Source organism: Pinus tabuliformis, chromosome 5_1, assembly GCF_031772625.1.
Source record: "Pinus tabuliformis cultivar Carrire ecotype Pingquan chromosome 5_1, CPIR1, whole genome shotgun sequence".
Taxonomy (NCBI): Eukaryota; Viridiplantae; Streptophyta; class Pinopsida; order Pinales; family Pinaceae; genus Pinus; species Pinus tabuliformis.
Window position 1 is genome coordinate 898,874,032 of NC_142305.1, and position 144,179 is coordinate 899,018,210.

Sequence of the window (144,179 nt, forward strand, 5' to 3'; positions counted from 1 at the left end):
AAAAAATGAAAAAGAGGACAAGGTCCAAGTGAGATTCAATCCAAGCGAATATCATTTTGAAATTTGAAAATTCATACAGATGGGATAATGAATCATTGTTGGTTAAAAGATAACCTTGTCGAGGCTCTGAACGCCTGCTAGAAGCAGAGGCTCTATCTGTGATAAATGAGTAAACTACAAAAAACTAATCTGCAAAAGGCACCCACTATATTTCTTTAAACTTTATTGGCTGATGCAAATGTTTATACTTCTATCATTACAAGAGTAAAGTCATTAAGTAAATAAAGTTGAGCAAGTAATGATGATTACAAAGACATGTTGTTTACCTTATAACTCATGTAATCATTATTCTTATAACCCTAATTACTTTGAAAGTTTTTAGAAATTTCAGAAAACTACTCAGAGATAATTGGTTCTCTAAAGTGAATCCCCAATTGTTGTACTACGAAACAACCCACCCCCGCCCCCATTTATAACAAACAATAGCTAGGCTTAGAATTGTAAATGGGGACCCTTTTAAATTTTTCGGCTTAGGATAATAAAACCCTAACTCTTAAGAAAATTCCTAGCAAAACCTTGCAAAACCAACTAAGGATGAAATCCATATCGCAAATTTCAAATCACACTTTTCCACATGACCATGTTAAAAAACCTTTAGAAAATTGCGATATGTAATTAGGTCTCCTGCTGTAATAACATCACCTTGTCTTTTTGCAATCGCATTTCGCACTTAGCATGGTTCGCGAGAAACTTTACCATGCCATTAGAACAACCATAAATGATTTGCGAAATGCGATATTGCGATTTCCGCAATCACATTTCGCTTAATACATCCGGTAGTGCTACACTATATCCCTTTTAAGACTGCGATGCGCAATTAAGTTTGGTAAAACGTGTGGAATAATTACATTTTAAATGCCAAAACAAACGAGTTGACAGGTTATTAAATATTTAGCGGCCCGAGGAAGGATAATCATTTTCCTGGTTATGGGTAGTTATAATCGAGTATCTCATTAATACTGTTCTCATGATCCATAGTCATTTCACAGAAGCTTTCAATCTTAATTACTAGATATCGTCTGCGCTAATATATCTTGTCTATCTCAGGAAAGCGACAAAAGACATGTCCCTAAGAAAGGTGATGCATAAACAGAGCAAACAGACCATTGTTGAAGCTGAGTTTACAGAGATTGTTCCTATCTTCACTGATACAGTTTGTGATGCTGCCGGAGGCGCAATAGCTTGGGAAGTAATTTACAATAGGCTGGAGGACGAGCGTCCTAAAATCACTGTTACAAGAGCAACAACTGACTCAAAAAGGCCTTCAGAACTTCAATGTAGAGATGCTTCATGTTCATTCCTTCATAGGATAGGAGCAAGGGCTAAAATCCTCCCCTATATAGATATGATCAGGTGGGTGATTGAAAATGTTATCCTTGAAAATAGGCAGTTCAATAATTCAAAGATGGAGCTCATAGGGTCGTTCAAAGCAGAGGATCTGAAGAAGATATACCACATACCTGATCCCCAAGATATCTACGACAGCACCTTTGTGGCTAACTTCGCAAAGAAGAATCTAGACCCCTTCAAGCTAATTCAGGGTTGGAGGGTGTTAGACAACAAATTCAAGTATGACAAATCGGGTATGTATGCTATAGCCTCTTTGGCAAACCCCTACAACTATGCAGCAACCATGTTATGTAGATTGTATGGGCTACCCAATAATACTAAGTTTTCAATAGAATGGATTCCTCTTATTGATGCATGTGTTAATTCCCATATCATGAATTGGCATTCCATCCTATCTGACAACCTAGCCACCACCATTACCGAATATCAACAGAAGAAAGCCTCATTTTCAGATAACCTCCCTCCCTTCTATTTTAGTGCCTACATTATGGATGCTATCTGTTTTTGCACAACATTTCCAACCATGGGTTGGAAATGGACCTTACAAGATCCTTACCCAATCCATCTCAGTCATAAACAAATATGGGAGTCACATTACATACCTCACTTCTATAAGATATTCCATGTTGTTGTGTTGCCCCTACATCAAATGATTTTCAATAAGAAAGCCCCTAGGTTTTCCCAAGAAGCTGCAACAGACCTGCTTATTGTCGACAAGTATTTTATTGAAGAGTGGTTCACCTATATTAGGGTTTTTGGTAGCACAGTTGATCCACACGTCCTTCCTTTATATGTTTCTGATAAGTTATTAGCAAGAGAGATTGCCTACCAGACTGTGGGAAAGGGCCTGACTAAAGTTCTCAAAGACAGCAAGAAGTCATTATGGCCCATTTTCCCTGTCAAATGCGGTTCTTTTGCTTTAGCCAATTTTGTTCATGCCACTAAGGAATCAACACATATGGAGGCCCTCAGGCTTCATACATTGCCTAAGAGGCAATTTGATCCAAACAAAGTGGCATATAATGTCACTACTGGAGTAAAGCTCAAGCCATACAATCATGATGATAATTATTTTGAGGATTTGTTACAATCAGTTGTATCCTTCGAACAAGCGTTCGAATGGGCAAAAGTGAATCTGAAACTTGAAGATTTTCAAAGATTCTAGGAATTCAGAGATGAGAGGCTCTAGGTGATCCCAATGCATCTATTAAAACCCGAGGATAAGACTACTCCAAGCGTCACTGTTGATAGTGGAGGTCCTAGCTCTCAAATAGACTCTCAGGTAAACATTGAGAAGACACCAGACACAAGGAAGCCCCGAGACGCCAAGAACACCGCTGAGTCCAGCAAGAAGTCAGCTAAGAAGCAAGTGATGAGCACCCCAACAATAGAAATCGGTTTAGAGACCAAAGGCGATAGTTTGGAGCAGGAGTGGGATCAATTTAATCAGAAATTGCAAGGCACTCCCAAAACTTCAAATGCCCAAGAAACGAAGGAATTCAAAACGCCTCTGCATGTTCATAAAGATACAGAGCCCAAGTCTGTCAACGAAAAATCTACACCTATGGATGAATAAGCAACAACGTCCTAGCATACTGAAATTATCCCTACTCTGCCCACATCAGAGATTGTTCTCAAAGTGACTGAAATACCTCCACTTGATGTGTTCTATAGCCCTCTCCACAAGGTTGTAGTTAGAAGGCAGAGAAAAAGGAGAAGGGTAGATGCACCTGAATTCCCACCTGGAAACGAGCCCATGGACATTGTCTGGAAGGACATTCCTTTCAATCCAGCCGAGAACTTGACTAGACTATCACAGTTCACGGGAGCATACGCATTGGCCACTATGGACAAGGCTACTGAGGTCTCTACTCTACTAAGGGAGAAAGAGGAGAGAATTGCGCAACTCGAACAAGAGCTCGAGGCAGAGAAAGCAAGCACAAACAGGCAGGTGGCAGAGCAACTAAAGCAATTGCAACAAGACATGGAGGTCCTGAAAATAAGCCATGAGGCCGATATATCGGCCAAAAACATGCAACTCCAGGAAATGCAGCAATCCATGGAAAGATACAAGGACATTCCCACTACTGAGGAGTTCATCAAAGAGGCCTTGGAATTAAATTCCCTTCTGGTGAGACAACAAGAGTATTTCTGCCAAAAGATGTCACATATTACTCCCTATCTGACTACTAGCGACCAGCTGACAGACAAGGCAATCGACCAGAGAACGGAGTTTAATGATTTAAACACCAGAATCTCTGAGTTCATTGAGTGGCAGGAAACAAAAGATGGAAAGAAGGCCAATCTACCCGAGATTGAAGAAACTCATAAAGACATTCTCTTCACAGATTGGGATGCCAGAATCAAATAGGCTGAGCTAGCAGTCGCAAGGGCAGCTGGAGTATTAAAGAATATCATCAAAGCAATGAATCACACCCTATTCGCCACCGATCTCTTCAAGGAAGGCAATACGAAAGAAATGTCTGATTTAACTACTTTGTATAAAGACTGGCAAGAAAATGTGGGGAGTCAGAGAGAGGCAATTACAAAACTGACCACGACCAACTAGGAGTCGTATTGGCAGTATCTGGTTAAGCCACATAACCAGATTCTGACTGTCAATTGTTCCCTTCACAGGACTCAAAGGATGTTGCCACTGCTCACCAATGCGATCTTCACTGGAAAGCTCAGGACTCATTTCGGGCCACCTCCTCAAATTCAACCGATGACCGATATTGATGATTTAAAGGACAAGCTGGCAGACAACAAGTCATCCACTTAGTTTTGTTTATTTAGCCTCTATTTATTTTTGGAGTTAGTTACCTAGTTAGGAGGAAGGTTGTTTGAAACCTCCTCAAATTTTGTATAATCTTTTTTTGCACATTTACTTAGAGTAGTATTTAAACCCTTCTCATGCATTTAGAGAAGGGTCCAGAATTTTATCAAAAACATTTGCAAAGAATAAACTATTGTAAGTTTGTGAATGCTTTGGTGAAATGATGGAACATGATCGTTTCTTTTAGATATCAAACTACTTTCCTATGTTGATGCACTTTTGTATTCTTGGGAGATAATTTAATTTGAAGAAAGAAGTTGGTCTATGTCATTTGTCAAATGAGCAAGACTTCACACATATGGCACTATTATCATGTATAATTGATTCTGTTTACATTTAATTAGTGGCAAAACTTTACTTTCATGGATTATATGTGAGATTTGTTATTTATGTTAAGCGTTAATTGCACTTTTGTATGATGCCTAGCTGAGGTTGTGATTTTCATATATAACTCATCATATACGCGATATATTTTATAAATTCCTTTGACTAACTATTTAGTCGAAGGAATTATCTTTTACATTATCATCTCAGTTTAGTTGTGTTCAATATTTATTATCACATGCTAAATAGATATCCTTGTAGATCGCATAGCACACAAGAACACCTAGGTTTATATTAGAATAAGTTAGTTAGAGAAATTGCATGGTATAATAGGTCACTTAGATTATCATTATTCTATTGCAAAGCACTTATAAACCACCCACTCTCATCTGAAAACCCACACTGGGAAAATAGTCCCATTATCCCCAGTTGGAGCCACCACTTTAAACGGAAAAGGAGTTGTCTTAAGGTTTGGACCGGGTGGTTATCCCCCATGTTTCAGGAGCAAAATTTTGAGGCCGCAACAATTATATATTTTTTATTCAAGTTATGTTTTTACTTGAATGAATGAATGTACATGAATTATCAACTGTTGATTTGTGTAGCTTGGGAGGTACTCCAAGCCCTAGGGTTCAGGGTTTGGAGGGAAAAGCGCCACAAGGGTCACTTGTGGGCTTGGAACCCAAGTATGGGGTTTTGCCCCCAATCGTGTTTGGGCAATTCCAGAGGCACATTTCTACATGTGATGGCATGAGATGGTAGAGGGCAGAAAGAAGAATCCAACACTGCGAGAATTGTTGAATTCCGAGTCGTAGAACAAGTCGTTATGCTAGGCCGCAGGCCATAGCACGCAACTGGAGGTTAGTTAAGGGTTGTTTAGGGAGGATGGAACCTTAAAAGGGCAGTGTGGCATGGGAGGAGCCTCTCCAAGGTAGGCCACAACCCTTGAGGGCTAGTCTTGCTGACTATGTGGTGGGTTAAGGGTTGTTGTACATGCCCTAACCAGAATTGCAGGAACAACAGTGCAAACAGTGGTGACAATAATGTTTTTGTGGAGGATTGTTGGGTCAAAGGAGTTGACTAGTTTGGATTGTGATTGTAGCAGCCTGTTGGTGCCATGTGGAGGATCTTTCGAGGAGGTGAAGGGTCTTCCTAGGAGCAAAATTCACAGTGATGTGATTGGGTGCCATTGATCTGATTGAAGGGCAGTGTGTTGGCTACCCAAAGTAGCCCTAGAGCAGTAGACAAGAAGGAAATTGTTGGTGCGTGATTGGGTGAAGTTTCGCAACCTTATGAGTAGCTCTTTGATGGATGAAAGAGGCTACTAGAAGGCAGATTGGAGCTCGGGTATTGGCCATCCTAGATAATAGTTTGATGAGCTCGTGTACATATGGCAAAAGTGACTTGCAACATTGTTAGGAGGCAACCCTCTTGGAGTCTCAATGTGTAGTGGCCTCAATGGACTAAGGCACTACTAGTGAGCAGTACGGGGGCGAAGGACCGGCAAGACAAGACACGACATTGAAGTTGCAACGAAGTTTCTCATTGTATCTTGTATACTGTTGTATTATTCAGATTTGGTTTAATATGACGAAGATTGGGATTATACAATTTTGTTAAAAACCGTGTATATTTGTGCATATGTGATTTACTGTTTTATATTTCCATTGTGCAAAGTAGTTTATGGTTGAGATTCTTGGTTTGGTAGCATCAACGATTTTAAGATTCTAACCTAGACCCAAGTTTGTGGAGTTTCAACATGGTATCAAAGCGTGTCTGAGCTACTTTGGAAGTCAGTGAATCAGAGTTGTGCACAATGAAGTATAATGTGAGAGGGAGTTGGTCACATTGTAAGTGAAGGGATCACTACAATGTCGAAGTTGCACGCATGTCTCTGGAATGAGGATAGGTTGGAGGGGTTGTCCAACTATAGTCCTTGGAAGGAAAGGATCAAGTTGGTCTTGGAGGTCAACAGGCTCTAGGAATTCGTCGAGAAAGAGATCAAGAAGCCAATCGACCCTAAGGAGCTAGAAATATATGAAGATTTGGATGTGAGGACGAGATTGATCATCTTAGATGGTGTGAAGGATGCCCTAATACCTAATTTGTCTAGGAAGAACAATGCACATGCGATGTGGATGGCTCTTCAGAATTTGGTCCAGAATAAGAATGAGAACCGGGTACTGGTATTAGAGGATAAGTTGAAGTCCACCAAGATGATAAAGGGTGAAAGCTTGACTTCGTATCTAACGAGATTGTATAAAGTCAAGGATGAGCTTGTTGCCATCGGTGTGTCTACCTCAGATGGAGATATGGTAAGGATTGCCTTGAAGGGGTTCACCAAGGATTGGAAGCCCTTCATCGAAGGGATTGTTGCCAGGGAGAATCTGCCAGATTGGGATAGGTTGTGGAATGACTTCATTCAAGAGGAGTTGCGAGACAAGGATCTTCATCTGAAGAAGAAGGCTTTAGATGACGACATGGCACTTGCAACGCAAATGAAGGGTAAGCAAAAGAAAGACTTGAGTAAAGTCAAGTGTTTCAACTATGGCAAGATGGGTCATTATTCGTCGACATGTCCGATGAAGAAGAAAGGAGATGATGAGAAAAGGAAAGGAAAGTAGGTCACCGGTGTTTCCACTTCAACTGATATAGATGATCTCTCCAGGAGATTGGAAAAAGACTTTGCTATGATTTCTCATTTCTCACAGGGTACTATCAATGAGGATGGATGGTACGTGGACAGTGGTGCGACGAAGCATATGATAGGTCACAGGAGGTTTTTGAGACTCAAGTTGAATGGGACTCGAAGTTGCACATGGTGTTGGGCGACAAGAGTCAGTTGGAGATTCGAGAATTAGGTGTTGTGCCATTCAGGATGGACACAGGACGTGTGATGCGGGTCTAGGATGTACTATTTGTACCAAGACTCAGATATAGCATGATTTCCGTCTCGATGATCAAGAGGAAAGGATTTGAGGTCTTATACCAAGATGGGAAGGCAAGACTCAAGCCTAGAGGCTCTAAGTCCGATGGGATTGTACTCGGAGTTAGAGAGCATGGTCTCTACAGGTTGACGGGAAAACCTGTAGATCATGGAAAGAAGCAGGTGGAGTAGGTACGGGTTCCAGAGAAGCAAGAGCATGTGCAGGTGCAAGCTTCAGAGGAGCAGGTACAGGTTCCAAAGAAGCAAGAGCAGGTGCAGGTGCAGGCTTCAAAGGAGCAGGTACAGGTTTCCGAGAAGAAGGTACACCTTTGCGAGAAGGTCCAAGTTCCAGAGACTCATAGGAAGTCGAGTTTGAGAGGGAGCTTGCAAATTCATAGGGAGAATCTACAGTCCAAGAAGAACGCGTGGTCAGTGAGGAGCAAGGGTGCTCTTATAACTGCCAAGAAGGAATCATGGAGAGAGTGGAAGACATTACAGGATAAGAAGAAGAAGCACGGTGCTTCCAGCAATGACAACGACACTTCCGAGAAGGGTGTAGTTCATCGTACAAGGATTGTTGTGATTGTGAGTGCCAGGAGTTGGGAAAGTGTTGCAAGCAGTGATGACGATGATGAGTTACTTCCTAGTCTTTGAAGTACCTCCCTTGCTAAGAGGGAGTGTTGATTTGTGTAGCTTGGGAGGTACTCCAAGCCCTAGGGTTTAGGGTTTGGAGAGCAAAGCTCCACAAGGGTCACTTGTGGGCTTGTAACTCAAGTATGGGGTTTTGCATCCAATCGTGTTTGGAGAAATTCCAAAGGCACATTTCTATATGTGATGGCATGAGATGATAAAGGGTAGAAAGAAGAATCCAATGCTTCGAGAATCGTCGAATTCCGAGTTGTAGAAGTGGAGAAATGAATTTTTGAGGTTGACAAATTAATTATAGATTTTCAAGTCATGTAGGCTTGATGTAAATTACTCCAATAGATGGGTCTCTTCACTAATTCGTTGGAGCCCCTCTTTAGGCTAGAAAAAGAGGGTGAAGATGTGTTTTAAACATCCACTTGTGTAACATTCCTCTAAGGAAAAGAGCTCTGAATTCGGTGGAGAAAGAGAGCCCTAGCCGCAACAAGAAAGGGTCAAGGACAATGTGGAGAGGTCTGTGTTTGGAGGCCGAAGTTCTGGGCTGGATTGCGGGCTAAAGGAAAAATTCGAGTTTTTTGAGGGATGTGTTGAGGGCCGAGGTGCTGGGCTACTAGGCCGAGGAGCTGAGAGACATTACACTGTTGATTTGGTGACTGTTTGAGCTTATTTGAGGAAGCCACAGCTACAACAAGTTGTTGTGCTAGGCCACAGGCCATAGCACACAACTGGAGGTTAGTTAAGGGTTGTTTAGGGAGGACAAAGCCTTAAAAGGACATCGTGGCATGGGAGGAGCCTCTCCAAGGTAGGCCGCAGCACTTGAGGGCTAGTTTTGTTGGTTGTGTGGCAGTTTAAGGGTTGTTGTACATGCCCTAACCAAAATCGCAGGAGCAACAATGCAAACAATGGTGACAACAATGTTTTTGTGGAGGATTGTTGGGTCAAAGGAGTTGACCAATTTGGATCGTGATTTTAGCAGCCTGTTGATGCCATGTGGAGGATCTTCCGAGGAGGTGAAGAGTCTTCCTAGGAGAAGAATTCACAGTGACGTGATTGGGTGCCATTGATCTAATTGAAGGGAAGTGTGTTGGCTACCCAAAGTAGCCCTAGAGCAACAAACAAGAAGGACATTGTTGGTGCGTGATTGGGTGATGTTCTGCAACCTTATGAGTAGCTCTTTGATGGACGAAAGAGGCTACTAGAAGGCATATTGGAGCTCAGGTATTGGCCAACCTAGAGAGCAGTTTGATGAGCTCGTGCACATGCAGCAAAAGTGACTTGCAACATTGTTAGGAGGCAACCCTCTTGGAATCTCAATGTGTAGTGGCCTCGATGGACTAAGGCATTACTAGTGAGTAGTACGGGAGCAAAGGACCGACAGGACAAGATACGAAGTTGCAACGAAGATTGTCATTGTATCTTGTATACCATAGACTGTTGTATTATTTAGATTTGGTTTAATATAACGAAGATTGGGATTGTACAATTTTGTTAAAAACTGTGTATATTTGTGCATATGTGATTTACTGCTTTATATTTCCACTGTGCAAATTAGTTTATGGTTGAGATTCTTGGTTTGGTAGCATCAGTGATTTTAAGATTCTAACCTAGACCCAAGGTCGTGGAATTTCAACATCAACCAATACTAGAATGCAAGCATCCATTGATTATTTACTAGCACTATCCAGAATAATATGAGTGCCCCATATCGATGCCTAGGGTTATGAGTTGATTAGGCAGCCATTTCAATTATTTTAGTTGGATCTTGTAGTGGATGTGGTTGGTGATCTTCTCTAAGTATAGGGTATTTCACACACAAAGTGTTTGATGGAAGTCATAGTCTCAAAGATATGGGAGTGCATGTATGTGTGTGTATCCAAGGAAAATGTTCTCAAAGAAACATTATAGGTGCTTCCCCACATTTTGTGATGTCACACAAGGTAAATGCCATTAGAGTACAACATGTGTTCCTATCCCAGAGAGGTTGCATTGGACTTGAACCCATGACCATTTGATAATCTCCACGTGGAAACTATCAAACTAATTGAGCTACCCCATTGGGCCTCTATGTATATATATGTGTGTGAGAGCGAGCGTGTGTGCACACTAAATGATCTTGGATAAGGGAACCATTATAATTGCATATAGAAGATGAGTGTGTTGTGTTAGATGCTTGTTTATATAAAGTTCTACGTTGACATTCTAAGTGTGCCTTTATATTCATGCATCAAAGTTTGGAAGCACATATTGATTTTTAGAGGTGGACAATTAAAGATTGATGCTACACACCTGCCTTTAGTTGGAGATTATAGTCAAACATGATAATAAAAAAGTTGTATAGAACAAAGATAAAGAGCATGCTATTGAAGAAAAAGAGGACTACGCTCTTGAAGAAGGTATCTCACCAATCACCCCTCTTTTTCTAATAACAAAGGTGAAGAAATGAAAGAACTTTTGGCTTATAAATATGTGTTTCTGAGTAGGATTTCATGGTAACTCTACAAAAGCTCATGTTGATCCTTATCAGAAGTGAAATTTGAGAAAGGAATATCACAATGGCGTATTGTAGCATCAAGTCACTTTGAGTTGTAAATAATATGTTTTTCTCACTTCACTTGAACATTGGCTTCTTGATGGCAATGTTTTAACTTTAAAAAAGTCATTGCCATCTTTGTGCAAGTCTATAGGCTTTTCACATTTAGATGTCTTCTTAAGGTTTTTGAGTGGATGGAGGTGAAAAGGTCATACAAGATGAATGAGAGATTATGCAACTTAATTTTATTTGATTTGCTAAGAAACATGGCATTGTTAGACATGTATTGTAAGTATACCATTAGACACCAGAAGTGAACGAGTCTATGATGTCTTTTTACAAATAGGGCATGTGCGAATAACATTCAAAAAGTTGAAGAGATTTTAACAAAATGAAGGATAAAGGTAGTTCTCTTATTACATTTGATTATAACTAATTGTTGCTCTATCGACATCTTGACACAAAGATAATCCATCCACACCCCTGATTGTCATAGATGTGAAAAGGTCAAATAGGTGATGTTGGTGAAATGGCACAAATTGTTGAGAACAAGAATTTTGAAGAGAAAGACAAAATGGTAATTGCCATTTCTTCCCATCTTTTTAACACTAGGCATTGGATGGACAACACTAGTTTTGTGTAGCACAACTACAGATGCAGTTGCCCTTGAATCATAATACACTAAGAGAGAATTTTCAAGGAACTATTCATGCTTGTCCATTTAAATAATAAAGATTAAATGGTATCAATCATACCCAATATTGCAAATATCATCAATCTATCATGATATTTTTGGTATATTGCAAATTCCCCCCTTCTGAATATCATCGACCCAAAAAGTGTGATATTTTAAGCGGTATGGAAATATCATGATGTATTGTCAAAATATCACAAGTTGATGTTTGAAAATATATGTTGGAATAGGGTATTGAAGAGGAAAAGCAAGGTATTGAGAGAAGAGGTATTGCATACCATTGCCTTTGCTCGTGAAAGGAGTGGAGGGAGGGGTTTGCTTTAAAAAAAAATGAATATTTTAATATTTTTAAAATTTATCGAAACATTTCCCAATCTTTCCCATAAGTCTCCTTCCCAAGCCTTAATGATAAATTCATTCTATATTTGCAACACTAATTATAATCATCATTGCGTCATTGGATTTGGAATACAATGGCACTTGTCAAGCAAGCTAACATGTTGACATTACTCATGAAAAGTGAAGCTATATGCAATAGGCTTGGTTATTGGAGTATAATGGCATTTGTAATAAACAAAAGGGTAAATAGAAGTAACAAAGAAGTAACAAAGAATCTTATCACTAGTGAAGGAAAATTTTAGCATTAAAAAGAAAAGAAGTAAAGATTGGTTTGATGTTTTAGTGCACTTGATTAGAAAAATGTACATTAGGAAGATAAGTGACAAAATACTTGTTATTGAAGACGAGTACAACTAATTACGCCATTCCTGACCCAAATTTTGATAGAGGTTGTACTTATGGAATTGCTAACGATAGAGCTAGAAAAGTGCTGGTTCATTAGGGTTCAAAAATGTGGGCATCAAAGAAACAAAGGTTTGGGAGTATAACTGCCATGTCATCTAAGTATCAAGACCCAGGTAGAGGATACAAATCAAACATTCATTTTTTTAAGACATTTGATTGAACTCATATATTGAGCAAACCAACATTATTAATGGATTTTAAAGAACAAGGTGTGAAGAATGTTTGCAAATTAGAAGCTTGGAATTTTCATATAGAGATTTTATTTTGTAAAGTCAGATGCAATAGTTTTTAATTAAAGATGTCAAAGAAGGAAACTATCGCATGCAAATCACGATTTAGATACTAAATAAAACACTAGTTTACACCTAGAATTTGTTGAAACTCGAGAACATTGATTTCTTTTGAATAAAGGCATAAAATCTTCGACTCAAATAATATCTTAGTTATGGCTATTCAACATTCAACGCCAAGTATAAAAAAATCACAGCAATTTCAAGATTCCTCCAGAAAATGAAATTTGTGAGAACAGAATAATACATAAAACTAAGCAGAAAGTCTCGTTCGAAGTGTGCAGAAATACTACTCAATTGTAAGGTATTTGTGCTAAAACAAACAAAATTTATCACATTCTAGATTGACCTGGTGGTCCCAACTCGGTGCTATTAGAGTTGCAAATTTAGATCTGCCCCATCTCAAATTTAGCACAGCGATTCTACACCCAAGACAACATTTTCCAGTACTAATCATGGCCAATGTTCTCTATAGAGGTCAGCTTGTTTTGTCTTCAAAGATGCTCTTTTCTTTCATATTTATCTTTCTTTTTACGGTAAGGGATCAGGCGTAACAAAGCTAACAAAATAATAGCAATAGAATTATTGCTCAAAAAAAGTTGTAAAAGAATAAGCCGCATATCAAAGTAGATTCAAATACATCATAGCGAGTACTAAATATGACGGCATTGGTATTAGAAACCAATGGAATATCACATTAAACACTGAAATTAGATATTCATAACTAAGAGAATTTGAAATAACTAAGAAAGACTCTAACCACTCAATCACAATTGCTGTGATTTTTAATTGATTGATTTCGAAAGCAACAATGAAAATCTCCAGAAGAACCTCGAGATCTTGTCGTTTCTCTCAATGCTAACGATATAAATGAGTAACGGTACAATTTTGGCACTGAAATAAATTTCAAATTTTATATTTGCTATCCATACCTAATAGCTTGAACTACAAAGTTAAATTGTAGAAGTTACATGGAACGCAAAAGCTCGTGTAGGCGTTTCTCTTGATTTATACTTGCACTGGACTCCAAAGGACCAGCCCAATAATGAACTTTGTTGATCGAACTTAGCACGTGATCATTCCATGATGACAGACCTCACACATCAGCAATTGCTCTATAACCACCTTCTTCAAGCTGCTTTGCCAATGAAGCAGTTCCAGTCTTCACAATACGGCCATTTTCCTACATACATATACGTTTTTTTAAATAATGTAGTCAAAACTAGACACTAAAACATGTGGGTTACAGTTATGGTTGTTTTTAACAAGACAATGAAGCATTATTGTAGTTATCTTTTCTCCATATGCTTGCTCTTACCATTATGTGTACATATGTAGGCTTTATAGAATCCAGAAGACGCCGGTAGTGAGTGATCATCAACACTGCATTTTTAGAAGTCAACAATCCATTGACAGCCTTCGCAACATCCTGTAAAGCATCGACATCTAACCCGGAATCAATTTCATCAAGAATCGCCAAATCAGCCTCAAGTACCTGCATAAACACAGGATCCCATGTCAGTGAACTTTTATTTTCTGCGAGGCAGAAAAGTACGCATTGTTATTTGCAGAATTCTTTAACAAATCCAAGTGCTTATGGCTACTTAAAGTGGAAAAACCAGATCACTAAATATGCTATATTTTTTTATTATTATTTGCTATTAGCTAAGTTATGAGAAGCGTGATGTAGGAGCAGGTGTCAAAATGGGAGAAAGCGCTAATTCAGTTTGGAAATGGCGACTTCCAAATTTTGGGATCAAGATTAGTATTTTTTTCAAAATATAGGCATAACAATATGAAGTAATAGCATCTGTTACGAAACTTTCACAATGTAAACCTAATCATAGATATTCTTTCATTTTTTGTTTTTTAATGTGTTCCAATCAAGATTTTACTGTGGGATGCATTATAAGTCAGACACAGGCAATATGATTCCCCGTGTTATTTATCTCCATCCTAGAATCCAGTTAAGAAAGAAATCCTAGGGGGGATCCGAGGATCACATCTAAATTCAGCAGAGTTCAGAAGGATTCAGCATCATTGCTTGTCATCCAAGTTGCACAAAATGCCGAAACGTCTTCAAGTTTCCGAAACGGGTACAACTGGAAACGCAATCCTCGGAAAATGGAAACGTCAGTCGAAACATCATGTGTGTGCAATTTTTTTTACAAACAAGTTAATAATGAATTAAAAAGAATGAAACACAAATGACATTTTAGAAGGAAAACCCAGTCTATATCAACTCTCATAGATGATTACATGATTAAAAATCCAAAATTATCCTTTATAGATGAAGCTGTACATCCAAGATTTGAAAAGCAGCGTTTATACATGAGGCTTTACATCCAAAATCAGTCTTTATACATGAGGCTTGATAGTGGCATTGAGTTAATAATGCATTATCTTGCAAGAAAAAATAGCAGTTGATAGTGGCATTGAGTTGCATGGCCATGAGTATCAACATTAAATAATTTATTTAATAAAACATGAAATTCAGCCCACAGTGCATAGAATAGATGGTGATAGGGTGTTTTGTTAAGGCACTCCATGGTGTAAAGGTCATCGGTTTGAAACTTCGTGGGCAAAAATCCAGCCATGCTAAGGGCTGATGTGGCCCCAAGTCGGGTGTGATCCCAGGTGATTTTGATGGCTTAGATGCCCCTAGGTAGCAACTACTCAAGTCACAGGTTAGTCATGCAGTCATCTCAAGACTCACATAAACTTAGCAAACAAAAAAAAATATCATGAAACTTAGGTGGTATAATAGAGCATCACAAGTTGGCATCAAATTTCAAGTTGAAAATTAATAGTTTAAAAACTTGTGTTGTCTCTTCATTGGGAAATTTAGTTGACCTATAAATAACATCCTTTATCTTTGAACCCTAAAAGGAAATCTACAAACAAATACATTTAGTGAGACACCATAGCTAGGATGAGGAGCAAGTGAGAAGTAATAGCATCTGTTACAATACTTTCACGATGTAAACCTAATCATAGATATTCTTTCATTTTTTGTTTTTTAGTTTGTGTTCCAATCAAGATTTTACTGTGGGATGCACTATAAGTCAGACACAGGCAATATGATTCCCCATGTTATTTGTCTCCTTCCTAGGATCCAGTAAATAAAGAAATCCTAGGGGGGATCCGAGGATCACATCTAAATTCAGCAGACTTCAGAAGGATTCAGTGTCATTGCTTGCCATCTAAGTGCACAAAATGCCGAAACGTCTAGAAGTTTCTGAAACTAGTACAGCTGGAAATGCAATCCCCAGAAAATGGAAACGTCAGTTGAAACATCATATGTGTGTGTGTGCACAATTTTTTTAACAAATAAGTTAATAATGCATTATCTTGCAAGAGAAAAAAAAGAATGAAACACAAATGACATTTTAGAAGGAAAACCCGATCTATATTAACTCTCATAGATGATTACATGATTTAAAATCCAAAATTATCCTTTATACATGAGGCTTTACATGCACAATCAGTCATGTAAATCAGTCTTTATACATGAGGCTTGCCACCTTACATTCAAAATCAGCCTTTATACGTGGCTATATGTGCTGAAAATGAAATAAAACATGAGCTAATGACAAGTATAATTATGTATCTTATAATCATCATCCTCATCTTCATTAGCAAAAATAGAGCAAGATGTTTTTTTAGCAGAACTAGTGTGTGGATTGATTAAAGATAAATTAGTTTGTGGAGTTATTAGAGATCGAATTTAGTGGTAGATTAAATCTTTGTTGGCCATAGAAAGACCCCACACACTTCTTAGGAGCTTGAATGAGCCCCCGGAAGCAAAAAAGTCACAGAAACAGGGCAAATTTGGGCCGAAATGCTGCCAAAACATTTTGGTGGCGTTTCGGTGGCATTTCCAAATCAGGAAACACCACCCAGGCATTTCGGCCACACTTCCGCAGTGTTTCGGCATTTCAGGTACTAGTACAGCACGACACGCCGGATTCCTAGATGTTTCTTGCAACATAGCTTGCCATCATAAAAAGAGATTAAAATAAGCTAAATCCCTAATTGAGACTACAGGTGGCCTACCAAAAGATATTTAGTGCCAATCAAGGTATCTTTTATCTCTTTTATCATAGATTAAGATATACTTATATTAGCACAGATGATTTCCACTTAAAAAGGATGTCTAAAAACATCATAAATGCGAGTGGAGACTAGCATAGTTCTTTGCATTTTTTTTCCCACATACACTGTAATATTTAAAAATTGTGCAGGCAGTAAAAGACAACTAAAAACAATCTCAGGCTAAAAAGACATCAGAAAACTGGCTGCCAGTAGTTTGTTGAAGTGTTTGCTTGATCCCTGAACCTTGATTAAAGGTTTCCATGAATTTCAAACCATGAATAGAGGTTCCAATAAGTCAATATGAAAAGCACCATCACTCGTTTCTTTCATGTTTCAACCAGGGTAACAGGCACTTCAAATTTATCCCAACTTACTCTGTAAAACCATTTGAAGTTCTGCTGCTCCTGATTTTCACTTAGGTTTCTTCCACTTCCCAAAAAGGTTATAACTTATGCTCCATCGCAAACTTGTCAACAAATGCCCATTCAAGTATCCAAGAAATTGTAGGAAAAAGATCAACATATCTCATTCAACAAAAGCAAGATACCTTTTGCAGCAATATTTATGTAAAGTTGGCTCATGACTTAAGTTATATATTATTATAATAGAAAAACTTCAAATATGTTATACATTTTATTTAATTGTGAATTTAATTTTACGAAATTAGTCAAACATAGTTGTATACAGCATAACATGAAAAAAATTCCTACTTCCAGATTTAATCGGTTTGAATGTGTTTCTAACATCTCAGAGCTTTCTTTGTACTGTGTTTACAAAATCATAACAATGAGGTCTGCACTTCTTCCATAGTTTTTCCATCGCTTTAACATCATACATGAGTCTAAGACAATTTTATCTTCCAATCTACTTATCTTTTCAACTGTCAGAACAAGAGTAATCATGCTCTCAAAATTTGAAGTCGAGTTGGTGATTTTAAGCTATTTCTAACTGAGGAGATTTGCAGAGTTCATTCATATGGATGAAAAACAACGATACAAATACTCAAATACAAGAATAGAAAACCCAAGAGATCAAGCATGCACATAGAGAGGAGATTGATGTAATGTACACATGCACACATTTGAATTATCTATACGTAGAAGTACAAAACAGGGAGAAGCAAGCAAGTTTAACCAAGTCTCCATTAGAATAAAATGAAGTTGGTGAGTGATCAATTTGGGCCAAGTCATCCAAAAGTATAAAATTATAAGTACAAAATAGATCAAGTACAATTACAATACATGTTCAAACTTCACACATGGTCACTAGAATAAATATCATCAATTCCTCCCCACTTAGAGCAAATCATCCGTGGCTTCTGCCAAAGATGAGGAAACTGCTGCTCAAATGATGACAGAGACAGCCACTTGGCTTGAGTAGTAAAAAAGTCTTTGTAGCCCACCAAGTAAAAGGTGATGTGGCACTGTAGTGTACTTTACACAAGCATCAAGATGAGTATCTTTAGGAAGCGGAGACCAGTGTTGAAAAAATTGCAAATTAATCGCGGTTTTTTCCACAAAACAATAAATCATCCCTTTAAAATCGTGATTTTTTCCAATTTATTGCTACCTGATGGAAAAAATCACCAAACCGGCCTGAAGGGCGGATTAAAGAGCCCGGTTTCTCTTTCTTCTCACTCATTTTTTTCCTAAGTTGTTGGAGAAGGGAGGAGAAAGGTTTGTGGGCATCATTGTTGATTGTGGAGGAATCTAAGCAGCCATCACCAATATACCATCAAGGGATGAGCTTCATTTGCCAAAACTGTGGTGAAGTTTCTGTTGACAGGTATGTATCTAAACCAATGTTGAGAACATCGACATTTGGATAAAATTGGCAAGGGTCTCGAAAACCAAAATATCAGTAAAAATTGGCAAACATCGGCAAAATCAAGATACCATCAAAATATTGGTAAAAATCAACAAACGTTGGCTAGGCCAAAAAATCGTGATTTCAAGATAAAATCAGGATGTCATTGAGATGTTCGCAACACCGATCTAAACCCCACCATCTTAATGCTTATTTTCATAATTTTTTGTTTGTTTGCTTACCTCTTTGTTTTCCTATTTGCTTGCCTGCATTTTTCCTCTATTTCTTATCATTTTGCCCAAAAAACAATGTAAGGGTTTTTAAAGAAGATTTTCATGCCCGAAAACGATGTAAGGGTTTTAAAAAAATAAATAGAAATAGGACAGCCAACTTGAATCAATTTGTTTTCCACCCTCCTATTTTCAATTTTAGTTGCTATTGATCTAATACAATATTTTAAATTTTTGCTGATTGATTTATTAAACAAGTAGGCAGTTATTTTTTTTTGGGTGGGGATTTAATGTCATTTTCTTGTGTTTGTTGTGCCTTAGATTTGAATTTTGAATTTATCCACTTCCATTGCAAATATGCCAAAGGCTTTGGACCCATTTTGGCAGTATGGGGAACTTGTAGGTGACAGCCGGCAAAAACTACATTGCAAATACGTGGCTTGTACATGACAGGAGGGGTTTTCAGCTTGAAATTCCATCTAGCTAAAATCCCTTGCAGAGAAAAAGGTATTTTAGATATCATTTTCGGGATTAACTAACTGTAGAGTAAGTCATTGAACTATAACCATATCCATAAGTGTTAGTTTCAACTGACCAAATTTCTCATGATTTTTGAATAGTCCACATAGTACTCATTGTATCGGGATTTGTAAAGAATGTAACCTAGAGATTATGAGAGTTGCGCACGATGCAATTAACGCAAATGAAATAAAGAAAGTAGAGGCAGCTGCAAATAAAGTCGAACAAGCAAATAGAGCTTCAAGGCTATCTGATGTGTTGTCATTGATGTCAATGTTGTTAGTTTTGTAGCATCGGATGTGTTCTAGCCACGAAATTTGGTGGAGAGGCTAGAATACATGAGATCTCCAAAACTCAGAAATCATTTCTGGAAATTCCACCTAGAGATGGCTTAATTAGATTATTAGTCATTTTGTAAATATTTCCTAGGTCTAAACTTAAGGAATATGGTTAATTAATCATAATTAATTAAGTCAAGGTGATAATTCTCTAGAAACTCACACGGATCAATCCAGAAATGATTTGAGCCATCAATTAAGATTTAATCTTGGTCGTTGGAGTCTCGATAGGAAGATATAAGAAGGGATTGATGTGGTGATGGAGAATGCACCAGAGTCACTTGGAGTATTCAATTTTCCAGAGTAGCAGCACTCAGTTGCCGAAGAGTTTGAGCTTCAGTGAGGCAACAAAGATAGTGAGGGGCAAGGACAATGATCTAAAGGAAGTTTTCCAGATCTAGAGAGGCAGCAACAAGAGGGCTCAGTTATTCCCAGTGAGGCAACGTAGAGGACTGCGCAGTAGCTTCAGAGAGGGTAGTTCAATTTGTTGGAGAGAAAATTGTTCTCAATTCCAGAGGTTGGGCAGAGGTTCTAGAAGGTCGGAGAGACGATTTCCTTAGCTGTTGGATGCGGAACGACTTCATCAGAGACAGGTTGGAGGCTTGACGTCATAGGGTTTGCGCAGAGCACCGCAAAAGCTGCTACAGAGGGTCTATGAGGCTGAGTTTTCTGAAGGAAGTTGTGCTGGGAATGCTTGTGGAAGAAGGGTAATTCCCTTAAAATAATTTTGCCCATATTTTGTTGCTGTTTGGATTGCTAATTGGGCATCCATAGATTGCACTCAGATATTCACTGCTGCATAATAATAAAACCCTCACTCCTGCACCGGTTTTCCCAAGTTGGATTCTTCCAAGGACAATTGTCCAAAAATAATGGTGTCATTTTTATTGTGTGTGTGCTAGTATTTTCTCAGTTTCCGGCGCTATTTATTTTCGCATAATTTTATTTGTGAAGGTTGCAGTGTGTTTATTTCGATGTTGTCGTAGCAATAAACAGAATAATTAATTTATCAGTTAGAAGAAATAATACCAGTTGCTGCTATAGGATTCCAGTTTGTGGAATTTTCACATGGTATCAGAGTGTGAGTGATCAGCCGGGAAGCTCCAAAGTGGAGAAGGGAATTTTTCTATTCAGAGGGAGCAATAGGCCAAAATTCTCAGAGGTTGCACAGTATCCAAACAGACAGACCAAATTATTGGGGCAAGGGTTCAATTTTCAGTTGCAGAGGTGCAGAAAATTTGATTTGCCTAGAAGAGTGATTCCAGCAGTCAGAAGGAGTAACTGCAACTCAGGTTTTCGATGAGTAGATTCCTAGTTGGACGCAGAGGGTTTTGCTGTAGGTTGCAGAAGTAGACTCCGCGTTAGGTGGAAGAGAAAAGGACACATAACAGAGGGAAAATTTTCCTCAAGGAACTTCGAGTTTCAGAAGTTTGATTTTCCGATGCAGATTGGTAGTGGTCGTGAGTAGATTTTCTCACTCCATCAAGGGGTGCAAATAGCAGAGCAACAACCAAGCAGAGGGAAAGAGGGGAATTTTCGAGGTTTATTTTCTCCAGTTTTGAGTTTTCAGATTTTGCAACTCTGCAAGGATGAGCTTACGAGATTTCCGGAGGAGGCCGTGCGAGTTAGCCATAATGCAAATCTGGGCAGTAGATCGACTTCCAGTTGCTGGAGGCAGATATCGGAGGATGTGCGAGTTGTCTAGAGCGAGTTGCAAAGCGAAGGGTCCCATCCAAGGACAAGACTTGAAAGGAGATAGTTGGGCACCATATCCAAGAGGTGGAGGAGTACGAGACTCCAGTGTGCGAGATGGGCAGTGTAAGGACCTGCAGTCCTTAAGCGCTCCCGCCCAAAGTGCGACCGCGACCAACAGAGAGTGCACGCGGTTGGAGGCTTGAAGTGTGACGAGTAGAGGAGCAAGCCTTGACTTAGCACGCGAAGACATCATGTTATAATGAAGTGCAAAAGGAGGGCGAGTTGTTTATAGGAGTGGGAGTGTGGAGGAGCACCCACGGGCCGACCAACTAACGAAGGCAAGCCGACTTGACTTGAGGGCATTTGAAGGGAAGGCCAACTCATGTTTTAATGAGGATTGCGATGGAGTAGGGGCGTTGGGCAAGTCAGCTGGGCAGCCAAGACTTCGCCCTACGATTGGTATAAACAAGTGATGCGTGGATGGCATTTGACACACATTCGCTCATCGCTCAACCATCAAAGCATCTTCGCTCATGTGAGAAAGGCACAGATCTAAGTGCGTGGAAGCTAAGGAGAAAGGCGCAGATTTGGGTGATGCGCCCGTTCTTGGGCAAGGCCGCACAGAGGTAGCGTTTCTCGGTTTTGGGTGAAGGGTGCAGGCAAGGTCGCCCGCCGGTTGGAGAAAGGCGTGCACGGGTGTGTGGCACCCAGTTTGTGCGACGACTTGGCACGGGTTCTTGGGTGACTTGGGTGAGCGCCCGCCCGTCGTGCAAGTGTGCACAGTGACTTGGTGAAGTGTTGAGATTGTGGACAAAGGTGTGTCTCGGGTGGAGGCGCCCGTGTGTGGCGACTTGGAGGCGTGCCCAAGTTGGGCAAACAACACGATCGTGCAACGAGGTGAACGAAGGGTTGGTGAGTCATGCGGCGACCGTGCGGAGGCGCCGACGAGCTGGGCAACCGAGTTTGCCGAAGATTGTAAATTTGGCTAAGTATGAAACTTGGTGTTTCCCAAGTATACTTGTAAAGCTTGTAACTTTGTAAAGTTGTATAATATATTATTCGGGCAGACTCATTGTTCAGGGAGTTGCCCCTCCCTTTATACTGTGCAATTGTGTTCTTCATTTATAATTGCTAATGATAATGAATGTGTATGGGTGTTCATTGGTATAAAGGATAACATAATAATACTTGGTTGCGAAACACAAACTAAGTAGGAGTAAGTGGTTAGGCGTAGTCCACGAACATAAGTACTGGTAAAAAGAAAGTGTTTGGTGGTGCCGCACCTCGCTAAGAGCGGTTGAAAGACTACCGCCGGCTTGGGGGCGTGACAGGCAGGGTCCAACGCAGTTGCAATAAGGAGATCAGTCAGATCAGTTCCAGATTGTTGAAGCGGGACCATCACCTTTGCTACAGGAGCCCACAATATCATAGTAGCAGGTTCAATGCCAATAGAGACAATTTTTCATTAGACAATTGCAAATCTAGTTGCAATCAATAACCAAGAGACGGTTGCAGAGCTAGACGCAGTGACAAGCAGTGCGAATTTCCCAATTGTAGTATGTAGGTGCAGTTCCAGCAAGGAGATTCCTAGCGCAGAGCTACGCAGCCCAGTTTCCAGTACAGGAGGATAATGTGAGTTGCGAGGAGGGAACATAGAGATTTCCCATTGGGAGATCAAGACTCAGAGGGAGTCTAGCTTCAGAGGGAGCAGCCCAATGGAAGATAGTGCTTCAGGATCTGGGGAGATCAAACTCATTATTGTAGTAGTTGCAGTAGTAGTGCAGAAATAGCAGCGGAGTTGTAGCAGCAGCAGTATGAGTTGATCAGAGTTCAAAACTGCAAAGGTTGAGCAGGATCCTTAAGGATTCCACCTCATGGATCATTACCTGGCTACGAGGGCCCACAGTATTCAATAGCAAGATGGATTAGTGCCAGAGACGCGGTCAGAATTCCAGAGTGACAGTTGCAAACTAGTTGCAGTCAGATGTTGGAGAGCACAATTCAGAGTTGGCAGCAGTGCAGAGTGGCACAATGCAAAGTCAGCAGTAGCACAGATTCTTCAGAGATAATGCAGAGGCTAGTAGCAGTCAGAACTCGAGAGAGAGATGCATCTTACTGAACACAGTTGATTCAGTATTTTGGATGTTTTTCAGTTGCAGATGTTGCAGTTGCAACAGCAACAGAGTTGCAGTGCAGATCCAGTGTTGGCAGTAGCACAACTGGGTCAACAACCGCATAGATGCAGCATCAAAGTGGAGCAGTGGTTGGTGGGCAATAGCATCCAGACATCAACAGCGCAACAGAAGGTGATACAGAGACAGGGTATTGTGGCAGGATGTGCAGCACAAGAACACATTCCTCGCTAAGAGGGAGTGTTATTTTTTGTAGCATCGGATGTATTCTAGCCACAACATTTGGTGGAGAGGCTAGAATGCATGAGATCTCCAAAACCCAGAAATCGTTTCTAGAAATTCCACCTAGAGATGGCTTAATTAGATTATTAGTCATTTTTGAAATATTTCCTAAGTCTAAACTTAGGGAATATGGCTAATTAATCAAAATTAATTAAGTCAAGGTGAGAATTATGTAGAAACTCACACGGATTGATCCAGAAATTATCTAAGCCATCGATCAAGATTTAATCTTGGTCGTTGGAGTCCCAACAGGAAGATATAAGAAGGGATCAATGTGGTGATGGAGAATGCACCAGAGTCACTTGGAGAATTCGATTTTCCAGAGTAGTAGTAGTTAGTTGCTAGAGAGTTTGAGCTTCAATGAGGCAGCAAAGATAGTGAGGGGCAGGGACAGTGATCTAGAGGAGTTTTCCAGATCCGAAGAGGCAGTAGCAAGAGGGTCGAGTTATTCCTAGTGAGGAGGCACAGAGGACTACGCAATAGCTTCAAAGAGGGCAGTTCAATTTGCTGGAGAGAAAATCGTTCAAATTCACAAGACTACAAGCCTAATCTATGACAAAAGTAGTAAACTGTGAATATATCTACTAATCTCTCCTCCTTCCACCACGAACAAGACGTGAGCCTCCACGTGGTGGCAATGAAAAAGATGGTGAAGATGGTGGCTCTCGAAGTTGTGGCAGTGAAACTGATGAAGATGAAGCCCTTGTTGTTGGTGTTGAAGCATGGAACTTGGGAACCACAAGACCGGATGGGGGTGGCATCTCAACTCCATCATCAACATCCTAGATAAGAGCATCCTCCAATTGCCTCTAATCGTAACACTACAACCTCCAAATTGGGCTTCTCTAGATTTGTGTCCCAAACCTTAAGGTCTTTATTAGTCTTTGCATCATCACAATAATGGGGCAACAATTGCAAGTTGTAGTGAACATAAACCAAGCTCTTTGCCCTGTGGATGAAAGAATAAGAGCTCCAACACCTCTCTGCAGAACAAGTGTTTACCACCTATGATAGCACCCACAATGCCAAAGTTTGTAGAATTGGAGTAGCACTTCCATGCATATTCCACCACTCAAGAGAAGATAAATTCTCTCGATCCCTAATTGCATGCATGCTCCCAAATGGTCCAGTGCTAGGCATATAGTTATTAAAATGTTTCCATAGTGTGGCAGACTCCTCCTCATCAAGGACTAATTTATCCAATGCTTTCATATAACCAAATAAAACCTCTAGATCTAGGTGTGGTTTTCTCCTACTGCCCCCCCCCCCCAGGCGCTAATGTTGAAAGCCATGATGGATGATAGTATTTAGGTGTCAGAACATATGCTAAGGTATGTAATGGAATATTTAGCATATCCCATCGTTTTTCCACCTCTGCACAAATATAATTGTACAAGGTGATATCTCTAGGTTCAACAATGTCTTTAATATGCCCAACATGCTATCCATTTGCTCATACACCTCCCCAATTATTGGCCGATCTAAATCTGCAAACTTGATCATGTAATAAATTGGTTTGGTGAATTGCAAAACATATTTAATCTGTGACCAAAAGTAACTATCAAGAATAGTGTCCTTGGCTACATTAGCACCATCTCTATCAATGTTAATGTCCTCCCATGATTCAGAGGTCACCATATTAGTTAAATTTTGTCTTACCTTCACTAGCCACCTAAAGGTGAGGTAATAACTTGCAAATCTTGTTTTTGCAAGTTTAAGAAACTGCAACTAAGAGTAAGTGCCATAAAAGTAGTTTACCCTTGTATGCCCTATGATAAATTTAATGAGTTGCTTCCCTCTCTTGTAAAGCTCATTAATCCATCCATATTCTTTATGCTTCAATGTGTGCACCAAGCACCTGGACCAAAAGATGTGTGGATGAGCACACTCAATAATTTTTCTTGTTGCCTTACAATTTGCTACATTATCAGTGATCACTTGAACAACATTATTAGGAACAACATCTTTGATTGATTGCAATAGGAGATCCGCAATGCTTTGGGAAGTTGTACTGATAGAGGAGTCATGACATGCAATAAACACGACACCACTAGCAGAAACACTAAAAACATTTATCAAATGTTGGTTTTTAACATTTGTCCACCCATCTGATACAATGGATACCCCTCAATCCACCCACTCATTTGTAAAACGTGTCAAAGCTCTTTGAACCTTTGCTTTTTCTCTTTCTAATAACATTGTTTTAGATTTCTCATAGTTGGGGCTCTTGTATCCTTTTGGGGCTTCATTAATGGTCTTAACCATATCATGCCCATAGGGAGAGCAAAGCACATTGAATGGTACACTGCAAGCACGAAGGAACCAGACTATCTTTCCATCCACATCATCCCTCCCAGCAACATTCAAGAAATCTCCTATTGTTCTTCTACTTCCAGAGGTTGCATAAGTACCATGAGATGAGCTACCAAAACTAGAGGTTGCACTTGATTCAAAATGAGTTTTTTGTTTCTTATTTTTCTGTTGTGCAGCCTCCTCTATTTGGATGTATTTTCTTCTTTGTTCAGCGCAAACCTTTGGGCAAATTACTATCCCCACGATGCCCTTTTTGTCATCATTGTCCAACACCCCACAAAGATGCCTCCTCGCATGGGTATATGAACCGCTATATGGTTTTCCTCCATGACATCCATGAGTGCGCAAAAACTTGTAGCTTAACTTATAGCTTCCATCACCTTTTCCCCTTCAAGTTTGGTCACATAATTCCACAAGGGTGTCAATGCAGCTTTTCCCTCTACCATTTCAGTGTCCTTTTCATCCCCTTCCTCCTCATCATATATTGGGTCACTCATATGAGGACCACTATCCTCTTGTTCTTCTTCCCTTCTATTCCTGCTCCCCCTTTCCATCTTGAAAACCAAAAGTGGAAAGATATATAGAAGCCAAAAGAATACCATTTTGGAATATGAATATAGATGGACAACCTGCAATGAAATGAGCAAGAAGAAAGAATGGGAAAGAGTAGGAGAGGGAGGAGAAAAAATACAAACAATAATGACAAAAGAATGAGGGAGTTTGTTGTTTACAAGTACCTCTTTAGTTCTTGTAGATGGAAGCCCTTCTTTACGACTCCAAGCTCCTCCTCCAAGGTCCTCCTAGCTCCTCCTCCAAGCTCTCCTTAAGCCTTTCTTCTCCAAGCTCTTCAAAAATACAAGTGAGGAAATGAGAGGGGGAAATGAGCTTTATTCCCATCTATTATTTCCCTGGCTCAACCTAAACCCACCCCCAACTCAAGTTAGAGAAAAATAAAAATAAAAATAAAAATTGTTTTTTGGGTCAAGCATTGCAGAACAGCCCGTCGGGCACAGGACCCACTCAAGATCCATACAAATCCGTGCTTAATCCGTCTCGGATCCAACGGTGGATTCCCCACGAATCTGTACGGGATGCGGATCCCGATTTGGATCCTTGGGGGGGTGTTTCATGCAACATTGGTTTGATTGCAACAATACAAGAGAAAACACACACACACACACACACATTTATGATGATTATGATGATGATGATGATGATGAACAATAAAATATCAAAGGTTATTAAATAGGTAAACAAGAGAAAGCCTAAAGCAAATTTTCAATGGTTGGAAATGTACAAAAAATCCAGGAAACCCTAGACGTAATCAGTAGAATCATGGATGAAAAAAGCATCAAAATGATATTTTACTCTTTTCAAGTTAACATATGCAAACCTTAACCCTAGGTGTATGCCATCTATGGTGTTTTATGCTAGTTAAAGCAGAATTTGCAAAACACTAACCGTATTTTACCATGAAAAATAAGAAAAAGATAAAATTATAAAAGATTGACACATAATGACTAGTGCCTCCAATCAATTGGATATGTGGAGTTAAAAAGGGTGAGCTCAAAGGTGGAAGACTTTGAATGGAGAGAGAAAGAGAGGAAAACCTCTCAATCTAACCCTAGTGACTTTCACAAAGAGGAGATTTAAGGTCAAGGAATGTTATTCTAAGTTTCCTTGATGGATACTTGGTGACAAATCTTGCATATGGAGATTTTAGAGCCAATAAAGATACAACATATCATGAAGACTTCATAAAACCCTAATTCTACAACATTAGCAAAATGGAAGAAAAATACTCACAATAAATTAGCACCATTCACCAAAGCATCACTTCATCAATCCAAAGAAATCCCATCCATGCAATTTTATCTTCCCCGAGACAATTTGCTAGCCGAGTGATCCATTGAGTCCAAGAGAGAAAAGAGCTAGTGTGCTCTCCTTTACAAGAGAAGAAATGAGTGTGTGTGGCAATGATGCTCCTGAATTCAACTTCCCTCTACTTATATGAGGGCAACCAAGATGATTTAGGGTAAAATACACTAAAAACCCTAAAATAATATTTTTGAAGTGTGTACAAGTTAAGTAGGTCACGAGCCAAAATAAAAGATTGCTCTCATAACAATAAAACATAAGAATTAGCCTCTTTTTTATCCCACATTGTGAGTAAAAGGCCTCCTAGGGTGATGTCATCACCTCAAGTCATCATTATCCATAAAATAGTCCAAGAACAGGGCAACATCCATCAAGAAGGAACAAGGCCAACTTGGGGGCATCCTGTGGTCACTAGGGCTTATCATCATCCCCTGCAACGTCCTGGCTTCCTTGGGCAACATTTCAAGCTCTTGAGGGAGAGATGAGTGTCATCATCAATACCAGATCAATCCCAAGGTCAATGCTCTTCTCTAAGTGGTCAACGTCTTAGCTACGATGCCTTGAAGTGCCTCCAAGTGGGAAGTGTTGGAGAAGGCTCAATCAAACCCTAAAGGGATAACTACTGCACCCGGGAGACAACTTCTGTAAAATACCCTCGAAATCAAGTGATATCATAATCATAGGTGAAGAAATCATACAAATATACAGTGGACCATATTAATGCAAAAGGCACAAGACTACTTCATACAAGTATCATCTTCAAATGTCTTTCTAGATTAGGGTTTGTAAACAAGTTACCATGCTCAAGTATGGGAGGGTTATCCATAGGCTTGATTAGGTGTTTCCAACCTCAAGGGGAGGAACAATTATGTCGACCCATCAATCAACAAGTGCAAGGGGAGGAACAATTATGTCGACCCATCAATCAACAAGTGCAAGGGGAGGAAAATTATGTCGACCCATCAATCAACAAGTGCAAGTGAATAGTAGTATGGTGGGAGGTTACTACATGGATGCCACCATTTGTGTATTGTCTATGAAATACCATCATTCGTGAGTGTTATAATGTGCAGAGGCAGCAATTGTGGAACCTGAGTTGCCCCTTTCCTTGGCCTATTTTTACCACCCCTATTGTGCACCTTTTTCTTTAACGATTTTCTTTTTCTTGCATAGCTTGGGCTACAAGCGTGATTAATGCATTTTTTACCCTTTAAGATGAAGTGGTTTATTGTTCATCAAGGTTGGGATATCAAAATTCCTTTTCATTTTGATTTGCTCATGCATTAGCCAAGAACTAGGTGAGGCTAATGAGGGGAGTAGAGCTCAAGCTAAGCTTTTGTCCACACACTTTATTTTATCCCAGTCAATATTTTGCATTTTACTTTTATGGCTCATGTTTTTTCTTTTCTTTCTACTGCATCAACTTCCGAGGACAAGTTTCTAGGCCCCTACTCAAGAATGAGGAAATCAGAGAACCAATAATGGTAATAGATAACAATCAACCTGAAGATTAGGACATGAAACCAAGGAAAGATGGAAAGTAATAAGTATGGATTACCATGGGCATGTAACGTCAATCAGTGCCTTCTATTTATGACCCTCCTGGGCAGTGGAAAGAAAGGCCTCAAAGGTCACACTAGACTGGGATCAAGGGATAACAGCCACAGTGAATCATGGGAAAAAAAATACAACCAGAAGCAGTCAATCATCCAATTCAACCAGTGATTCATCCTAATATGCTCTTAAACATTAAATGAAAGCTCTTGAGGACAAGCATGATTAATGTACTTTATAATAGATGACCCACCTTCATTTGAAAAGTAAGCTATATGTCACAAAGCACTAACCGGAGCACATGCGAATGGCCTTTGAGGCTGGCTATCTGTAGATCACATAGAGCTGCTGGCTGGCAAGCTGAACAGAACGGGTGAAAAGTTTTCTGCTGGGGGTCACCCACTTAGAAGTTAGGCGCGTAACACGGCCATAGAATGTTTAGACTACAGCTTTTATGGAGCGATGAAGGAATTCCTAATCTAAATAAAAAAAATTCTTCCAAAGAAAGGAAAACTTCAGCAAATCACAAAAGAGATTATCTGAACTATTTTTGACACAACCATTTCTAAACAACAGAAATTGCAGATGAAGTATCGAAAAGATGAGCATGTCTAAGCCTCATTACTTGAGAAATAAGAACAAAGACAACACCTATAACCAAGAAACAAAAAAGTTCGCCATAGAGCTTTTTCTGTTAGCATCATCTCAGTTGCTAAGACATGTTGCTTCCAATTTTGTAAGTACACAAACATGCAATAAAATATGCTGTTAATAAACGATAAAGACCACTTAGAGCCTCATAAACTCTTACGCCACGCCACCATGTCCCCTGGATTTATCGTTCCAATTTTATTCTATTGTCTCCATCAACTATTTGCACTCAAATTATTTTTTCCTTGGAATCTCTGTGCAGGTGACCAGTATACATATTAGAAGATGATTGATTTCTTCTTGCATTCATGAATATTGTAAAGGTTAAATTGTACCGCAAGTTGCAGAATTTCATTGCGTTTCTTCTCACCACCACTGAAGCCCTCATTGACATTGCGGTCCAGAAATTTAGGATCCATATTTAGCATTGCCAGTTTTGGAGAAAGGAAACCATAGAACTGCAATCAACCGCCACAAAAGAATAATATTTGTCATTTACATAGGAACTTAAAATGATTGCCATTAGTCATTCAGAAAAATGATACCTAACAGATAAACATAACAAAAAAAATGTCATTTTCAAAATGAAATACTTCTATATCCAAACGTAATCAACAATTTACACAAATAACTACAGCAAAATCATAGCAAAGAATTTGGAAAATGTTCAAAGCCAACAGAAGGATGACAACATTTCAAAATATATCTCAAAGCACTTTAGCAATGCCTGAATACAGGTCATGTAACAAGTCTGCATCCAGTAAATAAAGGAACTTAGTTTTCTTAGAATGACAGAACTTATCATTCTTAGAATGTCATTTCTACTAGGTAGTTTAATCTTGTCCCACGATGTAACAAAAAACATACATAATATTTCCATGATCTGCAAAAACAATACAGTGGCACATATAAAGCTCATGGACTGATTAAATACTTGTAATAAGATCTATAATTATTAATTTGTCGATCAATCAATCCCTTCTGTTTATAAGAGTATATTTTATAATTTTCACTTCTTGTATTATGTAGCTAAGAACTTCAAGTCTTAGGAGTCTTAAAGTGATTTGCGTATAATATATTCGCATGTCCTAAATAGGTTCAAGTCATAAAGTGTTAATTAGGCTATGTCTTATATTTGCAAGTAGATATTTAAAAAGCCAAAAACAAAGTGGAACGGTATATCATTGGAGACTTATATCCTCTTCCTCAATGCTATTAAAGTAGAAATAAAGTCAGAATAAGCTAGGGCATCTAGTTCTTGGGCAACCTTAATAAAAAGATACCCTTTGATGGAAAATGCATACATACCACAACCCACCAAAAATGACATAAGGGTTGGACTGAACTGACCTCATCAGAGAAAACATACTTGCACAGTGCAGTAATTCTCAAACAAACCCAAATGCTGGCAAAAGGAGCAAGTACTGTGGATAGGAATTGCCGAACAATAATTTTTTGTCTAATACAAATTACAAAACACCCACTCTTAAGGTTTACAGTAAAACAAAACTCACTGAAGGTAAACACACTCTGACTGCAAAGGCATTTACTGAAAACTAAAATAATAGGCTCAAACATTCTTCAGACACTTTATTCTACCAGTCCAAGAACACCCATTTATTAATGACTTTCTTGTCCATCATCTTGCACAGAAAGAACAGAATAACCCCCTATGCTAGAGGTTTTGCTGACTCTATTCATACTCTTTGTTGCAGTTCATGAAAAAATTGAAGTCCCCCTCCAAATCTGACAAATTTATTTGTGTGTTATTGTGGTTCTGCATAGGCAGGTTATAACATCAAAAGAGTGGTTTCAAATTACAATTTGGCTGCACCTCCAAATTATCAACTAGATTCATTTCCCAGTGTCCTGTACCCCAGTAACTTTATTAGGACATAAGAAAGGCTAATCATGAAAGGATGAAAGTACTGAACCATTCCTTCTCTCTTCAAAACACATGCACAGGGACCACGGTTGATGTAATAATCAACTCCAACTGAGAGTTTTAATTGCCTTTCCACAAACATGGGCATTACATCATCCTTAATTAATACAGAACCAAACTAGGGTACACACTCATGAAGAGCATATTCCTCCACAATGGCAACTTGTTGCATATTCTCATTTGCCAAAAAGGGATGGGCATGTGCGGCTAGACTCCATTTTGTGAACAAACTACAGATTTCTCAGCATCAGTCTCTTCCAATAGAATTTGTGGCTAGGGATGTGCTCCCTCAATTTGTTGGGCCTGTTGTATAACATCCACTCATACAAAAGGTTAACTACAAATCAACCTCTCTCATACAAAAGATCTTGTGTGTGTGGTGCTCTCAGGGACAAGTCTCTAGGATTTCACCAAATACCATCCACTGCAGCCAATTCTTCAACACCAGCCCTCTCTCTATGTTGGACACAACATACATCAATATGGAGAATAACATTAGCCCCAGCACAATCAGTATTAGCATAAGAATTCCTGCCGTCATCGGCACAATCTCCATAGCAGTTGTTCTCAATGCTCATGGTCACAAGAATCTCTCCTTCACAAAGTTGCTCCATTCTATCTTCAGTTAATAGATGACTATCTTCAAAGTGTTCACTAAGTCATCTTTGACCATAATAATGGATGGTTATACAAGATATTATCTCTCTCAAGAGACATCTCTATGTATTGATAATATATATATTAAATAACATCAAGCAACTTTAATATGGTATCAAAACCAAGGGTTGGCATCTGCGAGATCAGAGCCACATTAAGGGTAGGCATTTGGGAGATTGGAGCCACAGCAAAGGTAGGCATCTGGGAGGCACATTGAGAATAGAAATCAGCATGGGCATGTCAACATAGAAATGTGGCCAAGGATTTTGGCGCACATTGAAACAAAGTCGAAGGCAGAGGAGAAAGAAGTAGCGAAATGAAGTCTCTTCTATGGCGCTAAGTTAATCGAATGACTATCTTACTATTATTTTTTAAGTCTTACTGATATTAAAGATGATAAAAGAATGGGTGTGCCAATTAGAGCATGCAACATGCCTTTGCCCATGAAATTATGGTGCACTTATAAACTTATTGATGTTTCCAACAAATTTGTTGCTAATGTTCACCTACCTTCTTATAAAATTACAAATGTTGCCTAAGCCTACAAACATACACAATCACAATTGTTATTCATGTGTTGCTAGAGAGTCATCAAGGGGGAGAAGTGTGAGTCCTTGAAATTTCCACATTTGCAGCTACTAGATATTAATCTTCTAACTTATGCAGTTTATTGTCTTCAGAAAATTACGGAAAATAATGCTTAATTCACTATTGCAATCTTCACAAATTTAAATTCAGAAACTGAGAAAATAATGCACACACAAAAATTTGGACACCAAGATTTTTGGACAATAGTCCCTTGAAAAAACCCAATGTGGGGAAAACCAGTGATATTATTAATTCTTCATCAATTTAAGAGTGCAATAATCTGCTTCCCTAATGATGGCAAAGCTCTGACAAATAATAATCTCCACTGGCAAAACAATCTGGAGACACAGTCTCCTATGCAAATCGATCTAGCCTCTTCCCAACAATTCATGCTCCTGGCTATTTGCAATGCCTGCCAAAAATTCACACTACTACTCTGGGAAAATTCGTACAGCCTCTAGAAATCACTTCCTGCAAGTCGAACTGCCTCCAACAATTTGTTAGACCCACTCGCTTCGCTTCTGGGTGATAGATCTGGCACTAGCACACTGAAATGAGCTCGCTTCAGCAACTTGCACTGGAAGACTAGCTAGCTCGCACTACTAATTCTACCTCCTGCAAATAAAATCAACCTATTTTCCTTTCACTAAGACACTGGAAAATCTGTGGAAATCCTCTCCGGAATTCTTCTCCCAAATCTCTGTTGAATGTTAGTTTTTGGTAGCATCAGAAGTGTTCTAGCCTTGAAAATTGGTGGAGAGGCTAAAGCACAGGAGTTCTAAAGAACCCAGAAATTGTTTGATGAAATTCCACCCGGATTGTATTTTATTAGAAATAATTAATATTTTTAAAGGAGTTTCTAAGTCTAAACTTAGGGAAATTAAAATATTAATAGTTATTAATCAAAATATGGGTGAGAATGATCTAGAAGGCTGATCAAGTCATGTTTTAATCTTAGTCGTTGATTAGAGACTTAGTCTCGGTCGTTGAAGACTCAACAGGAAAAGTATAAAATGAAGGCTTGGGGTTCATTTGGAAACACACTTATAGAGATTGAGGAAATTGATTTTCTGAGGTGAGAAGTTCTCAGGAGGAAAATCGATTGGGGAGATCTTGCAGCTGAGGGGCAGTGAAAATCCGAGAGAAGAACTTTCCGAAGAATACTGACAGAGAGACGGAGAGAGCTTGCAAAGAGGCAGTGCAATAGCCGAGAGAGCTGATGCAGAAAAGTTGTTTGTCACGCAACATCCAGAACTGTCGGAACAGCCGAAACTGTCGGGAACTGCTGGAACTGTCAGAAACTGTCGGAACAGCCGAAACTGTAGGGAACTATCAGAACTACCGGGAACTATCGGAACAGCCGGGAGTGCTGACGCAGGACGCAGCACAGTAGCCAGGAGAGCTGATGCAGAATAGTTGCCTGTCACGCAGAATCCAGAACTGTCGGAACTGTCGGGCACTGCCGGAATAGGCGGGAAAGGTGACACAAAGGGCAGAGAAGGTGATGCAGGGCTGACGCAAAGCCAGCGCAAAAATAGTCAGGGTTAGCCAGTCTTGTGCCAAATAAGCCGCAATTCTGCCGGGTGAAGTGAGGTAAAACTCACTTAGATTTTCCGCCAATATTTTCTCTGTAAAGGATTGCTAGATGAGCATCCTAGAGTTGTATTTAGATATTTCTCATGCATAATAATAAACCCTCAGAACTACTGCACCGGTTTTCCCACGTTGGGTTTTTCCGACAACTATTGTGTCCAAAAATAAGTGTGTCCTATGTATCTTGTTCTTTGCTCTGTTTTTTGTTTCATGAGATTAAATATTTAATAAGTGTAGGTTGTAGAAGTAATTTGCTTCAGTATTCAAAAGAATAACTTGATGAATGTAATTTAAAAATCAAGTAGGTGAAGTAGACTCAGTTTTGCTGCAGTAGGGGTTCCTAGAGTGTAGGAATTTTCACATTGAAACCCTTGTTGTCTATGTCTCCCTCTGCTTCAACTACGCCCTTACTAACTCTACAATTAGGTAAGTCGAACTACTCAAGTGTGACTCTCCAACCCCATCGAGTTTCTCTTACAATCTCTCGTTGAGCAATCAACAAGCATGGTCAATCACAATCGATGGCTAAGATCATCTTAACTCCATCAAGTTACTTTTCTGAGGGTCTCTAGAGCAAAATCGATTTTCCTCAATTAATTCGATTATATTAACCAGATTCCCTAAGTTAGACTTAGTGAAATTTTAATAATTGGTCAATTTATCTAATTGAGGTGTTTTCTCGTGAAACCTTTTCTGAGTATTGGAGAAAATGTGTTCCTTAGCCTCATAGACATGACAGAGACTAGAACACCTGTCTATTGCTACCAAAAAATAACACTCCCTATTAGCGAGGAAGGTGTTCTCCACTACTCCATCTTGTCCCTGAAGGACTAATTTGCCTTGCCTACAGCCTTCGTGAGAATATCCGCAATCTGCTAATCTATGGGAACATGTTGTAGCCAAAGTGACCCACGTTGCACACAATCTCTAATTACGTCATACCTTATGTCGATATGCTTCGACCTATCACGAAACACTGGATTCTTAGAGAGCCTGATGCAACTCTAATTATAACAAAAGATACTAGTCGGATCCATCCACTGACCAAACAAACCCACTAGCAGCTTTCGAAGCCAAATAGCTTCACATGTGACCATGCTAGCTGCCATGTATTCTGCATCTGCAAAACTCAATGCCACAGACTTTTGCTTCCTACTACACCAAGAGACAACCCCTTATCCAATATTGAAGCAGCACCCTAAAGTAGTTTTTTAATCCACTGAACTGCCTGCCCAATCTGCATCTGTATATCCACATAAACTAACACCATAACCTTGAGCATACCTCAAACCATACTCGATTGTGTTGCGCAAATACCTCAAAACATGCCTCGTTGTTATCCAAAGCACCCTCTTTAGTTCCACCATGAACTCACTAAGACTATTTACCGCGAAATAAATGTTTGGCCTTCTGTTGACCAGATACATAAGCGATCTGATGAGTTTCCTATACAAAGTTGGGTCCACATCTACGTCCTCTGAAGCATCTATCTTCTTCCAGTTAGTAATCATAGGTGTGGACATGGGTCTACAGTCCTGCATCCTGAACCTCTTCAAGGTCTCCATAGCATATCTCCCTTGCCCAAGGATGATCTACTTGTCCATCTGCCATACCTCCAAGCCTAGGAAGTAACGCATCAATCCCAAAACTTTCATCTCAAATTCTGGCGCCAAGTCCCTCTTGCAGTCTTCTATGAACCTTGATGACCCTATCAAAAAGAGATCATCCACATACAAAACTAGGATGAGTGGCTCACCCCCTAGCATCAGATAATAGAGGTTGGAATCCGCTTTGCTCTTCATGAAGCCCATCTACTACAAGTAGTTGTCTATTGGACCATACCATGCCCTGGAAGCTTGTTTGAGCCCGTATAGTGCTCTCTTTAGTCTACACGTGTGTGCCTCTCTCATGCATCTTGATACCCATCAGTTGTTCGATATACACCTCCTCCTATATCACCCCATTCAAGAAAGTTGTCTTGACATCCATATGGTGAATCTGTCATACCATTTGTGCTGCCAACAAGATCACTGCCCAGATAGAGGTATATTTGGCCATTGGTGCGAAGGTCTCACATTGCAAGTTTGGTGAAATATCAAGGGTGGACTCGTTAGTGTTAATGCTAGCTTGTTGTGGCGCCTTTGGTGTGGCTAGAGAGCTTGGTTGGATGCCTTGCTAGGCCTTTGTATTGCTAGTTAGGGTTTTCTATTGATGTGGATGTTCGAGCTAGGGTTTGGATGCATTACAAAATCCTAGCTTGTGGTAAGCTTGAAGGACCAGCTTGTGATAAGTTGTTGGTATGTACTTGTAACTTGATTCTTATAAATACTTCACTATACAAACTTTGTGTTCTTGCAGATCTGACTTTCAGCTTATATTCTCATGGTGAATGAGCAGTTTCTAGGGCTCTTTCATATGCTGATTTATCATGAACAATTAACAGATTGTATTGTGTGATTTGACAAGCATATAGAAGCTAAGACGACAGATTTGTGGCTGTAACAAATCTGTGATTAACAAGTTATTTTCAGATCTGCTATATGTTAAGGATTGTGCCCTAACAACTGGTAATATAGTTCCCTTGAAATACAATTATTTGGTGTTTCTTTCCTTGGGCTGCCTTATGTATTTGGTTGCACAGAAGTGAAATACACAATGCCATAATTTATATTTCAAATTCATACATAAGGCTCAAAGTTCACAGAAATTATATCCAAGGAACCTTAAGGTTAAGTTGAAATTTCTAAATTTGTGCGCAACATTCCCGTGAAATTTCCACACATACATGCCTCCAGCATTCATGTGCAACTTTAAACAGTTTTCATTTCCAGTTATTTCCAGAAATAGAAATTGTTTTTTCTTATTTAGTTTAGTTTGTCCAAATTTACCTAAAGCACATGTATTAGGAAGTGGTTCCACAGTTAGATACAGCGCAGCCTCCTAGGAGAGATGTAATATCTCGTTTATTATTTTCAGCAAAATTATTAGAACTTCTTATGTGGCACAGTTATTTCTCGAACACCATACAAATATGCAAAATTTAACACAATAAGGGTTGCCATTAAATAAATTGAATTTCCAATAAACCCAGAAAACAAATGGAAATATTGTGGAAACAAACTCAACTTTATTATATTATAAGGTTATACATGGCAATACAAACTGGAAAATAGTTGAGATATAAAAAATGCGCCCTCCAAAAGATCTACTGCGATAACAAACCTGGCCTCCAAAATAGAACTAGAACCAATGAACACACCTGTGAATTCTGAATGAATTCACCAAAGGATGAGACAGGTTTTTGTCCGATCTCACTGAATTACCCAAGGGTTTTCGTCTTGTGGCTACTGAAGTTGAGAACCTAGTTCTCCAAACCTCACCACAAAGACAATACACAAATCCAAGACGTCCCAAATGATCTCCTCCTTTTAAAAGCTCGATAGATAGATCTCCAATCTTCTAGAAGTATTTTATTTTGATTATTTTAGTATTATTCTAGAAGCTCTTCCTTGACTTCATCTAAGTGACTTTTAATTTTATTTTATTTTACTTGAGTCGCTTTTGGCAGTTTTCCTTTAGTTAATCATTTTCCCGTTCTTTTATTTAATTAAGTGACTAATTAAAGTCACTTTTTAATCAGGGAAAATAGTAAATCATCTGCCATACTTTCTTTGGCTGCTAGAAGTCACTTCCCATCATCCCATCTTGTAGATCTTCTCGTTTCAGTTCCAACGAGCTATTACACTAAGGTGTTCCATCAAATATTTCTCCCGGAATGCCACCTTAAGCGTAATTAATTAAATTAGGCTCAATAATAACCCTGTTTTACGAGAATTATCGAAATGCAATGGAACCAAAAGCAAGTTGTGCAGAACTGACCTTAATGATGGAATATGCCAAGTGAATGCTGACGGACCCCATAAAACTCCTCAAACTACTCCAAGACCCCTGATGACATAATCCTGCTCATGTGACCTGCGCATCACATTCCCTGGAAATCCATCCTGACTGTACTATAGAGGAAACTGAAAATGGAGACATTACAAGGGACAGACGCTCACTTTCATGCATTCACTCTCTCTTAGTGGGCATTCTGTTCTAGGAAATTTATTCTTTCAGGTTAGGAACGCTTCTTTATGGGACTGGGGCTACGGTTCAACACTATCAGACTTCCTTAATGAAGTACAAAGCTATTGTATGTCCCACTCTTTATTCTATAAAAGAAATACGTCAGTCCATTGTTAATCATTTAAGATATTTTTTGTGAGCTAGATTGCTACTATAATTTTTGTTTTAAATTATTAGACAAAGATGTAATTGATTACGGAAATAATATCTTGTTGCCATAATTTTCAATCTGATGTGTTGGCAAGTCTTGCATTACTTAATCAACTGTTTTGATAAATTTCAGTTTTTACTTATCTACAATTTGTTTAGGAGTGCAGCTCTGCTTACCATGATCTGAAATTTAACATGGTATGAAAGCATGTTTTCTGAAATCTTCTAGGATCCATGTTTGAATAGCATTGTTGTCTGTGATTGGAAGCTATCAGTTAATTTCAGTGGGTGTGATGCCATAATTTTAGTGATTAAAGTCGATTTGTGCCTAAAATAGGTGCTTGGACCTATGAGAGGTTTGTGGGTGAGAAGCATATTCTACTCCAATGATCGAACTGTTATTTACGCCTAAGAAACATGGTTTGCACCTGTGATAGGTTATGTGTTGAGAAATATAGGGCAAAATAGTTAGGGTTATTTAAATTTGATTTCTCTTTAATCCATGACATTTTATTGTGACATTGTTATTATCATGTAGTTTTGTTTTATCATCAAGACAAATGCCAATAAGAAGATCATAACACAAACACAAAAAACCAGATGTAGGTTGCTAGCCAGGGCCAAAACCTCTCCTAGAGAGGAAAACCCACAAAATCTCTTCTTATAGAATTTGCTCAATGAAGACTTCCAAGACCATGACCTTCACTTAAGACCAAACCTTCCAAGTGATGAGCCAACGAGAACCCAAAACCAATCCTTTGCAAAATAATGACTGAGGAAACCCTAGTTCTTTCCACAAATCCACACATGTTAGCTGCCCAAAACAGATTTTCCTTCTTCGCTTGCCTCTTCAGAATTCATTCTTCCTTCCTCAAACTTCATTGGATCAAATCTCTTCACTTCGTTGGATCAAATCTCTTCACTTCGTATGGATCAGATAGATATTACATGATGTGATCTATCTGTACATGAGGATAGCGAGTTCATTTTTTATAGGCTTCTAAGGAGGTGAATTAGGCCTCTCTAGGCCGACATGAAGAGGGTTGGTCGACCCATCACTTGGAGGCTTCTAGACATGATGTTTTATACTAAACACTTTTCTTTCTTGACACATGGGCCTTCCAAGGGCTAATACATCATGACCATGACCTTTTGACTTGTCAACAAGACCCCTAGAGAACTCAATGGGTGCTTTGACCTAGGACCACAACATGATGGGCAAGAAACCCATTTCAATCAAATAATTTTTCTTTTTACAAATAAATTTTCTTTTCTTTTCTTTTGATAAGTACATCAATTATTACATCGAGCCATGACTCAAGTTCAAATTATGAAGATCGATACTAGTTACATTTCAACACTCCCTCTTAACTAGGGAGGTATTCATAATTGACCACAAGTACAAGGACAGTGCTTCCATTGAATTATTCTCATAAGAAGAGTCAGATTGATAAGTCATCTTAAGCATCAACATTATGATCAATATACAACCAGCATTGTCAACATAGCAAGGCCTTGACTAACACGCTCTATCTCTCAATAGATCAGAGCACAATGTTGGGAGGTTTTACGTGGGACACCACACTACCTCTTAAGGCACATACCCCATCCAAATGTTCACAAGGTATGTCCTTCTAGGACCATTCCTATCTTGGATTTACACATCCTCAAGGAATTTCCTCTTTGACTACTCTTACCTATTGGATGCCCTACCTCATCCTCAAAGAGTATCGGTCACCAAACTACTTCCTATCTTAGATTTCAAATCCTCAAGGAGTATTTGTCTCAGATGCTTACCCAATCCTCTGGACGCCATTCTCTCCTCATGGCCTTCACTAAGACTTACGGTTGTTAGTCTTGGTCTAGTGCATGACACATGAAGCAGAGAACTATATCTGTCACTCCCTCTCAACTAGGGAGGAGCTCCCTCTCAACTAGGGAGAAGTGTCAATCATCAGCTACTATGATAGTAGCTCTCAGGGCTCTATCATTATCATCACATGTGCGAACTTTCTTTGAACCTCACAAGGTCCTCTATATACAACATCATCATGTTATAAACTTCAATTTCTTCATTATAGAGCATGTCTTCTTCATAACTTCTTTGTAGGGCATAGGCCATCTTCTACATCACTTCCCTTCAACAAACCATAGTGTTGAACCAGTAGTCATGTCATCCTTTTTCTTCCTCAGAAAATGATCTTTTAGTCCACATTTGGTTATCCTTCATACAACTACCTCTTTCAAGTCATGCTTCTTTCAGGATCTTCCATCCAATCACATGAGTACTAGTTGTAGGTGACATTCTACAACCCTCTTTCGGTAGCCCTGTTTCAACTCAACCAGATGAGTTCAAAAATCAAAATGAACATCAAATTAAAGTTACCTCTTTATGATGGCCCTTTTTCACGAACTAATCATCATCGAGCTCGAACATGGCTCCTTCTTGAACATGATTATCAAACCATATGCAACCTGCTATCATATCTGTCCTTGTGGAGTACATCAGCTCCTCAGACTAAGTACCAAGGCAACAACCCAATGGAGTCATCATATCCTTCTTAAAGTGAATCTTCATATAGCAGGATCGTGCAAAACCTAACAGTATATCATGTCTTCATCAACATCATTGTCTTTCTTGAATCTTTATTCGAGTCTTTAACGAAAGATATCTCAGCCAGTCATCTAGCTCTGCTTGTCATTTCCGAGATGAGATCCATCATGTTGCACCTGAACCAGCAAGCTTATTAAGAGGCTTGCTCCAAAGAGAGAGTAGATTATAACAGTGATATCGTCATGGTCATTCTTTCCAAAATGAAGAACTCATTCCATGACATCACAAAGGAGGATCCATAAATGATCCTTATTATCGGCTTGCAACAAAATCTTTATATTGACTAGCTGACTACTATATCAAGTTCATCAATTCTTTTGTATCTAACTCTTCCAGGCATCCAAATTTGTACAATTATATCATGAATCTATCAAAGTGCCCAAGGATCTAAGGGTCCTTACAGTTCCCTCCTTCCATCATGCTTGCCAAAATAGATGATTTGCTCATCCTTCTTCCTTTACTTCTTGTACTTGCAGCATTCATTGACAAGTACACCCAAGCAAAGTATACAATAACCAAAGCATGATGTCAATCTGTCAATCTAGGGTTATCATGAGACTTATAGGATGTATTCCTAGGGTTTTCAAGTGCCAACCCCAGACAAAGGTTCCCATATATAACTTATCAAACTTATCCATGCCTACTTGACATGAGCCCTAGATCATGCACAAACCCTAAAGACCTGGAGTTAGGATTTTTATGAGGGAACAAGGTTAGGGTTTCTATATGACTAGGGTTTATCATTATCAACAAATGTTAACAGCGCGCCCTAGATTCATATACTCAACCTACCCTACAGTATTTATGCAGGATCCTTAATAGAATATATCATACATACCTCAATGTTTCATTCCTTTGTCGTAGAGACCTATTATCCCAGATGCCATGGTTGCTTCATCGTTTTATCCTTAAGGTGTGCATCAGCTCAAGCCTCAATATATACTTTACTGTATCTATCTACTTTTTAATCTTACATCTTCTTACTTCAGGATTTGAAGGCTCCTAATCTTCTACTTGTAAGTTAGAGATGCATAGGTCCAAAGAACTGACTGTTAAGGATGTCATATTATCAAGAATTCTTTTTGAAGTTTTCTTATATTAAAATTCTCAACCGATTTTTTAATGTTCCAACAATGACTGCCAAAACTTGTCTTATACTGATCTCATGGAAATATCCTTATTGTTGAGAAATCTATGAACAACTAGATTAAGTGATTTCTCTTTCTTTGATAATTGCTTGTGATATCTTTTTACTTATCTTAATTAGCTTCTTCTTCAACTTGATTATTATTGTGTTCTTATCATCAAAGAGTTATCAAAACAATAAAGAACAATGAAACAAAAGGACACAAGATATAGGTGATCAGCCAGGGCCAAAACCTCTCATGTTGAGAGGAAAACCCACAAGAATTCTTCTCTTCTTATAAACCTTCAATTGACGAATTCCAAGGCCTAAGACTCTTGTCGAAGTCCTCTCCAAGACCAAGTCAATCCTTTCCTTCTTCATGAGCTTTCCTTCCAGCGACTTCGACTTCTAGTAGTTTCTTTGATCCCCAACAGTTCTTCTGCAACATCGACCCCCCAGCAGTTCCTTCTACAATTTCAACCCCCAACAATTTCTTCTACAGAAACCCTAGATTGCATGTGTGAGATAAATTTGCTTCATTTCCTTCTTCACTTGGATAGCCTTCTCCTTCTTGAGCATTCGGCCAACAATCTTAGTCTTTTCACACCAAATTCCGGTCTCCTAAGGTGGATGCAATTTCGGCGTTTTTGTTGCAATTGATGCCCTAACTCTTTCACACATGTGGAGGATATTAGCCCAAAAACTTCACTTTCTCCTTCTATTCCTTTGCTAAGTATTAGGCTTCCTTATTCATCCTCTTTTCTTCATAGATCGAACTTCTTGAGAATTGGATTGGATGAAATTCAAATGAGGTCGAAGTCTTCTTATATATAGGTTTCTTTCTAGGTCGAGTTGCTTCCTTTAAGCTAACTTGTCCACTCATGAAGGTCGACTTGATCTTTGATGATGACAAGGTCTTGGAGGCGGTTATTTGACACTTTTGACTTTATATATATTTTCTTTACAAGATGTAGCATGCCCAACTGGATCTTACATACATGACAATGAGTCAATTAACTTGTGGACTCCATAGAAGCACTCAATGGGTGCTTGACCTAAAATTAAATTTCCCTTGAGCATGAAACCCATGCTTCAAGAACAACAATAATAAATTTATTTCTCTTTACAACAAATACATAAAAATCATGATTACATATGTCATTATGAAGACCGAACCTAGTTACATATTTCAACAGTTGTCACAATCATACTATCGTGATCTTAGTCATTGCCTGTAGCTTATGTGACAGGGCTTCCTTTTTAACATGAACAGTCACTGTAGCTTCTTCATAGATGACTATGCTTTACGAATAGGGCTTTCAAGGCAAACCCTTAAACATGTTCCCTATTGATAGAGCCTTTTCTTCACAATTACAAAATGACTTCAATACCATAATACATATATTTGAAAATATACCTTTCCGATGACAAGAGAGGATGTCGGCTCATTGTTGATTAGATTTGAACTGTGTATAAATATAAGCCAACTTCATCATTGTGGATATGCATATTCAAAAACTTAGCAACCTAGAGGATCACAGGTTCTTTTTCTTCTACTCCATAGGTCGACTCACCCTTTGGTTGACTAGGCTCAAATCTTGTATATGTATGCTCAGAACAATTGACCAAAAACTCGTCTTTTATATAGAGTTGTCACTTCTTTGTGGATCTATACTACTATAGGTGTGCACATATATTATGAAATTATGATTGTGGGTGAGAGAAGGAAATCTCAGCTTCCTTCTTGTAGCCTTCCAATTAGGCCTACCACTCCTTGAGACTATTGTGAGGACGGATCCATACTAGCAAATTGATCACCCACAAATATGCTTAAGAACTTCGATTTTGAAAATGACAATGGCTTTTATAGACCTAGTACTTCTTTTTGTATAGATCGATCTTGCATAGATCTATCCAACTCAAACTAGGGTTACTCTTATGTATAGGTAACAAGACTTATGCTCAAGAGGATATCTCGGTCTCCTTATGTTCTGAATAATCCTTGAACGAAACTAGAGAACTATACCTTACAATTTCGGACTTTTGACAGTGACTTTCAATGGAGATTTTTATGCTCAAAATTTGAAGAGGACTCGGCTCCTTTTTCTTTAAATGCCAGATCAGACTTTCGACCCTTCAAAATGATGCTTTTGTGCCTTTGTTCTTATGCTAATGATTGCGGCCTTCCTTGGGCTTCTTGACAAGCCCCTCGCTTCTTCAGAAATATCCTTCTTATGCCCTTGTTATCATAGGATGGATTTACGGCCTAGTTACGAGAATAGAGCGAATAAGTATGCCCGGAAACCTTCGATTTTCTTGTCAAAAGGTGTTAAATAAGGGAGAACTATTAGATTAGTCTTTTGGTTCTTCTTGTTGAAATATGTAACTAGGTTCAGTCTTCATAAATGTATTTGACTCACAATGAAATGTACTTATCAAAAGAATGAAGAAAATATTTCTATTGTTATTATTATGACTTATTAAAGCATGGGTTTCATGCTTGGGTCATCATGTTTCAGGTCAAAGTCCCCATTGAGGTCTTCTAGGATTTATTCTGAGTCATTAGAGTTATGGTCCATTAAAAGAGACCCTTCTTGGGCCTTTGAATCATGTAAAAAGAATTAATATTGATTCAAATATACTATTTGTCCCCTCCACACCAAGTAGGCCTCAAAGAGATCAAGTCGGCCTCAAGAAGGACAATTCGACCCCACTAGAAGGCTATATATACAAGGTAGTTCGAATTCATTTGGAGCAATTCACTCTCTCTCATATAGTTCGATATCCAGAAGCTGGAAGCTGGGAAATGCGAAGTTGAAGAAAAGTTGGATAGGGGTTGAAAAGGAGTGTGAAATTTTGGAGGCAAGAAGTCATCAATATCGAAATTTTGGGCCATCTATCTCTTACTCAGGAGGAGAATCTAGGGAGATTGAAGTTTTTCTTTGTCTAGTCGAAGTTGTTACTGCCATTTGTTGGCTTGAAGTTGCTACTACAAGTTGATGTTGCTAGGTCAAAGTTGCTATTGAAGGGTCATCATCTGCAAGAAGGATTGAGGGTTGACTTGGTGTGAAGGAAGTCTTTATCTAGGTCAAGAGTCTTAGGTTATCTCAAAAAACTATTGAAGGAAGAAATGTTGACTCGATTTTCCCCTAGATAGGGGTTTTGCCCTGGTTGTCCGCCTACATCTATTGTCCTTGTGTTATCGTTTTGATAATTTCTTGATGAACTAAAATATAAAAGAAGAACATAAAGATAAAAGAATCACAAGTAATTATCTATATAAGAAAATCTTTCTGCCTTTCTGATTTTCTAACATGGTATCGGAGCTAAGGTGAAGAAGGAAAAAGGTAGTTTTGAGAATCTACTGAAAGGAATATAAAGAATTGAACAAAGGATCATATAAGGAGCTCTTATAAGGAGGAAGCTCACTATCTCCAAGGACAATGTCTAACACAATAAAGAGTGAGAACAAATTGGAAGGAGCATCAAATTACAGGGCATGGAAGAAAAGAATTGACCTCATTCTTGAAAAGAACAAGGTCTTGGATTTGGTCAAAGGAAAGGTGAAGAAACCTACCAAAGAATCCAATGATGCAGATAAAGTGAAGTTTAGAGAGTCAGAAATATTGGCTATGACACTGATCATAGAAAGCATAAATGACAATCGTGTCCCATACATTTCCAATATAGATCATGCTCAAGAAATGTATGAAGCCTTATCAAAATTGTTCACTATCAAGAACATCAGTCAAGTAGCAAGTTTGAAGAATGAATTAAGGACTACAAAAATGACGAAGGATGACATTGTGGCTTCCTTCTTTGTAAGGATATCTAGAATTAGAGATGAACTTCAAGCCATAGATGAAATTGTACTGGAAAAGGAGCTAGTAATTACTACATTATTGGGATTGCCACCTACTTGGAGTTATTTTGCTTCAGGTCTCAACAACTGGAAAGAAGCTCCTACCTTCAAGCAATTATGGAATGCTTGCACCCAAGAAGAAATGAGAATCTCATTAGTATCCAACAATGAAGAAGAAAAGGTTTCAAATGCATACTCCGCTTCTCACAAGAAAGGAAACTTCAAGAAGTCAAAAGGGCCAAGAAGGAAGGTCGATATGTCCAAAATAGAATGCTACCAATGTCACAAAATGGGTCACTATAGAAGTGATTGTCCTGACAATCCGAAGAACAAGAAAAGAAACAAGACCAAGCTAATGTTGCTAAAGAAGGATCTCCAAAGAAGAATAAACCCGAAGAACTAGATATAAGGGACTTACACTACTAAGTCCTTTGATCTAAGCTTTAGTTATTTCATTTTTGATTTCTAGTTTTTGTAGGTTTAACATATTTTGGAAAAAACATTTTTTATTTGTTTTGAAGGTTATAGGTATCCCTCAAGCTTGGAGGGAGCCCTCACCAACTTCCAAAGATAAGTATCCTATTACCTTTTCATTTTTAGTTTTTTCCTTATCTAGTTTTGCTTGCATTAAATACTAATCACATTTCTATTCATATTTTCCTTGTTTAGGAAAAGCTTGTTGAATACTCAAGGAACATGGAAGAAGGCTTCACAAGACAAAGCATTGGAATTACAAGGTTTGTTAAGAAACAAAAGTATGTCTTAAACTATAAGTTTTTACTCTATTCATGATTCTTGATAAACTATTACTAACATTTTGTGTCTAGCTTTCTTGAATCATAAAGATTATTGATTGGGTGATTCATCATTAGATAAATCTACCCTCCTCATATCTTTGATTACTCTTGTGGAACCCTACAAAGGTTCTCTGTGAAAAAACCTAACATAAGGATATGTCGATGATAATGTGTGAAACCCTAGCCTACTTAGGGTTATTGTTGAAGTCTAGAGAAAATGCTTGATGCTTTGATAATGTCATGTTTGGGGTTTTGGTATGGTTATGAAAACCCTAATTTGTTAGGGTTGAATGGTGATGACTAAAATCTCAAACCTTTGAAGTTTTAGTTTTTAGGGTTTGTTGTGTTATGTATTGAAACCCTAGATCTTTAGGATTTGGTAGAGTTCATAAGCAATACCCTTATTTCAGATAGTGTCCTAGAAATGAAATCCTAGGTATAAATGTGTTTGTCCAATCGAAACCCTAGTCTGATCAAGTTTGTTAAACTTTAATATATTGATATTTGTGTCATTGGGTTTGATTAACACATGTTATGATATGCGTGTGCATGATGATGGAATCCTAGTTATATGTATTGAACTAATTATTGATGGTCATAAGTCCTAGGGTTTGAAACTAAGCCCTAGTCGAAGTTTGATCTCTAGGATGATAGCATTTGTGAATTCTAGGGTTTTATAACTAAAACTTAATAGACGTTAAAATTCTCCTATATGTGATGACTAGTGTGATAATCTGAGATTTATGAAAGATTGCTAAAATTTGAAATTGAGTTGTGATTGGTTTTTTATTATTGGCTCACGTATGAAATCTAGGATCTTGCACTAAATCCTAGTGGAAGTCTAAAATATGAAGTTTTTAGATGCATTGTCGAACTATATTTGACTGAATTGATTCTAGGGTTTGCAATATATAGTACTAGGGTATGTCATACCTCTGGAAGAAATATTAAAGTCCTAGATATAATGAAGGTTGTTATCTTGACTGAGATGCTCAAAGTCTTGATGATGAAATCTAGGGTTTTTGACAAAAGCCCTAGCATGTAGTTGAATTATAAAAGTATGTGTTTCTTGTTTGTGAACCTAACTAAGTTTAGGTATTTGATGTATAAAGTCTAATGCTTCCATTATTGTATAATTCTGAAATAAGTTAACTTCATGCTTCTATAAAATTGGTTGTACTTGCTATCTAAGTTGTGCAGGTACATAATCTTCAAGATGGTGAAGATGTTCGTAAGTAAAAACTAATACGATAAGCATGATGAAGAAAGTTATAATTGTCATGATAACTCTAATGAGAAGGATGGAAGCCATGAAAGATTCTTCGATGTCGTAGAAAAGAAGTTGAGCCCCCTAAGTTAAGAGGGAGCTTGGATGAAAAGAATCTCTCTAAGAGAGAGCTTAGAAATCTCCCTAGTTTAGAGGGAGAGCATATCATAGTCATGATGAATACCTTGAAAGAAGAAATTGGAGAATGTATTTTGAGGGACTGCGGAAATGAGAAAAGTCGGATCTATTTGTAGAATATGTTGTTGTATGTAAAGTAGGAAAGGAATATGTATGATTAAGTAATCTTTTGTCAAGATTCATTTGAAAGTCCTACTATAATAAACTGAGAAGCAACATCAGTTGTTTGAAAGACCCCGGAGGTTTGTATTTATTTATGTACATTTGAAAGTTTATTACTGATTGAATCTCTCAAAGGTTTGATAGCATGTTTTACATGCTTATTGTTATCGATCAGTTTGATCAAGAGAGATTTGTTATTACCAATCTGTTTGATCAGGGGGCTTTGTTACCAATTGGAATAATCGGGAAAGTTGAGGCTTTGTGTGTGAGACACATTGCCTGGAAGTACATTTGGCTGGCACTTTGTGTTGATGTCGAGTTCCTGAGGTAGGGAGGGTGGCGTTGGTCAAGGAGCTCTAACCTTGGATACACACCTAGATCCCTGGGTTGATGGTTAGCAAGTAAGCTTGATGGTACCTAGAGAGGCTAAAAGCTTTAGTCCATATTAGTCCCACTTGGATAGATTGCCCTGGTCAGGTATCCAGTCCATGGCATCGTGAGTGCCTAAACCATTGGAGGACCTTGGATAGATTGCCCTGGTCAGGAATCTAGTCCATGGCATTGCGGTGCCTAAATTCTTCATGGTTCATGTGTTTTGAGATCTTCCTTGTACTTATGAATACCTCCCTAGTTAAGAGGGAGTGTTGAAATATGTAACTAGGTTCGGTCTTCATAAATGTATTTGAGTCACAATGAAATGTACTTATCAAAAGAATGAACAAAATATTTTTATTGTTATTATTATGACTTATCAAAGCATGGGTTTCATGCTTGGGTCATCATGTTTTAGGTGAAAGTCCCATTGAGGACTTCTAGGATTTATTTTGAGTCATTAGAGTTATTGTCCATTAAAAGTGACCCTTCTTGGGCTTTTGAATCATGTAAAAAGAATTAATATTGAGTCAAATATACTATTTGTCCCCTCCACACCAAGTCAGCCTCAAGAAGGACAATTCGACCTCACTGGAAGGCTATCTATAGTATATACAACGCAGTTTGAATTCATTTGGAGCAATGCACTCTCTCTCATATAGTTTGATATCCAGAAGCTGGAAGCTGGGAAATGCAAAGTTGAAGAAGAGCTGGATAGGGATTGAAAAGGACTGTGAAATTTTGAAGGCAAGAAGAAGTCATCAAGATCGAAATTTTGGGCCATCTATTTCTCACTCAGGAGGAGTATCTAGGAAGATCGACATTTTTCTTTGTCTAGTCGAAGTTGTTGTTGTTGCTGCTGCTACTAGTTGCTAGGTTGAAGTTGCCACTGCAAATTGATGCTGCTAGGTCGAAGTTGCTATTGAAGGGTCATCATTTGCAAGAAGGATTGAGGGCTGACTTGGTGTGGAGGAAGTCTTTGTCTAAGTCAAGAGTCTTGGATTATCTTGAAAAACTATTGAAGGAAGAATTGTTGACTGGATTTTCCCCTAGATAAGGGTATTTCCCTGACTATACGCCTACATCTATTGGCCTTGTGCTATTATTTTGGTAATTGCTTGATGAACTAAAAGAAAAAAGAACATAAAGATAAAAGAATCACAAGTAATTATCTATATAAGAAAATATTTATGCCTTTCTAATTTTCTAACACTTCTGATCAGGTCTTAAAAACTCTCCAAATCAATTTGCTCTTGCACTGTATACCGTGACCTTGTCTCTGCAATTAGGGCTAGAATATGTGCCCAGAAATCTGCTCTAGATGCCTCCACAAATTCGGTCTAGGATTATAGTATTCCTTGAGAAGTGATGAAGCCAAACTGATCTTCTATCTTCCCACTGTTCAAAGCCCTAGCTTTGATACCATGTTGCGAAATCTAGGGCATAATAGTTAGGGTTATTTAAATTGATTTCTCTTTAATCCATGACATTATTATTATTATCATTTAGTTTTGTTTTATCATCAAGACAAAAGCCAATAATAAGATCACAACACAAACACAAGAACACCAGATGTAGGTTGCTAGCCAGGGCCAAAACCTCTCCTAGAGAGGAAAACCCACAAAATCTCTTCTTATAGAATCTGTTCAATGAAGACTTCCAAGACCATGACCTTGACCCAAGACCAAACCTTCCAAGTGATGAGCCAACCAGAACCCCAAACCAATTCTCTGCAAAATGATGACTGAGGAAACCCTAGTTCTTTCCACAAATCTGCACATGCGAGCTGCCCAAACACAGACTTTCCTTCTTCGCTTGCCTCTTCAGAATTCGTTCTTCCTTCCTCAAACTTCGCTGGATCAAATCTCCTCTTCACTTCATATGGATCAGATAGATATTACTTGATGTGATCTATCTCTCAAATGAGAATAGCGATGTCCTTTTTTATAGGCTTCTAAAGAGGTGAATTAGCCCTCTCTACATTGACATGAAGAGGGTTGGCCGACCCATCACTTGGAGGCTTCTAAACATGATGTTTTATATTAAACACTTTTCTTTCTTGACACATGGGCCTTCCAAGGGCTAATACATCATGACCTTGACCTTTTGACTTGTCAACAAGACCCCTAGAGCACTCAATGGGTGCTTTGACCTAGGACCACAACATGATGGGCAAGAAACCCATTTCAATAAAATAATTTTTCCTTTTACAAATAAATTTTCTTTTCTTTTCTTTTGACAAGTACATCAATAATTACATCAAGTCATGACTCAAGTTCAAATTATAAAGACCGATACTAGTTACATTTCAACATTGTGGTCTATATTTTTGTCGTCGAGTTATTTGTTTGAGGTGAGCTTCAGAAGTTGCAAGAATGACTAGTCTTGGTCTCATAAAGTGTGACCATTTAGAAGGTGCTTCCAACTTTACACCTTGGAAGTGAAAACTACAAACATTGTTGGTGGAGGTTAATCTTTGGACTTGGAAAGATAAGGTTACAACTCCTACTAATCTCATGCAAATGGCCAAACAAAACAAGAAGGCAACCAAAGCAAAGAGAATCATTTTGGATTTTTTCAATAACTACTTGATCCTTGCACATCGCGAAGAAGTTGGCTAAGGATATGTATGATGCATTGATCAATCTACATCAAAATGTGAATATTTCCTACAAGATGCTTCTAGAAAACAAGTTGTTTGACACATGCATGAGTAGCACTAACATAGATGCTAGCTACTTGATAAGAATCACTAACTTGAGTTATTAGTTTGTTGCTATCATGGTGAAAGTTGAGAATGATGCACTAAATGGGTTCTCTTCATCTCAGGAACCTTTTTCCTGAGCTGCCTATTTCCCACCAAAAGTGGGTAACACTTTAGAAAATAAAAATTAAAAAAAAAAAAAAAAAAAAATTCTCCCCATTGGTCAGCCAACCAGCCAACAATCCTATGATGATCCATAGATAACTTTACTTCAGAATGCTCCACCCATGCTTCAATTAGTGCTCTCTCCCATCTAACCTACTTCTCGAAGGAAGGTGGGTCATTTATCAAAAGGTTCATTGACCATTTCTATAATCATGTGCTTTCATTTAATATTTGGGCATACTAATATGTATTACAGGCGAAGATAGATGATTGAATGCTCTTGATTATACCTTTGTTCCCATAATTCAGCTAGGAAATTATCCTTTGCCCCTAATCCAATTAGACCTCTCCTGAGGCCCTTTTCTTCCATTGTTAGGAGAGGCACTAATAGGAGGAATTGATTAATACAGACCCAACGTAATCCATACTTGTCACCTTCCATGTTTCCCTTATATCCACTTCCATTATTTGGGTTGATTTTCATTGGTCATTGGAACTAGCACCCTATATCCTCATCCCTAAGTCAAGGCCCAAAAATATGCCCTAAGAGGTTGGTGCAGCTGAAAGAAATATAAAATCATATGAAGCCACAAATGAAAGAAAATGAAAAAAAATGCAAAAGATTAAAATGACATTGAATAAGCACGTCGACAAAAACCTAGCATGAGCTCTATCCCCCTCAATAGCCATCACCCATTTCCTAAGCATTCCATGCTTTACTTAAATAAAGGAACTTATGAATGTCCCAACCCTAATGAATGATAAATTGCTACATCCTTAAGGGGTATTGGAAAAGCATAAAGTAATCTAGATCACCAAAGCTATGAATGAAAGAAAGATAAATCATTAAAGTCGCACCATAGGGGTGGAAAAAGTAGGCCAATGAAAGGGGTAACTGATGTCCCCACGATTTCTCCCTCTTATCTTCATTATACTAGAGATGTTGGACCTCCTTCAGCCGATACCATGGCTATGGTCATCTTCCTTGCAGCCTTTTCCATTACATGACCACATTATCACATGCATCTATGGATTGATGGGCCTACCTATGAAATGTCCTTCCCCTTAGGGGTTGGAAGCACCTAATAGGGCTAATTGTGTAATCATCCGTAACATAAGCGTGGTAACTTGACTACAAATCATGAGCTAGAAAGGCATTTGAAGGCAAGGTTGTGTGAAATATTCTTGTGCCCATAACACTGAATATGCTCCACTATGATACTTCAATGGTTTTTGTCCCTAATGATGTTGATATCACTAGATCTTGAGGATATTCAAGTGGTTCATTACTCATGCAACAACGATCGCTCGAGGGATGGCTTGATACCTCTCCAGCACAATAAAGAGTATGTCTATTCCAACTTTGAGAGTGCATATGACATTGCAGCCCCAACATTGCCCCTCTTAAGATGAGTGTTGGACTTTGAGAAGCCTCCACATGGTTGTGCACCCCTTGCTACACCTCTAGATGTTGAAACACATTGAGCCAAAAACCCAAGGCATTGCCTTGATTGATGATGTGCCCAAATGGACCCAAGATTCCCCTAGGCTAGCGTTGTACTTATTTGATAGATGTTGCCATGTTCCAAAGCATAGATGATGGTGGGGACCACATGAGATGGTTTGGGAGGGCTAGCACACCCTATTTTGATGCCAACGCTTGATCCTAGGACTACCATGTCACCCATGCATGCCCTAGGAGGGTGACATGAGCCTTCTTGATGATGACATCTTGGTGGAGGAGATGTTACTTGGAGATGTACCCATGCATTTTGATGATGTCCCTTGGAGTGAGGAGCACTCTTGGACCCACTTTGTCACTTGCTTGATGGAGATGCCCATTTTTGGAAAATGGTGACATGTTGGAAAGCCTTTCCTCCCACACATGTGAGGGATTTATGTCATCTTTATTATGATTTGTCATTTGTAAAACTATCTTGAGGTCGGCTTGTGACATGTTAGTCTAGTAGAACACTTCAAACAAACTTCTAGGGCTTTTGTTGTAAATTAATGAAAAATGACTCGGTTTCCTTCATATAAATAAAGGTAAGTCATTTTTCACTTGTTTACCATCACACACACTCACCTCTTCTCTCTTGAGTGAGTGTGCACTAGCATTCTTGTCTTTTTCTCTTGATTGCTATGGATGAATGATGGAGCAAACTATCTCGGGAGGGATATTTTTGCATGGAGAGAGTATCTTTGGATTTATGAAGTGATTCTTGACTGAATGATGCAAGTTTATTGTCATTTTTCATCCATTTTGCATGTTATTTTCTAAAATTAGGGTTTCTATTATACCATTTTAAAAAGTGCAAAAACTTTCATGAAATCATGTTTCTACATTTTATGCAAAATTTGTCATTCAAAAATCCATCAATGGACCTCATTGCATGAATCCTTTGACCTAAGTCTCGTACTAAAAGAAGTTGTTAGGGTTTCTAAGAGAAGATATTTATTCTTCCACCCTCTTCATCCAAGTCCTTCTATCGTTGACTCCGTCCTCTTTGACTCGATAGCCCAATTGAATAAAGGCACTAGTCTAGTTTTGGGATCACGTTTTAAATCTCTCTCTTTTCTTTATTTCTTGGTAACTAGGGTTCAGATTTGGTTTAAATTTGCATTTAATAACATTTTTCTTCTTATATGTTATTGTCCTTTAGGTATAAAGTGCATTTATTAATATTTGAAAAGCAAAATCTAGCATTTATTGCATGTTTTCACCCCAAATTTAGCGTTGACATCCAGGATTTATGTTGTTTTATGCATTTTTAACCATTAAAAACCTAAAGATGACCTATCCCCTGCTTAGCTCTTTGATATCCTTCTACCTTTTGTTGATCTCATCATTTATAGGCTATTTCTTTGTTGTTATATGCTTTTGCATGCTGTAAATCTGCATATCATAAAAACCCTAGCTTATAACAACTTTCCTTTAGTTTATTGGGGTTGGTGGAAAGTGTACTTGAACATTTGTAACTCTTATCTTGGCCTTCAAGGCTTTGTCGATACTTTCTCCCATAACCATTAGACTCTTATCACCTTTGAACCCTCCTTTATTGAAGACCTTTCTAGGTGATTTATCTACAAGCTCCTTAGAGAGCCATTTGGCTTGGAACCCTAGTCATCTAACCTCTAAGTCTTGCCAGGGAAGCCTCCCTTGTGGGGATAACATCCAACCACTAACTAGCAAGAAAAAGGGCATTGAGGTGATAATGGTGGTTGATCTCTTTGTTTCCATAAGACCTAGATTGCCTAGTAAGGCTTTGCACTAGGCCTGCTAGATTTTGTGGTAACAGTGCCTATGCTCATGAGAAGTTTCCCAACTTTAAGGATATTTCAGAAGATTTCATCCAAGAGGAGACAAGGCTAGAGACAATTTTAGCCAAAGTGGAGGAGATCCACAGCCTAGACATCATTGAGAGGGTGAGGAAAGCAGTTAATAAAGGAGGGCCCAGGATGGGTCAAAAGGAAAATAAAGATGATTCAAGTTCTTTGAACCGTGGGAAGAAAGACTTGAGTTATGTGAATTTTTTCAAATGGCACGAAATGGGCCACTATGCATCTCAATGTCTCGAAAAGAAGGGGAAGGGATAGTAGTAGCAAAAGCTTCAACTAGAGAGGATTTAGCATCCAAGCTTGAGATAGTATTATTTTCATGGTTCCATACCTTTCAACTAATGACACATTTAGTGTAGGGTGGCATGTGGATAGTGGAGCTTCGAGACAAATGACCTTCAACAAGAGGGCCTTCACCAAGTTCCAAGAAGAAGACACTGACATATAGCCAAAGTTGGGTGATGATGCCACTTAGTGTAGCACGACTCTTATAAGACCTGCGAGTACCCGTGGGTCTTGACGGGTTTTATAGCAAGACGGGTCACTCGCATAGAACCCGCGGTTTCTACCTGTACCAGCCAAAACCCGTATAAAACTCGGCTACCCGCATTGAACCCGAGAAGAACCACATATGACCCGCATAAGACCCATGGAAACCCTCAAAATTCGATCTTTTACAAGTCTTATACGGGTCGTTCCTGAGTCTTATATGGGTTGCCGAGTCAATAGCCAAACGAATCTTATATGAGCACGAGTCGTGCAACATTGATGCCACTCATCTAATTATGAAAATGGGTTCTATCTCATACCACATGCCATCAAGTGATGTTCTTGAGCTAAATGATGGATTGCATGTCCCTAGTTTAACAAAGAATCTTCTTTAGTTCCAACCATGATAGATCTTACATGTGTAGCTAAGATTCATGATCAACAAGTTATTATCAAAAACTATAGCCAAGGCCCTCGTCAAGTTTTGACCAAAGACATGTGAGAAGGTAGCCTTTACAGGTTGTTGTTGATTCGATCAAGTGTGGAGCTTTAGTGAATATTAGTGGAAAATTGTCTATGATTTTGGCATGAAAGATTCAATCCCATGCATTATAGAGCCTCACTTCTCTGGAAGGACATGGTGCAAAAATTGTCAAATTTCGAGATCGAGAAGAAAAAAGTGTGGAAGGGTTGTGCACTTGGCAAGCATGCCAAGACTGCATTTTTAAGCAATGAGCATAGATCAAGAGGGATTCTTGACCTAATCAACCCAAATTTCAAACATACGTGGACCAATGAATTCGATGTCACTGACAAGTAACATTTACTATGCTTCTTTCATTGATGATTCCTCTACAAAACTCGGATTTACTTTATAAAGACCAAGGATGAAGTCTTCAGTAAGGTCCATGAGTTTATCTCTTGTAGAGAATCACACAGGTAAGAAGATTAAGGTGTTGAGGTCTATCAATGAAGAAGAGTACACCTCCAAGGACTTCAATGTCTTTTCCCCAGAAGAACTAATAAAGAGGGAAATGACAATACCTTACCAGCCTTGTAGAATAGGTTATAAAGAGGAAGAAGAGGGCCATCATAGTGATAGCCAAGACTATGATTAATGATCTAGATCTACTCATGTATCTTTGGGGAAAAGCATGCATTGCAACTATTTACATTCAAAACTGGTGTCCTCATAGGATATTTAAAGACAAAACACTAGAAGAAGCTTCTACTGGTAAGAAACCACAAGTATCACATTGTGTGTATTTGGTTGTCTTGTATTATTCCTAGTCCTTATGAGAAGAGAACTAAATTGGAATGGTATATTTGTCAATTACAATGAGTCCTCAAAGATTTGTTGGATTTATCTTCCATCACAACAAATGACAATGGTGAGCACGATATGTGAAATTTGATGCATGGTTCTCTAAGTCTCAGGAGCCTCCTACAAAGGTCGAGGAGAGAGAAAAGTTTGCAGCAAGGTTCGGGTGAAGGAACACACCGTTGTACAAGGTATAACATGTAATTGATGGTAGCGTAGAGCAATACCAAGCCAAACTCGTAATGAGAGGATTCTCCCAAAAAGAGGGACTTGCTTATGAGAATATTTTTCTTCTCCTGTTGTGAAGGATACTTCCATCAAAACAGTTGTCTTTTGCATCAATTTTTGTTTGCTCTTTATACCAGATGGATGTTAATATTGTTTGTCTAGATGGTTTGATTGAGGAGGAAGTAAAAATTATCATTCAAGGGGTCTTGAGTGCATGAGCAAGATGCCCATGTGTGCAAGTTGACGAAGGTCGTTTATCAATTAAAACAACATGTGCATGGCACTTGATTAAAACCATTGTGTCTCTTGCATCAATTTTTTTTGGTCTTTATATCAGATGGATGTAAAGACTACATTTCTAAATGGTTTCATTAAGGAGGAAGTACACATTAATCATCCAAGGGGTTTTGAGGTGCATGGGTGAGATACCCATGTGTACAAGTTAAAGAAGGGCATTTATCCGTTGAAGCAAGAAACATGTAAATGGTATTCTAGGATTTATGAATACCTACTTAATTTGAGCTTCACCAAGGCTTCTACAAATTCCAATCTTTATTATTTATTTGATAAATTAAATGTGCTCATCTGATCCTGTACATGGGTGATCTAATACTTATAGGTAGCTTTAAGAAACTCATTGCACGATGCAAAACAAAGTTGGCCCATGAATTTGAAATCAAGGACATTGACCTTGTCCATTACTTTTTGGGTCTAGAGGTTTAGCGAAGGTATAGGTGATGTCTAAAGGTTTGGCAAGGTACAAGATACAAGGAAGGCACATAGTGGATATCTTAATGAACTTTTAGATGTTCGGTTATGAACCCTTGGCAACTCCTATGGCTTGAAATTTGAATTTATACAATGATTGAGGTTCAAATTTGGTAGATCCTTCTATATATGTGCAAATGATTCATTCCCTTATGTATTCGGTGAATACCAAGCATCATATATATTTTGCACAGAATAAGTTGAGCTAGTTCATGGTTGAACCTAGACAAATTCATTTGATTACTACAAAGCATTTCCTGCAATATTGTTCATTATGCTTGAGGTATGCAGGAGATGGTGAGTTGATACTGCATGGTTTTGTTGACTCTGCTTAGGTAGGGGATGCAAGTGCTAGGAAAAATCACTTCAGGTTTTTGTTTGATCTTGGGATCAGGTATGATGTCCTAGTTCAATAGGAAGTAGGTGGCAATTCCACTCAATTCAGAAAAGGAAGAGTACATGGCAACCAATCTTGGTACTTTTGACTCTTGAGGTTATTTGGCTTTGCAAGTTAAATCATAGCTACATTAGGTCTCTGAAAAACCAGCATTTCATGACTGACCCAAGCACATTGATATCTAGTACCATTTTCTTAGAGACAGGGTTCAGGAGGGAGCAGTGGTCCTTAAATATGTTACTTCATATTCACAGGTGGTAGACATTTTGACTAAGCCCTTAGCTAAGGAAAGTTTGAACGTTGAGGGAGAGACTTGGCTTGGTAGAGAACACTTTCCTCACAAAGAGGGAGTATTAGAGTTTTACCTATTGCTCAGTCCGCGTTCTCCTTCAGTGTTGCTCAAACATAATGGCACCAGATTTCCTTGCCTCAGTCCTATGCACCATAGAGAAGGTGATGGGATGATTGTGCAGCACTATTGATCCTTGGAGAATGCACAGCAGTTATGGATCCCTCAACTTTCCTAATGGATTATGGAACCAGAAAGAGGAGTGTTTTCTCTTTAGGTGTCAGTTTCATATGAGATACAAAGAAGATATTAATTCCTTTCTAGGGATTGAAGTGGATAGGTTTCTGTATTAATGTTGAAATTTCTAAGTATTACCCGTTAGAAATTTTATCTGTATTCTCTGGTTTATTTCGCCTACTTGTTTAATTACTAACAAGTTATTTAACCATATAAACACTGAAATAAACACAATACAGTCTCAACCATCTACAGATCAACAGCTAAAAGAAATAGACAAACACACAAGGGACACCGTTATTTTTGGACAATCGTCCCCAGAAAAACCCAACTTGGGAAAACCGGTGCAACAATTCTGAGGGTTTTATTACTAAGCAACTTTTTTTTGAGTACACTGCGTGCCAAACTGGCTCACCCGACAAAGATACAAAATCTAGCAGATACCTCTCTTCGGAAGCAGATATTCGGAAAGTTTGCCCCACGAAACCCTCTCCAGCACAATCTGAAGCTCAGGGTCAACCCTCTTGGCCTCTGCGTCAGCCTAAAACCCTCTACATCAGCCCTCTGAGGCTCTGTGCAGCCTCTCTGGCTCTCTGCGTCACTCCTGTAGCCTCTGTGTGGATGACGTAGGCCCTTCTGGCCTCTGCACAGTCCCTGCTAGCCTCTGTGTGGTTCCCTCTGGCTCTGCGTCTGCCTCTTTGTCTCGTACTCACTGCTCCTCGCTACAACTTTGATCACTGATTCGATTTCTCTTATCAAAACCTGCTCTAGAAAATCGAATGACTGATCACACTGGTGTCTCTCCAACTGACCCTCAAGCCTCCTCTTATACTTTTTCTTTTGAGTCTTCAATGGTCGAGATTACATCTCTAATCAATGGATAAGATTAGATTTGGCTTGATCCATGTCATTTAGAACCTTCCAACCCAGTTTTATATTAATACCCATTAATATTTTATTTTTCCTAAGTTTAGACTTAGGAACTCCATTAAAAATATTAATTCTTTTAATATCTCCTTCACCGGGTAGAATTTCCCCAGACCATTACTAGATCTTGGAGATCTCATGGGCTTTAACCTCTCCACCAATTTTCATGGCTAGAGCACATTCGATGCTACCCTAAATCAACACTCCCTCTTAGTGAGGAGTGTGCTCTAGTGATACTCCACCACTTAGCATCACCTTGATTATACGGCACCGGTACCTATGTTGATGCTAGGCCTCCCCACCCAACATCCTCTGCACTGCTGCATCCTGTACTGCTACCCATGGCTCTGCCACTGCCACTGCTACATCTGTACAGCAGCTCCCTCTGCATCCATGTTGTTGTTGGTCCTTTCTCCCAACACTGCATCTGCACTGCAGTTCTCTCTCATCATGCTACATCATGCTATTGCTACTGCTACTGCACTGCAACTCAGTTACTGAGAAGTAAGTAACTGATCCACCCAACTACTAACATCCCTGTCAGGCTAGAAACACTCTCGATGCTGAAGCTCTCTCTGCCGCTATCTCGTGCTCCCTCTACTATCTCTGCGCTGCTGCAACAACTTTGTGCCTCTCACACCGCTGCAAGCCTCTTTGTGCCATCCTGCACTGTTGCAACCTCCTTTGTGCCTCTCGCACTGCTGCAAGCCTCTCTGCGCTGCCTGGGACTACTGCACTTCTAGCACTCTCTGTTGCTTCATCCGCATTCGTTTCTACCAACATCCGCCATTCTGCTACTGTCACTTCCTGGCTCCCGTAGCTGGATCTGATCCAAGAGTTTGGGTACCTCAAAGATCCTGCCCCTCATTGCCTATAGCCTTCCTGACTACAGCGCGATGTATCCCCACCTCTTCTCTAGAGGTACATGAGCACTCATGGCACAATCATCATCCTCCTCTACCTCCTTTTCCGCCTTCGCTGGTGCTGCCTTGGAGTCAGACGCCTCTCCCTTATTCTTCTTCCTCGAACACTGGTTTGCATAATACCCCAATTCCCCACAGTTGAAACACTTTATCTTGGAGAGGTCCTTTTTCTTCCTCTTCCCATGCTCTCCCGCAGATGCCAGAGCTGCATCCTCTTCCTCCTCTTTCTTGACCCGAGCTCCTTTGTTGCTGCCTCCCACCTTGGTCAGCCATCTGATCTCTTCTTGGCGAAGAGCTGCCCACAGTTCTTCCCATCCTAGAAGAATCACCCTACCCAAAATACTTTGGACAAATGTATCCCACTCCTCGGAGACTGCGTTTAGGGTTGTCCTCACCATTAATTCTTGATCTGGCATGGCCCCTATGGAAGTCAGTTGGTCCCGAATCTCCTGCAACCTGCTGAGGAAGTGATCTATCTGCTCCCCCTTCTACATCTGGTACGATTGCAGCTGATTCTCTAGAAGCATCCTCCTCTGCACGGAAGTGCCTTGATACAATTTCGTCAAGGTGTCCCACATTTCCTTTGTCGTCTCCTTCTCAGAAATATGTTGGACCACATGATCCTTGACCCCGTCAAGGATTATACATTTCACCTTGGCCATCGCATCCTCATACTTCTCCTTTTCAGTTGGGTTGACTAGGATAGCCACGGTTCTCAAGGCGAAGGCCTTGATGCGATGTCTATCTAGAACAGACAAGATCCTGGCCTTCCAGATGACAAAGTTGGACGCCCCGTCCAGCCTGTCATAATCCCTCAATCCATTCACTACCATCTCTCTGCTCTTCTTTTCGACTCCCCTGAGTCTCTACTTCCCTCCTGGAAGTTCTCTGCTAGACTCCCTCTGAGTCGCTACTTCCCTCTTGGAAATCCGCCTGCCAATCGTCAAGTCGCAACTCTCTGATCTCCTATGCACCCGCAATACTGATCTGGATTTCTTGGCTGGAAATTCGCTTAGGTAGCGACTCCCTCTACCTTGGTTTTGCCCCGTTAGGTACTATTCTGTCTCGGCAGCAACAGCACCCCACCAACTTCACTCCTCGCAATCTGCCCACAACTTCCTGTGCCCCAGCAACTGAAGAACTGAGCCTCGAGGCTCCGCACAATCCCGAGAAGGCTGATTTGTTCCCTTGGCCAACTGCGTCAACCCTCCTGGTCTCTGCATGGCTCTTTGTGAGCCCCTTCTGCCTTCTCCTGCCTCTGCGCTGGCCTCTCTCTGGCTCGAACTGATGACACAGGCCCTCTACGTCAACCCTTCTCTGCTGCTTTTTACCTAGGAACAGCTTCCATCACTCGGGGCAGTTGTCTCTGCTGCAAATTCTCTGATTCAGTTGGCACCTTCAGCGTTCCTGTGATCTGCAACCCCCTGATACCATGTTGAAATTTCTAAATATTACCCGTTAGAAATTTTCTCTGTATTCTCTGGTTTATTTCGCCTACTTGTTTAATTACTAACAAGTTATTTAACCATATAAACACTGAAATAAACACAATACAGTCTCAACCATCTACAGATCAACAACTGAAAAAAATAGACAAACACACAAGGGACACCATTATTTTTGGACAATTGTCCCCGGAAAAACCCAACTTGGGAAAACCAGTGCAGCAGTTCTGAAGGTTTTATTATTAAGCAGCTCTTTTTTGAGTACACTGGGTGCCAAACTGGCTCACCTGACAGAGATACAAAATCTGGCAGTAATACCTCTCTTCAGAAGCAAATATTTGGAAAACCTGCCCCACGAAACCCTCTCCAACACAATCTGAAGCTCAACGTCAACCCTCCTGGCCTCTGTGTCAGCCTGATACCCTCTGCGTCAGCCCTCTAAAGCTTCGTGCAGCCTCTTTGGCTCTCTGCGTCATTCCTGCAGCCTCTGCGTGGATGACGCAGGCCCTTCTGGCCTCTGCGCAGTCCCTGCTAGCCTCTACGTGGCTCCCTTTGGCTCTGCGTCTACCTCTCTGCTTCAACTCTGGTCTTCTGGCACTATCTCTGCCTCTCCGTCTCATAGTCACTGCTCCTCCCTACAACTCTGATCACTGATTTGATTTCTCTTAGCAAACCCCGCTCTAGAAAATCAAATGATTGGTCACACTAGTGTCTCTCCAACTTGACCCTCAAGCCTCCTCTTATACTTTTTTTGTTCAGTCTTCAACAACCGAGATTACATCTCTGATCAACGGCTAAGATTAGATTTGGCTAGATCCATGTCATTTAGAACCTTCTAACCCAGTTTTATATTAATACCCATTAATATTTTATTTTTCCTAAGTTTAGACTTAGGAACTCCATTAAAAATATTAATTATTTTAATATCTCCTTCACTGGTAGAATTTCCCCAAACCATTTCTGGGTCTTGGAGATCTCATGTGCTTTAGCCTCTCGACCAATTTTCATGGCTAGAGCACACATCCGACGCTACCCCAAATCAACAATTAATAGTAAATACACTAGGACCAGAGATGTGCAGCTCTTTTCATCAAAGAGCTGACTCAACATAGGGCAGAACCTCTCAATAAACTTATAAAGCTACTAACAACATACCTCATAGTTATCACATCACAAACGTTTTTCAAACTACAGGAGATGCGACAGGAAACAATCCCAGAATATTTCTACTGTAGATCAGTCAAACAGAATATTTCTCAGAAATAGCAATTAAAAGGCCAAACACGCCCATTGCCTACATCATCTAGACCTTTGATGTTCGGAGTGGAGGCTGCTAGTCTGATTTTTTTTTTGACAAAATACTTGTTTTCCTTGGGTTTCGCATTTGCTTATTGCTTGAGATAGTGCTTGTGTGCATTTGTATTTTTCTTTCTGTATTTCATTTTATAATGGAATTGTTATACAGTGTACATGCTCCCTTGTCTTTCGATAAACATGAAATACTTCTACAGTCCCATTAACCATTTATGGTTATTCACAGATACCAATATAACTGCAACTTGTTTCACTTCTATAAAATGTTTTCTTCCAATAATTTCTGCTGTGCTCGCCAAAACTCTTACACTCGTATTTCTACTAACCTTTTTTCAGTTTGGCAAGGTGTAGCAGGCTGATTTTTTGGCAAGGGCATAAGGTCGATTACTGATACTCAAAGACAAAAGAAGGGAATGTCTGGGACTACAAAAGAGTGCTTTGACCACTGGAAAATATTTCCCAAGGCCCGCTATAATAAGGACAGGACTAGGGCAACATACAATAGAGATGATAATTATGTTGTGTTGACATGGTTATTATTATGACCATTTAGAAAAATATTGAAACATTGGGATTTGTAAGTTATATTCATCATTCCTTCCTCTGTACGAAGCAAAAACAAATGTAAACAAGACAAAAGAAAGAGAATAAAAAAGTTGAGAACAAATAAATAATACGTCTAATTAAAATTTTAGCAGCCATCCAACCATCACAGTGGTGATTATACTAAGTACAGGATATATTTCACGAGAAAACAATTATATTTTTCTTTAAATTGCAAGATCTGAAAGACTAACATATCACATGTAAGAACACACACAAGGGCTGTTCCATCAGAAATACAGGAAGACAATTGCTTTACGTTTAAATAACCTACTAGGAATAGAAATGATAAAGTTCAAATACAGACCTCAAGGGGACCAAGTTCCGTAAGACCGAGGGATGATCTTCGGGCATTACAAGCCATCCGCAGAAAATCCATGTTGCTCACTCCCGGGATCTCAACTGGAGATTGGAAACTCATAAATAGCCCAGCATGACACCTCACCTCAGGCTCCTTATCAAGCAAGTTCTCACCTTTGAAAATCACAGTGCCCCCTGTTACTTCATAATCTGGATGACCCACGAGAACCTGCCTAAAAGGAAACAGGACTAGGATGTTTAAGATAATTTATATATTAAAGCTTAATTATTTAGTTACATGCTTCTCATTTCACAACTTTCAATTAAAACTCTGGCCGCATTGAAAGACGCCATACAAAAGATCAAAAACTGCATGAATCAACTTCCCCAGGGAATAAGACCTCAATAACTCAATCAACCCCACATATCAGAGCTTATGTATGTTGTGCATATATGCTCTCTAATTCCATTAGCAATGAATCAATGACAAACTACTTGTTCTCCCCACCTTGTCTGATAGATAAAATACACCATTAATTACTTCCTTGGTGTCAACTACACATCTAACTGGTAAATGGAAGGTTTGGAAGAGGACTAGTCAAAATATTTAACTTCAAACAGAAAAATCTCAACTCCCTTGCCTTGGAGAAAGTACTCTTTCCAGACCCATTTTTTCCCATGATTGCATGGACCTGCATGAGAATCAACACTAATTAGAACAAATTCTATAACCATAGTAAAAACTCAACTAAGAATTTAAGGAAAATTTTGTAAACCGTGATAATAAGTTAATAACTCTAGAAGTCTCATTATTTATATCTTGCTCAACTAAGAACTTAAAGCAAGTTGTGTGATAAAAACTGCAAAAACTCCCGTTATTTTTCCCATTGTTAAGATTTCATTGGTTCTCTCTCTTTCACTAAAATTGATCATAAAATTTAAGCACAGAAAATAAATATATCTAGTGAAAAATTCAGAATCTAGTGAAGAATGTAACTAAAGAAAGTTACATTTCATTCTGAAACTCTTTTATAGAAAGTAAGAACACTGAAAGCTTAAAACAAATAAAGAATTAGTCTGAAGAAGAATATCTCATATGCAAACCTTTCCAGGAGTGTATTGTAATTGGTAACTCTACTCATATAAATGACATAGATCAACTTAATCTAACTTGCTTGTCGTTCAGACATGAAAAGAAATCAATGGAATTGTTAAGCTCCAAATCTAAGTTGCACAAAATCAGGAAGCAGCAAAAGTTTCCAAAATCAGGACCGCTTAGGAAATGAGCCTCCTCAAAAATACAGAAACAGGGACATAGCAATATCTGTATTTGTATGTGTGCTATAAAGCATTAATGGGTTTTAGATGCCATTTTGTGTTTTGGGACTTATTTTAATTTGTTCTAGAATTATTTTTCCTTAAGACCCACTGTCCCACATGGATCGCTAAATATCCATCCATTTTGTTACCACCAAAATGCACCTGCATTTTGGGACATTCTTTTCAGCATCACTACACTATGGAGATGTGGATTTAAGGAGCATAATTCTAGCATCCTCTTGTTTATCACCCTTTTCTTTCACATGCTTGGAGGCAGTTTATGTCTTTTAAGACATGTTTGATGGTTGAGTTCACATATTTGCACATGTAGCAGAGATTCACCTTTTGGAGCCCTTGTCTACATATTTTATTTATTGCACATTTGTTCATTGAGGGGGCATTCCACACCATTGAAGTTCTTAGAAGGGTGCATTGCATATATGGACACATGACATACAAAGCCCATCTACAAGATACAAGAACATCTTTTTAGGTGGAGTGCCCACCATCCAAGGAGGGTTTAATGGCATCAAACAGTAACAGTCGGAAAGTGTTCCATCTTTAGAGAAAGTTTATTATATTTTATGGCTATGTTGAGCACTAATTAATAAGGGTGATCAAGCTTCAAGAAGGTTTTGAACATCTATCTGGGGCATCCACATTTTGAGGATTATGTGTTTTATTGCCCTGGATCTAAGGGTGACCATAACCACCCTCATTCACAATTGCACATTCTCCGAGACACTTTCATGATTAATAATGTCATGCTTGATTAGAAGGTCAAAGTTACAAGACAAATGGCATTCTTTCCCATCTCTCAAGAAAGCACCTTATCCAAAGCAAAGAATGGCACATGTTACAAGGGCACATCACTCTTTTGGAAGTTTTTATGAATGAGACCTGCTCAAAGTGGTACCAAAGCTTCTTCTACACATTGTTCAAACCACAAATCTCAAGAAAAGAGCATTCCACATTTCTAGGAGGATTAATGCACCCTCAACCACCTCTTGCACAATTACCAAGGGTGCACCACTTTAAAAAAAATTAACAATTTGAGGTGGTCAAAGGGCCCTTTTTGAAAAGCACTCTCTTGAGAGAGTGACACATGACAGTTAGCACATTCCCCAAGGTCTAAGAAGATCCTAGATGGAGGATAATTCCAATTATGATTATTTTGGGGGAGTAGTTACTAGGTGGTTATTGTGAAAAGTGCTCCAAGGAGAAGAGAGACAGATGGCATAACAAGCCCTCATACATTTCAAGGAAGCATTTTCACTGAGAGGTTGAGAAGTGGCATCAAGGACATATTGAAAACTTTTCTCATGTTTTATATTATTTATGTGGAGCAACCAGCGTTGAGGAGCTTGATGACATATCTTTTAATATTATTTCTTGAATAGGAAAGTGGATAGAGGACCCCACATGTTAATATTTTAGTATGAGGAGATTGAGATAAAAATTTATATAAAAATAAGATAAAATAATTTTATTAATGTCCTGAGTGACCACGAGAGTGAGGCAGTGGGACTAAAAGATACATCCGATGTAAATACAAGACATGTGGGAGTGCAAATGTGACTCCATTGTAACTCCAAAGCTAAAACGACTAGAAATATAACTAAATATAAGACTACAATGAAATAAAGGTACAATTAGAGAATGTATAAAATTGCATGAAATGACCAAAAACGAGAAATGCGGAATATGTTTGTTGTAGGACTGTGTAACTCCAAAGAAGTAAAGGGACGTTGAAGATGGGGTCAATGAGGTCAGCATCTCCCGGATCTGATGATTAATGGCAAGGGAGGCACACAAGGCAATCTCTCCTTGTTTGGGTCCTTCAAAATTGTCGAGAAATCCAACTGTATGATCTCGGGGGAAGTAGAGGAGCAAGGGCTACTCCTAACATATAAGGCCGAAAGGAAGAAGCTATTGATGATTCTATGTCCACTATGTTGTGGCTGGGAGGAGGTTTGGCAGGCAGGAGGTGCCCTGCACTATCTTTGTCTCAAACCATTCCCCTTTTGTTGGAAATGTAACTAGGTTCGGTCTTCATAATTATCATTATCAATATATGTATTTCACGTAAAAGAAAAAAGAAGAAAAAGATTTTTATATTATTTATTAGTCAAGCATGTTCTTCATGGTTATAGGATCATTTGAGTCAAAAAGAAAATTTATTATGAGTCATTGAGTCAAAGTCCCATTTGGACTTTTTGAAAGAAAAGAAAAGAAATTTATTCTTGAGTCAAAGTGTCTTCACAAGACCAAGTCGACCCTCCAGATGGACAAGTCAGCTAACCCATAAGTTGTGTCTCTTCATATGGTCGAAAAACTATATATTGGCACCTATGCTTCGCATCTTCGCAATCACTTCGATTTCTATGCAAGAAGAAGGAGAAATTCAGCGAAAGTCAAAGGAGAGAGAGAACGAAGTCAAAGGAGAGAAAAACAAGCTGATTTGTGCACCAATTTTGTTCACACACGCAAGTTTTCTGTGGCAGATTTCGTGGTGTTGCAGGCCCGAGATGACCAGATTTCTGAGATTTGACCAACATTGACTTTTGTTGACTATGATTTGTTGAATATGGATTGAAGGAGGGTTGACTTGGATCTTTGTGGTAGCATTGGTCTTAGTCTTGGGTCTTCGATATCTCACTTTGATATGATTCTATAAGAAGGGGATTTTTCTTGGGTTTCCCCCTTGTGGGGTTTTTTCCCTGGCTTGGAGCCTACATCTTTGTGTTCTTTGTCTCTTCTGATCTTCATGCTTTGTATTTTGGTAATTGCTTGATGAAAAAGAAAACATAAAATTTAATAAGAAGCTAACAAACACACAAGTAATTATCAAGTTAGAGCAATATACCCTAATCTACAAGTATCTAGATTTCTCAACATGGTATCAGAGCCAAGGTGAAGGGGAAGGCAGATTGAAGATCTCATCCTATTGGCATTGTTGTCGCTCAAATTGTACACAAGAAAATGACAATGCTCAGGACAAGGGTTGTCACTCTGATCCCTGCCCTCTCTGTTTAAGTTGTCTCCTAAATGCAGACAGAGGGGGGTAGTCCCTATGGATGAAGAGATGAACTACTTGTTGGAAATCAACAAGTGAAGGAGATGCAACTGAATGGCCTAGCAACTTGGTTGAAATTATTAGACAAGTATGATTATTAAGCACCACTTGATTAGATTTACCAAGATTTTAAGTTAGAGACCAGTGTCTTTTGAGATTGATTACTTGCATAATATAAATTAGCTCACCAAGTAACTGGATAAACAATCACTGCAATGTGCAAATTCTATCCTAAATGAAGTGCAGGACCTAGTTCTATGTGAAATGCAAGTTCTTAGTTATTTTTAATTATATACCTTATTTTTAATTATATGCCTAATCTAGATATATCCTTCTCCTCAATTATTTTGGACTTAGTCACAAACGCATGTAGTAGAGAGAAGCCCACAAGAAGGAAGCTATGGCCTCATTAACGATACCTCTTGTGAGGCTCTAACCACCTAGGTGCCTTTGTTCCTAGAAGGAATTTCCTGCAAGAGAACTGCAAGGTCAGCTATGTTAACTGCGAATGAGGGTCTAAAGTCCTCAAATTGCGTAAAGGAGGTGGTCCTATCTTCTTACAACCAAACTTATGCTTGGAGGTGTATTTTATAAATGCACTTCTAATCCTAGAATGAAATGCAAGATGCGAGTGAATGCTTTAATGAAATAAGTTCGTCAAACAAGATTTATTGATTCCAAACACTTATTTGGTGCACAATTAACAAGAGGAACTTGAAATTACAATGATACAAAAGAAAGTGCTTAAGATATGATACCCAATTTGTAAATCAAAGCGTAAAAGATCTTTTGAGAGCAACACACTTTGAGCTACTCCAAAAAACCAATGCTCTTCAATGATATTCAATGACAAGTACTATCATTCATTTTAAAAGCATTAGCAAATCCCATAAACAAACCAATTTCTCTCAATTGATAGAAAGCAAGAGTTATTATAAGCACAATAGCAAGATGTCAATTAAGGACCAAAGAGACAATAATTATCCAATTTTCTATTTCATGCCGCTTATGATTTACCTTTTGCAAAGATGAAACCAATGCTTATTATGAGAGCCAATTAGAGCATAATTATCTTGAAATGAGATTGCTAACAGTGATCTTCAAGAATAGAGGACACCAATGAAATGCAAGAGGAATGTTATGATGCACTTTCCAATGTGTAATGAGATGCAAAGAGAACAAGATCAAGACATTCAAAGATCCCTTTTACCACTTCAAAGATAAACAAGACTTCATAAAAGTAATCACTTCAACACTTTACCATTAGCTTAGAACGAGAGAGATAATGTTCCCAAGACTTAGAAATGAGTTCTATTGAGTGTTAAGCCTTTGCAATATGTTTTCTTACCACTGTTACTTTATATATCAGACTTTTATATGCTCATATCAAACCTCAGAAAAATCATATCAGACCTCAAGAAACACTCAGAATATCATCAATAGAGAAGCATAAATGTTGCTTGGCTTATGCAATATCTTAGATGTATCTTAGGGCTATTATGGATGATTATATTGAGATATTACCACTGTTAAGAGCTACTTCAAGATCTGATTATCAAAACAGAGAGGAGAAGAGGGAAGAAGAGGCAAACCCTTAGGCCTAGAGGCCTTGCTGAATGGCTAGATGGACTTCCAATGTGCACTTGAACTCCTCCAAACACCTGCAACACCAATTTTAGTTTGATAGAAACCTCAAAATGATAGATCAGCCTTTCTTGTGACAGTGGCTAGGGCTTCTAGGGCTAATTGTGAGACTTCAAGCCCCTTGAATCCTTCTTCAAACCAATGATAGGTCTGCAAAACCAAGTGTTAGCTTGAAACACAATAGATCAATGGCAAAAATGATATGAAAAGCAACTTCAAACCCTTTCCAAACTTACCATAAGCCTGCAAACACAAGAATTAGTGCCAAAAATCAATTTCAAAAGCCCAAAATGAGCCCAAAAGGGACTACGCTAAGGAGAAAGAGGCCTAATGATGCCTGTTTTAGGCCTTGGAGAGGGAATAAGGCCTACGGGCTAGGGCTAGAATCCCTCTAAGGCCTGCAGCTACAAGAGAAAGTCCTCAAAGGGCTGCGGCTAGGGGAAATAAGCCCTAGTAGGGTTGTGGCCACAAGGGAAAGCCCTCAAAAGGGTTGCGGCTAATAGATTAGGGCCTCAAAAGGCCTGCGGCTAGCCTCCAAAGCCTACAGCACCCGTGCAACAACAAGATTAGCCAAAAAATGATGAAAAATCACTTCCAAAAACCCTCCAAGGGCTGCAGCCTTCCCTTTTTGGCTGAGCATTGAGCAAATTCAGCTTGGAAAGGCTGATATAGCCCTCTAGGCCTTGGATTAGGCCTTCTCTGTTGAAAGTCTTGCCTCCTTTGGGTAGACAGCTCCCCTAGAGGCCTAGAAACCCTTGAAACCCTAGTCGTTTAGGCTAGGTGAGGCTAGGGCTCTCCAAAAATTTAATTTCTCTTCAATTCCTTGAGCTAGCACCTGCACAAATGAAAAATAGAAAGCCCAAATACCCAATATATACAAAAATTTCAAATAAACCCCAATGCTATACAAAATAGAAACAATGGGTTAGTATTAAAATACAAGGGTTAGAGAAAAATTATTTACAAATATTTACAATAACAATAATAAAATTGCTCTTATTAGCATATTAAATCCTTGTAGCACAAGTAAATAGATGAGAGAAATTTAATTAATTTTAAAATTTGGTAAAACCCTCCTGCATCAAATATTCGTTAGATCAAGACTTGAAGCCAAACGAAGTGTTATCCCCTCACAGTCTATAAACTTGGGGTTTCCAAGGGCTGGAACAACCTCAATGCACTTCAAAAAATATATTATTAGATCAAAATGGGTTCTATTAACACAAGAGGTCTAGAAATCAAGAGATATTTGCCAAATCTACTAGACCTAGAGTGCTTACTCTAGCCCAACACCTAAAGCAAGATACCTGTGCTAATAAATGTTCCTACTCCTGGCTATTGAAATAATAATCATGCAATATAATAGCTCAAAGTATATAAAAATAAATCATCTAGCACATACCACATATCAGCAAGTGAGAGACACCTTGAATTGAACCCCAAAGTCTTATGCTTGTATTACAAAATCTAGCAGAGCCTTGCAGTACAAAGATAATTTTGATCTAGTTAGATCATGCTTACAAGAGGAGCTTGATAGCTTCCTTATATAGAAAAAATGAGAGGGAATAACCCCTCCAAGTGGAAATAACGGCTAGTTCCTTGATCCATGGCTTGATCCTCGTCAAAATACTCTGATCCATTGATCTTCTTGAAAAAATTTGATCTCCTTAGTTGATGGAGAAAAATTCTTTGATCCCAGTCAAACCTTGAATTTTATTCCTTGATTTTGAGGAAAAATTCGAATTCCACATTAAAACCCTTTTTTCTTAGTCCAAAAAATAATATTTGAACTTTTACCCTCAAAAAACTTCTTTGACTTAACCACCATGGTCCAAAGGGTCAATTTCTCTTAAAATTTTGACTTTTCTTTTGTTGGAGGACCTCATAAAATCGTTTTTTTCTAGACCCACGAATTTCTTCTCCAAAATTTATTTTTTCCACTTGGAGGGTAATTAATTTTCCCTTCATTTTATTTTTGGATAATTTCTGGCTTAATTTTAATTTTAATTTTTGCCAGAAATTAAAATTAAAAATACTCAAGAGGGGATTAATTATTTTCCACCCTCTAAGTGTATCAAAAAAAATAATTTAGCCATGGTGTCTAAATATGAGTAACCATGCACTAAATTATTCCTAGACACACTTTTACATCAAATATTACAATTTCAACCCTTGGAAGGGGAAATACACATAGACATAGACTCTTGAAACTCAACCAAATTTTGCGACAAGACACGTGATCTAGTATGAAAAATACATAGACTTGATAAACACTAAGACTCACCTAAGACCTCGTCAATGAGTTCCACCCTAGCTTTGGGGTATATCTGCGAGAGAAACTCTGTCAATTATCCGTGTTTACAAACACACATAATTTGGGGAGTTTAAAAAACTCCCTAGGGTGAAACCCTTTGAGAAGAATCATAAACTTACCTAGGTGTTGTTATATGGCTTCATAGTCATATTAAAATCATTTACAATAATCTTTTGCAGAATTTGGGATTACAATGATGATATGACTGAAAAAAAAAATGTCCACACTTCTGTACTCTGCTTCTTGGACTGTTGACATATGTGGTCAACAGGCATATTTGAAGACTCTCCTACAGCAGCTATCTGCTTCTCAAGACACAATTGCAGCAGTGATATTTGAAGACATCCTTGCAAGCAGTCATACCCCTCTCTATCAAAGCAAAGAAAGAAGGTCATCAATACTCATCAACATTCTTGAAGACATTTGTATAACAGCTTCTCTGACAAGTCCGTAATATACTCTTTGTCCAAGTTCTAAAGCTACTGTTGAAAGATCTGAAGTCTGAAGAGCTACAGTGAGCTCTTTATTTGTGATCCAAATAGTCAATAATGGTTCGAATTTATTGACACTTTGAGAAGTTATTTAGGACAAGTCCTAAAGGGATGTTCTGAAGCACAACGCTCTATAAATCCAAGACTTCTTATGACCTGAGCAATTGACTGTGGATTAATCAAATTTTTGGACTGTGTATAACTCAGCGCCAATCCAAATTGACTGAAGTGACAATAAAGATCAGAATTGTATGTTTCGAATCCTTTATGACAGAGACAAATATTGGGACAAAGATCTGTGGTGAGTCATCATACATAAAGTCGAAATCTAGAAGAAAGAATATGTATGATGTAAGTTTTTGTGACACAGTGATCCAAGTTCGTGTAGCATATCTCTCAATGATGATGTAAGTTCCAGTGGTACCTCCTATAATAAGGCATGCTTCTTTTGGCACCTACATCCGTGGACAAGTTCATTCTATGCAAAATACTGGAGCTCTTATGGCATATGAATTTTTCTCTGTGGCACCCTAAATAAAGTGCTCTGTGAATTCTGTTGCATGTGTTTCCATGAGAACTCTGAGGGCGTTACTCTGTGGCAGAACCTATATTCAAGGGTCCAAAGTTCACTCATTATCCAAGTAAAAAGATCTTTGCATTCTGGAATTAATCTCTAGTCCGAACCCTAGAGGGGCAGTATGAATTATTCACTATGCGATCCTAGATACATTTATGAATGCAAATTCTCTAAAGGGCACTGAGGACTATACTATATACAAACCATAACAAGCTTCATCTCTGTCCCAGTAACATTTAAAGGAAAAGGAACTAATCTAAGTATGGAAAGCAACAAGTTCAAGATCTCTGTGACAAATCAAAGGAAGGCACCCGAATTCTTTTGGATTCATATAGAAGAGCATCTATTCACTTATGAAGAAAAACCATCTTTCAAATTGAAGTCCATCAACACACCGAAAAAGCCTACTCGAAAGGCTAATCAAAATTTAGGTCTGAATCTGAAGAAGCATAAAGTCTGAAAGAAAATTAGACAGTGAAATCTGAAGCAATACGAAATCTCTAAGGTATAGAACAAACAGTACATGGTATACCTCTGAGCATGGAAGCAAACATCATGATATCTCTGTGAGTCAAGTTCAAGCAGTGATCAATTGATGAAAGCCAATAAAATCTCTGTGGTGGAATAAAGACAAATTCAAGATTTTCAACAATGGCATTGAAACCAATCCTCAAGAGACGAAAAGTTTGAATTATGCATCCAAATTTCACTCATGGAACATAACATCCAGACTAAAGTTACATCACTGTGGCCGAGGCTTCTCAAATATCAAGCATCAAGCCTCAAGCCTACAACAACGAAGAATAAGACAACAAAATTTGAAGCAATATCTCTATGGAATATGATACAGTGTAAGTAAGGACCGTAACAAGAATTTTTGAAAAACATATGAAGTCCATTTCTGTGGCACAAATATGTGAAGTAGCCATAGACTCCTTTCCTATACATAATAGAGGAATGAACTACATCTATGAAGCCGAACTATCCATGAAGTTTGAAGGAAATAAGGCAAACAACAATGCTAGCAGCTCAAAGAAACTTCTGTGGATGACTGAAGATTTAAAGCACCCCCGTTGAAGGAAAAATGATACAAAGTCAAACAATCTCTGGACCAGATCCCTGTGATAGAAGAACTACAAAGACGGACAGGTAATGTTATAAAAGGTACATATAATCTTTGCAACAAATGACCTATGCTAACAATAGTACATATATTATTAAGTCTTTTAGATCATGGTTAAGCTAACAATCTCTTGAGAAATATAAACGTATTAGAAAATTGGTATGTGCAGATATATAAGAGATTATTGATATGATAAAAACTAGGTTTTGAGATTAAGAATTGAAATGAATATAGAAGGGCTCGCTAATGACATCTCTAGGGTTTTTATATATGTAGAACTTGCAATTTGTAAGCTAACAGGTCTTTGGCATCTAGGGTTTGTAAACCCTAGCATGGTTTGAGTTAAGAAAACCTTAGGAATAGAAACCCTAACTAATTGTTTCAGCAGTAAAAAGAAAAACCTAGTTCTTGAGAATGTCAGGAATAACATCATGTTGTTGTGAGGACAAGGTTGATGAAAAGATCCAAGATTAAGAGGGAGCTAACACTCCTCAAAGAGATAAGTATTTTACACCTCCTTCATTTGATCGTTGTACTTTGCTTTTTTGTTCTGTCAATAAAGATTGCAGGTCAAGACAAAATCTATCCAAGCCTAACCAGCAGATGAAGGAATTGAAAGAACGTGGCAAAACATGAAGATTAAGGAGGGAACAGTTTAAAGTATGTATCAAAGAAAGAGGGAGCTGCAAGATCTTGGATGGAAACTATATTAATTGAAGTTTGACAGAAAATCCAAAGAAGTTTATGATCAAAAAGAGAAGATGACAGATCAATGACAAGACCCTTTGGCAAGAAATTGAAGAGTTCTGATATCATTGTACCAACAGCTAATTGGTTAGATCCAGGGACACAATGATTGACAGTATTGATGATGATAGAGATACTACTAATGATTGGAAGATGAAACAATTTCTTGGAAAAGCGTGAAAGCGGAATTCTATTACGAAGGAAGAAATGTGAAGGCTTGTGCAAACAGTTGTAAAGAAGTTTGGCTCCATAAGGCATTTGATGAACTATTTGATGACACATTAGGATTCGATATGAAGATTGTCAAAGAACTAGGTGTTTTATGATTCAAGAGTATGATGCAGATGGGAGCCGAGAAGCTACAACAGATCTCCATGGAAGCTTTGATGTAGCCAATGCTTTGATGAGTACTTATGAGACAAGCTTAGGTTTGTGGTTGTTCCTCCTTGTTTGAGAGGGAGTAAGGATTTCCTCCATGGTTGAGAGGGAGTGAGTGGACTATGGCTAAGACTAACGGTCGTAAGCCTAGTGAAGGCACTGGTAGGGAGAATGGTGGATTGGATAAGCGTTTGGGACCAATACTTCTTGAGCAAATGTATCCAAGATAGTAGTCCCAAGGACCGATACTCTTTGAGGATATGGTATCCAAGATAAGAGTAGTCCTGAGGACTAATATTCTTTGAGGATGGGTGATATCCAAGATAAGAATAGTCCTATAAGGACATACCTAGTGAACATCCAGATGGGATATCTGCCCTGAGAGGTGGTGGTGGTGTCCAAATCTATGCCTCCCAGCATTGCGCTCTAATCTAGTAGAGAGATAGAGGTTGTTCGTCAAGGCCTTGTTAAGTTTGACAATGTTGGTTATGATGATGATGATGCTTATCAATCTGAATCCCTTCTTATGAGAATATTTCAATTTGAGAGTATCCTGTTGTGTCATTATGAATACCTCCCTAGTTAAGAGGGAGTGTTGGAAATGTAGCTAGGTTCGGTCTTCATAATTATCATTATCAATATATGTATTTCATGTAAAAGCAAAAATAAGAAAAATATTTTTTTACTATTTATTAGTCAAAGCATGTTCTTCATGGTTATAGGGTCATTTGAGTCAAAAAGAAAATTTATTGAGTCATTGAGTCAAATTCCCACTTGGACTTTTTGGAAGAAAAGAAAAAAAAATATTGTTGAGTCAAAGTGTCTTCACAAGACCAAGTCGGCCCTCCAAATGGACAAGTCGGCCAGCCCATAAGTTGTGTCTCTTCATATGATCAAACAACTATATTGTGGCACTTGTGCTCCACATTTTGGCAATCACTTTGATTTCTATGCAAGAAGGAGAATTTCAGCGAAAGTCAAAGTGTTGGAAAATGTATAGTGGTAGCTTGAAATTCTTATTTTCCTTAACCATAATATTTGCTTGTGAAATTTATTAGTCTTCTTTATGTTCTTTTGTTAGATTTTTCATAAAACAAATATCAAGAACGAAATAGCAGCAATAGAGGACACAAAAATCAATGTTTTAAAAAACGGTCGAGATATCTCCGACTTGGTCGAGCCAGACCGAGCCAAGGCCTGGCCAGGTCGGCTCGGTGGAGGAAACGGCCTGCCTGGCTGGTTTGTTGCTGAGCCAATCACCGACTCGGCCAGCTCAGTAACAAACTGGCCGACTCATCCAGCCACGCACACGCATGGCCAGCGAGTAATTTTTGGGGGGGAATTGGACCCCATAGTCAATTCTAAATTGCTTTAGGGTGTTTTTGAGGTCCATCTACCTCTCTGGGTTTCCCTGTCTGACTCTGATTCAGAGTATGAGCCAGATGATGTTGGCTCCTCTAGCAGTAGTAAGTAGTACTGGTGACTAGTGATGTTTCACAATTTACTTTTGTTGTAGAGGCCATTTCTAGCCTCCTTGGTCATGTGTTTTTGTTTTGATCTCTATATCATCATTCATGTATGTATTGGACAGTGCACTGGGTGCCATTTTGATATAATGGATATATATTATATTCATGAGCCTACTTTGATCATATGTTGTCTTCTCTCTATATTCTAAAGCTTTGTGCTTGGAAACATGAATGAAAATCTTTAAAATTATGTTTTTTATAATAGAAAATTATTTAATGTATTTTTTACAACGACCGAGTCATTGAAATCAAACCGGCCGAGTCAATACCAAGTCGGAGTCGGAGTCGAAGCCGACCCATGGTCGTTTCCGAACCTGTAATGTTCCTAAACGGGAATGTAAGTGATATACAAAGCATGCAAACAATCCAGCAATCAAAAAACGAAATATACATTAAGCACCCATGGAAACACTGGAAATAGAGAACTGCTGAGCCATTTTATTACTTCTTCAGGAGCAAATACAATAGTAAAATAGAATGGTGCACCTGGGCTTGTCTCAATGGACAAGCATGACAAAACCCAAGTGAGAAAATGTTGAACTGAAGGCTGCTACAACTGCTGCACCAAACTGAACTGCGCTGCCCCAGAAAACTGCTTTGTCTACTAACTTTGAAGGGTTGGAATCACTGCTTCCCGTGCTCAGAAAATTATGAGATTTCAGCTCCTTGCTCCTTGGCCTAAACCCAGAAAAACCCACAAAGGAATTGGCCAAATGTTGACCTCGGAATTTTGGCCCAAATTCCCCTTAGCTCCTCTAGTTGCTAGCTGAGTTGGGACCCCTGTTTGACCCCTTAGATCTGCCCAAAAAATTCTATAAAATTAGGAGTGTGATCCTTGCCCAAAACCCAGAAAAACTGAAAAAGGGTTTCCCTTGGTTCCAACCTTTAAAAATTGACCCTTAACAACTTCGCCCTCCTCCAATTTCGGATTTTGTTGTTGTGACTGATCCTGTCAATCTCTGCTCTCCCAACTCCTGCAAACCTCCTCAAATGGCCCTCCAAGTGATCTCCTACTTCTCCTGACCAGCTCCAGCTCTACAATTCCTTCCTCCAACTCCCACGTGAACCTAGTGATGGCTCTCTGCGCAGGCCCAGGTAACTGTAAATCGAACTGTTGGGATGTTGACTCTGCTGACTCCAAAACTCACAAGAAAGGTTGGCCCTTTGTTGCTCTCCCAATCCTCTAACTCTCCCGACAAATGCTTGATCACTGATAGCTCTAAACTCCCCTTGTGTATTCTCCAGCGAGCCAAAAATACACACTCCCTGTTGTGGCTAAATGGTAGTGCTTTCACACACTCTCGAAAATCCTGAAATACTTATGGAACTACCTCTCTAGGGCGGGCACAGATGGTCCCCCGAAGTAGAGGTTGAATCTCTTGCTTGAGAGATTCGTGGCTAAACAGTGGGTTGACTCAGATAAACAGCAGAGCGAACAATCAAGTAATTTTGATTGCAAGGCATAAGAATCCAAATGAGAGCTCTCTCCTTTTATCTTTGTGGGCCTTCCTTGCCTCATGTGGGTCCCTCCATCCAACACTTTGAATTCCATCCAAGCCATTCGAATGGCCTAGTTCAAATTCCCATGTGGGTGGCCCCCACCTTCCACTAGCAACCAAATTAAGTCGAATTTCCTCCTAAGTCCCTAAGTCGAAAATGTTGGGTTCTTTCCCTTAGCCAAAATTGTGCAAAAATGTGTGGAAACACCCTGTTACAAATGTGTTTGAGAAGGGACATGACAGTCCTCCCCTCCCAAATGTTGCTTTCCCTCAAGCAACCTCAAAGTTGGGTGCTCCAAAATGTGCTCACCCTCCTAGGTGGCATCCTCATCCAGCAAGCTCCTCCAATGCACCAAAAATCGCTTGTCCTCAAGCAATGCCTAAGCAAGCATCCTCTCTAACTGTTGCTCCCCACTATCACTGCAAAATGTGCCAGGGTCCCAGATGTGCCACTAGATCGTGCATGACCTCTGCACTATCCTGATATGAAAGAATCCTTCAATACCAGGATCCCAAGCAATCCTATCCAACATGAAGCTCCCCTTGCTCCACTCACTATCCTGCCCGGTGAAAGTACCATAAGTCCCCTGCTCCATCAGTGACTCGCTAAAGCCCAATGGAAGATCTGTATGATCTCCCCCTGCAGTAGTCGGTGCATCCCTAAAGGTTATTGAGCTGTGAAGAGTTGTGATGCCCCAGTTCCCTGCTAGTCCCAGAGTGGTGCCACCATGCTAACGTTGCGCTACTCTAACTATGTCATACTCCCCATCGTGTGCAGTCAGTATCCTCCTCTCCTACAACTCGATGGTGGAATATTGAAAGAGGCGAGACACATCCTCCATGGGCATCTCCATGGCACCCAGCCCTTCCCATCCAAATCTAACTTTGAACCTATGCAGCAACGAAGAATGTCTGCCTCCCCATATGATGAAACCCTCTGTGAACCCCCATGTGTCATCCCAAGAGCGAACTATATCACTCTCTGCCATGACTCCACTCATCACAAGTGATCTATCGATCAACTGAATCCCTGCATCCCATAGCCAAACCTGCTGCGGCATAGCCCTGTCAACCGATGGAATCCCTCTGGCCCTCGTCTCTAGTCCCTGCATGTGATCACTATATAGGCTCCATATATCGTGGGCTAATCTGATGCATGTTAATCTGCCCTGTGCCTGCCACTGTGTAGTACCGATGATCGCTAGAAGCCATGTGTGCCAAAGAGCTACCCCCTGAATGCAACCAAAAGATGGGTATCTGATACTCGTAATCGACTCAGGGTATGTGGATCCATTACACACCTGCCAACCATCACCACTGAGTTTGCCATCCGCCCTCTCGATAATGTGCCAATACAATGTCTAGAGGTCGAACACATACTAGAAAGTTGCCTCAATCGTACACGGTATCCTCTGCTCATGCATGGTCCTGACATGCCCTGTGGAAAGAGTGACACATGTCTCCCTCGTGACATGCTCCCTGGGCGTAGGCTCACTGATGAACGATATGCCAACCCTGCAAATGATCACATCATCCCCCAACCTGTGGTTGTCAACTCGTGCACCAACCCAATGCCACCACTGAGAAGTCTCTCCCCTAGTGCGTTGAGTGTCATCCCAATATCTCAAGTGAGCTCCCTGTCCTCAACTGCTCACGCCTAGAGTGTCAAAGGACAACAGCCAAATCGTTTGTGCTGTAAGTGATGTATAAGAGGGACAAGCATGTGAGTCCCCATGGATACCATTGAGTATCGCTCATCTGCGTCCCCGTCGATCCTGGGTGAAGTACACCCAAAGGTATGCCCGGTGTCTCCGTCCATAAGTCTCCTTGGAGGCAACCCTCCAAGACCTTGTTGTGCAACACCATATGCCCCTGCATCCCACCGAGTATCCTTGTAGTCCTCAACCTGGCACTGTACCCTGCAGCCTATCGTTGTACACCACTGGATACCCCGTGCTACTGTTGTACCATCCTGTACTGTCTCGTATCCTACTTGTGTCATTGTATCTGGCTCTCCCCATGTGTACTCGATGCGATGTGAGTCGCTCAATGCAAACCAACATGCTACATCAAACAACCACGCATCTCCATGCTCCTCTGCAAGCCACTTCTCATCACTACATACCTCTATACAACACTGGATGTTAGGTTCTAAAATTGGGTCTGTATGCATCAGGTCGCATCCCTCTGCATAAGACTGGACTCTGTGACATATCCTTGTGCACCCCTAGGTACCACTGCCTACTGTCATACCACCCTGTATCATATGCCATCCTGCATGTGCCAACGCATCCACCGCTCTGCTAGGAATCCCTCCATGATGTGGGCTACATCTCCCCATTTGCACTGAAAGACCTGAGCGGTCTGACTCCTCACATGCCAATGGGAATGACACTATTGTGCCTATCCTCAATAGCTCCAGTGTCCAATATACCAATGAGCGAGCATCGTCTCCATGTAATGCCCTGTCCGGTGGTCTACCGATACCACCTCCTCCTACCAGCTCCTACCAGAGTAGGCTAATCACCTTGTGACTCCATGCACAATCAATATGCCAAGACAACTCATGAAATTGGTTTGCTCCCCTGTCAAACCATCTTGTCACTAGTGTTGTCCCAAGCTCTGATGGAGATCTGAAAATGTGTCTACACCCAAACGTTAGATCCATCACGCAGCTACTACCGTCACCTAACGACTCTATGATGTGATGGGAAATCCCACTTGGATCCCAACAACAGTATGGCCCTCAAGTCCCTATGGTTATTCATGGCCTCTGCTGAAATGTGGCCATGGATGTATCCAACCGCCTAGCCTGCTCCATTGAGTACCAGCTCAATACCTCTCGCCACCCAATCCCAAAGGAGGGATCGAATGTACAATCCCTTGTGGAAGAAACAAGCCCTCCAAGCTGATGCAGTTTCATACTCAGCTCATGTTGCTCAATCCTACTAACCTGACCATCCCCTAGGGTATGTCCAGACAATGTTGCCTCCCTCAATCCAATGTGTAAGGGTGGGCTGATAATGTTGTAGATCTCGTCAATGTGCCTCTGAAATGAACTGTGCTGAAATCCCAATGTGCGGTCTCTATGTTGACCCTCATCAATGGCTAGCCCAAAGGATGGTTGCACATCCTCCTCCATCATGGACTCAACATGAGCCTCCAACTGCTCCTCCATAAACAATCCAACACGCAAGACATGCTCGCCAATCAACTGCAGGTGACTGTCATCTAGTAACTCTACCATAGATCTTGATGCTGTTGTACCTAACGACTCCTCATCAACGGTGGAGATGTCTCCTGGCACCTCATCAATTTGTGGTACACTACTATCACCTAAGTACTCAGTCACAACCCCGAATACCTCATCAATGGATACCTCAACAACGGATGGCACCTCCTCAATGGTGGACACCTTCGTGTCTCTTGGCACCTCGTCAATGGAAGGCCCTGTGGGTGTGTGCTCTACTCTCTCCCCCAAGGTGTCAGCCAGAGCTATCAAAGGAATCTCCAACAAGGGTGACTCTTGCGTCACACTGGACACATCGACATGCTCCTCACACTGTAGTGTGCCCAAAACAACCTCCTCCTTAGGCTCCTGATATCTAAAGTCAGGTCTCCACAGCAAAAGCGCCCCCTGGTCTCACCCTCTAACTGTCCATGTCTTATATGCTCCTTTTGAGGAGATCTGATGCCCTGATTCTGTCAACTTTCCCCACACAATGTAGATGGTTGCACCCCCACGACCTGTGCACCACTAGTGTCTCTGCTGTAAGGATGAGAATGGATTTGGTCTGACACCTTCCTCAACTGGGCCAATCTCTCATCATTCCAACAAATTCCACCCCAGAATTCCTACATACTAAATCTTCTTTGAGCCATAAGTTGTCTATGGTTTAACCCGTCACTGTGCATACATGCCCAAATCTTCCATGATCTAGATGGCTACCCCACAGCTGGCCAAGATCATGGCTCTGATACCACTATAATGTTCCTAAACAGGAATGTAAGTGATATACAAAGCATGCAAACAATCCAGCAATCAGAAAAACGAAATATACATTAAGCACCCATGGAAACACTGGAAATAGAGAACTGTTGAGCCATTTTATTACTTCTTCAGGAGCAAATACAATAGTAAAATAGAATGGTGCACCTGGGCTTGTCTCAATGGACAAGCATGACAAAACCCAAGTGAGAAAATGTTGAACTGAAGGTTGCTACAACTGTTGCACCAAATTGAACTGCGCTGCCCCAGAAAACTGCTTTGTCTGCTGACTTCGAAGGGCTGGAATCACTGCTTCCCATGCTCAGAAAATTATGAGATTTCAACTCCTTGCTCCTTGGCCTAAACCCAGAAAAACCCACGAAGGAATTGGCCAAATGTTGAACTCGGAATTTTGGCCCAAATTCCCTCAACTCCTCTAATTGCTGGCTGAATTGGGACCGTGTTTGACGCCTTTGATCTGCCCAGAAAATTCTATAAAATTAGGAGTGTGATCCTTGCCCAAAACCTAGAAAGGGTTTCCCTTGGTTCCAACCTTCAAAAATTGACCCTTCACAGCTTGGCCCTCCTCCAATTTTAGATTTTGTTGTTGTGACTGATCCTGTCAATCTCTGTTCTCCCAACTCCGGCAATCCTCCTCAAATGGCCCTCCAAGTGATCTCATACTTCTCTTGACCAGCTCCAGCTCTACAATTCCTTCCTCCAACTCCCACGTGAACCTAGTGATGGCTTTTTGCGCAGGCCCAGGTAACTATAAATCGAACTACTGGGATGTTGGCTATGTTGGCTCCAAAACTCACAAGAAAGGTTAGCCCTTTGCTGCTCTCCCAATCCTCTAACTCTCCTGGCAAATGCTTGATCACTGATAGCTCCAAACTCCCCCTGCGTATTCTCCAGCTAGCCAAAAATACGCACTCCCTGTTGTGGTTGAATGGTAGTGTTGTCACACACTCCCAGACTCCTGAAATACTTATGGAACTCCCTCTCTAGGGCAGGCACGGATGGTCCCCCGAAGTAGAGGTTGAATCTCCTGCTTGAAGGATTCGTGGCTAAATAGTCAGTTGACTCAGCTAAACAACAGAGCGGACATTCAAGTAATTTTGATTGCAAGGCATAAGAATGAATCCAAATGAGAGCTCTCTCCTCCTTTTATCTTTGTGGGCCTTCCTTGCCTCATGTGGGCCCCTCCATCCAGCACTTTGAATTCCATCCAAGCCATTCGAATGGCCTAGTTCGAATTCCCATGTGGGTGGCCCCCACCTTCCACTAGCAACCAAATTAAGTCGAATTTCCTCCTAAGTGCCTAAGTCGAAAACGCTGGGTTCTTTCCCTTATAGCCAAAATAGTGCAAAAATGTGTGGAAACACCCTGTTACAAATGTGTTTGAGAAGGGACATGACAGAACCGGAGTCGGAGTTTTAAAACATTGACAGAAATTAGGCTCTCAGTCAGAACAGAACCCCTCCAAGGGGAAAATCCCGAAAAAACTCTTTTCTTAGAATCCGCTTCAAATGAGATATAAAGACCCAACCCTAGACCAAGTCCTCCAAGTACCAAGTCAGCCCTTCCACCAAGTCCTTCCTTGAGCCTGCACCAACCAGCTGCAATTTCGACCAGCCAGCCTCAACCCTACAATTTGCACAGCGACTTTGACTCTTCAGCCTTATACCTCAGTTTTACACATTCGCCCTGTTTTGTATCTTCGGCCTATTCTGTATCTTCAACATGTTTTGCACCTAGTTTTGTACCTTCGGCCTATTCTGCATCTTCAGCCAGTTTTGTAACTTCGGCATGTTCTACACTCAGTTTTGTACCTTCATCCTGTTTCGCACCTAGTTTTGTACCTTTGGCCTATTCCACACCCGGTTTTGTACCTTTGCTTGTTCCGCACCCAGTTTTGTACCTTCGGCCTATTCCACACCCAATTTTGTACCTTCGGCCTGTTCTGCACCCAATTTTGTACCTTCAGTAGAAACTTTAGATGTGATGCTCGAATTTTGCTTGGTTGAATGAGGTCGAACTGCTCCTTTATATAGCCTTCTCAAGGGGTCGAATTCCCTCCTTTAGGTCGACTTGATGTTTCCAGGGCCGACTTGTACTTTAGGAGATTCTAGGACTTTCTAGACTCAAAAATAATTCTTTTTATAAATACATTTTGCCCGAAATGGTCTTATAAACATGATGTTGACTCCTTTGAATCATAACAATAAATATTAAGACCTAATAAACCCTAGAAGCATGAAGAACATGCTTTTACCTAGAAGACAATCAATAAAGAGCATGAAACCCATGCCTTAATAATAATAACTTTTCTTTTCTTTTTTTGTTTGTTACATAGGATACATATTGAAATGAGTACAACAACAATTATGAAGACTGAAACTAGTTATATTTTCAACACAAAGGAAAGAGAGAACGAATTCAAAGGAGAGAAAAACAAGATTATTTGTGCCTTAATTATGTTCACACGTGCAAGTTTTTTGAGGCAGATTTTGTGGTGTTGCAGGCCCGAAATTTCAGGAGATGACCAGATTTCTGAGATTTGACCAACATTGACTTCTGTTGACTATGATTTGTTAGAGATGGATTGAAGGAGGGTCGAATTAGGTCTTTGTGGCGGTATTGGTCTTGGTCTTGGGTCTTGGATATTTCACTTTGATCTGATTCTATAAAAAGAGGATTTTTCTTGGGTTTTCCCCTTGTTGGGTTTTTGCCCTAGCTTGGAGCCTCTATCTTTGGGTTCTTTGTCTCTTGTGATCTTCATGTTTTGTATTTTGATAATTACTTGATGAAGAAAAGAACATAAAATGTAATAAAAAGCTAACAAACATTCACAAGTAATTATCAAGTTAGAGAAATCTACCCTAATCTACAAGCATCTAGATTTATCAACACTTTGACTCTCTGAGAATAGGTCGACTGAGGCATGGTATTGCATCTATGAGTCGGTCTCAAAGATCATTGTTTGTCTCGTAAAGAGGGGGAGTTGAGGTGAACACCTAGATCTCACCCTTCTCCCATCTGCTACATACTAAGACTCTGTATGTCGTTTATTGTTTTGATCTGACGAAACCACCTGGAAGTAATAGGTGACAGTTAGATTAATGGGGAATCCCCTCTAAGCCTAGTTGAAGATCATTTGCAAGGATGAAGTTAAGGGCTTATTTTATGCCAGGTTCTCCATCTTTCTCTTCTATTTTCTTGGGTTATCTTGGCTATTGGAAATTCCAAGTATAAATATGTTGGTTTTAAACTTGAAGAAGATAGTTTTACTCCAGTGAGGATGGTGGGGTTGAGGGGAGACCCTCCCTTCACCTATGGATTAATGGGTCTAACTAGTCTAACTAGGACATGCCATTCCCCTTGGGGGTCGGAAACACCTGGTGGGGTTGTTGACCTAATCATCCCAAACACAAGTGAGGTAACTTGATTACAAAGCTTGAGCTAGTTAGACATTTGAAGGTAAGTCTTGTGTGAAGTATTCTTATGTCCATAGCATTAGATATGATCCACTGCGATGCTTTAATGGTTTTTGTCCCTAATGATGTTGATCTCTTGAACATGAGAGGTTTGTTCAAGGAGTCATCCCAATTCTCACTTGGGAAATTTGCTTAATTAACCTCAATTAATTGAGTAATTTGTTTTTGTAATTTTCTTAATTCTATCTTAGGGAAAGCACATTAATTAAAGTCATTTAATTGTTAGAAATCCATGCACCCCAGGTCTGGTCTATGTTTTGGCAATTTCACAAAACAAAAAACATAAACACATTGAAATGCCTAGCTTTTAAAAAATAGCTTGCACAGTGGAAAATAACCAGCAATTAGATCATACACAAAACACGCAATTTAATGCCCCAAACTGAAATCTTATTAGTCCTTTAGCAAGAAATACAAGGGTTCCCAAACTATGTAAAGTGGCCTTTTATAAACCCTATACAAAAATGCAAAAACACAAGACAAATGTCTCTTGTCTTTCTAGGCTAAGGTTGAGCCCTTCCAATGCTCAATTGCCCTTCAACACAGTGTCAAGTTGTTCCTTTAGTGGACTGTCCACACAACCTTCCCTTGGTTGTGGCACCCGCTCAAACTTGTGTAACCCTTTACACCTGTTGTAGTTGTCCTTGCTCCAACATCCACCACAAAACCTTACTAGCTCTCAACTAGCCCTAGGCTCATTCCTTTAAGCCTCGGCCTCCTTAGTATTTTTGTTGTGGTCTACCTAGGGCTTTCCAAGCCCTCTTAAACCCTTGGTCTCTGGTCTATTAGCATAAAGAAACCACAATGTTATAGCCTGTTGTCCTGCACAGGAGACACAGCAACATGTCCAGGCCACCAGCCTCCCTTTACTAGTAGTGGACTGCTCTTCCCAGGTTGCAGATGGTCTCTTCTAGTCTACCATCACCCAACAAGTCCTTGGCCTCTTGTTCCACAAACCTCGACCTCATTCCCTCTGCTGTGAATTGCCACCAAGCCTATATCTAGGGAATAGCCCTCATCCCTACCTTTTTCTTCTACAATCCACTGCCTTACACAAGCCCTAAACTCATCAACGACAATCCTGGCAACCTTCTTGTCCCAATGACTTGTCCAACAAACCTTCCATAGAGGCTCAAATGACTTCCTTTGACCACGATATCCTTCCAGCAGTCACCAAAACAACCAGCGATTACCCTAGACAAGATCCAGCCTATCCTTTGTCCTCTTATCTCCTGCGACTACAACACTTCCTTTAGCCTAGCCTTCCCTTGATCTTTTACCTACAAGCAGAACCAAAACACAAACCCAAAATTCTCCTAAATTTTAATCTAGCATCATCCTTCTTACCTTAGAAGATTTGAAAACCCTGGCCCTTTCCACCATAGAAAAGATGCCTTAAATGCAGGTTTGCGATTTCCCCATCAAGAAGAATGCTACATTATTCTCTTCTCCGTGATTTCCTTTAAGCTTCTCCATTTGATTCTTATTTATATTTTTCCACAAGGTCCAATACCATGGGTCATCAGAATACCATGGATCTAAACTCACACTCATAAAATCTAATATTATGAGCATTTCTCCCTCACAAGCCTAGCACCAAAGGCAGGTGAAAGTACCTCCTGGTGCTACCAAATTTCAACACTCTCACTTAGTGAGGAAGGCACTTCCATTCCCTGCAAGTCTCTTTGTTTCCCATACTAGAACATAGCCCTCTTCCACAGCTGCTCTCCAACACTCATCATAAGCTTCTTCTTCCATCACTAAAGCAAAAATTGTTGTAAGAGCTAAACCCTTCTTGGAAGTTACCTTGCTACTAGAAGCCTCCTGCTTCTCCTTATCCTGCATGGCCTTTAAGCCAAACCATGACACCTTCTTGTCGGCTTTGGAAGACTCCTTTCTTCCATCTGAAGGAACACTCTTTTGGGGTTGTTGACTCTCCCTCTGAATCTGTGAACTCCTTCTAGAACCTGACTCCCTCTGAGTCTCTAGAACCTTCTCCTTTGTCTCTACTAGGTCGTTACTTGCTGTCAAATCTACAGTAGGTCTTCAAGACTATTGCCACCTGCAAACAGTCACTTTAGCTCCCTCTTAGAGCTATCACCTATGCAATCTCTGATCCAACTTCTCTTCAAAGTGCTTTGATACCATGTTAGAAATCCATGCACCCCAAGTCTGATCTATGTTTTGGCAGTTTCACAAAACAAAAAACATGAACACACTAAAATGCCTAACTTTAAAAAACAACTTGCACAGCAAAAAATACGCCAAGAATTAGCTCATACACAGATCACACAATTTAATACCCAAAACTTAAATCTTATTTATCCCTTAACAAGAAATACAAGGGCTCCCAAACCAAGGAAAGTGGCCCTTTACAATCCTTGTAAAAAAATGCCAAAATACAAGACAAATGTCTCTTGTCTTCTTGGGTTGAGGTTGAGTCCATCAAGCTCTCAACTGCCCCTCAATACACTGTCCAGTTGTTCCTTTAGTGGACTATCCACACAATCTTCCCTTCGTTGTGGCACCTGCTCAAACCTGTGTAACCCTTTACACCTGTTGTAGTTGTCCTTGCTCTAGCACCCAACACAGAACCTTACCAACTCTCAACTAGCCCTATGCTAATTCCTTTAAGGCTCAAAGTCACTCCCAATCTGAAAGCTTCTCCTTGGCACATACTCCATTCACAAAGAGCTCTTTTGGCTAATTTGTCTCTTACTTGGGTGAACTCGGTGAGGTAAGACACCACAGTGTCTGACTTGGTCATTCTAATAGTCCTTAGTTTACCTTTCAACATCATTTTTCTGGTCTCACCGGTACTCTAATAGAGACCAACAATGGTCGCACGCATTGCCTTCCTTGTCTTTTTCCCATCCAAGTGGGGAATGATGTGGTCTTTGTTGAAGAATCTAGGGCAAGTAAGTGAAGTGTGATTCTTCGTTACTCGATAACAATTTGTGGAGTCTTTTACTTTTTCTTGTTAGCTTAATCTTCTTCTTATTATTATTAATGCATGTGTGTGTACTTCATCAAACTGCTATCAAAACATAAGAACAAGAACACAAGATGTTGGCTCTCTTCCAAGGCCAAAACCTCTCTTCTCTTGAGAGGAAAACCCTTTAGTAAGTTTCTCTTATTGAAGCTTCTTATTGATCAATGCCAAACCCTAGACCCCTGACTTGAATATCCTCCAAGCACAAGTCAAGTCCTTCTAGCACTTTGTTTCTTCGGCACTTCCTCCTTCCGGCACTTCGACCTCCTTCCAGCACTTCGTTCTTCTCTCAATTGTTGATAGACCTTGTTGCACTTGCTCTAGAAGACATACCTTTTGATAAGTCCCTTTTCTTGTGATGATCCCTTTCTTCTACTTAACCAAAAGAGCTCTTTCTTTAAGGTGTAGGTGCAAACTTGATATCACTGTCCTGTAGTGCTAGATTTCTGCACGTGTGATGATTTCCTTGATATGGTAAGCTCTTTTCTTCCTTCGCTTGAGTGTCCTTCTCCTTCGCTTGATTGAGAGATCTTATAGGTCTAGTTTCCTAACTCAATTAGAGAGATATGCCAACTGTGGGTTTCTGTTGTTAAGACCGCAGGCAGCATTCCCTGTCCTCGCATGTGTGACTGTAAGTTGCCCTAGAAACAATCCTTTAAGATTCGGGGTTCTTCCTTCCTTCGATGGTGCACTAGAGGCTCCTTTTCTCGTCTCATTTTCATCCTTTACTTGCTCATTTTGTTGTGCTGATTTCAGAGGTAAGTGTGTGCATTTTGGTGGAGTGGACAGCCTCTATATATAGAGGATTGTAACTCCTTTTAGGCCGACTTGAGGACAGTTTGCAAGCCGACTTGTTGTGCTTGCTTCGAATGGCATCTTTGGTGGTGTAACATGCTTGAAGGAGCTTCTTTGATGATGCCATTGCATAGGAGGGGACTTGACTTTGCTTGGAGATATTCTATTAACCCTAATACATGGTGTAACATGCCCTTAAGGCCTTCAACATTTTCTTTTGACTATTTGACTCACCTACAGCACTTAACATGTGCTAGACCTATTTCAATTAGCAAGAAACTCATTGACATATATTATACAGCTTGAGTGGGCCTAATGGTTAAGAACATGTGTTTCCTCCTAAGAGGTCACAGGTTCAAAACCAGAGGCGGGTAGAGTATGTATGCCTTCGTAGACTTAGCAGTCAAATCGTTGCACGGAGGTGGGTCCCTTGTCCCACAAACAAGGGGGTCTCATACACCAATTTGGTGTCTGGCTTGGCTGTGACCTTAAAAATAGATATTATTATTATTTATTATTATAAAAATAATATTTCTTTTCTTGAATAAGTACAAATATCAAAAGTACATTTATGAAGACCGAACCTAGTTACATTTCCTTCAACACTCCCTCTTAACTAGGGAGGTATTCATACAATATTACAAGGTGTTTGGCTATTATCAATTTTTGAAGAATTCACATAAGAGAAACCGGATTTGCAATCCATCTGTTATAGCATCATATCAATCAGCATTGTCATAGTGCAAGGCCTTGACTAACAGCTCCATCTCTTCATGAGATCATGAGCTACAATGCTGGCAAGACCAATGATTTATAGACACCTTCATCATTGTCTCTCAAGGTACATACCCACCCAGGTGTTTTCTAAGTATGACCTTCTAGGACTATTCTTGTCTTGGGTTCCCAATCCTCAAAGAATATCGGTCCTCTTGCCTACTCTTGTCTTGGATGCCCTACACATCCTCAAAGAGTATCAGATGCCAAATGATTACCCAATCCTCCCATTCTTTCTTCCCAAGTGAAGACAAGAATGTTGTGTCTATCTTGTGTCTACATTTCCATTCATGGCCTTCATCTAGACTTATGGTTGTTAGTCCTGGTCTAGTGCATGACCCATGAAATGGAAAAACACAATTGTCACTCCTTTGTAATCAGGGGTGATCCAAAACTCCCTCTTGATCAGGGACTTGTCAGAGCTCCCTCTTAACTAGGGACTCTTTCATTCATCAGCAACTTCTTCTTCGTGGGTCCTTCAGCTACTTGATCTCTTTCCTTTCTTTGATGTCATGAAGTCTTTGTTCAAACTTCTTCTAGGTAGGGCACCATCCATTGATCACTTTCCTTCCTGGTTTGTCATGTCATTGCTTCCTTCGTGGAAAGTGGCTTTCTTGCCATACATCAGGTTTTCTTATCATCTGGCTACTCCTTTGTCATCTTTCCATGCTTCAGAATACTCTTCTCATGGATACTTTGATGTACTTGCTTGTTTACATGCTTCGACCTAGTAGCCCATCATGACTTCATCCTAACATTGCTTTTTCTTTTGTTGGATGGCTTCTTCATCACGACATCTTCGTAGAGTAGAATCAGTTATCTGCATCTTTCATATCTCCAAGGCCTTCATAGGTGTCAAGGGTCCTTCCTTCCTTTGTCAGAGTTGTCCTGCCTTCTTTCGGGAGATATCTTCAAAGTATCTTGTTAGATAGTGATTCTCGGTGATCATGGTGTTCTTCACATGCTTGATCTCTTTCTTCATTTGCTTCTCTTTGGATAAATTGGTCAACCACCTTATGCTCCTTGAGAGCACTTCTTCATTGCTTGCTTCCTGGACTAGTCAACATTTCTTCTTGCTTCTTAGTCAGCAATCTTATACTCCTTATGTGAGCATATCCTTTTGTTGACCTTTATTGCATTGTAGTACATGCCTTCGAGCATGTCATTGGTGAAAGAGATTCTTTCCTACTTGATCATGTTATAGAACTATTCCCATGACTCAATAATATACAAATGATAACATGACTAAACTTTGATGCATACATACCTCATCTTGATTCTCCTTTCATCATCTTAGCTTCATTTGGTTGTCCTTGATGTGGCCCTTCTTGCTTCATCTTAACTTGCCTACATATCATCCTTTTCTTGAATCCCATGAATGAGATTCCCAATGAGACACCTGCTTTGGTTCATGAACCTTCTTTTGAAGATTCCATCATTGGATCTTAAAGACCTTTGCCTTGCAAATGTTTCTTTTCTTTTGATGATGGAGGTCCTCTAAGATTCTTAGTCATGATCAATTTTTATCATGGATGAGGTCCTATACTAGGTATGCTTCTTATATATGAATATCTTGAGCTATATCTACCATGCTCCTATATTCTAGAAGATATTTTTGACAATGCATTTTGTTCTTATCTATAAATGTTCTTCCCACATGAGTATCTAGAACTCCATGTACTTCATGCTTCTAGATTCTAGAAGATGTTTCTAGCTATGCAGTTTTATATTCTATTCCTATATGCTCCTATCCTACTCAAAATTTTGAAAGAAGACTTGAAGTAAAGAGTTTGACCTACTCATAGTAGAGATCCGAGGATCTTCCTTCTTTTGCTTCTTTTCTTTTTCTTTCACCTCTTGAGTCATGTGAGCTTCTTCCCTCTTTCTTTTGTTGTTATTGTCCTTCTTAAGCTTAGGACAATTCCTTTTGTAGTGTCCATATTATTAGCATCCAAAACATTGGATTTTGGACATGTCTTTGTTGTTTGTTCTTCGTGGACCAAATTTGCCAAATTTTCCCTTTCTCTTGGCCATGGTAGCAAATGCTTGCTCATTTGATCCTGCATCAAAGGATCTTCCTTTGCTTTAAGTCTGGTTTCTTTTGTCCTGCGTAGAGACCACATTTCACTGAGTGCGGTTGCTTCCTTCTTGGCATATATGCTTGATGTGAAGTTGCCCCAATCCTCAGGTAGAGCATTGAGTGCTACAGTTGTCATCTCTCTATCAGACATGACTTCCCCAAGCTCTTGAAGTTGATCTCTCATTTCAGAGATTTTCATGAAATAGAGAGCTATCCCTTCCTTTGTTATCTTCATCTTGTACAATTCATTCCTTAGAGATATTACTTCTCCGATTGTGGATACCGAGAATAGCTCTACTAGCTTATCATAAAAAAAAATTATGTTTCAAATTTGGAGACATAAGGAATGAGAGAGTCTTTGATTGATTCTATTAGAATCCTTTGAGCTCTTGTCTCATCCTTATTATACTTAGCTAAGACTTGAGTTTGTTCCTTAGCAGGGATAGTGATATTCCCTTTGACATGTTCTAAGAGTTCATTCTCCTTGAGAAGTAAATCAGTCCTCTTCTTCCATGTAAGAAAGTTATTGGTACCTACCAATTTGTTGCTTTCCTTGCAAAAAGACATTGATGTATATTCAAAAGGGGACATATACTTACTTGATAGATTTTGAGATTTAGTGAATTTGCTTTCTCCTTGAAGACTTGATGGCTTGCCTTCCTAGGATCTTGATTTTCTTCAAGTTGCTTTCTCCAAGTGGACTTGCTGGCTGAAGAGATTTGTTTGGTGACTTGTAGGTAATGTAGGTCCCTCTTTGATCTGCTCTTCTTTGTAGGTGCCTTTGTGTAAGGCTCTTCTTCTTGCTATGGTAGGCCTTCTTTTCCTTGAGTAGATTTGGCTTGATTCTTCAACCTTGTAGATGCCTTTCCTTGATGAGTGCTCTTGAGTTTCCCTTTCCTTGATGTGTCACCTTTGTTCTAATACCATGTTGAAGAATCTAGGGCAAATAAGTGTAGTGTAATTCTTCGTTACTTGTTAACAATTTGTGGAGTCTTTTTACTTTTTCTTGTTAGCTTAATCTTTTTCTTATTATTATTAATGCATGTGTGTGTAATTCATCAAACTGCTATCAAAAGATAAAAACAAGAACACAAGATGTTCGCTCTCTTCCAAGGCCAAAACCTCTCCTCGTGAGAGGAAAACCCTTTAGTAAGTTTCTCTTATTGAAGCTTCTTATTGATCAATGCCAAACCCTAGACCCCTGACTTGAATATCCTCCAAGCACAAGTCAAGTCCTTTCGGCACTTTGTTTCTTCAGCACTTCCTCATTCCGGTACTTCGTTCTTCTCTCAATTGTTGACAGACCTTGTTGCACTTGCTCTAGAAGAGACCTTTTGATAAGTCCCTTTTCTTGTGATGATCCCTTTCTTCTACTTGACCAAATGAGCTCTTTCTTCAAGGTGTAGGTGCAAACTTGATATGACTGTCCTGCAGCCCTAGATTTCCGCACGTGTGGTGATTTCCTTGATATGGTAAGCTATTTTCTTCCTTCGCTTGATTGGGAGACCTTATAGGTCTAGTTTCCTAGCCCAATTAGAGAGATATGCCAACTGTGGGTTTCTGTTGTTATGACCGCAGGCAGCCTTCCCTGTCCTCGCACATGTGACTGTAGGTTGCCCTAGAAACAGTCCTTTAAGATTCGATGTTCTTCCTTCCTTTGATGGTGCACTAGAGGCTCCTTTTCTCGTCTCTTTTTCACCCTTTACTTGCTCATTTTGCTGTGCTGATTTCAGAGGTAAGTGAGTGCGTTTTGGTGGAGTGGACAACCTCTATATATAGAGGATTGTCCCTCCTTTTAGGCTCACTAGAACGCCGACTTGTTGTGGTTGCTTCGGATGGCTTCTTTAGTGGTGTAACATGCTTGAAGGAGCTTCTTTGATGGTGCCTTTGCATAGGAGGGGACTTGACTTTGCTTGGAGGTATTCTCTTGACCCTAATACATGGTGTAACATGCCCTTAAGGCCTTCAACATTTCCTTTTGACTATTTGACTCACCTATAACACTTAACATGTGCTAGACCTATTTCAATGAGCAAGAAACTCATTGACATATATTATAAAAATAATATTTCTTTCCTTGAATATGTACAAATATCAAAAGTACATTTATAAAGACCGAACCTAGTTACATTTCCTTCAACGGTCTTTGACTCCCTCCAACAAGATTCTCCTTGCCTTGTCATCTTTCTTGCTTTGCTGAGCCAACTACTGAGGATCTGTGGGCAAAGTTGGGACATCGTCCACAAACTCCCAAATGCTTTGCTCCTCAAGCACCACACTAATCTTTTCTCTCCAAGGGCAATAGTTGGGCGCACCCTCCAATCTGTCCTCAAAGCGTAGCCCCTAGTATGCCATGCCTGTCTAGAAACCCTAACTGCCAAGTCGGACTGGTAATACTGCTCCCTCTGAACATTGAACCTGCTCTAGAGAAGAAGAAAAATTGTATTTTGGCTTTAATCAAAGGCTACAGTTCTGATGCAATGGTAGTTTTCCATATAACCAGCAATATGATTTGCACTTTATTTAAATTTTACACTTAGAAATACAAATAAAAAATACAGATCTGAAATTTAAAAATGCAAACACAGTTGAGTATCTAGCCATAGCATGCAAAACAAAAATTAAATCTGACGACAAAACACACACATAAAAACTGGACACCAAATATACCCAGGAAACCCCAACTCCAGGGAAAACCTGCAACTTTGTGTTCTCTTATTGCTCAAAAAAATTCTTTAGGAAATATTACAGCTGGGTGAAAAACCCTTTTTTTGTGCCCTGCCCTCCTGAACAACTCCTTCTCTGAGCCCGATTTTTCCTCCAGAAGGGTAACGACCTGTATGGATGGTCTGTACAGTACGGCCACGTTGTACAGCCGCCTCTGCACCCCCCAAAAATAATTCAGCCCACTGCTGATTTGATTTCCAAGTCGTGCAGCTCTCCTCAAGTCAGATGTTGAACTTTTGTTAAGGCTGAGCTGAAACTGCTAAAAAACAAATTTCCTTATTTGAGCACTAGAACACTTGTTGATGCCAAATCTATCTGCTTCACTTCTTCCCTTATCTCCTTTTTATAACTTGACTTTGGCCTTCTAGAAGCATCCAAGGGCTAAAATTGCCTCTTGAGCTTCCAAGATCAATGGCCAAGATCTAATCTCTTGTTGACTTAGTACTTTTTAATTTTTCCTAAGTCAACATTAGGAAATAATTTAATTATTAAAATAATTCTGGCTAAGTGACTAATCTCTGATTTTCTGCATGCCTTGGCACCTAGGCAAGTGCAGAATCCTTCCTGCTTTACTCCAATCAACAATATGCTAGTCATATTGCATTGATTTCTCCCAATCATCAATTTCCAAGTTGTCTTGAGGAGGGCAGGTGTGATACCTTGATGGAGAATGATGTTGGGATTGATTCAATGTTTTCCACTGATGCAAATATTGTACTGGACAAGGACAGGGGTGTTGGATTCTCTTGGATAGAGGGAGTTGCCCATGATATTAGGATTCTCTTTGGATGAGTGATTTGACCTAGTTTGTGTTGTTTTATTTGCTAGAGGCTTTGAGGTGCATGGGAGGGAATCTCATGTTCACAAGTTCTTAATAGCCTTGCATGGATTGTTACTTGTACCACAAGCTTTGTATTTCGAGATATATGTGTTGACTTGTGAAAATTTCTATTTTGTGACTTTGATAGATGTGATCCACTTGTCTTAGTCTTGAATGGAGATGTGAGTATCTTTTCAAGGAAAATTGCTTATGATCTAAGGCTATTTTCCTTCACATGCACAAGTGGTCAGTGTTCCTTGGAAGACAAAGTGATAGGATGGGTGAGAATTCCTTGTTAGGAGACAATGGTTGATTTCAAGACTGCAACACTTTCCTCATAAAGAGTAAGTGCTAGCTTTCGGACGACTCCAAAAGTGTTTACACCATGTTTGGGGGTGCTTCATGGGAATTGGGATACATGGTGTATTGCTAGCCCCTAGATGGTCTATGATGGATTTGCACATGTGAGATGATCAATGATGGATTTGTACATTGGAGATGGCTTACTCAGTGGTCACTTGACCTTAGTTGGGTACTTAAATGATATTCTTCCCCGGGGCGTTGGAGATCTCATAATAGAATTGGTGATGTTCTCCATGATAGCGACATGGAAATGGTTACTTGCTTGGAGAATTCCCTACTTAGTAGGAGGAGCATTTTGCATCCTACAATAGTGAAATGGACCCTAGATGGCATAAGGTAGCTTGGATGCTACCATGGAGGCTTGGAGTTGGCTCAAGAACACTCAGATTGTGATAGTGTTCATGCAAGTGCAGTGAACATGGTTGATTACATGGCTTAGGAGGTTTGTTGGAGTCTTTGGACTCTGGAGACTTGTAGAAAGAGCATTGGACACACCTCGTGGAGTGCCCTTGCATTTGGAGCCTTGCCTGTGGACAACATCACCTTGGAGCTTGACATGTGTAGTCTTGGAGTGCAAAGCTCCACGTGTATGAGCCTACATGTGTTATTGTAGTTTGACTGTAAGTGCATTGACCCACAAATGTATTGTCAACCTCCCTTACCTCACATATACATAGAGGAAGGAGAGAGTCCTTCGCTTATTCATTCTTGTGTTAGAGATGTGATCAAGAGGAGCGCACTACTACTCTTTCTCTTGGATCTTCTTATGTGCTTAATCTCTATTTATCTCTTTTGGAGTCATTAGGGTTGCTTGAGCTTGTTGGAGCATCTTCAAGACTAGGGTTAGAGTTCTAGCCCTTGAAGATTTGGAAATTAGGGTTTTGAGATGAACCCTAGGTTGTACTTGTTGAAGTGGAGAAGAAAAGGAGACATCTTTGCCTTGGAGGACATGCCTATGTGATACATGTTTGTTGGATCTTATTGGTGTAAGCTAGGGTTTCCTTGCTTTTCCCTACCTAAGGTTTTGGAGAGATAGAGAATCATACTAACCTTATAATTAGGTTGTGGTATCTATTAATGTCCTATATTATAGCAGTCAAAAAACAAGTTTAGTCTTTCAAACTTACTTTGGCAAATGCGTAAAGGTTGGGCTATGATCTCTTAGAGATCGAGCTATTGGTCTTAGTAAAGAATGAAAGATTTCATTTTTGATGTAATTATGTTAGAGTGTGTGAAAGATGATGTAAAAATAGTTATGGATTCCCTAAAGATTGAGTCAAGTAGGTCTGGGGTCAATGTCTCATACAAGATCATGAGTGAGGTCATAGTGAGTCATGTCTTCTCATCATTGGCACAAATTAGTGGGGTCAGGATAGTTAGGTTGTCAAATCATATTGTGCCATGACATCACCAGCAGTACAACGGTTATGAGGCATGCGTTGTGCTTCTTTCAGTGCCTGCTTTCATGATTAAGACTCAAAATTGCAATGATTATCCTTGAAAGTTGGGTTTGTTCACCTTGGGAGTTCAAACACTTGTTTTAGCATCTAAAATTTCGGAGCTCCATTCTTTGTTTCATCGAAAGCTTTCCAGATATTGTTTGAAGTATGTTGCGCTAAATCTGCAGGCGATGCACTACGCTCAAAGACAGTCACTATGTTTCTTCAACACAAAGGGTTATCACCATCTCCAGGTTCCAATTTACCATTTTCTTGGATGGTTTGTTGTGCATGTTGTTTAATTTGTCTTTACCAGTCAGAGAAAACACACAAATGACCTTGCAAACTTCAAATTTTTAGCTTGTCGCACTTTCTTTGTTATGTCTGAAAAATATGTTGCACTTTCCTTCACTCGTTGCGTTTTATGTTGTTACCTGCATCAAGCATTCAAAATTTTGTTTCCCACCAGATTTTGAAGCCTGGCATTCTATTTAACTAGTATGGAGCCTCACATCTTGTTGTTGCTGCCCTCAAGGATCAAGGAACCTTTTTCCCCCATGCGTTGCGCTTTCTCGCTGTGCCTGTGTTTTTAATTTTCCACTGTAAGCAAAAATCAACAAGTTGTTGCTTTGGGTCTGAGAAATGGGTTTTGTTGTCAGAGTCTGCTAATATAGGGATTTTCATTCTAAATTGCCATAAAACCCTCATCTAAAGCCCTATTTTCATAACTACTACCCTATTGTTGCGCTCAATTGGCAAACACTGAAATTGCAGTCAAAAACCCTAGGATTCATCTATGTTGTGAAGTCATGACAACTCCAGATAGAAAGAAGCACAAGGGAGGAGACATAGTCAGGTTTGAGCCCCAAGACCTTACCTTAATAAACTCAGACCCAGCAATTAGAGTTGCATTTGAACAGGTTGGTTGCATCAAATTTTGTGAGAAGATCCAGGGATATAGTGTGCAGCTCACCAAAGAATTTGCTTTGAATTTCACCAAGGTGGATGTTAAGATTGGAGAGTTGAGTTTTCCAGTGTCAGATGTCACCATTTCAGCTGCTACAAAAATTCCTCTTCAAGGAGAACAGTGGTTCAAAGGCATGCCTCTTGACATAATCAATTACAAGGATTTCTTAAAACCAAAGTATAGAAACAAGGGATATGGAGCTATTGTACCTAGAGAATACCTGCTTGAACCCTACAGCAAACTTTTGAAGGTAATCCAGAGATACTTCACTTGTGAAGGAAGATTTGGGAGGATATATCAGTATCATTTTAGGCTATTGATGCACTTCACAGGAAAAAGCCCATTGAATTTGCCCTTATATTTCTTTAGAAGCTTTAGTAAGATGGCAGATAAGGTTCAAGGTAAGCAAAGTCAAGTGGAGCCCAGTCTTTTTCATTTCTCTTTGACCAAGATATTAGTGGTACAAGAATTGAACTAGAAAAATCAAATATGGCGGGCATTCATAGATTCATCAAAGTTGGCAGCAGAGTTACCAACTAGCCCTTGGAGTAAAAAGGACACACCATCATCTATGGCAAGAGATGTGCAATCACCAGTTGAAAGTTCAGTAAAAAGACCATTAGCTTCAGTTGATCCATCAAAAAAGAAAAAGGGTAAAAAGTTGCACTTTTCTCCTAAGGTAGTGGAGGTTCCCAAGAAGCCACTCACTAGAGCTACTACAAAGAAATTGCCTTTGGAACACACACTTGAGCAACCAACTGAGGTTTTAGACACCATACCAAAGGATATTGTTCCAGATGATAAAGACAAGGAGATCTTAGAACTGCAAGAACAACTGAAGAAGGCACACTTGGTCATTGCCCAACTACAGCATGACAATAGGGAATTGAAGAAGATTGCTTTAGAAAAGACACCTAAGATTGGTGAAACAGAACCAGTGATAAAGGCAACTCCATCTGTCACCAAGTCCAAAGGTAAAGAGAAGATTGTGACAGAGGACATTCAAGAGTTAGAGGCTCCATCAGCAAGAGTTCATGTGACCAGGTCTTCAGCAAGAAAGTTGCAGCTACAGAAGGAAGAGTCAATGCAAAAAGAGAAGAAGGTTGAGGTAGATGAAGGGCAACATACTTTTCATAGATTGAGGACGCGGTTGAAAAAAGCCCAAAGTGAAATTGATGAACTTAAGAAGCAGGATGAAAGGGCTAAGCAAAAAATATATGACCATTTGAACATGTGTGAGCCAACATTGTCAAATGCTAAGTATATGCTGAAAAGAACTATGCCTTTGCATAGGCAACTTAAAAACATCTGCAGAGAAAACCTCACCTTGAGGAAGGAGCTAAGGGCTGCTAAACAACAGTTGCAGGAAATACAAGAGAAGGGCAGTTGTTAAATTTGGAAACTAGGGCCCAACATCACTTTGGACAGCGCTTATGAGGCAGCTGATATTTTTCTTGAATTCCTCTTTCCGAGAGGTGTAGGATTGATCTAAAGATCATCCCATTCTGACATGTAAAAATGAAGTTATGAATTTATTTTGATTATGGACAAATTGTCAAGGACGGACAGCCATCAAATTAACCTCCTCCAGCCTTCAACGTTGCATATAAATACAAGGTGTCTCCTCCTCATTTTGGCATCTCATCTCATTCATCTTTCTCTCTCTCATCTTGATTGGGTACGAATTTCTGGGCCTCTCTCTCTCCACACGTGCGAAAGGAAGACTGTCTTTTCTAGTTGTTGTGTTGACCAAAGTTGACCAAAATTTCAGGAGACTGAAATTTCAGGAGGCCGTAATTTCAGGAGACCAAAATTTCAAAAGGCTGGCTTTAACCAACATTGACCCTGTTTGACTTCAATTTTGTGAGGGAGACTTCTGTTTTGGCAGGTTGTTGTTTTGGGCACAAAAATCGAGGTAGTTTGACCCCTGCGTTGACCAGCGTTGACTGCCCTAATTCAGGTTGTTGCATTGACTTTTGTTGACCAAGGTTGACCGAGTTGTTTTGGAGGTCAATTTCAACCCTGTTGACTAGCGTTGACTTTCCGGTTAGGGCTTTCTGTTTCTGCGGTTTTGAATGATCAGTTTGGGCAAGTGAATATTGTAAATTGTACTCTCTCTGCTGAACTTTTGAAGAATTATAAGAAGAATTGATCAAGGGTTTCCCCACATTAGGGTTTGTCCCTGGCTGGTGCCATATCTTGTGTCCTCTTGTGTTGGCTTGTCTTCTATTGTTATTGTTTATGTTCTATCTACATTTTACTATCATGTTGATGTGATTGTTATACTGGATATGATATTGGGCTAATAAAGAAAATTGAAGTAAAATTGCTCTAAGCATAGAACATACCATTGTTATCCTAAAATTAACATGGTATCGGAGCTGAGGTGAAGACAAAGCCCAAGCAAGAGTGAAGAGAAATCACTGATCAAGAACAAGTCCTCTACATCCTACTTCAAGTCTGATGATAAGCTTCATGATAAGTCTGATTATCATGCAAGGAAGATGTCTCTTGATTTGACTTTAGAAGAGCAAGATGTCATGGATTATGTGCAGGGAAATATTCTAGAACCTCCTTCAAATGCATCAGTTGCTGCTAAGACAAAGTACAAGAAAGGTGAAATCAAAGCCAAGAAGATCATCAGGGATTCTATTCATAAGCACTAAGTTGCTTACATCTCCGATTTGAATCAATCAAAGGAGATATATGACAGGTTGGTTGGCATGTTCAAATTTAGCAATGCAAATCAAATTATTTTCCTCAAGAACAAGATGAAGGATATAAAGAAGGGAAAAGGTGAGGATATTCAATTCTACTCCATGAGGATTACCGAGATCAAAAATGATCTTTTTTCGATTGGTGAAGCTATTGCTGACAGGGAGCTCACTCTCAATAACGACAGAATTGTAGGTTTTGAAGAATTATCGACTACATGTTCTCAAGAAGAAACAAGGATGGTGGAATTGGAGATGCCTTCGAATAGGAATAATCCTACAACATTGTCCGCTCATGCCAAGAGGAAGAACAATGCAAGTTGAAAGAAGTATAGTCAAGGAAGACCAGGATCCAAAAATGGAAGGAAGGGAAGATGCTTCGTTTGCAACAAGTTTGGTCACTATGCCAAGGAGTGTCCATTTAGAAAGGACACATCTCATGATGATGATCACAATCATTCCAGGGGCAACAACAACAATCAAAGGAATGGCAGGTTCAACAACAAAGGGAAAAGGAATGCTTCCGCTACTCAACTTGGAAATGATCGAGCTTCTAAAAGAACAAGAAACTCCAGGTATGATGAGTCTAATGTTGTAAATTCTAAGCAAAAGGAATTTTATCTAATATTTTCCCTCTCTACTACCTTTCCTTCGAATACTTTGGGAAATTGGTTGATTGATAGTGGTGCCTCAAGGCACTTCACCAGGTACAAGGAAGCTCTTTCAAATCTGATAGAGAAGGATACAAATTTGGAAATTATCCTTGGAGACAATGCCACCTATCCCGTGAAGGGAGTTGGGAATGTTACCCTTCAATTGAATCAAGGTAACATCGTTCATCTTCAAGAAGTACTATATGTACCTGATCTAAAGAAGAATCTAGTGTCTATCTCGGCGATGGAAGACAAAGCTTTCAAGGTGGCATTCATCAATGGAAAGGTACGTGTGTGGAAAAGAAATTTCAAAGAAGCATTTACTCTTGGATTCACGGTTGACAGTTTATATCAAGTTGGAGGAAGTCCACTTGGAGCTATGTCTTGTGACACATCTCTTCAATCCAAACTATGGCATCGAAGGTTTGCTCATCTTCACTATAAAGCTCTACCTGATGCAAGGAAGATGCTTACAAGTATGCTCGAATTCAAAATAGAGCATGAAGATGTATGTCAGGGATGTGTCGAGGGAAAACATACAAGGGGACCATTCCCCTCAAGTGATAGCAAGACCATAGACATTTTGCAATTGGTTCATTCTGATCTATCTGGTATGTTGCCTGTGACATCATTAGGAGGATATTTATATTATGTTGTCTTTGTGGATGACTTCTCTCGCAAAACTTGGATATATTTCTTGAAGAAGAAGGACGAAATATTCTCATGGTTCCGTGCCTTCAAAGCCTTGGTGGAAAATCAAACAGGGAAGAAGATCAAGATATTGAGGACCGATAATGGAACCGAGTATGAGTCAAATGAATTCAATGACTATTGCAGGGAAGCTGGCATTAAGAAGGAGACTACTACTGCATATACCCCTGAGAAAAATGGTGTTGCTGAAAGGAAGAATCGTTCCATTATAGAAGCCACTCGTGCCATGCTTCATGATCAAGGACTTCCAATGTTCATATGCGGAGAAGCTGCCAACGCTGTTGTGTATGTTCAAAATCGATGCCCTCATCAAGCATTTGACTCCAAAACTCCCAAAGAAGTTTTCACCGATAAGAAACCTGATGTTTCTCATTTTAGAATTTTTGGTAGTCCCGTATACTTTCATGTGCCGAAAGAAAAGAGAAGTAAATTGGAGGCATCTGGGAAGAAAGGAACTTTTGTGGGCTATAGTGAAACTTCTAAAGCATGTAGAATCTATGTGTCTGTTCAAAGAGAAGTAGAGTTGAGTCATGATGTCACCTTCGATGAGGATGTTGCCCTAAGGAAGATTAGCAACCTTCCTATTCCAAGGAAGGACAAAGAAGCAGATGCAGGAAATCAGGGAGATTTGCAGGATGAGCCGATGCCTAATGTTGAAGAACCGATGGATCCCATTGATCCTCCTCCTCATGAGCCCTCCTCCTCCAAAAGGAGACCCTCATGGTTGAGGGAAACTCTCGAAGATGCCGAGAGACATGTTGCACTGAGGGGGACATTTCGTGAAAGCAAGAAGCCTAATAGGTACCAAGGGTACTTAACTGTTATGAGCACCATTATTCAGTCTAAACCTTGCTCATTCGAAGAAGTTTTGAAGCAACAAGTATGGAAGGTTGCTATGAACGAAGAGTACGAGTCAATTATGAAGAATGATGTTTGGAATGTGGTCCCTAGACCCTGGGACAAATCTGTTGTCACCTCTAAATTGCTCTACAAGATCAAGCATGGTGTTGATGGAAGTGTTGAGAAGTTTAAGGCCAGATTTGTTGCTCGAGGCTTCTCTGAAAAGGAAGGTGTAGATTATGATGAGATATTTGCACCCGTTGCTCACTACACCACCATTCGTTCGATTATAGCCCTTACTGCCTCGCAAGGATGGAATCTACACCAGATGGATGTCAAGACTGCCTTCTTGCATGGTTCACTTAAGGAGGAAGTCTATGTGGAACAACCTGAGGGGTTTGAAGTTCAAGATTGTCAGACACATGTATGCAGGTTGAAGAAAGCCCTCTATGGGTTGAAGCAAGCACCCCGGGCTTGGTATGAGAGGATCGATAACTATCTGATGAAGCTGGGATTTACAAGAAGTGAAGTTGATTTGAACCTTTACTTTAAGGTTGAGAATGATAGACCTCTCATCTTGGTACTCTATGTGGACGATCTCTTTTTGACAGGTGCAGACCCTCTTATTCATCAATGTAAGAGAGAGTTGGCTTCCGAATTTGATATGAAGGACCTAGGACTAATGCATTATTTCCTAGGGTTAGGGGTCTAGCAAAAGCCAAGGGAGATTTTCCTTTCTCAAGGAAAATATGTTGTGAAGCTGCTTGAAAGACTTGGGATGGTGGATTGCAAGTCCGTAACTATTCCGATGGAACTTAACTTCAAAATGTTATGCGGAAGTGCTATCGGGCCCGATTTGGGAAATCCTTCTGAGTATTGTCAACTCATAGGGGCTCTGATGTTTATGGTCGAGCCTCATCATAAACATTGGATTGCTGCCAAGAATCTCTTGAGATATCTCCGAGGCACAATCACTTATGGATTGAGATACATTGTCGGGAATGTGAGGCTCCATGGTTACTCTGATGCAGACTGGGCTGGCAGTGTGGTGGATCGCAAAAGCACATCAGGATGTTGCTTCTCTCTAGGTTCTGCTTCAATATCATGGATGAGCAGGAAGCAAAAGTCGGTTGCTTTAAGCACCGCTAAGGCTGAATACATTGTTGCTAGTTTGGCCTCCTGTGAAGCTGTCTGGTTGAGGAAGCTCTTTAGTGAGCTGTTTGGACATGTGTTGGATACCACCGTGATCTTTTGTGACAACCAGAGTGGGATTCGTCTTTCTGAGAATCCCGTGTTTCATGATCGCTCCAAGCATATTGATATCAGGTACCACTTTATCCAAGATATGGTACAACGGGGAGCAATAAGGCTCCATCATATTGGGACTGATGAGCAGGTCGCCGATATTCTTACGAAGCCCCTTGGAAAGATCAAATTCTTAACCTTTCATGAACAACTTGGAGTCGTGGAGAGGCCCTTTTATGAGGGTCCCGTATGAGATGGATAGTGAGCTCTAGGAGCTCCAGGGGGGCTTGGGGTACTTCTTGGAGCGATGAGCGACCATAGGGTGACTCACCCTCCCCTAGTGGTGCACTGTGTACAGGGTGAATGGTTCACCTTCCCCTGTGATACCCCATGGTGGCATATGCATAGGCTGAGTGGTTCACCCTCCCCTATGGCATATGAGCAGGATGAATGGTTCACCTTCTCCTACCGACACATCCTACCCATGCAGTCTAGGACTCATGGGAAGTACCTCTCATTTGGCCAATGAGTAGGGAAATGAGGATAGGGACCATAGTACTATCGATGGACACATCGTGTACTATCGTACTCCCTATGCTAGGATGTTGATATTGATTTGGGATCAATGGAAATTGACTTCAAATCGGTTAACAGTGGTATGACACACTCTCTGAAGTTGGTAATTGACTTTGGGTCAGTGGAGAATGGTATGATACATTCTCGATCATTTCTTCTTTCTTCATGGTTCAGCAGAGCAGAGCAGAGCGGAGCATCGCAGAGCAGAGACAGGGATGGTACAGATTGTCAGACAGTTTGGCAGGTGATGTTCTCCCTAGTTGAGAGGGAGTGTTAAATTTGGCAACTAGGGCCAAACATCACTTTGGACAGCTCTTATGAGGCAGATGATATTTTTCTTGGATTCCTCTTTCCGAGAGGTGTAGGATTGATCTAAAGATCATCCCATTCTGACATGTACAAATGAAGTTATGAATTTATTTTAATTATGGACAAATTCTCAAGGTCGGCCAGCCATCAAATTAGCCTCCTCCAGCCTTCAACGTTGCATATAAATACAAGGTGCCTCCTCCTCATTTTGGCATGTCATCTCATTCATCTCTCTCTCTCTCATCTTGATTGGGTACGGATTTATGGGCCTCTCTCTCACCACACGTGCAAAAGGAAGACGGTCTTTTCTACCTGCTGCGTTGACCAGATTTGACCGAAATTTCAGGAGGCCGAAATTTCAAGACACTGAAATTTCAGGAGACCGAAATTTCAAGAGGTTGGCTTTGACCAGCATTGACCCTGTTTGACTTCGATTTTGTGAGGGAGACTTTTGTTTGGGCAGGCCGTTGTTCTGGGCACAAAAACCGAGGCAGTTTGACCCCTGCGTTGACTGCCCTAATTCAGGTTGTTGTGTTGACTTTTGTTGACCAGATTTGATTGGTTATTTTCACACTGTTTTGGGCTGCATTATCTTCTTGTTGGAGGTCGAGTTGACCAAGGTTGACCGAGCTGTTTTGGAGGTCAATTTCAGCCCTGTTGAACAGCGTTGACTTTCTGGTTAGATCTTTTTGTTCCTGCTGTTTTGACTGATCAGTTTGGGCAAGTGAATATTGTAAATTGTACTCTCTCTCTCTTTGCTGAACTTTTGAAGAATTATAAGAAGAATTGATCAAAGGTTTCCCCACATTGGAGTTTGTCCCTGGCTGGTACCATATCTTGTCTCCTCTTGTGTTGGTTTGTCTTCTACTATTATTGTTTATGTTCCATCTGCATTTTACTATCATGTTGATGTGATTGTTATATTGGATACTATATTGGGCTAAAAAGAAAATTGAAGTAAAATTGCTCTAAGCATAGAACATACCATTGTTATCCTAAAATTAACAACAGGGGAAAGCTTGATTTGTTGGCTGAGGCAGCGAAACTCTGAGCCTTGAAGCAAGTAATCAAAATAGTTTTACTTTTTCCCTCTTGCCCAAGTATACTAATTAAATGATGTTGGAATAAGGAGGTTGAGAGGTTATATTTTGCATGAAATCCTTCTAGGAGCACAGTCAGTCAAAGTTCTGAAGTTTATGAAATTTTTCAAAGGGAGCAATTCACACAGCCATGCTGCATTTTTGACAGGGCATTAGGGTTTGATGGAAAAGTGATGTTTTGCATCTTTTTGGTGAGTGGGGACTTGAAAAGGGTTTTCAAGATTGTCAGCATCATCAGCATAGTGTTTATTTTGTTCAAAGACCTCAGCATTAGTCAGAATCGTAAAGGACAGATTTCGTTGCGCTTTCATACAGGCGTTGTGCTTTTACTGTAGGTGGAATTTTTTTAAGATGGAAGGTTTGCAAAATGGAAGGAGGTTTCTCAAGGGGAAGTTGATGATGTCCAGGTGATTTTCTACATGCATGACTTTTTCAGAGGCTCAGAAAATGGTCAGAACTAGTCAAACCATCAACTCGCTGTGCTTCTGTGTTGCGTTTCAGCTGGATTAGGAAGTTCCACACAGTCACCTCTTTGAACGAATAATTTGTGTCTAAATCTTATGTAATTAATTTTTATGGTCATGGTTAATATTTTGAGGTGTTTAGGAGCTTTGAAACTTGATTTAGGCTTTGTATTTAATGTAATTTGTTTGAAAAATCCTTAGTCAAAACAGTTCCTAGTTTCTAGAGAAGTGGTTCTATATTCGCTGCTGAAGGCAGAAACAGAAATCTTTTTGGGGAATTTGGTTCCTAGAGGTGGGAATTGATTGTTTTTGATCTATTTATGATGTAATTTTGATGAAGCAAAGGGTTGGTCAGGGTTAGGAGAAAAAACACTGTGCACTGTATTTTTCTGATATTTTTCCAGTGAATGAAACAATAAGAGGTCTGATTTTACAGGGATTCATGTGTCAGTTTCTAATGGTGATGTGCTTTCTTATGTTGTAAGTTTTCTCTCTTGTCATTTCCATGCTTTAATGTATGTCTTCATGTTTGGTTAAGCAAGGATTTATCTCAGAACTCACTATCCAAAGTGCTTTGTTACTAAACAATTAATGTTTTCTTCTTTAATGACATTTAGAATTCATCCTTCAGTTAGATGCTCTATATGTCAGTTTCCACCTACCTTGCCCCTGTCGAAAAATCCCTCATGCCTTTAGCCTCTCACTGGAAAATCAATCAACTTTATATGACTGTATGCCCAATGGATTTTCCCTCTTCCCTACCAGCAAATTGTTAAACCTATACCTCTGATCTTAATACCTAGCCTAAAACCTAAGTGACTGAACATTTGGACAGAGAGAGCCCTCTCTGAAACTGGAAGGGCTAGATTCCAATTTCAAAGTGGTTTGTGGTTACCTTTGGGTTCCTCTCCTCAGCCTGGAGGAATTACGAAGTGCTAACAGTATCCATATGAATTCTTTATGCACATTAATGAAGTTTCCAGCGGTCCAATTTCTTCTTGCAGACTTTATTTTCAGCAATCTATACTATTCTTGGTTTGTAATTTCCAGCATATATGTCTTGCTGATTTCACATAAGTTAAGGTTGAATATGTTAAGTGATTTATCATTATAATTGAAGAATGTAAAGGCAGATTTGCTGCTGTTTTTACAACTGTCGTAAGTGTTTTTAGATCTGTTATATGAATGATAAGATTGCCCCAGAGGGCCAAAACTTATTGGAGCATACTGGCATCTTTTATCTTGAGATGCCTAGTGGATTGGGGTTGTTAAGGATTGAAATATGGTCCACTTCAGCTGCTGTTTTGTTCATACTTCAAAACAGCCCTAAGGCTGAAACTTCACAGGGTTTAGATCTGGGAAACCTCTTGTCAAAAGGTGAAAATTCTGTGCTGCATTGGATGTCAAAGAATTCACAAATTTCTAGGGGTGACTTACCCTAGTGGAGAAATCTTGAAAGTTGTTGGGGTTTTCAGCCTATAACTAGGAATGGCTATAACATTTGCATATAGAGTAAAATGAATTTCATATGATCATATTATATGATTTGGGGGTGCTATGAAAGAATCCAAACATCAGCACATTTCGCAATCTATTTTGAAAGATATAATACAAAGATCTGCATGTACGGTAAAATCCAGCAGCATATTAACATGTGTATGATCGTAACTGACATGTAGTGGAAGACTCTAAGACCAGTTCATAAAACATTAAGAAGTTCCACATTTTGACATTTTTTTAATCTATTTCTATGGACAGGTATAAATAATATAGTGGTCACTTGCTTACTTATCCATTTGGATAGTTAGTGTATTATCGGTTATTGATCTGATGCAGAGAATTTTCATTTATGCACTAGTGCTTTCATGTGGGAATGTTTATTTTTGCGTGCACAGCCATAATGGAATGAGACCCTGAGGTGGTTAAATAAATCTAAAATTGATGTAGCCTGGATTGGTCATACTAAGGTTAATACTAATCATGTGAAACTAACCTCACTGGTCAAAATCAAAAGAAAGAAAGAAAGAAAATTATTTTAACGTCCACGAGGCTAAAGATAGCCTATGGGATAACTACCACTTAATAGATATACCATGATGATATAGAACAGATCTTTAAAAAGGATCTATACCTAAGGATGTTTGGGACACCATCACTACTTGCCTTGGCCACATAAGGAGTGACGAATTTCAATTAGGTATGTGAAAGGAGGAACCAAACCTGATTGTTTTATGATGTCCTTGTGTACGAGAAGTAGGGTTCCTTGGCACCAACGGAGTCATCTTTTCCTGGAGGACATATAGAGAAACATCCATGTTGGAAGAGGCAAAATTTCCTGGTACTGAACCATGGACATCACTTAAGGTAGTATGAAGAGGTGTAGGTGTGCTCCATACGATTTTCAAAACAATATAGGAGCATGACTTATTAGCCACAATCATTTAGTTGATTGTGTAGGAATGCGTTGCATGCCCGCTGTAAATAAGTCCTGTAGACTGTGTGACGGAAAGTGGCATACTACCGCATAAAACACACTAACCCAAAAACTGTTTTAAGTGCACTGTGCCACAGGTGTGGAGAATTATTTCACGTGACAAGGACTATTAAGTATATGATCAGTATACATAAGCAATACCTTGCAATACTATCATTTCCTTTGTGATTTAGTGGATTCCCCGTCTTTCTGCGTTGGCTACCGCTGCGAAACTTTTCTCCCTCTCTTCCTATATTGTACCTTTTATTTCAAAATATTTACTTTCAGAATTTAAGGGCTTTACATGAGGTGAAACTGCAGAACACGGGTGGGACTCTTTGCAAATCGAAAAAGACAATTTACTAATTAAGTGAACTGAATATTCAGCTATTTTTGGACTTTGTATTTATTATCTGGTCTATACCACAATCGCATGCAAGTTTTTCCTTGTTATGTGTTAACGTGAACTAACCATCCCATCCAAGCTTTAGGATCATAACTTATAGCCAATATAGTCATGAGGTGTATGCATTTGAGTCTGACATGATTGACAATTAGATAGTTACTAAGGTTCATGGCACACGCTCCTTATATATGAAGGCATTATTAAAGGCTGAAAGCAATAAGAATGGTCAGGTTGCAACCTTAGGTTCGGGTCAATTCCACTGATAAATTAGGCTAAGTTTGATTACTAATAAATACAACAATTTGCATCATTGCGCTGTAATCATTTATGGGACTCTGAAAAGGGGTAAACCCAAATCAATTGTACTGAATGTTACCCATTCTTTCCAGACCCAATCACCCAGCAGTAAGAAATTGCTGGACTGGCTGGATATGCATAAATCATTTTGCTCAAATACAGCATCCATTGCATTAAAATTTGAACTTACCTCTCCTTGGCGAATGGTAAGATCTATGCCCTTTAGGATCTCTTGGCGGGACTCTGTTACAACAGCTGTTAAGCCCTTCACTTCAAGCAATACATTTGAATTTGAAGTACTGGTGTTTTGAGGCTCTATAGCTACCGCCCCTGTTGCTGCCGCCCTTGGAAGCGGCATAGAATTCTTCTTTCTCACATGAGTAGGCTGACATTGACCCATTCGCCAACACCTCCACTTCCTCCTGACAACACAGGAAGTCCGGGGAAGCGAGGACACAGAAGATGAAGACTGTAATATGGGCATTGGTAGAATATAACAAGCTTTGTAAGCTTGAAGGTTCTCGAGGGCCATTGCCTTCTTCCAATTTCAACTGCAGAAGAATCCGCCCTCAAAATCAAAACAAAATTTTGAGTCGAAGACTCTGAGCTCAAAACCAAAACCAGGTGTTGCGTTGAAGATAAGAAACAAATATAGAGGTAGGATGGTCTGATGACTTATTCCGTTTTTTGTCCTTCATGAGCCTTAGAACAGAACTTTAAAAAGCCATGTTTAGTATTCGGTGTTAACCTTTCGCGTTCTGTTTAAAATAATGTGAACAGTACACAAGGACGGATATATCATTCATAAATTATGCAGGGCCTATAATGCATACAAATCATGAATGATGGTCGATGTATGTGTGTTTGTTTGAATCTTTATGGTTTAAGGCTTAAATAGTTTTAAACGATTTATATATATTCAAATAATTAATTATTTAAAGAAAATGTAATCTTATATCATTTTTAAAGATTATATTTTAGTTAATTTTTGTATTTCTATTAAATATTAGACGAAGAGAAAGGGTGGCAAGAGCACGAGGAGTTACATTATGTCTCAATGAAATGATAGAGTTTAACCTTTGTATGGAGCTCACGGAAGTGATCGAATAACCAAGCTTAAGTCTATGCTTTACTTAAAGGTTTAGCAAGCTTTACTTAAAGGTTTACATTTTGCTAAAGAGAAAAATATTACAAATATATCCATTCTAAGAGATTCTAAGGTAATAATACAATGTTTGAACAACCATAAGCTATTAAGGGATATAACGCGAAAAGTTATCCTTAAAAAAGTTTTGGGGATCTTAGATCGCTTCTCTTTCTTTGAAGTCTATTGTATTTGAAGGCAATCAACAATGAGGTTAATACCTAAGAAAATAAAGGTTGTGCACTGTAGTATACTTAGGGGGATATTATGGGGTGCAGAAGGGAATAATGTAATAATGTGATGGGCCATAATTAATAAATAAAGTGGTTAACCCGCATCATGTAAGGGACCATAAGTAGTTAGGAATAATGTGATAAGCCCATGGTATTAGATATATTGTATTGAGAGACCTATGGTATTGTATGTATGAAGCCTATATAGAGGTTAGAGACTCCCTATTGAGAGATGTCAAGGATTATTGCATTGGCAAGCATATGGCTTGTGGAGTATTCTCCTTCCTTAAGGAGTGATTGTATGGTGTTACCCTACCTCAAGGGTTTTTATTAATAAAGAGAAGTATTTATATATTTTGATCTTGTTATTTCTGGGCATATTTTCTATTTTCATATATTTGCAGGTTAGATCTACTACAAGTGGTATCAGAGCACTTTCGTGGGCAAAGCGGGGAGATTTATTTTTTTTGCAAAAAAAATTTGGGCAGCGAGTTTGCAGATCAAATCTGAAATTTTCCATGCAAAAATTGAAAAACAAATAGCATATATGGATTCTTTGCAGAAAAATACCCGAATTCAAAAAAAAATGGCTGAATCGGAGTCTGGATGAGAGAGATATCATTGATTTAAAATCAATTGTGTTGCATAAATTTTTCTGACGGAAATTCATGGACGGTGTCTCTCTTGTCAATTTTCACAGTTTTCCTGTAGAATTTCAAAAAAGAGATTGTTTATCTAAGATCCTCTTGAAAAATCACCTAATTTCAAAAAAAACATATGAGTCGAATCGGAGTCCGGATGAGGCAGATCTCACTTATTTAAAATCAACGCTTATTTCAAAAAAAAAATGTGATGCCTGGATAGTCGCAGCGTGAATCTCAGTTTGAGGGTGGCCAAATCGAAATTTCAATTATAAGGGAAGATGCAGAATGGTCCTTCCATTTCCAAAAACATGTTATAATAAGGATTCTGAGCCATATTGATTGAGTTGTGTCCATTTTAAATTTTCGCCAAAGTGATTTTCTTCAACACCCTTACTCTATTTTTAAGGATTCTAGCAAGATGTTTTTTACAAAAAAAAAATGGTCCTACTATTGAAGAATTCATAAAATATCTTAAGTCAATATATTTGAACCTTTGAAAAGGGATGTCATGGCTTCATTTTAAAGATGAGGAAACCAAATGGTGGAACTTACTTGATAGCAAGAAGTTGCTCAGTGCTCCTAATCAATAATTTGAAAAAGTCCTTTTGGACAAATGGTCTCATGCTAAAACGTAGGCAAATGGGACACATAAGGAGTTATTTTCTGATGGTATCTCCTTATTACAGGTTCATGGATGTATTCAGAAAGAGAAGATCATTGTGTCTATCAATCCTAATTGCAAGCATAATTTTATTAATGTTCATTTGGCTAAAAGATTGCAAGTCTCAGCCAAACAAATGGAGCACACATAGGTTAATAATGAGGAGGTGCAAGTTTATAAAGATTTGAAGATTTCTATGGATAAGTATGTATTGCATTCTGATTTTTATGCTTCAAGTATGGCTAATGTGGATATTGTTTTGGGATACCCTTGGATGCAATCTGTTGGTACTATCAATATTAATGTGTAGAAGAAGTTCCTAAAGCTCTAGTATAAAAAGAAGAAAATTACATTACAGGATGTTTCTATCAATAAACAGGTAGAGTCCAAGGAAGCTGAAGCAGAAAATGTTGCAGATACTGACACATCAGATGAGGAGCCTATGGTTGAAGTAATACTAAAAAATAAACAACAGCCACAGGCGCCACGATAGGTACCAAATACCAATTAGGATCCATTAGGTGGTGAATTAAAGAAAGATACGCCATTGGTTAAAACTTCAGCATATCACCACCCACATCACCCAGCAAGAAAATAACCAACAAGATGGCAGCGAATTAGCAACAAGGACAACAACCCCTGCAAGATAGATAGAGAGGTGTGACGATCCACCCAGAGCACATCAACACAGAGGAACCACCAGGATCAACTCCCATCTCAAGCAAACGAGGCACTAGCTGGATCGAGTAATCACTTGTCTTTGGGATGGCTAAATGCATGTGCATGGTACCAGTGGACTACTCTTTTCAGTAGATCTTATTATATGTGTTATTCTTATGTTTCTGGGACGAAACATGTTCAAGGGGGTGGAATGTAATATACCTCGGGGCGATATTATAGGGTACAGCTCCCAAGGGAATAATATAATAATGTGATGGGCCACAGTTAATAAATAAAGTGGTTAACCCACATCATGTAAGGGACCACAAGTAGTTAGGAATAATGTGATAAGCCCATTGTATTATATATATGGTATTGAGAGACCCATGGTATTGTATGTATGAAGCCTATATAGAGGCTAGAGACTCTTCATTGAGAGATGTCAAGGATTATTGTATTGGCAAGCATATGGCTTGTGGAGTGTTCTCCTTCCTTAAGGAGTGATTGTATGGTGTTACCCTACCTCAAGGGTTTTAATTAATAAAGAGAAACATTTCTATATTTCGATCTTGTTATTTCTGGGCATATTTTCTATTTTCATATATTTGTAGATCAAATCTACTACATGCACTGGGTATAGGAACATTAGTGATTAATGAGCATGAGGAGCATAGCCCCATTCCATAAAATTATGACTAAAAATCAAAATGTGATTATAAAAAGTTGCAAGGAGAGGGCAGGTCATGTGGCTCCCAAAGAGCAATCTTGGCATGCGAGGAACCCAAGCATAAAACAACATAATGAAGAGAGTGCAAGGTATAGATAAAGATCAAATCAAGGCAATGTGGGAGAAGTACATGCTACTTAGGTGAAACCTCGCAGTGTGATTGCTCGTGTAAGACATGAGAGAACCATGGCAAAGGGGGTGCCTCTTGTGACATGCAAAAAAGAGGATAACATCATCATTGAGTGTGGAAGTGATCAAGACAAGCATAAAAGTAGGCATCCAAATTATCTCACCTACATCGAACTTAAGAAAAAATGATGTGATTTGGGTGCAAACCTTAGTGGAATGACCTCATCATTTAGTGAACATGGTAAGTACATTAGCATTGCTATGGATTTAATTACTAAGTCAGAAAACTAAATGAACACTAAAATTCTTATTTAAAATAGTGAAGAGTGAGGGGTCAAAGGATCATGTTGGGCAAAAGAAATTGGACCAGTGAGAAAAGAGGGAACCAACATAAGATTTGACAAGGCTATAGGGTAACAACACAGTGGTGGGGATTAGATTCTATTAGGTCGAACGCTCTATGTCAAGTAATAACAAATTTCTTTATAACTCCTTTGCATGTCAATTCAGTTGCTAGTTTGGTTGGTCTTTGTTGTTTTATTTTGGTTAGAACTCCCCGGGTCTTTTATAACTCCTAATCGCCTCCAATTTGGTTGACCTTATTGATGTTTCTTTATTCAGCCTCTCTTGATTGCCTTTGCTCAGTTCAATTTCCCTTTACCACCCTCTCTCTTACTGAATTTACCTCTTCACCTGCATTATGTCATCTTTCACCCCATCATAATTTATCCCCTTCTCTTTATTATAAGATCTACTTAAGCAGGATTACTTTATTCACAAGAATGGAAGGAAATACTTCTCTAAGGGACGCGTCCTCTGCCAAAACCAATAATGGAAAATAGAAGTCAAATATAGTTAGAGGCGACATACCTCTACATTTCATTAGTGAGAGTCAAGAATCTACAAACATGCCACGACAATCTACGATCAAACATAAGGAAACTCTTGAGAAATTTAATCAATTGCATACAAAAATCATCACTTTGTAGCTGAGATAAAATCAGTTTGTTGCAAGTATCATGTTGAAAATGGAGATAATGTTGGAGTAGTAGATAATTATGCAGAGAACTAAGGATGAAATGGAAAGTTTGTGGCAACAAATCGAGGATTTGCAGTACTCCCTAAATAAGAACTCAATAGAGCAATTCATGACAAGCAATAATGCTAACCAAGTAGAACAAGTGTTGCCAAATTTAAATCTTGCAACCTCTCCAAAACCAAAGGATGCACAGTCAGGAAATGCTACACATAGTTTTTCCTAATAATGTGTAAATTTTGCAAAATTTTGTTGTCGTCTTTTGGCGTATATATACTTGTAAAAACATAAACTTTAATAGAAAATAAAGGTGAAAGAAGCTCTTAGAAGACAAAGGGCACTTGCAAATTAGAATCATGGCAACAAATCAAATGATAAAGCCCAATTTTTATGTAATAGCTACGTCTTTCCATAGATTTGTTACTATAATATAATTTCTTGTTTTTTGTTGAAAACAAATATTTGACAATTATTATATGAAATATGGTTAGTAAAATTGTGAGTGAGGCCTTGGAAAAATGACAAACAACCAGAAGGAAACGTATGGTCTTCTATAAGGCCTCCTCCTTGCTAAAGAATTTAATGTTCCTTATCTTATAGTGATAGGAGACTTTCTCATAATCATCCAACACATGGTAAAAGGTTCCTCCCCTAAAGATAAGCTTATCGAGAATTTATTAAATCATATCAGATGAATTGCAAAAGAATTCTCCTCAATTAGATTTTTCCATGTCTTATGAGATAAAAACAAAGAAGCAGGTCGGTGTGCAAATGAAGGTTGCACCTTGAAGTCCTGAGTTAATGGTGGATGGCCAATTAAGGCCATCTTGTGTTCCCTATTTTTTTTTAATAACACTATGAGAAAAAATATAAAACAAGGAGGGGGGACCTTTATACATGGTGTCCCCCATGAAGCTCTGCTTTGCATGCAATTCCTTCATATGTACCATTTTGAGCTCTCATCGAAATCTTGTCATGGAGATTGTCTTATCTGTCGCCCATGGTACAAGTCGATGCAAGCTAAATCTATATAACATCATCCCAATTCATGGTAAATTAATGAACCTCTACTATGAAAAGATGGACAAGGTGTGTGGGATTTTGGGCTAGCCTAGGGGATTTACCTTCCACTGGCCTCCTTTTGTGGAAATGATGAATTCACCATCATGATCTTTGATATTGGAAGGTGGTCTACATTTTGATTCTGAAAGTAAAGTTTTCCCCTCCTGTGGGCTTTTTCCTAAATTGTGGGTGGGGGTGCACAAAATTGCGATGTTATGGTTGGTTCTCCTCGCAAGAGGTGAGTTGGTGGGTGATGAAAGTGCTTTGTTTCAAGAAACTCAGAGCATCCTTGTTTTCAGGTTAGTAATCTTAATATATTCTTTGTTGCTTTGCAAACATTTGGTCCCAAGCAGTATCAAGTTAAGGAAAATGGGTATGAATTATGTTTGGATGCTTTGTGCACAATGTTTGTGGTCAACATGAATGAATATATTGTATTGATGTTCTTGGGATGCTTTGGTCCTTGGATAAATTTATTTTTGGTGGAGGAAGAGTTGGCAGCTCTCTCCTTTTCTTTTGAGTCTCACGAAGAGTATCCTTCCCTGCTTTGGAACTATCATAATCGCTCTATATTTTATACTAGTTGTGTGGTTAGTAGTCAGCGGGTGTTTTCTCTGTTGGTCCCTTCAGAGCTGTGTGTATACTTGAGAATTTGGTAGTTATGGTCGCTCAGCCACCATACATTCTTGTTTCGGTCTCCTTGTGTGTGGTCTAGAAGACAATGGCCAGAAAACTCAACAATGTTATTGTCCCGCTTAATGACCATTTGGACCATATGCAAGTTGACATAATGGGACTTTAATTACACCATAATGAACAATATACTTATGTTTCTAATGCAATGGACTTGGGTTGGAACTTAGAGGTAAAGTAGAGAAATAGGAAGATGAAATTAGTCACCTTTGTCAACAGGTTGAGGAGTTGTGCTCCTTGGTAAATAGTTTGATTCTAAACATGAAGGACTCAACCATCTCTAGTGGATTGAATGCAAACCACTGCCCAAACCTGAATGAGCCAGTGAATCTGGACAAGTATACCAAAATTAAGGATTATATCCTCAAGTAAATTGCATATACTGCGTATTTTTTTAATTTTGGGGTCCTTTTAGAATTTATTCACTTCTAAAGACCCGTACTATGTTAGTTAAGGTTGTATTCCTCTGCGGAGGATCATTTTGACTCAGATGCTCCAAGATGTTTCTAAAGTTGAAGATAAATATGAAGTGTAATCCCTAATGTACAACTATTATCCGAGCACAAATTTTGAATTAATACAAATATTCTCATTATTGTTAAAATTAAAAATAAAATTGTGAAATATTTATTGGATGAAGTGTTAAGGGAGGAAACAAGGAATGAGGGTGGCATAGCCACTATCGCCTCAGGCAATAGCATGGAGGGATGTGGCTGCCACCCTTTACAATGAGTTATCCAGGTTGTATTGCATCGTACATATCCTTAAGTTTTGTAATGACTTCAAGTACAATTAGATCACCTCTCGAGTGTGAATGAAAAAATGAGAGTATGGGAAGAGGATTTGGGAACCTTCTTGAGGATCCTCTGTGTTGTTTCATGATTACTATGGCCTTTTGGAATATCAACTTCCATGTTGTTATGGCATACAAGGAAATATTATCCTCTCCTTGTTGTTGTTTTGGCGGTTAGTTTCTGCTTTTCCTAGTGGAATTTTTGGAAACTTCAAAAATGTCAAGCCTAGTTAAAACATAGACTAAGAGAGGGGTGGCAAGAGGGGGAGGGATTCTTTTAAATCCCGATGGCATAAAAGAAGTAAAGTATGCTTGGGGGCTTGGTCAAAAAATGAATAATCTTGCATAAATGTATGGGCCTTATCTTGGTCTCCAACTAGCCAAGGATCATGATGTATCTTTGATTGTAATCATAGGGGATTCCCTTATCACTACTCAACACCTTCTCAAGGGATATCTCTTGATGAATAACCAATTATCCCTTCTCCTTTAAAAAATCAAATCCATCCTGTAATCTTTCTCTCAAAGAGCTTATTTTCAAATCCAAAAGAGCCAAAAGAAAGAAGCAAACTCGCAGGCTAATCAAACTTGTCATCTTGAAGCAGGACAATATGAAGTTAATGGATTGTCAGGGTGGAAATCTATACCATGACAACTTATAATATGGACATAAGGCATTGTGAATATGATGCTATGTTGAAAGGTAAGGACCCCCGTTTATCACTCTCAATTATTCCATCTTTCATAAGTAATTATGGGGTACATATCTTGTGTTGGGGTATCATCATCAAATCTAAGGTGGCGGACTGTTGGGATGAAGGCCATGTACCTTTTTACTTAATTCATGTGGCAAGGACGGATTCTGGTCCTATCTACATTTCCTTATTTGCCTTTACACATTCTTTGATGGATTACGGACGAGGATAATTTATGTTTCTCTTGGCGAATTCATTTCCTGAAGCATGGGAATGCACAGGGCTTCAAGATGCATTCATGGAGGGCCAAATCATGTTAATTAGGTAAGATACGATTCAAGAAGGTGCAAATGTGCGACGGGGTTTTTCTTTGCTTTTCTTAACGACTAATTGGTTTCTTGGGAAGAAGGTTTTTATTGCACTTTTTAAAATTTGGAAGGTGGCACATTAATCTTCATAGGCTTCTTATCTTGGGGGTGAAGGCTCTCCTCTTAGAGGGGGTCGATTCTCTCCCTAGTCTTGCAACCCTATGAAGGGAGCATAAATTGATCTCTATAAAGGCCCTTGCTCTGGTGGAGGTGGAGTTAGTTTGTTATTTGTTCTCTATGATTTTTGGTCTTGTGTCTTGCCTCGCTTCCTGGTTTATGAGGTGTCTTGCCTCTTTCTAATGGTTTGCTTCTATAGCCTATCAACAAGCTCGCTCATGTAGGGGCTCCACTAGTCATGCCTCTTAGGGGAGCTCAAGGGCCCAAGCTCATGCCCAATCCTCAACTCGTCTTTTCCATTCACAAACCCCACTATAAATTTAACAGGAGCTATAACCATAAATAGGGGTTGTTACTTAGATTCAGAAGTGTTAGCTACGGTTGTTGACTGGGTTCTAGCTACTAGTTGTGTCCAAGGGCACTAGAAACAATACATGTACACGGTGGACCTACATTGGCATTTAAAAATGTTCCTGGCAGAGATGATATCTTCATGATGATGGATGAACTATTGTTAGAATTTAAAGTAATGGACAAACGTCTATAAAGGATAGAATCAGTCATCCTGTGTGGCAAAGGCCTTATTCCTCTAGATAGTCCAAGTGACCAAATGCATAATGATGTCAATGCTTCCACCTCCTCGCAATATTTACATGATACTTTATGTTTTTTATGTTCTTTGTTATGATTATTGTCATGATCACTCCTAGCTAGTTTTGATAGTTTACCATTGTCTATCAGTTATGATAGTATCTATGGTTGATAAGCCACACTTTTATAGCATTTTTATGTTCAACGATTGTCACTAGACTTTGCATATTTTTCAAAAAACAATCTTTTGTTTTGCAAGCTAATGTGGTTTCTCAAGTAACAAGTGAGTGGCATATAGAAAGCTAAACTATATGCAATTCCTCTCTGGTTATGAAACTTCTAATTAAAAAATAAATAAAAATTGTGAGAGACATTATTTTTGAAAATAAATTTTAATTTTAATTTAATATAACTAATTTAAGAATTTTAATTTTTTTATAATAATTTTCAACCATGCATATTATACAAATTACTTTCACATGCATAATCGATAAAGTAACAAAAATAAATGTATCCCTCCAAAGGAATTTAATCCTTCATTAAAGCATACGAAAGAAAACATCTTAGGATTGTTGTTAGTTATTTTGTAAGATATGGAGGGGGTCTGAAAAGGATGACAAATAATAGATCAGTCCATTTCAAAATTGGTCTTGGCCCTAGAACAAATACTAAAGCAAAATTGATGGCACTCATGACGCTTGCCAAATTAAAATAATAATAATAATAATATATATATATATATATATCCTCATTCTTGGTGATTCAAAATGCTTTATTGATTGGTTGCGAGGAGAGGCTCACATTGAAGTTTTAAATCTAGCAACATGGAAACACAAAATTAAGGAGCTAAAAGCTCATTTCCAAGATATTAGATTCCAACACATATACAGAGAGTTCAAGTGTACAACATACAATTTCTCAAAAAGAGCTTTAGAGTTGGAACCTGGCACAATTATATATGAATACTTTATTGGTAACCAAGTTCAAGGCTTACACTATATTTATATTACACATAAGAACTAAATCTCAGTTCCCTGACTCTAGGTCAAACTGGTAACTTCAAAAATTCAGAAGTAAAGCCTTCAGGCCTAGCATGGGATCAACCTGAACTAGAGCAGTTCAATTAATTTTTTTGTAACATGAGTCTTATTGTTTATATCAGGTCTTACATTTTTTGTTGTTCCAGTCCTCATAGGTACAAAATCTTCGGTCTTACTTGAGTTATGTAGAGGAACTTAATGGTTTTTCCAAACAGCTGAAATCTTCAGCCTTGAACTATATCACTGTCAGTGTTTTCAGTCAAAAGCAGGAAATGTTAATCAATAATTTGTAATTTTTTTTATTTCAAAGAAATAACAAAAAAGTAATAATTTATAGTGAAAAAAAGAAGAAGAATATATAGACATTGAAATTGTGAGAATCATTATGTCCTCTAAGAGGAAAATTCAAACCTTTGCCCAATTAGCAAATGGAAACTTTCACGCAACGGATTGTGGAATGGGGTAAAAATACGAGACATCGTGCTTATAGCATGACATCGGCATTACAAAATGACATCGTCTATTTATTCTACATTTTGAAAGAGGCAGTGTTCGTTTTTATGTTTTCTGACACTCTGACATGTTTTAAGTAATTGCACACAGTCCCAACATTTTCTCTATATCTAGCAATTCCCTTTCCATCCATAAGTGGTTGCATGTCGTTAGTCCCTCCGCGCTTATTTTCAAATTGAAAAATCCTCCAATAATCACCTGACTTTGCTCCTAAACTTAGATACTTTGTTTTTGTCATCAAAGAATCTCAATGAAAACTTCTGAAAGGGAGAAAATAGTGTTTTGAAACTTGACTTGTCCAACATTTAGTAGCAACAAGAAACCACATCTTATTTTGTAACAATTATTCTTTAGAGGTCATAAATTGGTGCATTATTTACTCTAAAATATATTTTTAGATGATTTAGTTTTTGCATATTTCCATGCTACTTTAAATCCTATGCCAAGCTTACAAAAAGCTTACAAATATACATACACATTTATGTGAATTAAAATTTTAATTAATTTTTTTTTTATAAATAACAAACATGATGAAATTAATTTACACTAATTTTATCTCAAATTTTCTCCACATTTATGTCACCAGGTATCATTCCCAACATTAATCCCTGATAATGCCTCCTCCTTGGTGTTTTAAGTTAATAAACCATATAAATGTATGACCTCAAATTTCTCTTCCATTTATGTGTCTCCTCCATTTCCATTTCAAGCAATGTTCTTTGACATTGATAGTAATGAAAACATATAAAAATGAAATAATCATTCTCTATATGCTATGCTTCCCCTTCCCATTAAAAAGCCTCATTAATTTAAGCACAATTTCAAGTTGTGATACAAGGTGAAGAAGAAACCCAATGGTAAACATTAGAAAAAGTCCTCTATGGGAAAACCAAAGAACCACGTTGTAGCCTAGCTCGAGATCTTTCCATAATCCCAAAGAACAATTTTATAAAAATATCAACTAACTTTATCCATATTGCAGCCACTCAAAATACAAAATGCAATCACACACCTAGCACTAAAGCAACCATATGACTGTAACACTAGCAAAACCACTGTTAAATGTATTCGCTTCTTTCTCCATAGACATCAACGACTATACAAAGTTCCAGATATTTTAGAAGCAATAACTAAATAAATCTCAACATGAGGCTTGTTTCTATTTATACATTGATAAAGTTTGAAGGAGATTTACAAGAAATCTTTACTCGTCACACAAATAAAACTAAATGTGAGAACAAACTGTAAAATAAGTATAAAGTAGCATATGTTTCGACAACATTAAGTAGTAAATCACAAAATTTTCTTGAAAAATGTAGGGAAGGGTCAAAATAGTTTCATTGGACTAAATAATGCATATCCAAATCCATATATAATAGTTTCGTTAGACTAAATAATGCATATCCATATATATATATATATATATATATATATATATATATATATATATATATGCATATCCATATATATATATATATATATATATATATATATATATATATATATATTTATTTATTTATTTATTTATTTAATTAATTTGACTCAAAAATTGAATCAACTTCATGTTGGTTCATTTTTGGAACAGAATTAACGCTTCAGACATAATGCATTGATTCACCGATTTTAAAATTACCAACAACCATTCACAAAGTGTTAAATCTTGTGAGAAGAGAAAAATATGTGATTTAATTGGTGTTTACCCATGCAATGACATTCTGAAGGGGTTATGAGATTTCATGTGAAGAGACTGGCGTTGAAGGATCCCAAATTTTTATCCATCAAACACCTGTATGGAAAACAGTTTTGCAACGCCCATGTTGATAAATTAAGGAGTTACAAATATTCATCTTGAATTTGAAATAGTTTTTTATATAACATTAATTATTTAGAAGATCACCACAACCAATGAAACGTGAGTTATTAAGTACCTCGACACCTTGGTTTTGAATGTTCCGAGAGTTGTTTTTTGGGATCTAGAAAGCATTTGTACAATAAGGTTTCATTTTTGGATCTAAAAGTAATTTGGATAGTAAGATTTTGTTCAAGTGAAAGTATCTTTGTGTCTACGAAGGGCAATTTTAAGGTTTTAGTGCACATTGTTGGAGTCTAGGCCTTTTCCTAAAGTTGTTGATGTACTAAAGGATGAAATTTTAGAGCTGGATGATCTACTAAACAATATGTTAAGACTGTTCCTTGGGTGATTTGTGTTCTCGTTTGACAATAATGTGTTTAAATTTGAGTAGGACTTTGAAATGCAATCAATCAAGCCTTCATATGTATTTAAGCTTTTGAGTTTGATCTCTCAATGATTCAATAATCAAATAGAGAAAATGCAAACATGAAAATCATATTCCTTTTATCAAACCCAAAACCCAAACACCACTTATAATACTCTGCCTTTTATTCAAAAGTCTACATAAGCATGTTAATTTCAACTAAGCAAGAAAAAGAGAATGTGATGCTTAATTTCAAGTCACCAAAAGGACAATGCAACCCAACTCAGAAGTAAATTTTATTATGAAAAATGATCTATTCAGAAATCTCAATGCAAGCACAATGCATGCAACCAGAGCAGAGCCAGATATAAAAAGTTATTAAAGAAAAGATGACAACCATTGTATGAAAAATGAGCCAAATATACATATTTGTTCCTGTCTATGCTACATAGCTAGTGAATCTAGAGGAGAATGGTTGAGCAACTACCAGCTCCAGTACAGAGCTTTCAAGCTCTTATTCAACCAAGACTCACCCCAAACTAAGCTCATGGGTGGTAAACCCCAAGCGAATTACAACGAGGGTTGAGTGCAATGTAGTTTTTTATGTGCAAGTTAACAACTGCAGTTTACCAATTTTGAAGCTCCTCAACTTACTCTTTTTCATTGACAAGAATGAAAAATACGTTGGTAATCCTCGCAAAGGTAGTGGCCAAGGGACGTGGCAATATTTTAAGCGCACGCCTTCCTATCTTAATGCCAAAAGGATACATTTTACGTAACTTCTGCCACTTCAAACCATCACAACAACATGGAGGCTCGATTAATTTTCAATATATTATCTACATGGCTGCCAGGTTGCTATCTATGGTGCTTCGTACTTCTAGCAAGGCATTTCATCCCCAGTGCCCAAGTGTTGGTCATAAAAATTTTAAGCCATATCTTACCATATCACAACAAAGATCATCCATTAAATGTGGCCTGAAACTCAATCTCGTCCTATGTACATTCTAGATCGAGTGAACTGTAATTTGTATCAAACTTTGAATGAACACGATAATGCAATATGGTAAATAATGTGATATGGTAAATAATGTGATAGCATGCGGTGATTTGTTAAACTAAGAAACCCTGTACTTATAGTTATTTAATCCTTGTACTAAATAAATTAATAATAATAAGACTGGATGCAACATGTGGCGCGCTGCTATTAAATGCAATCTATGTAACCCTATGCAAAATGCAATGATGGCACAATAAGGCTCTAACCAATGGAAATGCATATAAATAAATTAAATTATTAATAAACAAAAATTAAATTAAATATCTAATGTTTTTTTTTTCTCGGCAAAGACTATTATCTATTAACTTAAAATAAAAATATTTTTACATGTAAGCGAGACCTCAGAAGAGTCATGAGGCCTCTATACACAGCAAATTCGCCTCAGAATGTAAGGATTCTTAGCATAGGTGCTACAAAAAACTTCATAATAGAAAAACATTTCAGATAAGGACCAGAAGATGAGGGAGATTGTGCACGAGAGCATAGAAGCGAGAAGCCATTGCAAGTATGCCTGTAAAGCATTGCTTCTGCCTTGGAACTAAGCAAAAACTTCAAGCTGACGGAGATAAGCCATGTGTTTTATCAAGGAAACCTGAAAACAGTCGTCTGCTTGACAGACAAAAAGCAAAAAGATACCGAACAGTGCCGCGTGGCCTTAGTCTTCCTTGCTCCCGCCAGAGGTCTTCTCATCTACTGGACGGTCACTAGCCACCCCCAGAACTTCATCGCCGACCTTATCGTCCTCAGGGATTAAAATTGGGCGGTTGGAATCATTCAGAGCTTCATCCCCCTCAGCAGGGAGAGTATCGACATGGGGCAGAGTAATTCTCGGGCTATCAATATGGCCTGTCTGTTCCACCAACGCTTTCTCCGGGCTGTCCAAGGTCAGATGCTGCTCGCTGCTCTGAGAGGGTTCCGGAGCGATGCAAGCCAAAGGATGGATATGATTTTCTTCCTCAGAGATAATTAAGGTGATGTGGGCAGAGACCAGAGGTCGGTTGAGGTTACTCTGGAATTTAAAATGGGTGGTCTGAAAGGCATTGTTTGGGAGAGGCCGACGAACAGAGCTAGAGGGCTGCACATTCGCCTGAGGTGGAGGGAGATTAGCAGGGGAGTGATCAGGGTTATCGGAGCTACTGGGAGAAAGCCAAGAGCCATCACCAAGATTACCTCTGGGTCTCTTCCTGCCCCCTTGTCGACCCATGATGAATAGCAAGAAAAGGGCGATGGAAACCACAGAAACAGCAAAGAGCACAATAGAAAAGCGAAATGCGTGAGCCAGAGAAGGATGAGTGTGCTGCTTACCCCTGAGACGTGCTTGAAACCTGCAAGGCGCGCCTCTGAGAAGGAGGACTCTCTTGCTTCCAGGAGAATTCGCGAACCAGAACTCAGAACCAGAGTAATTGAAACACATCGTGAAAGGGAAGAGCTGGGTGGTAATGAATATAACCATCCTCGCCATGCTTCGAACCAAGTAAACCATAAATGCGCAGACACCACCGTTGCCGTCGAAACGCTGATCATCCATTTTACCTGAGGTGAAGGTCTGGGGAGCCCCGCTGCTCTGCTGCATGCAGTACGCGGTAGTTACAGTTGGCGTCAGAGCCATTTATGACCGCAGTAACACCCGCATCCGGGGAATTAAATATCTAATGTTAACTTTGTGAAATGTTGTTTAATTTTTTGAGCTGCAAAACTAATTCAAGGTCAAGTGCATAAATCGACTACATTACCACCTACTTGTGGCAGGGATAATAATGTGACATGGTAAATAATGTGATAGCATGCATTGATTTGTTAAATTAAGAAAACTTGTACTTACAATTATTTAGTCCTTGTACTAAATAAATTAATAATAATACACTGATGTTAAATGCAATCTATGTAATCCCGTGCAAAGTGCAATGATGGCACAATAAGGCTCTAACCAATAAAAATGCATATAAATAAATTACTGCGTCGAGAGATGCTCTCCAACCCAATATGGTAGAGATGTTGTAATGTAATGTTTTATATTTTGACTAAGTCAAATTGCATACAAATAAAATTAAAATTTAAAAATAAAATAAAATTAAAAATATTAATTTAATGTAATGTAACCAATTTATCTTGATAAAAAAAAATAGAAATAGAAATAGAAATAACCCTATAAAAATAAAATTAAAATAGGTGACCTAGCCCGCGCCCCTGCCTTTTGCGCTGCCTCCTGCAGCTGCCCTGCCTGGCAGCCTGCTGCTGTCAGGCTTCCTTCCTCCCCTCTGGCCTCCTGCTGGTGGGTTCCTTTCGCGCTGACCTCTCTTGTCCCAGGCTTGGTAGCCTTCTGTTGTTGAGCTTTCCTCTGCCCAATGTCTCATCAGTCGGGGGATGGCCCTTCTTCTCCGAATGGCGAATCAAACCAAGAAGCAGCTTTCGCCTCCTTAATAGCTGATCAGGGAGTTCCAAAAGCCAAACCAGTTGCAAGTAAATTCGTTAAAAAACTAGATGAAATTCCTGAAATAGCCTTACCCCCTACTCTACCTCGGAAAGCAGCCATTTCTCTGGCCGAACGGGGACTAGTTGGGTAGTTCACAGGTTTGTGGCCCTCCCCCAGAGCAATTCAAAAATGGGTGGAGAGAAACTGGAGCGCCAATATACAAGGGAAAATTGCTATCAGGTTCTATGGAAGGGGCTACTACACATTTTTATTTGAATCTAAAGAAGGTAGGAACCTTATTTTCAGGAATGGACCATATTTCATGGATTCGAGAGGCCTATATTTGAACAAGTGGTCTTCGGACTGTGACCCTGAGATGGACATCCCAAACGCAATGCCGGTTTGGGTTAGGTTGCCGCATCTCCCACTTCACTGCTGGGGGGACGAATCAGTCAAAGCTATAGGGAACGCAGTGGGCAAGTATATTGATAGATGTGAACCAAAAGACAACATGCACGCTTGTGCCAGGATCTGCGTGGAAGTAGATTTGGGAAAAGGGCTCCCGGAGGCAATCAAACTCAGGGTGGACCAGTGGATGCACATCCAGCAGCTGGACTACGAGCAAATCCCCTTCAAATGCAAGGTATGTCACGAGTATGGTCATTTCGCTAATAGATGTAGCAAGCTTAAGGATGTAGAGACAGTGGAGAATGCAGAAACCCAAGAAAATAACTAGGAACAAGTGAAAAGGAAGAAAACTAGTAATAAACAAAATGCCCAGATCCCTCCTCAAGCAAATGAAAATACTGCTACTTCCTCTCACCCCCTCATCATCCCGGCTCCTCCAGTTGAACCATCTTCTAATCCCTTCAAACTCCTTGAAGATGACCCTCCATCTCCTCACTCCCCTCCCTAGCTAAATGCTAATTCCAGTGCTTCCTCCCCACCCCCCAGCTTCTCGCCTCCCCCCCCCTCAATTGATAGAATCCTCACCAGAAATAAAGTCAAAGAAACAACCAATGCTCTGGAACAACCAAAAAAAGCCGGGAGGAAATCCAACAAGGAACTTAGAGATGAGGCTACAGCTAAGGACATGGCTATTGGAACTCAACAGCCTATGGACACCTTCTTGGGAAAACAGAAAGGGAGTGTGGAAAAAACGCAGCCAAAGGACAAGGCTGGGAACCACCATAAACCAAATAAATAATGATCTTAGTCTCTTGGAACAGCAGGGGGTTGGGTTCTGCCTTAAAACTCAACGCAACAAAAGATCTGATAAAGCAGGAACAACCAGATATTTTAATGATCCAAGAGACCAAAATCAATAACCAAGAATTTCAAAATTTGATAGCAACCCAAAAAAATTATGAAGGAATAGCAACAGATTCAAGCGGGGCATTAGGAGGCATTAGCTAATAATTGGAAAATTATTAGCCAAAAACTCAACAGCAGCTGGGTTAGGACAGATCTAATAAAGAAGAATACAAACATCACATATACGGTTATAAATATATATTCACCGAATCATTATAGAGACAAAGCCTTATGTTGGGAGTCTCTAAAAGAAGAGGTACAAGATGCCCAGATTGACAACCTAATAATGGGAGGGGATCTAAATTTTATCCGGAATATAGAGGAAAAGCTGGGAAGCAGGTTCATAGGAGATCCATCAAGATCTGCCCTAGAGGATATTATTGTTGAACATAAGTTGCTTGATATACATTCCAACAACGGAAAATTCACATGGAGCAACAAAAGAACGGGCATTCATAACATAAAAGAAAGGCTTGATAGAATCTTGATCCAAGAGGATATTGCAGCAAGTTTCTCGTCCATAAAGAGTAAAATCGTGCATGCCTCAGCTTCCGACCATAAGCCGGTTGCGCTCATTTTGGACAAGTGGGAAAATCAGGGTCCGATTCCATTTAAGTACAACAAAATTTGGGACAACAAGGACAGCTTCAGGAATTTGATCAAAGAGAGCTGGGAAGAAGAGGTTTTGGGCTCCCCACAGTATGTTTGGGAGACTAAGCTCAAAAATGTGAGAGGAAAAATTAAAAGGTGGGCCAGAGAAGAAGCTTTAAGGGACAAGCAACGAAAATCAGAATTGCAAGATAAGCTGGAGAAGTGGAACAAAGAAAAGGAAAGTCAGCAAGTTACTGAACAAGACAAAGCTCATGAAGCAGAAATGTTTGCGGCCCTCTATCAACAAAATAGAAATGAAGAGGAGGAACTTAGACAAAAATCCAGATGCCTATGGATCCAAGCTGGAGACAAGAACACAACCTTTTTCCACAACAACCTCAAGATTCGCCGTGCAGGCAACCAAATTGACAAGATCCAGGTGGCAGGGCAGGAAATCAAGGGGAAAGAGGAAATAAAAGAAGCAGCATTTAACCACTTTAAATCCCTCCTCACAGCTGAGGATCAACAAGTGGATAGCGCTGATTTTCTCCATCAAATTAACAGCAAAGTCAGCGATCAGCAAAACAGTGAGCTCGAGAAGGAGGTAACAGTGGAAGAAATAAGGGAAGCTGTTTGGAGCATGCACCTGGAAAAAGCTCCAGGCCTTGATGGATTCACCATCGCCTTCTACAAGAGCCATTGGGAGACAATCCAAAAAGATCTGGTACGTATGATCAAGAATGTCTTCAAAAAGCACAAAGTGGGGGAAAATACGAAAACTTCTCACCTGGCCCTTATCCCCAAAGAGCCAAATCCTGTCTCCTTTGATAGATTCAGGCCTATTTCTCTTTGTAACTCTTCATATAAAATCATCACCAAGATTTTGGCAAACCGTCTAAAAAAAATTCTTCCTTGTATCATTTCGGAGAACCAAGGGGGCTTCGTCCCAAAAAGGCAAATAACTGATAATGTAATCCTCATTCAAGAAGCCATACATAGTAGCGTCCAAAACAATGAAAGAGGAATGGTTATAAAGTTGGATATGGCTAACGCTTTTGACCATGTTTGCCATCGTTTCCTTGCAGCAGTTCTACAAAAGTTTGGCATATCAAACAAGTTTATTAGGATCATCGAAGCATGCATCTCCAACCCATGGATCGCACCTCTGATTAATGGAAGACCCAGTAGATACTTTCGCAGCTCTAGAGGACTGAGGCAGGGATGCCCGCTCTCTCCTTTTTTGTACATTATTATGGCAGAAACTCTTAGCATACAGCTGGAAAATCAGCGTTTGAGAAGGGAGATTACAGGCATAAGAATTGCATGAGGTGTTAAAGAAATTAACCACTCTCTCTTTGCAGACGACACCCTTTTGATTGGGGGAGCATCCAGTATAATTGCTAGAAGGTTCAAAAAGGTGTTAGATGACTTCCTAGTTGTCTCTGGAGGTCTTTTGAACAATAAAAAATGTAGAATATACACCTGGAATGTGCCAAACAACATCATGCAAAGGATTTCCCAAATACTGGAAATCCCAATACAGCAAAATTGGAGTCACTTCATATATTTGGGTTTACCACTGGCCAAAGAAGGGATTAAGATAGAGACTTGGAATAAACAAATCGAGAAAGTTAGAGGGAAAATCCAAAGCTGGGGAATGATGTGGTTAAACTTGGCTGGTAGAACCATCTTAATCAAAGCGCTCCTTTCAGCTTTGCCTATCTACCAGTTTGCTTTAATTTTGGCTCCAGCTAGCATCCATAAACAAATGGAGCTCATAATCAGAGGCTTCCTTTGGCAGGGAGGGAGACAGGACTCCAAGAAGTTCAGTTTGGTTCGGTGGGATCAAGTCACTCTTCCATTCAAATATGGAGGTATCTCCATCCGTCTCCCAAATATAACAAACAAAGCTCTTGGTATAAAATTAGTCTGGCGCATGCTAATTGGTCAGGATCAGTGGTGGGGAGAAGCCTTGGCTAGGAAATACCTCAACGGTCAGAGGTCTTCGCTGATTAATGGGCTGATCCTGGACCGCCCTTGTACCCAAATTTGGAGACTTATCAAAAAAACCATCCCCCACATCCAAGATCAACTCTCAAAAAATCCTGGAAATGGAGAAAACACTTCCATCTGGAACGACAGAATCATGGGAGCAGCCCCGTTAAAAGGACACCACAATCTGAATGATCTTCATGACTGGATGGAGGAGAAGGGCATATCTTCCTTATACTCTATTTCGGAGTGGGATCAAAATAGATGGACTGCTTGGAAAAGGCCATCTCTTCCAAATCGCCTCTCTGATCAGTGGGAAGAATTGAAGGCACTTTTATATGGCTCAGCTCCGATAAACAAACAGAAGATGGATACCTATATTTGGGACCCCAGCGGAGGAGACTACTCTATCAAATCTGGTTACAACTTCCTCCGCAATTATAGCAACTTCGATAATTGGAGCCTCTGGCCTGCTGTGTGGAAGAACGCTTGCCTTCCTAAAGTCAAGTTCTTTGTGTGGACACTGTTAAAAGGGAGGATTCTTACTGCTGAGAATTTGAGGAAAAAGGGAATTCATGGGCTGTCAATGTGTGTTCTTTTCCATTCTGAAGAAGAGAGCTCCCAGCATCTCTTCTTGAACTGTCCCATAGCCAGACAGTGCTGGAAATAGGTTATCAGCCCCCTCGAAATAAATATTGAGCCAATTGTACAGTTGTCTCCATTATTCAAAAATTGGGCTCACAACTATCCCCATGCAAAGCGAAACAAGGTTGCCATCATAAGTGTTTGGAAATGTCTCCCCTCCACACTTTGCTGGCACATCTGGTTGGCCAGAAACAAGTGTATCTTCAAGGGCAAAAAACCAAGTTCAGGGACTATTCTCTCCAAAACTTGGGCTCAAATTGCGGAAATGATCAACGCCAAAGGTATGCTTCCTCCAGATCAAACCAACTGGACACATGCAGAAAAGGTTTGGTACAATAGGATTCCCTCGGATGGCATAGTCAGGACTTATATTCCAAGGATGGTTGGAAACAAACAAGCAAATTGGAAGCTGCGGGGAAATGAAAGGGAAGTAGAGGGATGGATCAAAAACCAAAAAAATTTCATACTCTTCTTTGATGGAGCTTCAAAGAACAACCCCGGAAGAGCTAGGGCGGGTGGGCTAATTCTGGATCAGCAAGGTGAAACAATATCAACGTTCGAGTGGGGGCTTGGGACTCTGTCAAACAATAGAGCAGAGGCTTATGGTTTGTTAATGGGAACCAGTCTCCTCACAAAGCTCCAAGCCAAAGATCCAATTATTATCGGAGACTCTGTTATTATAATAGCAACAATGGATTTTGGAAGAGAATTTAAAAATCTAGCCTTGAATAAGATAAATCATAGAATCAATGATAATGTCAACCTGTTAGGGAAAGTGGTCTATAAACATGTGTTAAGAGTTCATAACCAAGCAGCGGATGCCTTAGCCAACAAGGCGGTGGACAGAGAGGTTGGGATAGCAAAAGAAAATAATGTTGTCTACGAAAACCAATACCATAACCAATCTTTTGGGGTGATATGGCCCATAATAAAAATCCTAGGAAAAAGCATCACTCATGGGAAAAAAAAAAGAGGAACTCAGTACTATGCAGACCCAGACCATGATTTTCCAGCATATGACAGACACAAAAAATAAGGAAATCCGCCTAGAGCAGCGCGAAAAATCTTCCCCGTTCAGAGTAGTAAGCAGAGGATCCTCATGAGGGAAAAAATATCGTCCTCAAGACATGACAGAAGTGGGCATAAGTCTTTTCAAACGCAGGGGAATCAGCTTTGTCTCAAATCGCAATGTATCAGCTACCAGGAAGGATCACGAGGAACCTCCCAGCTTCTTCTATAAGAGGCAGCCCGGGATCAGGTTTCCTCATATGAAGAAGCCTTTCAACAGCGCTTGCAGAAGTTCAAGTTGCAGTGTCTGTTCCTGGAGGTGTCCGAGGAGCATCTTTAGCTTCTCTTATTTCCTTTTGCGCGTCGGCAGAGGTATTGTTGTTTTAGTTATTTGTCTGTGCAATCTTTCTGCTAACACCCTGCTTGTTATTGTGGTTTCGTTTAGTCTTGAGCTCAGGGCTTTTCAAGCTATTTCAATGGTGACTCACTGTTCTTCGCAGTTCAATCTCTCTCCTTGCCCCTAGATCTTCTCCCATCCTCACAGTTTCTTCCCTCCCTCAGCGACAAGAGTTTCTCTGGGCTCCAGCAGTAAATCTGATCCCCCTATCAGGTTGATCCTTCCCTGCTGCCTCATCCTTCCTCTCAAAAGCACTCTCTCCTACAGGCATCAGCAACAGTCAGCCATTAGTGAAGATCTGCTCTCCAAGCATTACTCGAGCTGCACAAGACTTCGGATCAAGGGAAAAACTTCGGCCAATAACTCCAGAATCGTTGCCTTCTGTTCACCCATATTCAGAAGATCTCAAGCACAGAACTGCATCGAGGACAAGAAGAGCTTCCCCCCTGCTCTCAACATGTCTGGCAATCCTTTGGATCAGATCGAGAGCAATAGCAATTGCGCGCTCTGCAAGGAAAACTGCTTCATGATCGGACGCTTCATCAAAAATTTCAATGAGCTCAAGGCTGAAATGGAGTCTGAAAATAAATCCAAGAAGAAGAAATTCGAGAAGCAAAAAGTAGAAATCGAAGGACTAAAAGAAAAATGTCAACATCTAGAAGAAGCAGTAAGATATATAAAGACACTGAATCAAAGCGAGCAAGGCGAAGCCTCGACCAAGCTCAGCAACAAGGAAGACAAGCCTCCAGAGGATACTGTTAATCAGTTTTGGTGACCCCTTTGATAATTTCCTATGATATGTAATTTTTGTTTACTGTTAGGGCAGTTTGTTTGACAATATAGTCGTTATGTATTTCAAATTTTAAGAAGCTTGACCAATGATTTGGAAGACGGGACTGCGTTCCCATTTTGCTCCAACCTTACTGACCTTCCCTCTCCATATGTACTGGGGCCTAGTCCCCATGTTGTTGTTTTATAATATATCAGTAACCGATCTTGTCAAAAAAAAAATGGCCCATGGTATTGACCCATGGTATTCATGTGAAATGTATCTTATTTAAAGGGAGAAATTAAACTAGCCTAGGTCCATCTTAACTCCGAATCTACCAAGAGCTGAGAGGGATCAAATCTCTTGATATGCAAACCTCTTTTAGAGTGAAAAGAGATTTGATCCCTCTTGGCACTTGTTAGATCCATAATTAAGATGGATCTAGGCTAGTTAATAAACAAAAATAAGATTAAATATCTAATGTTAACTTTGTAAAATGTCGTTTAATTTTTGGTCAGTTGCAAAACTAATTTAAAGTCGACAAATAAATCGAATGCATTGCGGCAGAGATAATAAGACATGGTTTCTTATTGATGCTAAAATGTTGGACGAGTCAGGTTTCAAAACACTATCCACTCTTTTTCAAAAGACGATGACAAACAAAAAGTATCTGCATTTAGGGTGATTATTGGAAGCTTTTTCAAATTTGAAAATAGGCACAGAGAGACTAACGACGTGCAACCGCTCATAGATGGGATGAGGATTGTCAGAGACGAAGAAAATGTTGGGGTTGAGTGAAATTGTTGTAAATATGTCAAAGAGGGAAAAGAAAAAAACAACCACCATATTTTTCAAAAGTAGAATAGATAAACTACGCCTTAAACTAGCAATTGCCCCTAAAGATGCAAAGATACATCAAAAGTATAGAAGATTTGGGAAGATCATATGAAAAGTTTAAATCAATAAATATAAAAACTCTTATTTTTGAAAGAAAAAATATTATATAAAGATTATTTTGAAAAGAAATTGAGAAAAATCTAGTTTCAAATTTTCAAAGATTATAGAATTTATAGGATTCCTTATTTAATACTTTGAGTATTGAGGGAATTGTTGGTTTAATATTATATTTCCATGTTGGTTAGGGAAAATTGTGAAGACAAAATGGATTAGTTTTCACACCGTTGTTTACACTAGTTGTGTCAATAACAACTCAAAGGACAACGTCAAAGAGCTAGACAAAAAATTGACAAGGCAAAGATTGTTTAGGGGAGATTGGAGCCACTCTTGAGTTTCCAAATGATTATTATAGATTTCATTGGATTTCCCATGTCCAACACTTCTCTTCTCGATGAAAGGATTGTTGCAACAGAAGCCATGATGATTTGGGTAGACGCCCTCAATATCAAGGTCCTGGCGGATGTTTTGAAGGATTTTGATTACACTAATTCCAAGGATCAAACTCAGTCAACCAGGACGTGGGCTTGGAAGCAATCATCCTTCGAAGAAAGCATATGCCTACCTTGGAATTGATATAGATGTTTCCCTTTGGATTGAGAGTAAGGTTCATTTGGAAAAGTTGGATTAGGTGTATAGGTCTTTCATAAGCTACCAACTCTTAAAGAATATCCATCAATAGCTTTGATTTATCGAAACATCTTCTCACATTGGTAGTTTTTGTAGGTCTTCCTAAAGGTGGTCCTAAGAGGGAGGAGGGTTAGAAGGCTTGGTCCCCTGAAACTGAGGCTTGCTTGCCAACTCAATGACATATTTTCCAACTTCATTAGTAGAATATTATAGTTAAATTGATGGGTGTGTCTAACAAACGAAAACACAAGATTAATATCATATTATCTAACAAACACAATCATATCATTCACAAACAAAAACATAACCACCATCATCATCTTACCATCTAAAAGAACATAGTAATATAATTTAACAAAAGGAAAACAATATCATCCTCATCATAATACCACATAACAAATACAATCATATAATTCACAAATAAAAACAATATCATTATTATCTCTTATCATCTAATAAACACAATCATATAATATAACAAACAATCCTCTTTATTTTATGTATTCAGGCTTTTGTGATCCATAATGAATTAAGCAAAGTCTTTTGGTAGAAATCACATAAGATTGGCCGACGCGTTTCGAACCAACAAGTGTGGTTCATCATCTAGTCCCGATGATGAACCACACTTGTTGGTTCGAAACACATCGGCCAAATATTTCTCTTATGTAATTTCTACCGAAATACTTTGCTTAATCCTCTTTATCATGAATTTAAAATCATATTTTTTTATTTAACATTGACAACCAAAATTATCCTATTATATGTAATATTATTTTAAAATACACAAAAAAATCAAGATATTCATATTATACATAATTTCATTAAAACAAAAAAACAAAAACAGAGAAAAACACATACATAAACCCAAACAAACATGCACATCAAAAAGAGAAAATGTCAATAATACATTTTTAACTATTTTTTTTGCAAATTTAGATGATATATTACAATATTTTTTAATAAATTAATCATTTATAATAAGTTTTATATATTTTAATTTAAATTATTTAAAAAAATATTATAATATGAAAAAGTATTCTAAATAAGCAAATCCTTTATAAATAAGGGATTAACATTACTCATTTTAAACACTTATCATAAAAAGAGTTAAATTAAAAAAATCTTAAGAAAATATTATATATGCTTTTGCGTTTTCATCGTTAGCGATGCTTTTATATTGACTTGCTTTTTCCTAGTTATTCGTAACAATGTTTGTTTGCTTTTTTTGGATTACTTACAGCGATGTTGGCTATCAGAGTTGGAATTTGGATTTCTCTTACTTGTTCTTACACAATATTCATTATTAAAATTCCTATTAGAAGCACGAAGGTCCTCTGATAATGCAAGTAGACTTCATCTATAGAGTTAGTTCACAGAGAAAAATTGAGACAGTTCAGGGGTTTTGTAGTTGAAATTTTCAGGGCATTTATGAGTAGAGCAGTGTGAACGGTGTGGTTAGTAATGTGAGTAGTATGAACAAAGCAGTGTGAGTAGTGTGGTCAGCAGTGAGAGCAACAAGCAGTGAACAGTGAGTAGTGTGAGAGTAGGGAGATTTTATGCAACAGAAGTATCGAGCAGCGCGCAAGGAGTAGAAAATGCATTCAAACATGACAAAGGAACTAGAAATTTTAGAACATGCGGAGACAAATGATTTAGGACAAGTTAAAATTGCCTCATCCGCCAAAGCTGGGAAGTGGGTTTGGGTCAATGCCAAACAATATCGGGGCATTTTAAAACGAAGAATAACCTGTCTAAAATGGGAGCAAACAATGAAGAAATAGTCTAAAAAGAAAATTACTTGAGCCCTTTGAAAAAAGCACTCAAACAAGTCTCCTCTACAAGCACGTGACAACAAGAAGTCTAGAGGAAAATTCATTGATGATTCTGCCTTATATAGTCCCACATCCACACCTCTCACCTGGTCATCTGATCTTTATGTGAAAGAATTGTTAAATGCAAAACAAAGGTTGGAGGTTTTAGAAGCTAAAGGGCAGGAAAGAGATCATAAAATTCATATAATAACAGTTGAGAACAAGGCTTTAGCAGAAAGCAATAAAGTTTTAAAAGAACAAGTGGCATTGCTACAGGAAGCTCTCCTGATAGGGAAGACAGAATGGCAACACATGAAGGCGGATGTGCAAAACATAAAGAAATATGTAGTGGAAAGTACAGAGGTGGTGAATGTGGAACCATCCCAGGATCAAGGGAAAATGATTGCCCAAGTAAACAACCACAAAGAGAACGCAAGAGAAGAAATGAAAGGAGATTCCACCAAAGTTTCCAAAACTTGGGCTCAAGTTATTAGCAATTCTGCTAATAAGGAAGGAGAAACAAATATTCAGGTTGACAACATGCAAGATAGTGAAGGCAAGGAAAGACAAAATAGGGCAGCAAACATAATTATTAAAGGGGTGAAAGACTATGGGAAAAATGAATGTACTCTTGACCTTGCAAGAGACTTCTTGAAAGACAAGTTGCCATGGCAAGGAAAAATATGCCAAGCATGAAGGTGGGTAAGTTTAATGGGGAGAGAGTCGGGCCCATAAAAGTCATTATGCCTAGCTTGTGTGATAAATATATCATTCTAAGTAAGAAACATCTCTTGAGGGGTTCTCATTTTTTCCTAGAAGAAGATTTAACTTTAAAACAATAGGAGGAAATTTTAAAGATTAAGGCGACAAGAGATGAAGGTGAGAGAGCATGGATTTATAAAGGAAAAGTTGTGATAGCGCGATTTGGACCTCCTTCCAAAATAGAGCAGCAAGATGGTAATAAAGAAGAGGCAACAAACTCTTCAACAGGAAATCAGAAAGTAAGGTCAGTATGGGAAAACAGGGACAAAGACTCAAATGTGAGTCTTGCATGTCAAAATAAATAGGAATCAAGTCATACCCAAGTTTCCTTAAGATTAGTTTGTTGGAACTGCAGAGGTTACCCATGGAGACAAGGACCTAGGTTAGGGCATATTGCGGAAGATAGAGACATAATTTGCCTCATAGAAACACATGAGCATGAAGGGTGCAAGACACCTCTATTTGAAGGATACTGGAAGATGGTAGTGTGGAACAAGGCAGCAGGGAATGACAAAGCTAATGGGAGTATCATGGTTTTAGTAAGGGAGAAAGAAGGTCATCTCATTCAGTCAGAAAAAGAAGTTTCAAATAAGCAATTCATTTGGTTTAAAATATCAGAAAATGGAAACCACATCAGAATTGTAGCATGCTATTTTGCGCCGCAAGTTTCAAAAATCTACAAAGATAGAGGGCTTGACCACAAAGATCCATTTGCAGCCTTAAAAGCGGATATTGCAACATATTCACAGCTAGGTGAAGTTCTTATAGTGGGTGATTTCAATGCTAGGACTTGATGCAGGAGCATCTAGACCTAGCCAACAATGTGATGGAGTGGTCACATGTTGTGGCTAATACACGTTTGGAGGAAGACTTGGTTGTTAAATTTGTATTAATTTCAAATAAATGTAAGTAGTTAAGAGTGGCCTAATTCTGAACAGAATTGGGAATAAATGGAAAATGATCCTCCCTGCGTGGAGATCAAGCCAAGTAGTCTAGTTTGTTTAGATTAGGATAGGATTAAATTCTAAATGTATAATTTATTCCTCCAATTGTGGAGGAGATGGTTAACTTAGCATATATGTGTTCCTTTCTTTTCTGAAAAGGCAGAAGCGAGACAGAGAGGGAGAGGACCGAGAGTATTGTAGCCTATGGGCAGCATAGGAGGGAAAGGCCATTAACTAGAGAAATCGGGCCAGAGAGGGTAGAGAACCCCAAATATAGTTTTGTATGTATGTCTGTACACAAAGAATTGATTTAGAGTGTGGAACCAAGTAATTGAATGCATTTCTTTTAAGGCATAGGTCTTTGTTTGTGTAATCTGGCCTAAGGCGGGACTCTCTTATTGTTTATTGTGGAAATATTAGTGTTGCATGCATAATTATATAATCGGCCCGTGGAGGCCTCGAATGCTTGCTCCTTCTCTGTATGCGAATGATTTTGGCATTGGCTTTGTGTTTTTATACTCTACCGTAGAAATCCCCATGGTTAAGGCAAACTTAGTGTAATTTGGGTCCGCAAGCGGAAAACCCATTTACACAGAGAAACAACGCAAAACCACTAAGCGGATCATTATAACGGACCTGAAATAATATAAATGTTACTTTTGAGTTATATCGGGTCCGATACATAAATTGTGTCGCATCGGAGGAAGGGAACCGACTTGTGATCGTCGAATTCTGATAGCGCAACCTACCTGGACCCGAAACAGTATAGTGTCGATTGGATAGCCTATTGGGTCCGTAAAGGCCATCGCATTGAAGGGTTTTGAAGCGGGGGTTATATATTGTTAAGCGCCATTATTATTGCTGATAGCGATTATGCTATCGCATCGAAACTCCGCCAAGGATAGCGCCGATAGTTATGGGCATTGAGACTGCGATCACTGATATTGCGATCTAATCTGAGCTGTCCGATCGGCCAGATCTAAATCTGCGGCGTTAACATATATAGCTGTGTAAAAGGGGCGGAAAAGCTTTGTTTCGGCCTTTTGAAGAGTATTTGGTCTCGAAAGGGAAAAAGGCATAGTTTAAGCTTTTTCGAAGGCTTTCCACTCCCGATAGAGTAAAGGGCCTATATTTTGTAGAGAAAGGGTGTAAAGCGGGGTGATTTGGGATTTTTAAGGCTAAAATCCTGTAGAACGCTTCCGATATGCATATATGTGGGTCGAAGCTTTAAAGGGCCATTAAGGGGAAATTAAGCCCCAATAAGGTATATTGATTGTGCAGCCTTAGGGTTGCATCATTTTTGGTATCAGAGCAAAAAAAGGAAGAAATTTCTTGCGAAGAGATGTTTTGCTTATGAATATTTAAGACTACAGAGGTATGGAAACAACAACATGTTGAATGAATGAAGTTTGGTACCAGATTACAGCAGTGAAACTGTAGAAGAAATTTTGGGAAGTTCTTAGAGATTGTAGCAGAACTTGTAGATGCAAGAGACAGAGGAATCCATTCAAGACCCAGGTGACAACAAAGAAAGTGTGAATACTACAACAATATAGAGCAAGAGAAGTTGTGAGAGAAGAACCAAATGTGTTCTTAAAAGCAGAGCAGGGAAAACACCCTGAAGTGGCAGTGAACCTGAAGAATCCAACAAGAGATTGGACAAAGAGGACAACTGAAGTGTTCTCAAGAGGGAGTGAGAGATTGCAGAAGCCTAGAAGGAGCAAAGGTGTTGCTCAAGAGGAGGTTCCAGATAGAGGACTGTGCTTACCAAAAGACTGAGTGAGGAGAGCTTAGTGAGGTAAGATCGCAGTAAGGAGGACTTGCTGTTGCAAAGGCTTGTTGCAGAGGAGTGAGGAGCTCATGGAAAGAGAGGAGAAGAAGATGACTACAGATAGTCATAGCAGAGGTTCATAAAGAAGCCACAGTAGAAGGAAAGATGCCAAAGCAAATGGCATGAGGATGAGTCAAGGAGAGTTTGACAAAGAGAGAGCTGAGATAGATTTCCAGATTGGAATATTGATGGAGATGTTGCAGAGAAGTGATGAAGACCAGAAGCATGGTTGGACCATGAGGAAGAGAGTAAAGTGGCAGAGGCTACGAGAAAAGAGAAATCAACAAGTGAATTTAGAGATAGCAGAAGAGTTGAGGAAGATTGAGCAGATATTGAGTGCTCAAGAGGAACCAGAGGAACTCAGAGAAGCAGAAGCATAAATGGAAGTTTCCATTTGTAGACCAGAACAAGGTGAAATGTTGGGTGAAGAGGATAATGAGAGATCAGCTGAAGATCTCATGGACTATTGGCATAGTTCAAAACAATTCGAAGATATGACGACAATGGAAGCAGATGAGGCAATGAAGCCTTGTGATTTTAATTCTCTTAGTTTGTGTATGTTTGCAGGATATGTAGAGGATGATGGACAATCTAGTAAAACTGTCACAACCAGGAATGAAGCTCTTGAGGTGAAGTATGATGGAGAATCCCTTTTAGAGGAAGAAGGTGTTGATCTATTACAACAGAAGGAGTTCATAGATGAAATTCTGTTTGGTTTGGAACAATCAGATGAAGTTGATATGGACCAGAAGTCTAATGACAATGCCATAGTGGTATTCCAAGAAGGTAAACAAATGAATTTGTTTAATGAAATTAATGAAAGAAGTTTGCAGTCAGCTCGGCGATGGAGAAACCCTGCGCCTAGGGTTTAGCACTGTTTTCTGAACAGTTTTCACCAAAAGTTCTGGCAGCGCACAGAGATCAATTAACTGATCTTCTTCTCAGAGGCCGGGTTCTGGCCCAACAAATGGCAGACGGGGGGTCCACTGGGACCCCATCTTACAGGGAAATAGTCATGCAGAAACTCAAAACTCACGAGGGTTTCAATATCTCTGGGTATGAAGCTCGAAAAGATAGCTCTGGGACAAGTAGCGGCAGCGCAACCCAGGGGCAAAAAGATCCAAATCATGGATCAGAAATGCCAGGAAAAGTCAGCAACATGCAGGAGAAGCACGGGAACACTCCGAAAGCAGGCCAAAACAACTCTGACCCAATAATCGCCCCCTCAGATGAGGAAAAGGAACACAGGGAGGGAAAACGCCCCATAGATAACGAGGATAAATCGGAAGCTTCCAACCTCAGCACTAAAAATACCCTACAAGGAGCCTGCAAACCCAAAAAGAAGGAAGCCCTTAGAGTGGTCTTCTCAGATCCAGACATTCAGGCCTACAGAGACCACATGATGGAGCATGCAATCATTTGTAAATTTATGGGTCTGTGGCCAACAGAAAGAGCTCTCTGCCAGTGGATCAAGCAACACTGGTGGCCAAAAGGTGATGTAAGACTTCATCTCGGAGCCAAAGGTTTCTTTACTGTTGTCTTTTCTAACCTAGAAGACAAGGATAGGATCTTCGATGGAGGGCTTTACTTCCTTTCATCAGCTGGCCTCTACATGAGGCCTTGGAAGGCAAACTTCGTTCCTGAAAAGGAAACCTTCACCCAAGTCCCTGTATGGATTCGCCTCTTCTCCTTACCTATAGATTACTGGGGCTTAGCAACTCTAAAGCACATAGGAGACCGACTGGGTACCTTCATTAAAGCCTCCGAGGCAACGATTCAAAGGAAGTATACTTCCTGTGCCAGGATCTACGTTGAAATGGATGTCTCAGGTGCCTTACATGATGGACTGTGGCTAGAGTTCAGAGACGAAGATTACTTTCAAGCTATCGACTACGAACAGATCCCCTTCCGCTGTAGGAAATGCCATGAACACGGTCACCTTGTAAGGGAATGCCCATTAATCAAACCAGTGGAAGAAGCCAAACCTGAGCAGCTAGCTAAGAACCAA

The 144,179-nt window shown here is 39.3% G+C and overlaps 1 protein-coding gene across 1 annotated transcript; it reads right to left on the reverse strand.

The window, feature by feature from the left end:
* Nucleotides 1-13,215: 13,215 nt before the first annotated feature.
* Nucleotides 13,216-112,499, reverse strand: NAP7 (non-intrinsic ABC protein 7). Its single transcript, XM_089433109.1, has 6 exons — nt 111,919-112,499; nt 65,442-65,492; nt 64,808-65,029; nt 30,288-30,410; nt 13,778-13,954; nt 13,216-13,642 (listed from the first exon to the last, which is right to left on the reverse strand). The coding sequence occupies exons 1-6, from the start codon at nt 112,258-112,260 to the stop codon at nt 13,556-13,558; spliced, it is 1,002 nt and encodes a 333-aa protein (XP_089289235.1). The 5' UTR covers nt 112,261-112,499; the 3' UTR covers nt 13,216-13,555.
* Between the last annotated feature and the right edge of the window lie 31,680 nt (nt 112,500-144,179).

Excerpts from the sequence above, each read along its gene's own strand:
- NAP7 (XM_089433109.1), bottom strand. The coding sequence starts at position 112,260 with ATGGCCCTCGAGAACCTTCAAGCTTACAAAGCTTGTTATATTCTACCA. Across the intron at positions 65,030-65,441 it reads GAAAGAGTACTTTCTCCAAG|GTTCTCGTGGGTCATCCAGA; the intron begins GCAAGGGAGTTG and ends CCTTTTAGGCAG. Across the intron at positions 30,411-64,807 it reads CGGAACTTGGTCCCCTTGAG|TTCTATGGTTTCCTTTCTCC; the intron begins GTCTGTATTTGA and ends GGTTGATTGCAG.